Source organism: Prionailurus viverrinus, chromosome B2 (genome assembly GCF_022837055.1).
Source record: "Prionailurus viverrinus isolate Anna chromosome B2, UM_Priviv_1.0, whole genome shotgun sequence".
Lineage (NCBI taxonomy): Eukaryota > Metazoa > Chordata > Mammalia > Carnivora > Felidae > Prionailurus > Prionailurus viverrinus.
In genome coordinates, this window is record NC_062565.1 from 16899868 (window position 1) to 17044046 (window position 144179).

The following is a 144179-nucleotide window of genomic DNA, read 5'->3' on the forward strand; positions in this document are numbered from 1 at the left end:
TCTCTCTGCCCCTTCCCTGCTCACACTCTGGCTCTCTCTGTCTCTCAAAAATGAATAAGGGTTAAAAGAAATTTTTTTAAAGGAATATACTTTCTACATAGCTCATTCTTGAGCTAACAGGACAGTTGAGAGGAGAAGGAATTGCCCAGAAATCCTAAGGCCTCTTCCATCTCTTAACACACTAGGATTCTGAGAAAGTTCGAGAATGTTTCTCATGATAACATTTGGCCCAAGCAAACTCATCCAGTTGGCTAGCTTTCCCTTTGCGAAAAGCCTCACATTCCACTTCCTTGGGTAAAACACAAATAAACCCAGTTAGTCCCTCTGATGTTTTACAAACCAAAATTACACTTCTTAACCTACCATTCATTCCTGAGTATGAGAAAGACTAGAGGAGGGATATTTAGTGTCTTAACAAGCTCATGTGAGGATAGCTGACATAATTAACTAGCTGACTTATTACTTTAACTGGCTGACATAATTACCACAAATTATGTTTCAGAGAAATCCACCCCCTTACAAATCAACTGTGTTTACAAATCCCCACATGCTCAAGCCATGTGTAGGAGCAGCAAGGAGAAAAAAGTAATTTTCCTGGAAATGTGTGGGTTGATTAGCCGAGACAAGCCCTGTCCGCCTGGCCCTCCCGAGGCACATTCATGGTAAAGGTGTTTCTTAGTAGGCTGACCTCATTGGTGCCGAGCGTCGGAAATTTGGTCCTAAGGATCAGCCGGTACAGAAAGGCATCCGCAGACTTAGCAAAGTGGTTAGCGTTTCTCAGAGGCCCAAGAGATTAGGTGACTCTTCCGTGGGCCTTAACAGTTAGGGCAGAGCCAGAGACAAGACGCGAGGTCCCCCGATTCTCTGCCTTCTGCTTCTCCTTCGTCCTCACGCTTGCTCTAACGGATGCCTTCCTATGGCATGCAGAACACGAAGGTGACTGGAGAGGAGGAAAAACCCCCTGTGAGTGCAAATAATCTACATCGCTCAGCTGGGTGTCTTTCTCTTTAAAGAAATGAAAAAAAGCCCTTGAAATCAAACAAAGGGGGAGGGGAGAAAATGACAACTCGGCTAAGCAGAAGGCATGCAGCAAAGTGAATCCTGATGCCCGTGTTAAGTGCCTACTAGGTGACCGAGTACTTTGCACACATTATCATCAAGCCTAGTAAACACTCTTCAAGAGGGCGCGGTCATGTCCGTTTCACAGGTGAGCCGGTGGTAAGTGACCCACCGTCGCGCGGTAATGAAGGGCAGAAGCTGCCCGTGACACCAGGACTCCCGTCTCCAAACCTACGGTCTGTTCACTTGGCCAGGCCGCCTTCTCTGCGCGCCTAGAACTGTGCCCCTTCTTGCGGGCAACTTGGATGGGACAAGGGGCAGAAGCACTGAGAGCCCACCGAAGCACGTCCTCCATCACGCGCTAAGGAAGTGCCACTTCTAATAAGCCCCCTTAATGCACAGAGTGGCCCCCCGGCAGCATAACCTACGGTAGCTGTTGAACTCAGCATTTGCCTTTAAAATGAGAATTATTGACTCAGGGCGAAGACTTCAGTTTCAAGCATGAGTCATCCCGCCCAGCAGACCTGGTTTGTTTTTAGCCAAATGTGGGGTGTGTGTTCACCAACAAAGCATGTCACAGAGGATGTACACACACACACACACACACACACACACACACACACGTCCGCCTATTACAGCTCCCTCAGACATCCCTTGCCTGCCAGAATAGGGTCTGTTTGTGACCGCCCCCCAGCCCCCAAGAGCGCTAGGGAATGTGATCTTTGCAGAGGTCACAGACAGGAAATGACCTTGAGGAAAGTCACTTGATGTCATTCCTTGAATGTTCTGCTGTCAGCTCCTAAAACTGTCAGGAATGAGGTAGTGAGTGTCTCCTTCAGCTGCACAAACAGAGGCCACCAAAGGATTCCAGGAAAGAAAAAAGTGGGCGATCATAGTAATTCGCATGTGAACCAAACCCGGCAGCTGCCATTTTCTAGAGGCAGGACGTTGAACGATACGTGTGGCATCTCAGTTTTCCTATCTGGGTGGGCCTCAGAGCATGACACAGGTAGTCCCTGGTGAAAATGCTGCTTCTCGTTCTTTCTGTCTGCAGCCTCCAAACTCATGATGTGATCACTGGCGTCCATCCGAACCCAGAACTGTGGCCCCCACGAAGGGTTGACCAGCCCAGCTCCCCTGCTGTCGAGACCACACTGATGCTAAAACAGGACAAATCCACAAGCCGGACACTTAATATAAAACTGCTTGCATCGGATTCTCGAAGGGTCTGTTTCCCCCCAAACGTTGAAGAGTCACTGTTATAAAGTCTCCTCCTTCCCAGCTTCTGGAAGCTGTCCCTTCTTCTTGGTAACTGTCACCGAAAGGGTCAGGCCTCATGGCTTCTCCTCAAATACTGCAGCCCGTCCACACTGTCTCCCTGTCTTCAAGCTTCCCCTCTGTCATTCTCCGCACCACTGCTGGAGTGGGCACTCTGACCTGCCCATCAAAAGCAGTGCATATGGTTGGTTGTCTCCTGGTATCATTCCCCTGTCTCCTTTCAGACAGAGCCTGGGTTTTATTCAGGGATCCACAGCTCTCTCCTTTGCCTGTGCCTCAGGGAAAGCCGTCCAGACCCCCTTTTCCTTGGATGGGCCTCACTGGCCTAACCAGCGACTGGTTTAGTTACGATCCACATCTCAATTCTGGGCAATGACATGTGGGAGATGGTTTTGGGCTATTTCTCAGAAAGTTCTTCATCACTCTTATCTGTAGGCCACGAAACAGACATAACTCTGTCATGATGCTATCACACTGCTTTATTCCTTGACATCTTTTGGTCCCTACTGAGACCACAAGTTCACAGAATAGACCTTCCTTTATGCTACTTTTCATCTCATTCCTAATACAATACCTGGCATATGGCAGGTTCTCAAATAGCATTTGTTGAATGAATGGGTGGATGGATGAACGTACGAATAACATTATAAGCCATCCTAAGTGGTGAATTTTCCTAATGTACTTTCTAATAGACAAAAAAACAAAGACCTGGGGCACCTGCGTGGCTCAGTCAGTTAAGTGCCCTACTCTCGATTTCGGCTCAGGTCATGATCTCACTGTTGTGAATTCGAGCCCCCGCATCTCAAAGCCGACAGTGCAGAGCCTGCTTGAGATTCTCCCTCTCCCTTTCTCTCTGCCCCTCCCCTGCTCACATTCTCTCTCTTTCTCTCTCTCTCTCTCAAAATAAATAAACTTAAAAAAAAAAAAAAAAGACAAACACCTTAGTTCACAGCATCCACTTAGAGATAACATTTGGCTACAAACTGTCATCAGCCATTGCTGTCTTTTCCAGAACATGTTTCAGGGCCAGATTTGAACCTTCTTTCCCAATTAGGAAATGGCTTCTCAATGATATACACAAGGGGACTCCTGTACAGGATGTTATGATCACAACAAATTGAGGTTTTAGGACACCAAAGGCAGTGAGACTTTCAACACCCTGTCCCTCTCAGTAGAGACAATACCGTGCACTGGCCCGCACCAGCACAATCAACATGAGAGGTAAATCAGAAGGGATCCCGGCATCATTTGAACGTGGATGAAGTGGATACAAGGTATAAGGTCTACTCCCCTCATCACCAAACGCATTAAAGTAACCATCCTGCCGGTTCCTATACAGGCCAGAGGACAAATTAGCAAAGCTGTATACAGACCGCTATGGAATCGTTTGCAATTAAGAGCGGTAATTTAGCTCCTGTTCCTGTAATTACAACTTCTCCTGTGTGGACAGACAGATCCCTCATTGTGTCTGGAACAATCGCAGCATTCCAAACACAAAGCACGCCAAAGCAGCATACCCCAGGGCCGGCTCTGTCCACAATCTATCGCTCACAGCTCTGTGCTGCAGCCGGCTGGAGGACCCAGTTTCCTGCCATTGTTAGCACGCTGAGCTTAGAATTCCATCCAAATGGATTTGACCCTTTACTAAACAGCAGTGCATATTTCCCTGATTAGTATATTCCTGTGTTTAGATGGGAAGTGGCAAGGTTGGGGGAGGTAAAGGGAGAAAGACAAGGAAAATAACAAGAAGAAAAAAAACAACTTTATTCTATTCAGGCTGTAATGGTTACAACCTGGAGCCCTGGCTCCATCCACAAGTGTAATAAAACTGCTCTCCCAGACATAAATACACAGACTTCTATCAGAAATCCTGTGCTCCGTGCGTGTAGTAAAGTAACTGGACCGGGAGTGAGCACACACACCTGGCTTCATCAATAAACAGGCATTGCGGGCGCCTGGGTGGCTCAGTCGGTTACGCGTCCGACTTGATCTCACGGTTTGCGGGTTCGAGTCCCACGTCAGGCTCTGTGCTGACCGTTCAGAGCCTGGAGCCTGCTTCGGATTCTGTGTCTCCCTCTCTCTCTCTCTCTGCCCCTCCCCTGCTCATGCTCTGTTTCTCTCTGTCTCAAAAATAAGTAAAACATTAAAAAAAAATTTTAAATAAACAGGCATTGCTACGGGGGCTCTGTTTATTCACAACAGGAGGACACAAAGAATGGCAACCTCTTGTGATGGTCTTTATCTGCATAGTCTCTGTTTCTTAACATCTTCTTTCTTCTCATGGTGACATTAACTGGGCCTTTTGGTATTGGGCAACTGGGGTGATTCCTAGATATGCAAGACTACAGGGCTCCTCTCCACACAATGCCTTCTAGCATCAGACCTTACTTTTTTTGCTGTTTTCTCACCACTTCTATCCATTTGTATTGCCCTTTATATCGAGCTAAAACTACCTCTTATAGATCAATTCACCATGTGTCTTATAGCAAATATCTTATGACCACATGTATATTAAGGTCTATTTATAAATGACCCAAAGGCAGAGAAAAAATAATTCACCATCTAAAAACCTGTGAGGCTATCAACATTTAAAACTTAAGTCCTTCAAAAGGCGCCATTGAGAAAGTTAAAAGGCGACACACAGAGAGGGAAACCATAAAAAAGTTTTGCAAATCAGATATCTCATAAAGGTCTTGTATCTAGAAAACATAGGGAACTGTGACAACTCAAGGTAAATAGCCCAAATGAAAGTGGACAAGAATCTGAACAGACATCTCTCTGGAGAAGACGTACAAATGACCACAAGCACATAAAAAGATGCTCAACATCGCTAGCCATCGGATGAATGCAAATCAAAACCACAAGGAAATTGCACCGCTCACCTACTCGAATGGCTCTTTAAGAAAAAGAAAGACCAATAATAACAAGTGCTAGGGAGAATGTGAAGAACCTGGACCACTCAGATGCTGCTAATGGGAATTCAAAATGGTGCAGATGCTTTGGGAAACAGTGTAGCACCTCCTTAAGTAGTTAAACATAGAGTTATCATGTCACTTGGCAATTCTACTCTGAGGTACGTACCCAAGAGACATGAAAACATTTGTCCACACAAATACTTGTACATGAATGGGTCTAGCAGCATCATTCCCAAGAGCTAAAAAAGTAGAAACAAGCCAACGTCCAACAACTAATGAAACCACAAATGAAATGCTATATAACCATTGCAATGGAATAGTACTCAGCGACAAAAAGACATGAAACACGAACACATGCCACAATGTGGGGGAACCCGGAGAACATACTGAATGAAAGAAGCCAGTCGCAAAAGACTACACGTTTTAGGATTGCATCGTATGTGATATCCACAGTTGGCAAGTGATAGAGGCAGAAAAAAGATCGGCGGTTGCCAAAGCTGAGGGGACAAAGTAACTGAATAGAAATGTCTCCAAAGACAATGCAGAGATGGCCAAGGGGAGTATTTGGGGCTGGCAATTAAGAGATGTAGGGTTTCTCTTTAGGGTAATGGAAATGTTCTAAAACTGATGGTGGTGACAGATACACAGCTCTGTGAATACAGTAAATGTCATCGATCTGTATACTTTAAATGAGCCAATTGGATGTGATGTGAATTGGATCTCAACAAAACTTTAAACAGAACCGTGAGGTTAGTTAAATACTCATAATGTGTTACCAAATTTCATTGAAAGAGCATGGGGCTTAAGCCTGGAACCCTTGAAGTCTTGTCCTAACGTTGACCCCACTCTAAACTAAGTAAACCGGGGCGATTCTCTTCAGTCTCGACTTCCGTGCCCTCACCTGTAAATGAGGAGGGCGGACAGATGTTCTCTGAAGACCTTCCTGCCCCCCTTTTTTAAAAAACACTGACCTCCCACACAATTGTGCTGATAAAGTGCCCTGACTGTTCTTTGAACTCTCTAAAGTTATCATATTCTTTTCTTTGGTTTTTAAAATTCCACCGCCGACTCCACTGGGTAGTTAAAATAATAAGTTAATTGTGTTTGATTTCAATGAGAGCAGTGTTTTAAATTAGTGTGATGTGTTTACATGCTGATAACAGCCGTTTTCTGCGAGCTCGGGGGGGGGGGGGGTACCCCTGAGCTGATACCAGAGGAACCTGCTGACCTAGAACTAGGCCTGGACAGGGGGAGACGGGCAGGTGAGGACCTGGGAAGCCCCTTCCTACCCGTTCTAAGTGAGACCCACAGTCCTTCCTGCACTAATCCTCATTTCCCAGTGTCCTTCTGGGTGATTCTGAGCATGTCAGGTCACTAGCCCAGCACCACACAGACCTGCAGATTAGTCCTGGCCTGTGGATTCATCACCTCATGGCCTAACATTTTTAGGACACGAGTTTTGTTGTTATAGTTTTCACTTTTTTGACCTAATGGTGATGGGCACAGGGTCTCTCTCTGCCAAACTGCCGCATAAATCACCGGCCAGATAAATCGCTTGCCTGACCCAATGTAATTCACCCAAGCCTGGCCACAGAGGGTCCAGAACAGGGTCCCTTGTCTCCCAACCCCTCACGTTTGCAGGTGACCTGACTGCACTGAGGCAGGGACTGTCTGTTCTCCCTCTTCCCCAGGCCTCTAAATTCCATTATGATAATGGCCTTGAGCATAAAACACATGGAAAGGGGTCGTAGTCATTTCTAGTTTTTTTAATGTTTTATTTGTTTATTTTTTTGAGAGAGAGAGAGAGAGCACAAGCGGATATGAGGTGGGCTCTGTACTGACAGGCTGACAGCAGTGAGCCTGATGCGGGGCTCGAACTCATGAACCCTGAGATCATGACGTGAGCCCAAGTCGGATGCTCAACCGACAGAACTAACCAGGCATCCCACAGTTGCTAGCTATTTAATGCCTGCGACAGTCGGCATCCTCAGCCAGTCGTTGAGATCAGAACCGAGGCTGTTTCTCCACTACCCCCCTCAGTACCTACGATAGTCACAATAGGCATTAAATGAGCATTTGTTAACTGTCTCCCTTAAAGTTGGTCCTCAGGGAACACTTACAAAGATGTGGTCCGCGGCAGATGTAGTAAGCAAGCCAAACGTGGAAAATGGCAGTAGAAAATTTTGTGAAGTGTTACGGTCACACCCTACTTTAGAATCCAGTTCGAACTTTTCTCAGGATACATTTAAGCAGTTCTGGAATTTTTATGATCTGTATTCTGAAGACCGCCCTGAAGCTTCCTCCTTATACTTGCCTTTTTACGCCTTCTTTCTCATCTCACTAAATGATCACCAACGGTAGCCTTTTGTCCTCACACTATTTTTGGAATAATAGAAACGTTTGCAATCCGTGTAGATAAAGTCTATATGCATACCCAATTAGCAACCTTGTGAAAAACAGGTTTATTGCAAATTACTTCAATCAATTTGATCTTGGGCAATTTTGGGAGTTGGGTTTGGTAGGTTGCAGTCGTTTTCAAGAACATTTGAGTGGGCAATAATTAGCTTTCCTCTGCAACCTTGCCAACAAGTCATAATGGAAGCCAGTCTCACGCTAAACTCTCATACACACACGTCCATTTAATAAACATTTGTTAACAAAGCGGGCTCAGTACAGTTCATCAACTGGTTGTCTAAACTTAATCAAGTCTCAGCAATCTGTTCCTTTAGCGGTTCCAAATACACCCTGTAAAATGTTTGCTCACAACAGGCACAGCAATATTCCTGAGCAAGACTCAAAACATTATAATCAACATGATCACATCTGTTAAGCAACGACTGGACATAGGACCAAGTGGGGCTCGAGCTAAGCAAATATCCCCAAGGAGAATGGGTCCATGGTTGAGTGAATTCTTAGGTCCTGTTTAGTTAGAGAGACGGAACGCCTCCAAGCTCTAATCTACACATCTTGAATCTTTTTAACTGTGCCAATGAGAACTAATTAACACGAATTAATAGAAACCCATCGCTGATACATGATGTAAGATTAAACGAAGCAATGGTAGTTGAACAAGGAGGCTTTGTAAAAGATGTGTCTGGCCTTTCTGATATAACCTTGGCTGGCCCCATCCCAAATCGCCATTCTTCATTAGCACCTGGCATTGACCTAAGCTAGGATAACTCACGTGGAGTACCACACGACTTATACCCCAGTATTTGTAAGTAACTTACAGGCATCACAACAAGCCTGGAAATGAACATTTTATAAGTTGAACCTCTTTGAAAAAAATACTTTGCATCGTTTTGTAAAGAATTTCTCCTATCCCCATAGTTATCTTCTAAATGATGTTTTAAAATCTGGTTTTCTTAAAAGCAGGCTTACATGGGGCAGAATGTTGTTAATGTGAGCATTTAGAGGGTCTTATGAATAAGCAATGAAATGGAAAGGTGGATGTCCACCTAGTGACACTGCCTGCTCCCTGAGGAAGGTTCTGGAGGGAAGAAAACATTCTTTCTCTAATCTCTGAAGTCTTCCAGATGACTAAGAATCACATTGACAAGAGACAGACTAACCGGGAGTTAAAAAAAAAAAAAAATCTATAATGTGCACACTGAGGCTCAATCATGAAATTGACACCTAAAGAAATGACCAAGGCAGCCATTTTTTATACATTTTAGACAAAGAGACAGGGAATTTGTGAGGAATTGACAGGATAAAGAAAACAGGTGTTTCAGAGCTTTAATCAGTAGGGAATTCTAGCAGAATTCAGGCTGAGGTAGTAGATTAGAAAAAAAAATAACAAGGTTTGTTTCTACAGCTTTCTTGGTGATAAGGATGTCTTCTTAGTGCAGGGAGGGTATTTTCCATATGGGAGATTTGTTTCCTGCTTTCCAGGGGACAAAAGAGGGTTGGAGTGTTCTTGCAGGGGCTGTTTCTTAAGTGATTTTTATTTAAAATAATCAGTATGCCAAAGGGACACACTTGGGGGAGGCCGGACCGTGACCTCTTGTAGGTCCTTTAAGCAAGGTTGGGAGCAGAGGGGCTCGGACGCACCCTGACTGCCAGCCTAGACTCCTCTCTTCACTTGGGGGCCCCGATCTCTCCCCAGAAGGGTTGTGGGGGCCCCGATCTCTCCCCAGAAGGGTTGTGGGGGCCCCGATCTCTCCCCAGAAGGGTTGTGGATTTTTTTTTTCTGTACCACTCCAGCAACACACTGAATAAATAAATACCCTGAAGGTCAAGGAGCACCGGGAGAACAAAAATCCATATCCGCACATGCGAAACGTTGACTGTGAACACCACGTCAGGGAGTTTATGGACCTCCCCACCGCCACCAGCACCAGTTTCATCCTTAATCCCCTGGGAATCCACCGAGGTGGTCAAGACATCAGCTCTGACCTTAGTGACGTCAGGAAACCCAGCGATCTTCCCTGAGCTACAGGGGAATCGGCTCTCACGGCTCATCCGACTGTATCCCCGGACTGCGAGGAGGAAGCGGATGCGGAAGCACATGGGAAAGGCCGGATCACTGCGTGAATGCGTGGGGATTCTATTAATGAGATGACAACGTGCAGCGAACACAAGCCTCTGTCGTCCCTGCCTCTGCCAGGACGCACTGAGTCAGCTCATACTCTCCCTGGTTTTCATCACAACCAGACAAGCAGGACTGCCCTCTGCAGGTGGGAACCTTAACTTGGGTGTCTTCTCCCCTCTTGAAATGCTGTCCCTTGCTTTAAAAAAAAAAAAAAAAAGTTTATTTATTTTTGAGAGAGTGTGTGTGAGGGGGGTGCCGGCAGAGAGAGAATCCTAAGCAGGTTCTGCCCTGTGTGCACAGAGCCAGATGTGGGGCTCGAACTCACAAACCTCCAAGCTCTTGACCTGACCTGAAATCAAGAGTCTGAGGCTCAACCGACTGAGCCACCCAGGCGCCCCGCTGGCCCTTGCTTTTAACTTGTTTTCCTTCCCCACCCATCCTCACTCAGAGCGGCCCGGGGCCCTGAGTCCCTGCACGGCTCAGTTAAATCACACTGAAGGCCCAGTGACTTAACGCAGTGTTTCTCTCTATCAGTATTTCACATTTTGTAAACAAGCTGTACCATTAGCGCTGATGCTTAAGAATGCATCTCTAATAATGGAATTCCAATAATTATTACAACGGCCTGGAAAAGTTATGTTTTAAGGAAGGTCCTCAGGTCAGTCATGTAGTTTCTCACATATTCCTCATCAGCTGGAAGACAGTTTGCTAATGGCTTGACCTTTTTACAGAGATGAGAGGATCCTTGGCCCATATCTAGGCAGGAGGATCTGAAAATGGCAGTTAAGGGGTGCCTGGGTGGCTCGGTCGGTTAAGCGTCTGACTTCAGCTCAGGTCTGATCTCGCAGGTCTTGGGTTGGAGCCCGGCGTCGGGCTCTGTGCTGACAGCCCCGAGCCTGGCCTGCTTTGGATTCTGTGTCTCCTTCTCTCTCTGCCCCTTCCCCAGCTCGCACTCTGTCTCTCTCTCTCAGAAATAAACATTAAAAAAAAAACAAAAAAAAAACCTTTGAAAGTGGAAGTTCAGAATTCAGGCCCCCCACCTCCCTGAGCTCATGGTTACGCACTCTGTCAAGGTGTAGAGATCCTCAAGGGATCACTGTGGGGTTGGAAGACCCTCCTATTACCCCATCTGTCACCTGAAAAGCGTTTGCAAGCTCGAAGCCTAGAGCCCGATTTATCTCCCCCCATCTGGCCTGCTCCCGCTCACCCCCCAAAAACCCACACCAGGAGCAGATCTAGGGCCAGAGTCCTCTGTTACGGTTCTTACTTCAGACGGACAGCCTGGTCCTGGGTGTTCTTGCTCCCTTGCTGCATTTTCCCAATACGTGACCCCTCCCTACCCAGGATCCCACTCGCCTAATCAAGTCCTGGCTTGATCTATATGAGCGCCTCCGGGCCCAGCTCACGCCCCCTGATAATGCTGAGCCCACCCCAGTCCTGCAGCGGAGGAGTGGGGCTCTCCGTGTCCTAGCCTTGCACAATCTTCTCCGCCTACGGCCGTCTCTGCCAATTCATCACCACAGACCTAGATTCCAAAGGAGAAACTTAGAAGTGTATATGCTTTCCTAGAAGCCAACAGTGATGGTGCAAAGACTTCTAGTGCCATCGGGGCTTACAAAACAAAAACGAGTCTAGGGGCGCCTGGGTGGCGCAGTCGGTTAAGCGTCCGACTTCAGCCAGGTCACGATCTCGCGGTCCGTGGGTTCGAGCCCCGCGTCGGGCTCTGGGCTGATGGCTCAGAGCCTGGAGCCTGTTTCCGATTCTGTGTCTCCCTCTCTCTCTCTGCCCCTCCCCCGTTCATGCTCTGTCTCTCTCTGTCCCAAAAATAAATAAACGTTGAAAAAAAAATTTTTTTTAAAAAAACAAAAAAACAAAAAAAAAAAAAACGAGTCTACGTTAAGTTTATCTTCTGTGTAATCCATTCAAGAGTCCCGGAACCCCGTATTTTCTATCCACCTTCGATTTCCATTTTCTGTTTCTTCTCTGTCCAAATTCGAATGGCTCAGCTGAAGTTGAGACCATATTTGCTACTCATGTTTGTTTGAACACTTAGGCTCTGTGAAAATATTTGCCTCCCAAATTCCCAATGATAGACAGATGTCCTAGCTCATTGCTGTTGTTTTTAAAGTATCTTGGCAGGGAGAGAACTGGTTTCGTATTTCAAAGAATCCTTTTTTTACTAAAACGTCCTGGTATTACCACAAAAAGCACTTAGAGCATGAACTCACCAAGTGGAGCGACCAGGAAGCCCCTTAAAAAGAAAAGGCAACTCTTCATTTTTCTCTCCAGGCCTGCTCATTAGCTCAGTGACCTTGGGTCTCATCTCTCCGGGTCTTGGTTTCCTTTGTAACTGAGGGATTTGTTTGATTTCTAAGGTTTCTTCCAGCCATGACCTTGCACGGTTCTATCAAAACGGGTCACAGTGAAAGAAAGCATAATTTTGCTCTGAGCACGGGGATTTTCAGGAGAATATTATGAATCTGCAAATAGAGTTGAAGATGTCATCAATCTCCCTCTGCTAACAAAATGCATTTCCATTTGCCCCTGCTCTCGTCTTTCATGGAGTAATTGGAAATAGCCTTGAGCGGTAAAGATTTGATGGGCCTCGGGGACAGCCCGGTTCATTCTCCCGCCCGCGGATTCCAAAGTTGAAAAATGTCAGAGACAGCTCCTCTCGCCAAACCAGATCCCCAGTAGCCATGTCAGCTGGGTCCATCTCCGCACCCAGCGCGATAAATATGAACACGTGTTTTCATAGATGGAAAAAAAAAATGCAGGAAGGACCCCTGGCTCAGCGTTTTCGTTCCTTGTCTGTTTCACAGGCAAAGTAAGGTTCTTCTGGAATTGAAAGAAGTAGAGAAAATCCTGGATCTGTTGCAGCTGCCTTTGATATGGATCCACTCAATCATTTGGTCACTGAGTCAGGACTCCACTGGCCCCTTAAGTTCTGGAATTGAGGGCATAGGGGAATTGGGAGTAAGGGAGACAGAGTTGCCATCACCTGATGATTTCTCCTGAACCGGGCTCGTAGTGGGTTAATCAAGCTACAGCCATCACTTTGCTCCTATAGCCCCTGATTTCCCAACACAGCTCTAAAATGTCTCTGCATAAAATAGGACAACTCACTGACAACGTCCCGGATCATTTTGCCTGGATCATGGGTCAAATAAAGGCCAAAGGGTGAGCGATAAAATAGTGAGCTGCAGAAACTTGGCCTGCTGTCTGGAGGTTATTTGGCCTTTTCTCCCCTTATCTCCTGGATGCTGTGTCTCTATCACTTTACTGTTCCTTTGGGTTCTTATCCAAACCCACAGGCTGTGCTTCTATGAACACATACAACATGGAGATCTAAGATGTCGGTTTCATGCACCACTCGAAAGAAATGGCTGACCCTAGCCCCGTCCTCAGAGTTACAGGCATGTAGGAACATTTTTGGCTCAAAATTCAGTCCTCCACCTCCATTCTTCCACATGTCGCTTTTCTAATGAAAAGCAATCTGGAAAACACACACACACACACACACACACACACACACACACTCAACTAGCTCCATTTTTTTTTTTTGCTTTTTTTTTTTTTTTTACTGTTTTCTGTGAACCAAAGTATAGCTTTTTATTTATTCCCATTAAGCTCATGTAGAAGGAAAGTGTCGGAAGAGCCTCTATCACAGTCAAGGTTTCATAGTTTCACTAAAAAAAAAAAATGCGCCATTAGAATTTAGAATTCTTTCCCAACTATGAGTTTTAAAGGGTTAGGAAAAGTTCCCTGCCCATGATTCAGTGTATAAAGGTCTAGAGAAATATTTCATATGGGAAAAATGAGGCCAAGCAAAGAGGAAAATGAAAACAGGGATCTGGAAGCAGCCAATTGACAAGAGCATCTCAAAAAAATAGCATTCCCAGGCAGCAAAAGGCACACACACACACACACACACCCCTATGTTCCATCCATACACACATGTACACATGGGCACACAGATACACACACGGCTTTGAACCCAGTGTGTGGTGCAACCATGTTCATGTTTCAGGGGCTCCTTCTGTGCTTTGTTCGTAATCTCTAAATTCTACTGCAGGAGCCAAGTTCTGGAAAGGTCAAACATGATTCTCTAGTTGATTGTTTGTTTTTAATGCAGGAATTCCTGACTGTATCTCTTTTGGCTTCCATACCACGGTGACCATTTATCTATTCGACAGATATACTCCTTGGTGAATATCTACCATGTTCTAGGCTCTGTGTATGCAGCTTTATGGAACACTGTCTTTGACCTATGGCACTCCTGCTCTTGGATGAGATGGGCGTAGAAATAGGTAATTAGAACAAAAACGTGCGGTATGAAGGAGTACATGCACCATACGTGGAAACACAGAGAAAGGAATGGCTAACCCTGCTTGGAGAAAGATTTATGCTGAGTCTAGAGGGATAAGGAGGGGTTCACTGAGGAAGCAGGAAGGGCATAATGAGCCACGGGTAGATCATGGACAACAATAGAGGAGAGAAAGAGACTGGGGTGTTCAGGAGTCAGCAGATATCACGTGGTTGGCATTTAGGAAGGGAGTCAGATTCTGAAAGACACTGACCACCATGCTGAGAAATTTTAGCTTTATTGCATAGGGAGTGTTGCAGCACAAAGGTGTTCTCTTTCCCCCTCTCCTTATCTTTCTCCATCTCTCTCTCTCTCCCCCCTCCCCCGTCTCTCCCCCACAAGCATCGCTAGTAACTTATGGATTTGTGGAGATTTTTGTTGCTGCAGGATAAGTTTTGTCAACAGCAGAATGAAGGAAAAGTAGGTAGAAGAGACAGAGAAGTGGGTTAGGAGGTTTGGCTATACTCCTCATAAAAGCTGATGAAGGAAGAGGGCAGTGGGGAGGGAGCACAGAAAGGATCTCAGAGGCAGCCCAGCAATGACTCAGACCATCCCTGTGTCCCTGGTCTCCTAGATTATCCCTCTTGGGGGTCATCTGTCTCCTTCGAGGCCCTGTAACCCCAGAGCCCTCCCTCACTTGTCTGGGAACAGATGCCAGGCCCCATTTCAGGGCGCTCTTCACGTTCACTCACGTACCTGTGTGGGGGCTCAGCGTCATAGCCTCATAGGACCAGAAGCCATGCCGGACTTAGAGTGTCCTCAGAAACAACCTTCCATCTGATTTATTAGTCGGATAAAGCTGGCAGTTTGCTTCGTCTTTGCAATCAGTTTTAAAAGTAAAGAATCTGGGGGCGCCTGGGTGGCTCAGTCGGTTAAGCGTCCGACTTCGGCTCAGTTAATGATCTCACGGTTTGTGGGTTCGAGTCCCACATCAAGCTCTGCGCTGATGGTGTGCAGCCTGCTTGGGATTCTCTTTCTCTCTCTCTCTCTCTCTCCCTCTCTCTCTCTCTGTGCCTGTCCCCCACTCACACTTTCTCTCTCTCTCTCTCTCTCTCAAAAATAAGTAAATAAGCTCGGAAAAAAACAAAAATAAAACTAAGAAACTCCATTTCCCGGGTTATCAACAGCGGCTTAGTTCGGGGGGCAAAAGGCGCCTACTATTTTTTCGCAGCTTGGTGGTCACACATCAGGATCTCCCTCACCTTGAATAGGAATTGTCAGTTCACAGCTTCCAACACGGCGACCCGGTCGCGAGCAGATGAGAAAATACCCAGACAGACCGTCCCCCCGTTAGATATGGGATGGCAGTGGATGTGAAGAAGCCCTCTGTGAGGATGGGCACGAGGGAGCGTTGAGGTTCGTTATACCTCTGAAAGCAGCAGCCAAGAAGCTCACCCAGATTCACAAAGGAGGGGGGATGGTGCAAAACACCCGCTCTCGCCTTCATCCGTGGAGGGGCCACCACCTTCCGAAGCAACCTGCAAACGGGAGCACCGTCAAAGAAGACAGCAATTGGGGCGCCTGGGTGGCGCAGTCAGTTGAGCGTCCGACTTCAGCCAGGTCACGATCTCGCCGTCCGGAAGTTCGAGCCCCGCGTCGGGCTCTGGGCTGATGGCTCGGAGCCTGGAGCCTGTTTCCGATGCTGTGTCTCCCTCTCTCTCTGCCCCTCCCCCGTTCATGCTCTGTCTCTCTCTGTCCCAAAAATAATAAATGAACGTTGGAAAAAAAAAAAGACAGCAATTGGAATGGCTGACTTTCCGTATGTGCTTTTTCTTTCAAGCCCCCAGATGTGGCACACTGCTGATGGTCCATAAATGCTTTCTGAATGGATAAGAGGTTTGGACTACGCAAGTGATTTTCAAAATGGACTTGACAGAGGCCTACAGGGGCTTCCCGGAGATGTCCAGGATGGGCAGTAGAGGAATTATGTGCCGTAGCAGATCCGGTCTGCTGTATCTGTGTTCCTATTCATCTCTACAGCTCTTTTTATTTCAGGAGAAGGTTCTACAAGTACGTCTAGGGAGATGGGGCTGCATTTACCAGAAAGCTCTGGCTAGCTGAATGCCTTCAATGTTAAGACATGAACCAGCGTTTCCAGAAAATTCTGGGTGCTCTCCCGTTCCTAAGGTATCATTTGGATGCTCTGCAACAGTAAGACCTCAGTGAACTGATTGCCCGCGCTCAAAGTGCTCTAACAAGTCACGGTTAATGTGTTTTTAATTCATTGATGACCAATAAAGACCAGCTCTCTTCCCTGACATTTGGGGAAAAGGGAATTCTAGAAGCGACCCGGTTTAGGAGGAATGAGGCTGCCATCGTGGGGTTCGCCCAGCTTGCTTTATAAATATTATTCTACCCAGACCTTTAGTTCTTCAGACGGTCGGCGATACCGTTGTGGCTTATAATGACAAACTCTTGGCCGCCCTCTGACCCTCATCTTCCCTCCTCCCCCACCAAACCTCTCCAGGGAAGCTGGGCTTCAAAACCAGAATGACTTTCTCAGCCACAAGGCAATGAGGCCTGGAGTTTTCTCCTCTTAGGGTATCTTTCTAACTTGCTATTTCCATCATTAGCTTTAATGACTCTCCTCCTCCTCTCTTTCTTTCCAAACAACAAGCTATTTTCATTCTCTGTGGGGGTGGCAGGCCTCCCAGCTTTTGGCAACTCTCCCTTTGCCCCAGGACCCAGGGAAGAATTTTAGATGGTGGGCTGAGAGCGTCTAGGACAGTTACATGCAGAACGATACTTAGATGAGGAGGAGGTGTTGGAGGGGCACTCAAAACACATTGATTTCAAGACCCGTTTCGCAGATGACAAAGCTGCGACCTAACAGCTGAAGCAACTTGCCCAAGATTGCCATTGTGGGGACTAGGGGGACATCAAACTGTAAAAGCTGGGAGGGCAGAGTTGAAACTGAGGCTGTCCGTGGTTGGCTTAGGTGGTGACCTGAACTTCTTATACTTTCCCAAGTGAAACGTAGCAGCAACAGCACCCAGAACTTTCTGGAAACGCTGGTTCATGTCTTAACATTGAAGGCATTTAGCTAGCCAGACCTTTCTGATAAATGCAGCTCATCTCCCTACTGGGCTGCTCCTCAGCTCTCTCTGCTGGGCCTGCTCAGAGCTCTCCGGGGCCCCCAGTCCAGTGCAAAAGGAGACAGCGAAACTTCATGGATAGAAAAAGTGTTCACCGGCATAGCAGAGAGACCCATACTCTTTTCCTAGGGTCTCCTCTCTCCCACAACTACCAATCCTGTCGTGAGTAAAACACACATCTGTGCCCATCCTTCGAATCGGTCCTGAGCCCACTTCTATTTTGTCCCCTGTGCAAACCGGCATCCAACAAACCTCCCTCAACTAGCTGGGTCAATCCCTCTCTAACTCAGGCTGAGACCCAAGAAAAATATGCACATAGACACGCAGGGACAAATACACACACACACACATACACACACACACACATCACAGAGAAACCTAGAAGACAGCGGAAGGGATTGCTTTACAAAGAGTGTTTATTTGCTTCTTTCTCTTTCTCTCTCCCAACTTTTTCTCAAGTTCATTTGAATTACTAATTCAATTTGAATATATAAAACCAAAACTAAATACATTATTTTTAAAACGTCTCTGAAAATACGCATAGTCTCTCCTTCATGTATGCTTCATTCACTCAATGAACAAACGTTGGTTTTCATCTTGCTACTGGACACTGAACTTAATGCTAAGGACAAGAAGAAGTTTGAAAGGGGTGCCTGGGTGGCTCAGTCAGATAAGCGCCCGATTCTTGATTTCAGCTCAGGTCGTGATCTCACGGTTCATGGGATCGAAACCCGCTTTGGTCTCTGCGTTGTTGAGATTCTCTCTCTCCCTCTATCGGCCCCTCCCCTGCTCTTTCTCTCTCTCTCTCAAAAATAAATAAATAAATAAATAAATAAATAAATAAGAGGGCTGATAGACTGTTTCTGTTCTTAGCCTATCACTTGTCACGGAAAGAATACACTGAAGACATCGGTTAAATACATTAAGTGTAAACGAATCCCGATATTACAATACGATTACAAACGATTTCTTAGCCCTGGTTAATGATCAGTCTGTTATTGATGGAAACATTGTCCCATGGCATAAGTTTCTAGTTCAACCGAAGAGAACCTCAGGGAACACAGGCAATGAGGTTCCACCTGTACAAGGTGTGACTAATAAGAGGCTTTCATTTAGTTGAGTCACAAACACACCACAATTCCTGTTTCCAAATAAATGGTGTCCTTCAATGGAATCATATGGAAGGCAATCATTCCAGCCATAGTGTCTCTGTTCAGGTTATTTTTGGAACTGTTCTGTTCAAACCTTTCATGATAATCAGTTTACTGCCACATGGGGAAATCAGTCATTTTTTTTTCAATAGTCCACCTTACAATTATATTAAAAAGAAAGGGGGGAAATGAGGCATTGGGAGTGTCACTGGAAGAATCGGGACACACAAGATGCCAAGAATAATGGAAACAACAAGCCCAGACTGCCAGTTCTCTGAGCGCAGTGATGGTGCCCAGCATCCCCTAGTGCCTCCCACAGTGCCTGGCATAGAGTCGGCAATTAATAGACACAGGTTGAAAGGAAAAACGATTGAGGGAAGAAAGAAATGAGGCAGCGTGGTGGTCAGCTCAGTAACCCAGCACACCGTGCTCGCAAGTTGTCCGGACCGGCCAGCACTTCTCCCCCACGGAGGGGAGCTGTGGTCACCAAGAGTCCAGGGAAAAAGGGGGTTTCCATACCCTTTTCTTCTCTTCTCATCTTCATTTTTAATAAAAGCACAGGGCTAGGGTTTTTTTTTAATGTTTTTTTCTTCATTTATTTTTGAGAGCGAGAACACGGGTTGGGTGGGGCAGAGAGAGAGAGGGACAGAGGATCCAAAGTGGGTTCTGCACTGATAGCAGAGAACCTGGTGTGGGGCTTGAACCCACAGACTGTGAGATCATGACCTGAGCTGAAGTCGGACACTGAACCAACTGAGCCACCCGGGCGCCCCACAGGGTTAGGTTTTAACTAAAAATATTCTTGGGGTGCCCGGGTTGGTTGAGTGTCTGACTCTTGACTTTGGCTCAGGTCATGATCTTTCGGTTCACGGGATCAAGCCCCCTGCCAGGCTCGGCACTGACAGTGTGGAGCCTGCTTGGGATTCTCTCTCTCTCCCTCCCTGCCCCTCCCCTGCTTGTGCTTTCTCTGTCACTCTCAAGATAAGTAAAGAAACATAAATAAAATAAAAAAAATAATAATAAATAAAAATATTCTCACCCTCAGTGTTTACGATCACGTATTTGACACAACAGCAAAGGGATGCCAGAATCATCATAACAGCCAAAGGCAGACAAGGTTCAAAGCCACAACCCTCATTGTCACACACTCAGGCCAAAGCCCTCGAGTCCGGACAGGCTCTCGTGGTGGCCGGATGCCTTGCTGGCCCTGCCTTTCATGCCCCCTTGCTCAGGGTCAGGGCTCCGAGGGGGTGAAAACCAGTGACAGGCGGGTCACCATGTGGCTGCCCTGCCTGCCGGGCAGACAGTCACCTGTCTGTGGAGGGGCTCAGTTTGGCCCCTGCCTGAACCTCAAGAGCCTGACGTTTCTTGAATTTAGCCAAGGCCTGCAGAAGCCCCTCTGGGCCCTGTGTCTGCCAGGGGTCTCTGGAGTTTGCTGCTCTCCAGACCGGGGCTGCCGGCCAGGGTGGGCAGGGAATGAAGGTTCTATCCAGCTTCTTCTCTACAACAAAAGCAATTTCAGAAGATGATCCTCCCTGGGGTGGGGTCAGGAGTGTTGAGAATGGATAAGAGGGCGAGATTTGTCCAGACAATCAGGATCTGCTTCTATATTTCAGTTTTCCTGGAACATGAAAAAGAATGCTTTCTTCCATTCAAACTGCACACACCTTAAAACAATGGCCTGTAACTGTGTCATTTGTTAGCCAGCTGACGTTTTGTGCCCCTGGAAATCCCTGAAACGGCCCCATCAAAACCTTCTTCCCCCAATTCAGAAATTCCCGGCGGCTCCTTCCCTATGCCCTCCCCTGGGCATATTGCAATTTGTATTAGTAGTTAAAGCAAATAAAATTATTAATTATATTATCGGTTTTGTTCTATCAGAGCTTACAATAGGCCAAGGGCTTCGATTCAATGATCTCCCTGAATCCTCCTAAAAATGGGATTTATCCCAGTTTTACAGAAATGAAGAGAGGGTATATATGCAGCACCCAAAATAGAGCAATAAGCCCACGTTATTGATTTTACAAGCCGCTTTTCAGAGTTTCCTGGGACTCCTTTTCCATCCCAGTCAGGCTGTGTGGGCAGAGGATAAGACCTACCGGCACAGGCGTGGAGAATACGGCCATGATCCAAGAAACTCGAAGACCCCAAGTTAACCAGACACTTCCCCAGCTTTTCCAGAGCTTGGCTGCAAGGTCACTAAGCGTGGACTGTAAGGGAGGTGAGCGGCCACACACAAACCTCCTCTGCTTACACCCTAGTCCCTTCTGACCTCCAGCTTGTCAGCAGTTTCCCGGCGCTGGCTGATCCGAGCTGATTCCAAGGTATCCTGTGAACTAAGACCCAGAGAAAGCGATTTACAGAGTGATTCACTAGCACCTAGCACAACATGCCTCGTGCACAATAGATGCTCAACAAATACTTGCTGAATGGCCCATCTTTGCCAGAGGCTCTCACTGGGCAGGTGAGAGCAGCCCCCACCGCCCCTCCGTGTTCCTGAGTGTTTCTCAAAGAGACCCACGGTGTTGTGCGTGTTAAATGGGGACTAAGCTGTCAGCTCCAGCTGGGTCCACGGGAAAAGCCGAACCTTCGCCCGGCTTTTTTCCGGCCCCAACCCCAATCTCAGGCAGGTAGGACTGAAGGCCGCTCTACCAGAATTGGGTGTTTTGGGGTGTGAGCCGGGGTCCCCCAAAGCTTAGAAGACCTTGACCCTGGGCATTCACGGAATAGGCATTTATCTTTGCTGCTGCCTTCCCTCCCCTGAGTCCTTAATCTTCCTGGTGTCCTTTAAATGTCTCATGAAGGCATTGACTGATAAGTAAGTTAGAATATTTACATTTTAAAAGCAGGACCCAAATCTGGAAAAGTCTCCTACCCAGAGGAAGACAGATCTGATGGGGAGATAACAGCTGAGGGCAGGAACCCTTGTCGTCAGGGCAGGAAAAAACCCTGATTTTCCTTAAAATCATGAGTAATTCCTCAGAGCAGCTGTCCAAAAGGCTGGTGACTCCCCACAGTCTAGGAAGGACTGTGTACAGGAGGTGCCTTTTATAACAGCCTCACCAGAAAGGCAATAGACGTACCTCCATCCTTGGTTATAAACCACCTGTTTGAGACGCAGGGGAGAGAGAGAGCGAAAGACAGCGAGCGTGCTTAGCAAATATTTTCCCGGCCTGCTGTTTCCCAGTTGTTTTGTCGAACGCCAGTCCGGGGCACAGAGAAGATACGAGATACATGCTCTCGCAGAGCTCCTGGCCTCGCACGGGACACGAAACTTAGAAGCAGATATTGTCAACGTAACGTGCCAGGTCTTCTGATACCCGTAGCATCAAGGGACACACGCACAGGATAAGCCACCCCCAGCCTGGGGTTTCAAAGAAGTGTCTCCAGAGAGACTTCATTCACATTAAAAGATACGCATTTGGCCCGGTTTCCGATAATTCGGTGGTGCCGACCTCCTCCACCTGGCTTCCCTCCGTCGACACTCTTCCCAAAGCCCCTGTCGAGGTGCATCCCTCCGGCCAGAAAGCACCCCAGTTTGGCCGCAGAGGACTCACTGCCAATGCAGCTTGGCCCAGCCAGCTTCAGGCCTACGAAGGAGAGAAACGCCACGTGTCAGGGACCAAAGGCGTAAGGAGGAGAAAAGACAAATGTGTGCTGCCTCCCCAGAAACGTTTGCCAACGACGTTATCCAGAGGCAAGGGCAGATCCACGTTTTGTGGGCCCTGGAGAGTAGACAATCTGATGAACATTCTTTAAAAAAGAAGAATTTGGAGAGATTCCTTCTACGAATTGTCAAAGGCGTGAGACTTAAAATGAATATCTTGCTAGGGTCCTCTGCAGAAAGGGAGCCCGTGTCAGGGAGGGGGGTCCTAAAGCCTGAGTTTCACCGACTTCCTGGCAAATCCACCTTTGTTCACAGGCAAAGAAAGGGTCTCTCTCGGAAGGAAAGAATCAGGATCCACAACCGCCTCCCAGAACTTTTCATCCTGAACCGCAAAGGCAGAGTGGCAGCTTATGACTGAGAGAGACAGAAACCTGCGCCCAAACAGGGCTTCCTCCACCTGTTCCTGTGGGGCTCCAGAAAGATCTGATGTTATTTTTAGAGCACAGGCTTTTCTTTGGCATTTCAGTTGGGCCTCTGACCTTTGCATGGCAAAGGAAATTGCCATACTGGGTGGAAACAAAATAGTATCCTTATTGCCTTTTGTCATTGTTATTCTAATGAGCCAAGGGCGGAAGATACGAATTTCTAAACAGCATGGCAAAAATATTTGCCATCCTTGCTTTTCTGTTTTGTGTATTTAATTTCGTTTGGCGACTACAAAGGTCCAAAGTGCAAACCTTTCACAGGAACGGCAGCGACACATTTATCGCCTTTGTTTCGCTCCAACACACCGTGTTGCTGAAGATTAGGAAGAAGGGTCCAATGACCAGATGGATATTGACGACTCTAGCGCTGTCGCCATTACTGATTCTGTGACTATGACTAATTAACACTCAAGTAGTAACCAGCCCTCCCCAAGACTTCACTGGTGAAATGAGAAAGGAGCGAATTCAGCAAGTACTAACCCAAGCAGGGTTCAGAGAACAAAGACATCTGGAAAGGCTCGCCATGTTGAGTTTTTCTCTCCTAATCCCAACCCGTGTGGCCTCCGCTGATACTCTAGGCCAGGAAGCATGTCTTTCGATATTCAGCCCAAAGCTTTGACTAGGGCTAAGGCAGGTGGCTGACTATTCAGCAAAACCCATCCCTCCCTCCCCCACCTTGCCTCCTTAGGGAAACAATCTGCCCTGTGACACAGTTCTGGCTGGTGATACCACTGGGCAGGAGGCCTCTTCTAAACCCAAAGGGCAGACCCTTTCTAACACGGGGGGGGGGGCTCTTTATTTTATGGTCCCCCTTTACCTTCTTTTCTTCTCCCTTCCCATTCTCCCCACGGGTCAGCTTGAGGATCAGATGCTACCCTGGAAAACAAGGGAGGGCAAGTTTGAGGAAGGACCTTATGTGCTAAGCATGCCACAGAATGTCCCAGACTCGGGGGCACGTGGCATGGGTAGGTGACCCATCAACGCTGGACTCGTCTCTTTGGACTATTATTTGATGAGACGAACAAATCCTTATTTCCTGAAGCCACCACTGGCAGATATTTTTGGTACTTTTTACCAAATACATTCCTACCTGATGCAAGAGGAACAAATAACCCACTCCCCTCTGATGCCATCATAAATGTGTTAGCAAATAACGGAACAAAATATAATAGTCCTGTGTTCTCTGAGCTCCTATTTTCTCCTGGATGAAACGGGTAACTCTCCTTGAATCCCCTCGTCTTTAAGTTGCTCTGAGGATAAAATAATACACGTGAGAACACTTTGAAAACTGTGATTTGTATCTTTATTCACTGTGGCAGGTGTGCTGGGAGAGGCATGCCCTCCGAGAGCTTACCCATTGTGGGGCATTAGGGTCAGCCAACAGGATACTTATTTTTGTGAGTCTTCCTAGAGCTGTGCCAGAGAGAGTCACGGTCAGCTAAGAAGACCTGTAGAAACTAGGAATAAACGTTAAAGTTGGGGTCAAACTCCCCCCTCCCCTCCCTTAACCATGCCGGAAGGAGCACAGAGCGATGGATAACCAGGAGTTCTCAGATCCAACCCTGCATTAAGTTTCCAGGGATTTCTGCCACAAATTACCACAAACTGGGTAGCTTAAACAGCGGTTTATTTCTCTCACAGTTCTGGAGGCCAGATGTTCAAAATCAGAATGTCGGACAGGCTTGGTTGCTTTTGGAGACTCCAAGGGAGAATTTGTTCCATGCCTCTCTCCCCGCTTCTGGTGACTTCCAGTAATCCTTGGTGTTCCTTGTTTGTAAATGCATTGTTCCAATCTCTGCCTCTATCACCACATGCTGTTCCCTGTCTGTGACTCTTCGTCTTCTCCTTTTCTGTCTCTTATAATGACTCTCCTCACTGGATTTAGGGACCTCCCTAAATGAGCATGATCTCAATATGGGTTCCTTACCTCGACTGCATTACCTTACATGAAGACTCTTATTCCCAATAAGGTTGCAGCGGGCATATCTTCGAGGGGCCACAATAGAAAACCCAATAGGGTCACTGAAATGCCGTTAGGCCCTGGCCCTGGGTGACTGGTCCATATTCCTGCAGAACGGGGAGTTTTAGATGCGCCCTTGGGGCCCAGGGGTCTGTGGTTACGGAGGGGTCCTCAGTCCTTCTCCAAAGGCTGAACTGCAGGAGGAAACTTCGGCTCCCACAGCAGCAGATGGGGCAGTGAAAGAAGCAGAAGCAGCAGCATCCGTTGCAGGAAAGGAAGCCAGCACTTCCCCTGCGATGCCCCTTCATCTCCCTACTGGCCACCTGTCTGACTTGCCCCAAGTTCCCGAATGATCCTAACAGGATGTTTCAAGCACGCTCAGTCCTCCTCTTCACATCCTTCCCCTCTTCCCCCCTATCTGCCCACCCACTCTCCACCTGGCAGGGCTGAGAATCAAAGCCCCCCCTATTTTGGTCTAACCTGGAATCCCCTGAGCCTCTGAGATCACCTTAGTCAGTACACCCCCCCAACGAATGTCCCCCCAGCTCCATACAACTTCCTCATCTGGAGCCCACCACAGACCTCAAGTCACTGAGCTCTCTTTACCTCTGTGTCTGTCTCCCATCCTGTCATCTGACAGAGCTCTCCAAAATCTTCTGTTGGGGCCCCATCTTGCTCTTGCCAGGCCCCACTAATTCCATGTTTTCCCACCATCTTCTCTTGCTGAGCGGCAATGGACACACCTTGGAGAAAGCTGAGGAAACTGAGGTACGAGAGAGGAAGAAGGTTACGGGAGCATCAACGTTGGCCCACCAAGCATCAGGACTCATACAACCACAGAGCTCACCTGCCTTGAGGAGAAAAGAAATCCATAATAGAAGTAGGGCGTCCATGGCAAGGGTCAAATCAGGGGACAGGAATGAAAGCCCTGGAGGAAGTGATGGGAAGGGGGAGACCACCTCAGGCACGGGGGAGGTCAAGTTGGATTCAATGAGGAAAATGTTCTTTGAGTATTCTTGACCGTCCTTTCTTCTCACGCTTCTACAGTGTCTTACCCAATCATATGGCTGATGACTCCCCAGTCTGTATCTCTAGCCCAGAACTTCTCAGTTGTTCACCTGCAATCCATCTCTACCCGGATATCCCACAGGCCCTCAATGTCAACATGGCCAGGTTTGAGTCCCTTGTCTTCCTCCTTGGCACATGCTCACCTTCCCAAAGAAAAAAAATCTAGGAATCCCCTTTAACAACTCCCTCTCTTTAATCCTCTTATTCAATGAAAAAAAAAAAAAAAAAATGAGCCCAGAATAAATAGGTTGGAAGGAAGGAAGGAAGGGATGAAGGAAGGAAGGAAGGAAGGAAGGGAGAAAGAGTTAGGTGTTGAGCCCAAACACTCAGTTCTGAATAGGTACTGACCTCATCCAATTGATAGCCATTGCAGGGTGGAAATGCCTGGTCCATCTCCTGAACTCAGGACATCTCTGAAGGGCCATTCCTGCTTTACAGCCCCTCCCACCCTCGGGATCAGCTGAGACTCTGTGGTGACTTCTCCCATTGATCCTGAGAATGCTCCCCAGTCAAACCCCTGCAGCCAAATCCCCATCCCAGAGTCTGCTTCCAGGGAAGCCAACGTGCCAAGAGTTTTCCTAATTACAAAATGTACGCAAAGGAAATGGACTTAAGTTAGTCTAAAGTGCTCACATTAAGGTACTCTCAACTGTACAAGGAAATAACTTTTTTCCCTCCTTTTAAATAATCAAGTTATAAAGTAGTTTCATAAAAAGAGCATTAACACCAAGCCAGTCTTCTGCAGCATCCCATACTGGCTTTGCAACAAGGGCTTGAAATGACTTCTTAGCCTAACCCTGGACTCTGTCAACTTTTTACCACTTGGCTTCAATGTTAACAACCTATTGTCTGATTTTTATGGGCTTTAAACACTGTTGCCAGCCCTCCTGGAAAAGATCTGTTTTTGTCAGCAATTCAGGCATGGGTATTGGAACTTGAAAACAAATAAAAAGATCTAGTAAGCTCATGGGACGCATCTTTCTAGAGGAAAATGATTCCCATGTATACGCATTCTCCCACAAGCATGTGTGAGCCCATGCTTCCCCAATCATAGATGTATTCACAACCAGATGTATTCTGTTTAGGGCTAGAGTAATCTTGTCTAATTTCGATCAAATGATCTTGTGCTGCTATTTGTTGAGTCATGGAGCCATGAATTTGAATTCCATGCTGCCCAGATGGGCTGGGAACTCCCAGTAGTTGTAGGAAAGAATTGCAAAGATATTTAGAAATTTTACAAAGACCTGTGAGCTTAAAGAAAAGTCAGAAAGCTTTATAGGGAGTTTGGTAAAAAGGACGTGAGCACAGGAAATATGATCAGAGGAGAGCTGAGTTGTGTTTGGGGAAATTCCATGAGCCCTAAGGAGTCACCGAGTTTCAGTTTGGGTAGCTGCAACACAGGGAAGACAGTTGACAAGAAGACTCTCTGAACAAAGTCTGGAAGAATCCTTAGAGCAGAATTTTGCCGTCATGCTAAATAGAACTGGAAATAGCCTATACAAGTTGGGTCTTTGAGTTAAACTTGAGATTTTTTTTCTCATGTTATATTGAATAGCAGGGAATCATGGATGCAGAGGACAAAATGGGCAAGTGGTTTGTCAATGATGGATGGGGGAAGGGGAACGCTTCAGGGACCTGGAAGCAGGTAAAAAAAAAAACAAACAAAAAACACAAAACAAAAACCTGAAGACCCTTCAAGGAAGTGGGAAGAATTCCTCCACCTGTTTCCTGAGCTGGAGACAGGTCCAGAAGTTTAGGTGTCCTGGCCTACTTGAGGTCAGTCACATGACCACCTCTCACCAATCGCTCCTTCTGTGTGAACAAAAGCCCCATGGCAACCAGAAATTTCAAGAGACAAGAGGCAGAGATACCTATGCAGAGCGATAGGCCTGTCCACACTGCAGATAGGTTTTCTTTTTGGTCAGAAGATCTTTATAGCTAGCTCAGACATGTCAGTGTCCCCATGCTCATGAGTTGGCCTTCCCTGGGATTGGGGGTGGTCTAGTGCTGTTCTTACACAGAATTTCACAGAATAGTCCTTGGCAAGGCAGGCAGATAGGGAACAGATCATATATTGAAGTCCCAGCCCCCAGAATGTGACTATATTTGGAGATGGGGGCTTTAAAGGAGTATTTCAGGTGAAATGAGGTCATATGGGTGGGCCTTACTCCAATAGGATCGGTGGCCTTATAAGAGGAGGAGATTAGGACACAGACACACACAGAGGGAAGATCATGTGAGGACATAGGGAGAAGACGGCCTTTGCAAGCCAAGGAGAGAAGTCTCAGGAGAAACTAACCCTGCTGGCACTTTGACCTTGGACTTCCAGCCTTCACCACTGTGAAGAAATAAATTTCCGTTTGTAAGCCACCCAGTCTGTGGTACTTTGTTATGGCTATTCGAGAAGACCAATACACAATCTATCGTGAGCATAGTCTTAAAGGACCCCTGAGTGTGGTCACAGTGGAGGGACTGGGCCTCTCCCATTTACTCTGTCCCTGGAGGGCTAAACCTGGTGTCTGGCCTACAAGATGCTCAATTGGCTTAATTCCCAAGTGAATGACTTGGGAAAATCCTTTTTGGGATTGAAACTTTCCAGGTGGTCTCACTCAGCTACTAGAGAGTCTTACTTGGGTGGCTGCCAAGAATCTTGCTCCGTCCCAATAGGCCATTAATGTACAACAATAGTAACCTGTCATGGACAATAAGACTCTGGGCTGGGGTCAGGGTGGGGGCGTCACAAACACTTTTTATTTTGTTCCCTTCAGCCCTCGGCACAATTGCATTGGGTGGGGCCATGCTTCGTTAGTATTTATTTTCATGGAGGTAACTGTGACATTGATCCATGGGCTGGTACCACAAAACCCATGTTTAGCAATACTGGTGCCATCCAAATGTTTCCCTTATGTATTCATTGCTCCAGGACTGATCCCATTTTATTCCTCCTCACTTCCGTCAATGGGATCCCCATTCTCCCATGTCTCAGACTCAAGCCCCTGGACTCACAGTTGATTCTTTCTCATACTTGAATCCCTAAGTCCAGTCAATAACGACCATCCCTTCCATTCTGCCTTTCATTCTCTCTCTCTCTCTAGGCCCAGTGTTATCGCAATCTAGCCCATGCCTCACGACACGGGGAATCCTCAGTGGTCTTTCTGCCCCCGACCTTGACTCTACTGCATGATATATTCTGCTGCCAGACTCACCCTTGTCAAGCCTCAACAACTCTTTCTAGGGGCCTGGGAGAGATAGTAAAGAAGGTTACTCTCAGCCACTTTATGCCTCGGAGCAATGACGAAGAAGTTTATAGGAGAAAGAGTGGGAGGCCAGTAAAATGGCTGGAAATATGTGCTACCCTAATCTACAGCCATTGCCGTGAGGCCCTCTGGGATCTGAAACCGCATTTCCAGCTGCTACTACATCAAATACACACAACCAGATTCACCTTAGGTTGTTGGACACAAGAACTCGGCTTTTGCAACATACCAGAGTTCATATGTAAACTATTAATTACACCATCTTTCCCGTTTGTTTATTTTTGCAAAAATTGTTATAAGATGGGGCAGGGTCGGGGTGGGGGGGGTGACATGTGGAGGCCAGGGGGACATGGGGAGAGAAGACTGCTCCCGGGAACACAGAGTAATCGCCAAGAACTATAATTCTAACCTTCGCCCTACATGGTTCAGTGGCTTGTGGGCTGGAAGAAGGAAAGTGACATCTGTGATTTAGTCCATATGAAATGCTTGACCTCCCCAGCTTCATGCTTCAACAGGCTCAGTGTGGGGCTGAGGCCAGCAAGCAGAGCAGGAAGTGCAGAGCAGGGGAATGTTGACAGAAGAAACATTCGTATGTTCTCTGGATGCTAATTACAAAAAGCCTACCCTCCTACAGACTGTTTTGTGATAGATTTTCTGCTTATGTAAATTTTTAAAACAAATTAATCCATTTGGTATGGTTAGCCATGGAAGGATGATTTCCTGAACCACCCTGGCAGAATGCAAACACTTCCTCTCTCTTGGATTTTTCCTGAGACCATGTCCACCCATGCATCATAGGAGTTTCCGTAACTGAGAGCCCCATAAGGGCCGGTGGTGGACCCTAGCCCTGTGCCTAGGACCTCCATGCCTAACACACGAAGTTTACTTGGATCTCATAAAGGTCTTGTGAAAAATAGAAATTGATATTCTTGTTTGTTGTTACAAGTCTAGTCAGAGGCTGTCTCAACGTGTCCGCCAAAACCCACGCACCCTGGGTTTATTCCCTCTCTTTGCCTCCCCTGGTCCTACCACAGTGGAGCCTTAAAGACCCCATCCCTGCAGATACCCACTGCCTTTGAATCCCAAGGGTTGAAACTCTGAGGAAGAAAACAGAAAGATAACCTCCAAGAGGAACCAGCGTGGCTCATGCTTCAAGAAGGATACAGAGCTCCTCTTGCTCAGGATTAATTCCATTTTCTCGTCTGGCAAATGGAAACGTATTCTGGCTGATGGCTAGCATCAGGTCTATGAATTTAATACACTGCTCTCTTAAGCACTATTAACCTATCAGTGCTAACAAACATGAATATTTCTTTATCCAATTAATTGATTACTTACCCTAATTGACTGTGATCGACACACACCATGTGTATGTTGGTGACAGTGTTATGCTGACAAACTGTCTCTTCCGAAAAAAAAGAAGAAGAGAAAGTCCTGATCTGTAGTGTTTGCAGATTTTCACCATGTACACAGCACCACCAAGGCCAGTTTCAAGGAATGATCCTGATACTACTAAAGCCTGGGACAGGGACCTGAAAAGACATACATACGCTTGACTCTCCAGAGCCAGATAACACTGGCTCCACTTCACCCACCACCAGTTGGGTCTAAGCTAACAAATGTCAAGATTGGCCGAAGTAAAAGTTTAAATTTCTTTATGACACTTTTGTGTTGTATTCTTTCCTCGGGACACACAAAAGTCTGCGACAGGTGGGTATAGGCTGACAATAAAGTCACACATATTTTGAAACCGAACTTCCATATGCTGGAGAATAAGAGGTGAACATACTAAAACCAGGTTGGGGGCCAGTCATTTGGCTCTTCACTTGCAGGTCAGAGAAAAATGGAAGGAGCCAGACCATGAAGTTGTCTTATCACTTGAAGTGCGTTGCCCTCTACGCTGAGGTAGGAGGTGTATTTCCAACTCTTACTGAGCTATGTTCCAGGAACCCAGCTGAACCCACTGGCCATGATAGGCATTCAAGAAATGTTCATCAAATATGAATGTATTCTAAAACAGGCTCTTGAATTCTAACCAGTGGGACACTCTATGGTTTCTGTTCTGATTAAAGTCAAGCAGATCCAGTAGGCTGTTGGCCAACTGAGTCGGGAAAGCAAAGTAATGAGTAATACATCAACGGGCAAAATAAGCCCTGTTCTCTCTCAGGATGGCTGGACTCATTCTGCTGATGCTCTAGGGTTAGGCCGAGTTTACCAACAGCAGGGTTTCTTGGAAGTCTATAAATACACTTTCGTTAGGGAAGGTAACTCCAGTCATTAAAAACCGCATTCAGAAAAACATCGTCTCTCCTGACAAGTAGTGGTCGCTGGGCACCTGCCTAGGATGAAAACTGTACAAATAGCCCATAACACTGGTACAACTCAGTTCTCTCACCTTTAAAACACAAACACCAAGGCCTGCTTTCCTAGCCATTTGTGCAGAGTAAATGAAATAATGTTTGCCCAGCACCTAGCTAGCACTGTGCCTGGATCATAGTAAACGTTCAGTAAATAGTAGATGGGATCATGAGAATCAAATTCTCTTAAGCCTCCACATTCTTTTTTGTTTCATATATATACCTTCTCATTTTCCCGAATTGACTCCATTCCAGTAAAAACACATCTCTAAAGTCTATCAAAAGTGTGGTTCTACCTCCCCGTCCGAGGTGTCTGGGAATCGTCATATAGTGTGATTCCCAGCAGCTCAAGCCATGGGTGATAAGTAAGTATCCACCTTCGCTGGTCGAAGATGTTGAAGGGTCATAATTGCAGTCATTCTGCTTTTCAGGCTGTAGTAGATGGAATAATGAATGACCCCTTAAAGACGACCCATCCTAATCCCCAGAACCGAAGCCTAGGTTGTCTTATATGGCTAAAGGGACTTTGCAGATATGATTCAGTTAAGGATCTTTAGTTTGGTAGATTATCTTCAATTATCTGGTGAGGCCCAATGTAATCACCACGGTCTTCCTGAGAGGGAGACCGGACGGTCTGTATCTTGAGAGACGTGATGATGAAGCAGAGGTCAGAGGGTGCAGCTGTGAGCCCAGGAATGCTGGAAGCCTCTAGAAGTGGAAAGAGGCCGGGAGTGGTTCTCCTCTAGCACCTCCAGGAGGAGCCATCCCTGTGATACTTTGACTTCAGCCTGGTGAGACAGATTTTAGGCTTTGGACTTTGAGAATCAGGAGATAACACATTGTTGTAAGCCACTAAATCAGTGGCAATTCATGACAGCAGCATCAGAATTCTGTACACAGACAAACAATGAAGCGTGGGTCCCACAAAGCGGGGGAGGGGAGGCAATTCTCACTCTCCAAACCCCATAGGCAAGAGGAAAGGGTACAGTCTCCTTGGCTTACGACTATGTCACTTCATCAGACGAGATCTCTTCAATGCAGGCAAGTACAGGTCACCGAGGGGACCCCAGACCTTGCAAGACCACAATTTAAATCAGGGAATATCAAAAGAAGAGGGCAAGCAGGTAGGTGTTTAGTGTGTAAAAAAAGTTGTGAGCCATCGGCATTGTTGAACTCAGGTGTTGTGTGTATATATAGGTGTGTGTGTGTGTGTGTGTGTGTGTGTGTGTGTATTTTACTTTTAGAAAGTTTCAGAGTGATGACATTTAAATTTTTTTTTAATGCGTATTTATTTCTGAGACAGAGAGAGACAGAGCATGAGTGGGGGAGGGGCCGAGAGAGGGAGACACAGAATCCGAAGCGGGCTCCAGACTCCGAGCTGTCAGCACAGAGCCTGACGCGTGGCTTGAACCTACGAACCATGAGATCGTGACCTGAGCCGAGGGTGGACGCTCCACCGACTGAGCCACCCAGGCGCCCCAGGGTGATGACATTTAAGGGCATCAAGGAAGCCAAGTAAAGGAGTTTTCACATAAATATTAGAGAGGAACTGGAAAATGATGACTGCAACTGAATTATGACCTCATCTTCCAAGAAGGAATGAAACGTCCAGCTTCGAGCATGCTGAGGCTGCTGCACAGCAACCTCAGAAACAACCCCGTCCCCTCAGCACCTCCTCCTGCAGCATTTCCCGTGGCCTCTGGGTCTCAGCCGGCCCCGCCCACTGTGTGCGAGCCACATTTGGGAACTCCAGAAGGACCTGGGTCATTTGAACGTGCCCCTACGTGTGCCCTCGAGTTGGCAGAGAAACCTGAAGAAAGCAGAGAGGAAAGCAGAGGTTGCTGGCCATCTGGACTCCCATTTGGTTTATGGCGTCTGATTGTGCAGAAGTTTCCTTGCTGTCCTGCCCTCGGCAAAATACTTTTCAGAGCTGCTACCAGAAAGACTTTTAGCACACTCTGGTATTAATTGTGCTATTTCAGAAAGCATATGGAAAAATGATCGTGGATGACTTTTTTATGTATGTGTGTGCATATACATAGGAGATCTCTATCCCTACCTCTCTATCTCTATCTCCATCATCGCTCTCTCTCTCTCTAGCTCTCTCTCTCTCTATCTAGGCGAAGTTCTGATTGTACCCATCAAGCTTCCTGAATTAAGTCTTCTTACAACCAAACTAAGCAGATGGTTCATCTGTCTCATGGGTGTACAGGATGGTACGCCTCTATTGAAGGTGTTCCAGCACGGGGCTTGGAAAACTGAAACGTGCAAATGAATTACCCCGGGGTTCCTGTTAAGATGGGATGGATTAAGGGTCGGATTCGCTACGTCCAGGGTGGGGCTGAATGCTGAACTTTTAGCCAGTGCCCCGTGGATGCCGATGCATGATGTCTGTGGCCCCAAGTGGGGGTTGCCGGGGACCAGACCATTGTCAGGCAAGGTACCAAGTCATAGGCTCTAACTTAGGAAGCAGAACCTAGAGGCCCCCCAAGTTGGTGCACCTCAAACCAGCAAGTCAGAAGCTTCCCAAAGCTAGGCCCAAGGTCTGCCCAAGAGCAGACATTGGACTTCAAAACTAGATGGGATAACTGGTGGGCAAGGACCCATGGCCCCTGAGGCTGAAGGCAGTTCCTTGGGGCTCGCTGATCTCAACCCCGGGACACCTCGGAGGTGCTACCCCAGGCACAAGCTGTCCACGTTCACACATCAGCTCTCCACGTCTTCACCATAAATGGAGAGGCTTCCCCCCCGGGAGTCCCTAGGGACCTACCCCGCCGTGTGGTCACTGCTCTTATCGCTGACATTACAGTAAGTGCTGTGATGCCAACGAACTGGAATGTTTTTTCCAAACACCAGGATGTCCCATTCTTTGTGAATACCCTTCAGCAAGAACTTCTGGTATTTTGAAACTGACACACTTATTTTAAAAATTAAATACTGGGTGATCAGCCAGAATCGGAGGGAATTTCCCACCCTGAGCTGTGCATGCCAAAACTAACCAAACCACTTGGTTGTGTTTTCCTTTTTTACTGAGGGCATGCAACCAATACAAGCAGCGTAGTTTATGCTGGAGATACGGTCTCACCCCGCGCCAAGACAAAAGATCAAAACAGGCTTTGTTCTAGGACTCTCTGTTCTGTGGCCAGAGAGTGCATGAAGGATTTCTACTTGCAAGTACTTGGAGGGCAAATCGGGGGTGCCTTCAGGCCCCCAGCAGACTTGTCACTGTAATCATGACATTAATGAGGACTTGGCTGCCTCATCATGTCTGCGCCATGCAATTGGAGCCGTAAGAGGCATTGCCCATGGTGGGGGATTCCCTTCTTGCTGAGATGACAGGGGACAAATCTCCGCCTCCATATGCCTCTGGGCTTCTTACCAGTCCCTCGGGGCCATTCAGCGATTCTGATGCACAGCATCAGATTTTTTAACAAATCTCAGAAATCATGAAGCTCAGTGTCTTCTATTTGTGGAGGAGAAACATAGGACCAGGAAGAATCAAGTCCCCAAGGTCATCCAGCCAGTCTGTGGCAGAGCCAGGGCCAGGATTCTATCTTCTGACCCCCAAACCCATGCTGGGTCCACTACTGTCAGACGATGGCTGACACCATTGTGGCCAAATGGCCCCCATCTCACACACGAAACGTAGCATTCCAAAACCCCGCTTCAAAGTCAAAGCCACCCGCAGTGCAGGGACACCATCCTGAGAGTCACTTCCTGAGAATATGAATATCTAAACGGCATCTGAATGTCTGATTATCAGATCAACAGCCAAAACACCTCATTGGGTTTAAGAACTGACTTACTGTCTGACATCGAGTGTGTACGTGAATGATCCAGTATTTCCTGGGTCGTATTTTCCTAATACATAAAACAGTGTTAACGGTAGGTCCGCCCTTGCTTCCCAAGGTTATCAGGAAGGTCACAAGGTGGGGTGGGGGGGGTGGCAGGGTTATTCTAACAGTCACCGCCTATGTGGGTTTGATGCCCATGCACTTGGGTTGATTCCTGCTAATCAATATTCACATCTTTACCAAAAAGAGGCAAAGACTTCCCGCTTGTAACTCTGTGGAGGATTAAAATGAGACAGACGTAACATGAAATGCAGGACATAGTGCCTGGTGTACAGCAAGCATTCAGGGTCCAGACCCGCCTTCCTCCCTCATCATTTCCCTTGTGTGTCTGGTTTCCCCCTACCTGGACTTCAACATCCCACGGTTCGGTTCCGTAAAGTGAAAGGTTGACGTACCAGGGCCACGGGATAAATACTTCTGGTTCATTTCCAAAGCAGAAGAGATGGTGATGTTGGTCCTCAAGGAACTTTTCTTGCCTGCGGGAAAACAAGAGAAGAGTTCACCTGTGGAGCACTTGCCATGCGCCGAGCGCTGTGCACGTGTAGTCACAGGTAACCCTGGTGGCATCTCGCTAACGCACACACTATCGTGAGGCTCACTGTGCCCTTTCCAAAACCCTAGCAAGGGGCTAGGTGTGTGTCGTAGTTGTGTCACGAAATTTTTTTCCGACTGTGTGTCTTCGTTTGCTAGGGCTGCCGGCACAAAGTACCACAGACCAGGGAGGCGTGAACAACGGAAATTTCTTCCCTCACAGTTCAGGGGGTGCGGGGTCCACCATCAAGGTGGCAGGCAGTAAGCTTGAGACCCCTCTCCTCGGCTTGCAGAGGGGGCCGCCTTGCTGTGTTGTCACATTCACTGTGTCCAGTCTGAGTTGTCTGTGTCCTAATCTCTTCTTCTTTAAGGGCACCATTCCTATTGGATGGGGACCCATCCTAATGGCCTCGTTTTAACTTAATTCCCTCTTTAAAGTCTGTAACTCCAAATAATCACATTCTGAGGTATGTATCAATTTTGGGTGGGCACAGTGCAGCCCATAACAGCATGATTGGCATCACACATGGGTGTCTCCTCCTAAACAATTCTGAAATCCGCGGGCGTACAAATGACCGACAAAGGTCGGGGGGCAGGGGAAGGGCAGGAGACATAGTTTTGTGCCTAGATAGATGCACAGATTTCTTTTCCAACCCTTTTCTGGGCCCTTTTCTGCCCCTTGAATGATTTTACTATTTCGCCATTCCCTGTACCATCCGCCGCCTTCAATGAGCACTTGGTGCTGTGTGTCCCTACACAGAATCACCACGTACTCAGTCCATAGGTTACCCTCTGCTCAGGGACACTTGGGTCAGAGATGAACGATGGCTGAATCCAGTCCTGAATCCATTTGCCAAGGCAAGGGGCACGGGACTGCATCTTCCAGAGAATGGGATGTCTTTTTCTTGATGCAAAAAAAAAGCACATTTTTCTACTTGGTCTTCCCAGGCGAGTACTTTCTTGAATTTGGCCCAAGTCTCCATCTGGGCCCACGTGGCCCGGCCCCTGCCCCTGCCTCGCCCACCTCCTCCCCAGCCCTCCGAGATCCGGCTTTTTTTCTGGAGGTGCCCGCTCTCAGTCCCCCTTTCAGCCACCCAGTCTGGTGGCTTGCCCTCAGGCTCTGTTCCAGATCATGGGATATGGCACACACCATCCAGGCTTCGACACACTTGACCTTCTGATTCCACAGCATCTCCCTCCTGGCTCCTCTCTTACCTCTGAGATGTGTGCACTGACCTCTCCGCCCTTCTCTCCTGACTTCTTCTTGGAGATCCCAGGCACACTCCCTTCTGAGACACCTCAATGCCATAAGAAACTTACAGACAGATGTGTATCTATGGCCTTTCTTCCCTTCTGAATCAGACCTATTTGGGGAATAAACAGCCTACTTAAAGTAAGTAGCCATCCACTCTTCAAACCCCACAGATCTACCATTCAACACCTTATCTTCCCAGACAGAAAGGCACCTATGCTCTGGCTCCATTCATCACATTCCCGTTTCTTTCCAGCGTAAAACCTCTCTCATCCATAAAATGTTCCCTGAACCGTCCCCCCACCCCTGCTTCTGAAACAATGGCCTGCATCACTTCTTTAACATCCATCATTTGTGGCTCCAGACTGGAATTTATTCCGTCTGTGGGTATGGAGTGAGACAGATAAAAACAGAAAGGAAATAAGTGGGATGCAAGGGACAGAGATGGGAGGAGAATGTTCCATCTCTGTAAATACATCCTTGAGGGCAGAATCCTCTGCCTTGCATCTTTGGGTGTTCAATAGCACCTAAAGCAGTTACTCACAGAGAGAAATTTGCATACGTTTAAACTCTCAGGAAGGTAAAGCTGGGTTGAGAAAGGCAGTGGGGGTAAAGTCTATGCAAATTTTGTCTACAGGGGCTGGAGTTTAATTTCCTGTCTCTATTTCCCAATACCTCCAAAGTCCAACTACTTCTCCTGCTACTCCCAAATATACCAATGCAAAATTTTAAGTCGACTCTAAACTGTATATTGCTAAATTCTTCTGATTCACCACCACCTCCTTCTATTATTTATAATCTCCATAAGGGAAAAGATTACCAGCATCTCCCAGAAGCAAACACACAGGAACTTTAATCCTCTGTCCCTGGCTACAAAGAAGGGCTATTCTCCTTTGGGGTCTCTCTTCCTCAGCCGCGCTCCCCTCCAAGTTCCACGACCTTCTCTCCTATCTTTCTTCTTTCAGACCTGTAGCACAGATAAACCATGTTTCTTGTTCACATCACAGTGCTGAGAACTAAGGGCTTTCCAAGGCATTTCTGTTCCGCATGGAGACTGAAAACTGGAGGGGAGCTATTGGAAGGAGCTGATGTCATGGGTGAAGTGAACAGACATCGGTCCTGACGTCCTTCGTTCCCTTGCATAGACCCAGCTTTTTATCTGGTGTTTTTTGCCTTCTGCCTGCAGGAGTTCCTTGACCATGTCTTATGGCATGGGTCTACCAGTGATGAACTCTTTCAACTTTATATGTCCGACACAGTGTCTATATTACCTTTGTTTTTGAAGGTTATTTTTGCGGGTAGAGAATTCCAGGTCAACAGTCACTTGTTTCTTTGCTAGTTTGTTCCTTCAGTACTTTAACGTGAGGCTCCATTGTCTTCTAACTTGCACTGTTTCCAAAGGGAAGTCTTCTAAGATTCTTACCTTTGTTCTTCTGTATATAATGTGTAGGTTTTTCCTTTGGTTAATCCTAAGCTTTTTCCCTTTACCAAGATTTTTTTAATCTAATCTAAATTTTCAAAATTTTCATGGACTGTGCTCGCTTCAGCAGCACGTATACTAAAATTTTTCATGGACTTCATCCCTACCGCGAGTAGAATTTGATTATGATGTGCCTTAGAGTCTTTTTTTTTTCCATTTTTTTCTGCTTGATTTCTGTTGAGTTTCTTGGCCCTGTGAGTTGACAGTTTTCTACAATTTGTGTGAAATTTTCAGTCACTTTTTATCCCCTCTTTCAACTTCAATTCCACATGCACGAAGCCACTAGTGGTTATCCCAGGGCCCACTGATTTTCCGTTGATGTTTGTTCATCTTTTTTTTTTCCTCTGTGTGTTCCATATGTTTCCTTTTTTTAAAGTTTACTTATTTATTTGTAGAGAGAGAGTGAGTATGTGAGCTGGGAGAGGCAAAGAGAGAGAGAGAAGGAGAGACAGAATCTCCAGCATGCTTTATTCTCTCAGCACAGAGCCTGATGCGGGGGTTTGATCTCACGAACCGTGAGGTCATAACCTGAGCGGAAATCAACAGTCAGATGCTTAACTAACTGAGCCACCCAGGTGCCCCTCCTCTCGTGTGTTCCATTTTGAAGTTATCTACTGCTGAGTCCCTAGGTTCACTAATATTTTCCTTCACTGTGTCTACTCTGCTATTAAAGCCATCCAGTGTAATCGTATCTCAGACATGGAATGTTCATACCTAACTAGGTGACTCACATTTTTAAAAATATTTTGTAATGTTTATTTATTCTTGAGGGAGAGAGAGACAGAGTGCGAGTCGGGGAGGAACAGAGAGAGAGGGAGACACAGACTCCGAAGCAGGCTCCAGGCTCTGAGCTGTCAGCACAGAACCTGACGCGGGGCTCAAACTCACGAACCGCGAGATCATGACCTGAGCCGAAGTCAGGTGCTTAACCGATTGAGCCGCCCAAGGGCCCCTCGTCTTTTTTATTTTAAACTAAATGTTGCATTTTTCCTTCCATACGTTCATAACTTCTTCTATCTTCTTAAATTTAAGGAATGCATTTCGAATGGGAGTTTTTTTATTTATTTATTTTTTTTCAACGTTTATTTATTTTTGGGACAGAGAGAGACAGAGCATGAACGGGGGAGGGGCAGAGAGAGAGGGAGACACAGAATCGGAAACAGGCTCCAGGCTCTGAACCATCAGCCCAGAGCCCGACGCGGGGCTCGAACTCACGGACCGCGAGATCGTGACCTGGCTGAAGTCGGACGCTTAACCGACTGCGCCACCCAGGCGCCCCTCGAATGGGAGTTTTAATATCTCCTCCACCTCTTACTTGGTGTGCCACCCTTGCAAGGCCTGCCACTCTTTACCCAGGCAATTTTTCAGGACTGTTTTTGAAGCTGGTCACTTGAGAAATGAGGCAACACCTCTTCCTGACCAAGGGACGAGGTATCTTACTGTTTGTAGTGGATCCCCTACGTTCTGTGTCGCTTAACATACAAACCCCCTGAGTGGCATCCATCTGGGCCACGTTGCGTTTCCTTGGCGAGAGGTGGCCTATGTTGTTTGTGACACCATGGATGATAGGGTCCTTTTTCTCTGAGCCAAGAGTCTCGTAGCTTCTGCCGGCATCCAGGAGACACTAACAAACTAATTTGTCAGCTTGTATATATGGTAAAAATCAAACCCCAGGCCCAGCAGAATGCAACGGTGAAAAGTGAATAAAGAAGTAAGACGTGGGGGCACCTGGGTGACTCAGTTGGTCAAGTGTCCGACTTCAGCTCAGGTCATGATCTTGTTATTCATGAGTTTGAGTCCTACCTCGGGCGCCGTGCTGACAGCTCACAGCCTGGAGCCTGCTTCGGATTCTGGGTCTCCCTCTTTCTCTGCTCCTCCCCACTCACCCTTTGTCTCTCTCTCTCTCTCTCTCCATGTCTCAAAATAAATAAATATTTTTAAAAAAGTAAAAAGTGGCTGGTCTTTTAAAAATGTCAAATGAAGCACAGGCAAGTGAATGCACATGTACTCTCACACTTTGTTCACTTAATATGAACTTTTAAAACCAAATTGATTCAGAAAAAATGGACTCCTCCTCTCAACGGCATTGGCTCAACCGTTATCTTTTTACCAACATTACATTTCACAAGCGCTCATGTGCATTCACCAAAAGCAAAGCATGAGGATTTGCTGTGTACCTGGCCATCCACGGTATTTCCTGTTGACTCTCTGTATAAGCGATTTCCTGCCCCCAGCTAAGTTCCTCAATTGCCACTGCATTCCACAAATCCCCCCATTAGTGCCCCAGGCCAGGAAGGCAGCTGTATGGTTGACGTGGGACACACTGAGCCAGAGAAGCTGGAGAGGGAAAAAACAACAACAACAAAAATGGAAACAGACACTGATGCCTGAAAAGGCAGAAAACAAAGACAGAAAATGAAGCAGATGAAGATGAGAAGACACAAGATGGAGAAAATGGAAAAAAAAAAAATCAGTGGGACAGAGCAAGAAAGTGAAGTCAGGGAGGATACTGAATCAGAAGAAAGGCGAGCAAAGAGCACCAGGAACTCACTAGAATGCGATCTCAGGAAGAAGACCGCAGAACGCGGCGTTTCTGAGCCACAACCACACAGCTGCTCCTGCCTCTGCTGCAACCAAACCAAACACCTGGCTGCCGTGGAGCAGAGGAAGGTCAAGTCCCCGGTCGCTCTCCTGCTTGAGACACAAATGAAGAAAGTGGGGGTCCAGCTTCGACATTTTGAGGAGCAGGAAACGCATGGACAGAGAAAGAGGCTTTGGAAGGACAGAGGAGCAGGTGTTTACTGCGTGCCACAACTTGCACGTGGCATGGCAGGCACACCCCGAGTCGTGAGCTCGGCAGCCAAGGGACAGAACCCTCAGCAGGGGCACCGGCGCTCAGCAGGACCTGGCCCGGCACCACTTGGAAGAGCAGGGCACCCTGGCATGATGTCCCATCAGCAGCCCCCTCCCTACCCTCTGATTCATCACCAGATGCCACCACTCATCCTCCCCGGCCAGGTCAGGTACCAGGTCCCGTGATGCCTGGACAGCCCACGCCAAGCCCCTCAACTCCCATCACTGCAGGCATCTCGGCCCCTCGTGGGAGCGGCCCTACGCCTCCCGCATTCCCCCAGCTCCAGGATACATCTCAGAAGCCCAGGTACCCCACATAGCATCAGATAGTGTGTGTCCTGACCTAGTTTGGGCCTGTAGTTCAGAAGCTTGTGGGGGACCCACCAGGACCATCTCCCCCCTGTCAGCAGCTGCCTCCAGTGATGCTCTGTGGCCCCGGGAGAGTTGGTTAATCAGCAAGAAATCATTGCTCCCCTATTCCGTGTCCAGCGAGGCTGAGCACCGTGAGAGTAAGAAAAGAGGACACAGAACTTGCCCAGGAATGAGCTTCTCATGTAAGTGAAGAAATAAAATTAAGATAAATCCATTAAAATACAATGAAGGTTTCAAAACACCGCGAAATCAAACATAATTAAGTTCTGGGAGCGGGGTGGGTGGGGGGAAAGGTCAAAAGTAAATCAGCTTGGAGCTGGGCGTACGTTGGGCCGGTATCAGTCATTTATGCCCCAGTGGGATTTTTTGGGGGGCTGGGCAGTATATCTCAGACCCCTGGGTAACTGGGGCATTGGGAAACCACAAGCCAGGCCAAAGTCATCAAAGACTAAATTCCTCATAAGGTCTGACGCTGGCCTTTGGTGAGTGGCACAAAGGTAAGAGTCTCTTTCCAGACCTCCTGATGGACTGCGGGCTCCCCTTAGCAAATCTGTGCTAGCTACACATGAACTCGCAACCTCCATTAGGATCCACTGTATTTCTCTACTGTCCTGAAAGTTTCATCTCATTCTTCACAGAAACACATATGATGATGCCATCATCTAGGACCCCTCTCTATAAGGACTCTTATGATTGTGTTTTTCTGAAGCCTCATCCAGGCAGAGCAAAGATTCATCATTGTTTTATTTTTGTCTTTTTTCCTCCACCGGTCTCACTAGTCATTTTAACAGGTATCTCTGATCTGTATAGGATCTTTTATTGCTTGACGAATGGCGTAGATGCTGTTGGTATCCTTCCCATACCTGCAATACTCTGCGATGGTAGCCATGAGCAGAACAAGCCAGAAATTATATATAATTAATGGTCCCAAGAATAGCCTTCCTCTAAGGACAGGTGGAAAGTTGAAAGACAAATACCCCAGCTCCCTTGGTCTTCATCGGGGGTTACTGTGGGATACCACTGTCTCCAAGGGTTCCCAGCAGGATCGAGTTCCAGTTCCCCACAATGGTAACTAGTTTGATAGCATACTGTTAATTGCGTCCATTCTCTCTCTCTCTCTCTCTCTCTCTCTCTCTCTTTCCCCCTCTTTCCACCCTCCTACACTTCCCTATTGGTGTTTTCAGGGATCGTCTTCCAAATACATCACTTCCACTCAAATCTTTATCTCAGGGTGTCCTTCTGGGGGAATCTAAACAAAGACAATCCCTAAAATGAAATCCTAACTAAACGTGCTGTGAACACTATGATCAGGGTTGAATCTAACAACCACGTTAGGTGTTTCTACAAACTTTTATATTTATCATCAGCTACCTACTTGGTGGGGCCCAGAGCAAAATGAAAAAAAAAATTAATGTTTATTTATTTATTTTAAGAGAGAGAGAGAGAGCATGCACATTGGGGGAGGGGGAGAAAAAGAAATAGAGAGAGAGAGAGAGAGAGAGAGAGAGAATCCCAAGCAGGCTCCAAGCTGTCAGTGCAGAGCCCAACATGGGGCTTGATCTCATGAACCATGGCTTCACAGACTGAGTGACTCAGATGCCCCAAAATGAAAACTGTTTAAAAGCAAGGGGGGAAATGTTGTTTAAGGTACTATAATATAGAGCTTTTTCTTTTCTTCTGCAATCTCTCAACTTGCCATGGTGTTTTTATTACTTGTTTATGTCACCGTAATAAAGAAAAATGAAAACTTTTCATTTTTAGCCTGAATTTCACCATTCTTCTTTATGTGTGCGATGGCAGTTTTAAATGCCAATGTAAGAGTGTGTAACTCATATGCAGGATCACCAGAACTACATAATTCATAATTTGTAGTTCATTTTGTTCTTCCCCAAACAGTGGAAATGCTACAAAAAACTAACTCAACTGTCTCTATTTCTTTTCATGACATACACACATTTTCCCAACAGTCCAGACCTCTGGCTTACTGGTGAGTAAGAAAGAACTGAAAAGAAAAACAAGTATCATTTGCTCTGTCTTTCCAATTCCTTCTCAGCCCAAGTGTTGGATAATACGGGGAAGAAACAACAGTAAGAAAGGACATGACATGGTTCTGTGCTCATTTGTGTTTCTTAGAAAACCACTGCCTTCTTCCCGCATTGAATAAGTTCTGTGCCCACTTGGAACAGTCGGTGCCCCTCCTCCTTTCCTGCTCCCAACTTAGTCATAGGCATGCTTACCTCCTATTTGTTTCAAGTCTTCCTTGGGCTCTGGCACATCATGAATCCTGTGAAATTCCATGATCATGGGGGAATCTCTAATGGCACAAATAAATAGGCAGTAAGAACAAGGACCAATGGGCATCCATATTGCATGTAACTACTCAGCCCACATGAATCCTCTGCCATCCGATTGGACTTCATTTATAAAACGCAAGTTCAAAGACAACATTATTAAGAATTTCAAGATGGTGGGGCATCTGGGTGGCCCAGTTGGTTGGACGTCCAACTCTTGACTTCAGCTCAGGTCATGATCCCAGGGTCCTGGGATTGAGCCTTATGTTAGAGTCTGTGCTGAGCGTAGAGCCTGCTTATGATTCTCTCTCTCTCTCTCTCTCTCTCCCTTCCCTTCTCTCTCCTTGTGCCCCTTGCCCCAACTTGCATGCTATCTCTCTTTCTCTCTCAAATAAAAAAGAAATGACAAAATTAAAGAATGAAAAAAAAAAAAAGAATTTCAAGACGGTGACAGCAGAGTGTAAAAACAGAAGGTGTGGGTCCCGTCTGAGAGCAGAACCTGGACCCCGGCACCTGTCACCTGCCCATGACACCAGCACTCATCACCAGCCCGGAGAGTGGATGAGGCACACTGAACACCTGAAGTGGGCATCATAGTTCTACATCACAACCAACGGATGACCCAACAGTTGACCAAGGGCAAGGCACAACGTTTTGGTCATCAGAGTCCTAATAGTTTTTGTCGTGTTCTAGCAGGTCTCATTTAAGACCTAGGATGAATTTAAAGAACCCGTCTTTCTCTTTGGGGCTCCCCTCACCCTCACTGGTCCCACTTGGAAAAGTGAAAAAAGCCCAGCAGCTTTAGAACATATTGGACAACAGCAAAATGCTACCTAGATGCTAAGATAAGTTCCGTGGTTATCTTTCTCTGAAATGCTTACACTTTGCCGGCTTTCCACTGAGTAGTTTTCAAGCCTGAGCATACCCAGGAGACACATTCGTATGCCCTTGGCTTTGTTTAAGCACCCACATCCGCATGGCGGGGTCACTAAGGCAGCTGTGCCTGTGGACACGAAGCTTGTTGTGTTCTCTGACTTCCGGCTGTGTTCCCTGCACCTGTCTTTACCTTCTGTTCTGGACGTTGCTGGAATGTCTGCTAGTTTTCCGTATCAACCCTGTGGAGGAACAGAAACATTTTGCCTTTTCTGAACGAGACTTTGCGGGTGTGTGTGTGTGTGTGTGTGTGTGTGTAACTTCCTAGAAACCAGAACTGTTTTCTCCTGCCAGGCGCCACAGTGGGCCTTCCTGCGCGGGAGGTCATTTCAATAAGGACTCAGAGCTTAGTAAGTGGAGAAAAGAAGGTCGTTCTCAGACAGGATGTTGGGAAGACGCCCCGAGTGAGCCTTGCTGGGCAAGAGACGCCAACAGGACCAAGAATGTGGGCCAGTCCCCCAGGAAGTTATTCATGAGCCTGCGCTGGATGATAAACAGGCAACCAAAGACTTTCTAAACAACAAAAGTCACAATGCTTCAAATTCCAGAAAATCCTTGAACAATGACTGGACATTCCTTATCTCCGATCTGCTTATTTGTGCACTAAATACTTTCAAAGAAACCAGAAAGTGGGGTTCTGACTTGGGGTGCAGAGCTGAATGAAGTGTACAAGGAGATGTGTGGCCAATCGCCCTGCTCCCCTGTTCCATCCTCCTTTACCGGGAGCACGAGTCTCCTGTTGCTGGGCCAGCCTCTCCCCTTCCTCCCCTCCCCCCCACCCACTCCCTGTTGCCTGGAGTTACCTTTGCTCCCAAAAGCCACCTTGGGCTGAAGGCCAGCATGAAGTTGCTTCAAGCTTGATCAGCAGAACAGGGTCAAAGGCAGCAAGTTGCCTCTGCTGTTCATGTTACCAAGAGATGTGAGCTGATCGTGTTGGCAAGTTCTTCCAGAAGAAACAAAAAGACAATTTGGGCAACTAGAAATTTCATATATATGGGAATATATATCTACGTGATTTGAAAGAGGTATCAAAGCGCCTTGATGGTACATTTAAAAAAATTTTTTTTTAATTAAGTTTATTTATTTTTGAGAGACAGAGAGAGACAGAGAACGAGCAGGGGAGGAACAGAGAGAGAGGGAGACACAGAATCCGAAGCAGGCTCCAGGCTCTGAGCCAGCAGCACAGAGCCCGACACGGGGCTCTAACTCACGAACTATGAGATCATGACGGGGGCCGAAGTCAGACGCTTAGCCGACAGAGCCACCCAGGAGCCCCGATGGTACATTTTTAAATTAAATTACAGCACATGTTATTATGTATATGTATATGCATATACATATATGTGTGTATATAATCATAAAATGATATTCTGAATATTGTTTTCTAAATAAATATAAATAGGGGCGCCTGGGTGGCGCAGTCGGTTAAGCGTCCGACTTCAGCCAGGTCACGATCTCACGGCCCGTGAGTTCGAGCCCCGCATCGGGCTCTGGGCTGATGGCTCAGAGCCTGGAGCCTGTTTCCCATTCTGTGTCTCCCTCTCTCTCTGCCCCTCCCCCGTTCATGCTCTGTCTCTCTCTGTCCCAAAAATAAATAAATGTTGAAAAAAAAAAAATTTAAATAAATATAAATATCTGCAGAATATAAAATTTGATTCTGCAGACAGTGATATGTGTACCACTGCCCGATACTTGTTTATTGGCCAGACCCCAATTCTTCATGACAGGGAACATCAATGCTCATTTGTCATTTGTTTTACAAGTTGAGTTCAAGTTGCACTTGAAAATGTTACTACATTTTTCTTTTCCTGAGCCCAAATGTCCATCAACAGGTGAATAGATAAAGGAGATATAGTATATATATATATATATATATATATATACAATGGACTATTATTCGGCTTTCAAACAGAATGAAATCTTGCCATTTCCAACAACAGGGATGGAACTAGAGTGTATTAGGCTAAGTGAAATCAAGCAGCCAGAGAGAGACAAATATCATACCATTTCACTCATATGTGGAATTTAAGATACAAAACAGATGACCATAAGGGAAGGGAAGCAAAAATAAGGTAAAAACAGAGAGGGAGACAAACCATAAGAGACTCTTAAATACAGAGAACAAACTGAGGGTCGCTGGAGGAGTGTTGGGTGGGGAGATGGGCTAAATGGGTGGGTGATGGGCGTTAAGGAGGACGCTTCTTGGGATGAGCACTGGGGTGTTCCATGTACGTGATGAATCACTAAATTCTACCCCTGAAATCATTATCACACTATATATTAACTACCTCGGATTTATATTTTAAAAATAATAAAATGATAAAAATTTAAAAAATTTTTCCTTTCCCCACTCCCTCTGCCCACTAGATTCCCCTTTACCTACTCTAGTTTTGCTTCTGTTGTCTTTCTGTAACTTCTAATGTACCACCCAATGTCTTTATGGTTTATTGTTAGCCATCTGTCTCCCACACTCCCCTCCCTCCCTTATAACGTGAGCTTTCGCGGCAACAAGTTTTGTTGTTTTTCCACGCGTTTTAAGTGCACAGGCCAGTGACCGGCACATACTAGACATTCAAAATTAATTTATGAGTGAAGGAATACATGAATGAATGAACTGAATGAATGACTGAATGAGTGAGTGAATGAATGAATGAGTGAATGAATGAACTGAATGAGTAAGTGAGTGAATGAATGAATGAGTGAGTGAATGAACTGGATGAATGAATGAATGAATGAGTGAGTGAATGAATGAGTGAACGAGTGAATGAATGAATGAACTGAATGAATGAATGAGTGAATGAATGAATGAATGAATGAGAGTGAATGACGGCATCTGTCTCACTTTCAAAATCCAACAGCTTCAGATACTTACCCGGCACCGGTGAAGACGACTGGTCAGTGTGGAAATACATGGAAGGTGGGGTTGGTACCAGATGGGGTGGGGGGGTTACTTTCTGGAGGATGGACGGCTCAGCCACCCAGGCACTAATTAAGATTTGACAAAAGAGGTGTCTGTAGAGCAAACGGGCAGATTTTACGAGGGCAGGGGGAAGAGCTTAGATGACAGGTGTTTAAAACTGAAGCCATTTTCCCTGGGATGGGCACCCATCCTGGCATTCAGCCCTGGCACACTGATGAGGAGGTACAGGGCTTGAATCTCTAGCTGCGGGCTTCTGTTCGGAAACCCTAGGGCAAGCCCAGAGACCCCCTAGGAGGCATAATGGCCTCATTATTATGTTAACCAGAAGGCTGAGGTTTCTTAAAAGGGCACCTCCCTTTCCTGGGTTTGTTTCACCCAATTCCCTGCACTCAGCTGAGCGCCCTCGGGCACTGTCTCTGGAGGGCAGGCGACCCACTGGATCTTAAACCAGCCTGTGGCCTCTGGACAAAATGTCCTCGAATTAAAGGAAGGTAAAGGGAAGGGGGAGGGGAGGACGCTGAACGTCGGTGCAGAGTTGGTTGACTCAAAGGTTAACCACCCACTGACACAGAGGAGAAATAACCTTTCTAGAGCCCAGTTTTCACTAGCTGCTTGAGCTGCAAAGGAATAGAGAGATTGCACGGAGTCAGAGCTGAAGACAGCCTTGATTTGGTTCACTGGATTCTAGCTTGCCAAAACAAGCTCGCCAAAAACAAACAAACAAACAAACAAACAAACAAACAAACTGAAGGGGCTGGGGGAGAGCAGCAGCTTTTATAGAGTCTTAAATGTAAAACCAACCTGCCACGTATTGTGTTAGAAACATGCACGCCTTGGCGGTTCTGTTGCCATCTCTGTTTCAATGGTCAGCATGGCCCATTTCGAAGACCTGCCCCAGTCCTCACTTGTCCCAGCCCCACTGCATTTTTCTGAATAAACCCTGTGCCCCGGGTCCAGCGCGCCCTGCTCAGAGCGAAACTTGAAGAACTCGAAGGCAATGACCTCTCTTCTCCCTCTTCTGGCTATCTAGCTGGCCATGGATTCTCAAGTTTGGCTTTCACTTGAGCTGACCCGGGGCTTGTTTTCCTGGGACTTTCAGATTTTTTTTTTTTTTGCAGGTGGTTCCCCAGGAAGGCCTCCAGTGTTTCCCCAGTCGTGATAGCTTTCTATTCTATTTTCAGCCTCTGCACCGATAACCCTTTTGTTCTCTCTGGAGCCCCCATGCTGACAGGGCGTCCTTCCTCCTTTATAATCTGTCTGTCTTTCTGTATATTTATCTCTGCAGGAATGTAACTCCAAAGAAAGAAAAGTCAGCTCCAGGTTTATTCCCTGCAGCTCAGCTGGCTGTTTATGTCTCTACAAAGCATTCACCCCAGAAAGGAATGTGTACAGCTGGAGGCATCGCAGAAAACAACACACCCCAATGTCAGGTAACTGAGTCAGGTACACCGGGAACTCAAAACAGATCTATTTTTCCCTTTGTATGAGGACAAATGGAACCCTGAGTGCCCAAACTCCAGTGGGAGAACGTGGCTGCGGGGGGAGAGGGGGTGTTGGGAGAAACAAAACAGGTGGTGTTAGGATCTGTTTTTTTTTCTTTTTTTTCCTTTCCCAGGGTTCCTGCACCCCGCCCTCAGGGCAGCCAGGCCAAGAACAGGAGTTGATTCTTGACGGGAAAGCTCCAAATGAGACCCGACCTTGAAGGTTCTGCCCTGGAGCACTGGAGGCTGCGGCGAGGGGGGGGGGGGGGGGGGGGAGGGGGAAGGAGGGAGGGGGTTGTGTGTGTCCGAGTCCTATCTGTGGCTTTGGATGAGTCCTTTGTAGTTATGTTACCTATTCCCAATTCCTAAAATAAAGGTGATTAAGAGATTATTCAAAAAGGAAGCTTCTGGAAGCTGATAAAAATTGACTGCTGTAAGCTTAGAGGCAGAGTAGATCTTTATGCTACTTTATTCTTCCACAGAACCTTTTAAATAGGCATGGTAAGATTTTAAAAGGCAAGGTCTAGGGAGTGTGATAGGCGAAAACGCTCAGACACCCTCTTGCTCTGAGCCATTTTCTAACCCTGACACCTATCAAATGAAGCAACGTAACTCAGATTCTGAGCCACCCGTTTTCTCCCTTCCCATTTCCCCTTTCCTGCTCTTTCTCGCTGTCCTGGCTGGCCTAAGTCGTCCTGGTCACCTTGCTTTTCTCAGGGCTTACATTCCTCGCTGCAGACGGAAGCTCTCTGGAGGCTACTGTCGAGGGTCAGCCTCAGCCTCTCCGTGGCGACACTGTCCGCTAGGTGTGCCCGCAGCCCTCACCTGGACCCACGCTGCTGGGGCAGCCCCCACGGACACGGCCCTGACCTGAGCCAGTGTTGTGGCCGGACTGGCTCTCGTGGTCCCTGTTACGATTACAAGACGCACCTCAGCAACGGCCGTCGAGGAACTTTGAAAAGAAAAAAGTTTAGGACACACACATCCTAGAGGGTACAGAGCATGCCCAAGACCACAGAGTGAGATCATGGGGGAGGTGGTGAAGGAGGGAGGGAGGGAGAGAGAGAGAGAGCAAGCCCAGAACTGGGGTTTTGCTTTATTGGGGTCAAAAGTGGGGTGCCTAGGGTTTCTCGGGTTCACCCTTTATTGGCGAGTTTAAAATAAGAGCAGAAATCAAAGCACGGGAAGGGAAAAGCAGGGTCACTCAGTCCATTATCTTTGGCACTCGGGGCTTTCTAAATGGGGAATTCATGGGCCGGGTGGCCTGGTTCTTTATCTCGTTGTGTGGTGGGCAGTGTGTTTATCCGAGTTGACCGTCTTTGAAATGGAGGCCTCAGCAACCAAAAGTTTAGTGTCAGGGACTCAGACTAGAGCTACCCTGTGAGAAAGTGCTGAGCTCACCTCAACCCCAGTCCCCCATGACTGGCTGACCGTCCCGATGTGCCATCAACTATCTAGCACAGACAGCTTCCGCATACTTATGTGGACAGTCTGCCCAACCTCAGGCGGTGTCCTACACGTTCCATGGCACTGTCCCACCACGATACAGTACAAGTCATTTGGCCACTGCCTCCGTTCATGAGGACAAATTCCTGATTATTCTGTTCCTTTTCTTTGTCACTTCATGCTCTGCACTCCTGATTAGTTGGTATGAGCTCTGACCCAGCCCTCCAGGGTAAGCCCTGGAGTGTCCCTTACCTTTACGTCTCTTAGACAACTCCCTGCCTGGATTGGGTAGCCAGAGTTTAAGACCTCAAGGTCCAGCCATGAACAAGCCACATGGCACTGTGTGTGAGCCATCACGCATGGCAACCTCCAGCCTTTGGATTCCAGCCAGATGCCTGTGCATCAACCTAAGTGAAGGCTTGAGAATGGGTCTTGATGAGAATGATCTCAGAAGAGAAACCAGATTCCCCATCGCCATTTTCTGTCTTGACATAACAGCTTCTTGCCTCCCCCCACCCCTGGGGGTGCAGAAAGTCTGTCCCGGGAAGTGACTTCGGTGGCAGAGAGACCCCAAGAAGCAACCCTTGGTGTCATTTCTAAGCCACAGTCCAGATCCAGGGTTCCAGTCAGCACTGGAAACACACATCCCTAGCGGTCTGGCTATTGCCACAGGAACTCACACAGGCAAACCTGGAGAAGTTCAATACTGCACGCATGTTCAAACAAGTGCAGTGATGACATCACCAGTGCCTTCCACAGCCATAGCCCCGAAGCAGGTGAATTGGGTAACGTTTACATTATGTCCATTACATGCACAGTTTGGCCCTCGCTAAAGGCAGCAAAAAACCCAACAGTTCCAGTGATGAGGATAGATATATACAAATAACTGTAATAAAGAACAGCATGTTTATGAATAATCATACGTTATTACAGACCCAAATAAAGTGTTGTGGGAGCACAAAGAAGAAGAAGACAGGACTTCCATTGGCAGCAGGAAGTAGGAAGAGATGGGGGAGAAGGACTTCATTTCACCTGGGACCCACAGGGCAGGGTCTTAAAGGGATTCCTACTGAGTGAGCCAAATGAGAAGTCCTTCAGGGTAGCTGCTTCCCCTGGCTCATGGCTGCTGCCCCAGAGCCTGTTCTCTCTGAATGTATCCTGAGCTTGAGATATCCAGGAGAAAGGACTCCCAGGCAAAGACTGATATTCTAAATATCAAGTAACCAGTAAGGCACAGGCAATAACCAGTGGGAATGGACATACTGAGCAGGTGCGTGCCTGCCAACATCATTCCCACATGCAGGGGTGCAGCTGGTGGGGAAGACAGAAGCAAGATGTCAAAGAAGTTTGGGACCAGAGAAAGGTTTGGAGAAGAGCAGCCAAAGGAATATTATAGCAACTCCAATGCCTGGCAGGGTTTTTGTTTTGTTTTGTTTTGTTTTTCTGGTGTGTGTGTGTGTGTGTGTGTGTTGATTTTGGTTTTTGTTTTTGTTTTTTTATTTTTATTTTATTTTTTTTTTATTTTTCAACATTTATTTATTTTTGGGACAGAGAGAGACAGAGCACGAACGGGGGAGGGGCAGAGAGAGAGGGAGACACAGAATCGGAAACAGGCTCCAGGCTCTGAGCCATCAGCCCAGAGCCTGACGCGGGGCTCGAACTCACGGACCGCGAGATCGTGACCTGGCTGAAGTCGGACGCTTAACCGACTGCGCCACCCAGGCGCCCCTGTTTTTTTTTTTTTAAGGGAATCTTTGAATATGTTTTTTTTAAAGTTTATTTATTTTGGGAGAGAGAGACCATACAAGTAAGAGAGGGCCAGAGAGAGAAAGAGAGAGAGAGAGAGAGAGAGAGAGAGAGAGAGAGAATCCCAAGCAGGCTCCACATTGACAGCACAGAGCCTGATCCAGGGCTGGAACCCACGAACCGTGAGATCATGACCTGAGCCGAAACCAAAAGTCAGATGCTTAACCGACTGAGCCACCCAGATGCCCCTCTTTGAATTTGTTCTAATGGGTATGTCTTGTTTTTAACATTAAGTAATAAAGATATGAAAATAATCTACTAATATTAAGAGAATATTTCAAAATATCCAAAAGGGTTTCAAAAGGAGACTGTGGAACTACTTCATACCCATTAGGATGGCTACTATTCAAAAAAAGAGAAAGAGGGGTGCCTGGGTGGCTCAGTCTGTTAAGCGTCCAACTTCGGCTCAGGTCACGTTCTTACAATTCGTGAGTTCAAGCTACGCGTCGGGCTCTGTGTTGACAGCTCGGAGCCTGGAGCCTGCTTTGGATTGTGTCCCTGCCCCTCCCCTGCTCATGCTCAATCTCTCTCTCTCTCTCTCTTAAAAATAAACATTAAGAATTTTTTTATAAAAAGAAAGAAAATAACAAATGTTGACCAGGATGTGGAGACATTGGAATCCCAGTGCACCTTTGTTAGGAATGTAAAATGATACAGTTACTTGAAGAGCAATATGGCAGCTCCTCAAAAAAATTCAAAATAGAATTACCCTATGAGTCAGCAGCTCCACTTCCGGGTATATACCAAAAAGAATTGAGAGCAGAGACGAGAACAGATGTTTGCACACCTGTGTTCATGGCGGCACTATTCACAATAGCCAAAAGGTGGAAACAACCCAAGGGTCTATCAGTGAATGCATGGGTAAACGAAACGCGGTCTATACAAACGATGCAATATCATTCGGTTTTATACAGGAGGGAAATTCTGACACCTGCCACAACATAGATGAACTCTGTCAACATTCATATTTGTAATATACGTATTCTTAAAAAGTTCATTGAAAAGGAGGGTATTGCAGACAGGGGGACTGTTTGTGCAAATCCTGGAGGGGAAAAGCAGAGTGCACGCCGAGTCCTGTCGCGACACCCACGCGGCCTTGCCCGGGCCCCACACTGGACATGAACGGTGAGAAAGCTGAAATATTCCATTGAGTCAGATGGCGAAAGCGCATGAGGTCAGAGTCAGGTAAGTTATTTTATGGTGATCTGACAGTTTCTGAGGAAGCGGGTGAAATGACTAACAACGAATTTCGGGGAAGTATCTGTCAACAGAAGTGTGTGGGGTCATTGAGTGAGGAAGAGACTGGAGGCCTCGGCGCAGAAGAAAGGGCTAGAAGAACAGGGGACTCTTTCAGGGGGACGGCAGTTGGGGAAGGACAGGACAGATTTTGCAGAGGGGGAGCCCACGTGAAGGGTGGGCCAACGAGAGCAGTCAGCTATGACATTATGGAAGCTTGGGAGAAAGTGACTGATGGGACTTTTCCTGAGATCAGCACGGAAGGGGCGGGAACCCCTGCTGCCTGAAGTGTCTGTCACAAGGGGACATCTCATCAGGCGGAGATGTGAGCAGACAAGAACGGAGCAGAGGTGAAGAGCCAGGCAGAAATGCGTGAGGCTCCATCACATGGGTCCTGCAGACTCTGCCCCGAACACTGTCCCCACCCTTCCGTTCTCCAGCTTGTCCAGAGCTTCCCCTCGAGGCTGCTTCCTTAGGGAAGGCCTTACCTCATCTTCCCCAGCCCCGTGGTGATTTAGATGGCCCTCCCAGGAGCTCTGTACCGAGATGCCCTGTACCTCTCACTGCCCTTGCCACGTGTCACCGTAATTGCTCCTTCGATGTCCCGGTGCGGTGACTGGCCCACAGAAGATGCTTAATAAACACCTGTTGACCAGACGAGAAGAAGGGAAGAAGTAAGGCTTTAACGTGACCATCTAGATGTCATGGACAGATGGCGGGGAGGGGACAAAAGAGTATACAGAAAGAAAACAGAATGTATGCCAGGACAGATACTGTACATTGAGAAGGAGGAAGAGAGAAGAGAACACAGCAGAGAAAACAGAATGATCTCGAGAGTTAGAGAAAAAAATCACAGTGGAGAAGCACCACTGTAATGGGGAAAGAGAAAGTTTCAGGAAGGGGATATGACAGCATAGCAGGGATGAGATGAGGATAAGGACAGTGACCCAGAGCGTTTTGGGCTCGGCATCCTGGAGGCCTGTGGAGGCGGGAGTCAGGGAGAGGATGTGAGCTCAGCAAGAGCGGGCTGTGGTGCAAATGCCACCTCTAAGCCCTTTGTCGTCGGCAGGGAGAGGGAGGCTTGTAGCCTCTCAAAGGAGGAAGGGGCATAGGTTTTTCCCCTTCGAGAAGACTGCACACACGTGAGACTATTCGTAGTCATGTGTAGGGAGAGCATCACAAGACAAAACAGGAAAAGGCACAGATAATAGAATCAAGTCAGTGGGGTTTGCAGGAGGACTCAACGTCAAGGTCAGAGACTAGGGCTTTGGCCTTCAAAAGGCAGAGGAAAAGGTCGTTCCTTAAAAGAGGGGAGAGGAAGGAGGAAAGGACAAGCAAAGAAAGCAGGCAGGTGAGGGGGGCTGAGGGGGCCCCCTTGGATGGGCCAAGGTCAAGGCTGAGTGAGAGGGTCAGATAGGAGGGCCATTAGAGGTGAGGCTGGGTCTTGGCAGGTTTGGGGAAAAAAAGGGCTTGGAAATCCCTACCCACTTCAAGAGGAAAGAATGTTAATATACACGGAATATCTAGACCCCTCAGAGCCCTTGAAATCCCAGCACGCAAACCCTGGAGGGTCACTCCTTTCCAGCCGCCCTGGTGAGTTCAACGAGACTTTCCGAGAAGAGGAAAAGACTTTGTATCCATTCCAAGAATTGTTCCAAGCAGCAAAGTTGGACTCAGAAAAGCCCCGGTACAACCAGATCACTGTCTCAGGATGGCCTGTCCACACTCCCACCTCTGCTTTGTGACCTGTCTGGCTTTCGGCCCTGCGGCCCTCTATGCGGCTGCGGGTCTCTTGAGAGTCCCGACCCCGGTGTGGCTGGAGCCAACCTAACTGCAAGGGAGAAAGGAATTCCTACGTGATGGGTATAACTGGGTGGGGGGGGGGGGTGCCGGAAATGTGCGCCTACCATTTCCCTGGAAGAGGTGTGCCTTCCACATCAAAATGAGATGACAGGCCCCAGGAAAAGAAGGATGCCGTTCATGCGGTCACCTTCGTGGATTGGTCACCTGTGGATCTCCTGTCCCAAAAAATGACAGCAGGGGCAGGCTGCCTGGAAAAGCCATTCTGGAAAACGAGGAAGAAGACGGAACTGGACAGGGTGCTTCAGTAAAGGCGTCTAGACAGCAAGACCCCTGGGTACTGGGGACAGGGAAGACCTTTAGAGAAACCTTTAGAAAGAGGAGGTAGAGAGGAGCAGAAACAAAACAAGAGCAGAGCCAAGGCCCATATGCGTCATAATTTCACTCGGCGTTGGCTTTGTTCCAGGGCCAGTGGCGGATTTTGAGCAAGAACCTGTTAGCAGAGGATGTGGCCGAACCCAGAGTGGGATTAGCTCAGAGTTTATTCTGTCAGAGCAATCCACCCAGGTACAAGAGAGTAAAGCCAGGGCGTGCTGGCATGAACCCAGAAAGCACGAAAGGCAAATGAGAGCCGGATGGGGCGTCCCCAGCAGCTGGCTTATCTCCTACTCCTCTCCCCTCGAGCGGCCGGTCAGTCTGGTTTCTACCGAGCTCCCCTCTCTGTCCTGAGAATTCCCTCGTACTGTTCTCTCCTTTAACCATCCCCAGCCACCCTGTGAGGTGGGTAGTACCATCCTTCCCAGCCTGCAGATGAGGAAACGGAAGCCCGGAGAAGTTAAGTAACTTACCCAAGGCCACTCATGGAGTAGGCAGAGCCTGGACTCAAGTTCAGGCCATTGTGACTCTCACGACTGTGTTCTCAAGACCACCTCCCAGGTGCTGCCCTTTCCTGAACACAGTAAAGAAAAATGAGTAGAGGAAGGGAGGGAGGGAGGGAGGGAGCTGGAAGGGAACATTTGAGAACGGAGCCGTGCTTCTGAGACACGTCCCAGCAGGGCCAGGGAGGCAGTAACACCAGATGCAAGAACAGAGCCCCAGTATCACCCAGTTCAGAAAGATGGGGTGCTGCTCCCCCAGGCCCCACAAACGTGTACCATGAACTTGGTTATTTTTACCTCTGGCTTATTCCCGCTCTGGCCTCCCTTCCAACTATTAGTACCAGAACATTCTTCGGGTAATTTTTCCTTATAAAGGAGATACTACCCTTACAAAAAAGGTCAACTAGCTAAAAATATTTTGCTTGATTTTCCATGTGCTTTTCTGCATGATTTCTTTGCTTCAAGTCCTGCCTCGGAGAAACTACTAAAACATTTTCCACACGCAGGGAGTCATTTTCCAGTCATTTTCCAGTGCCAAATGTCTCTTGTCCTTCTTCCTTCCCTGCTTCACCCCCTTCGGTCTTCTCCGTAACTTCCAGAAGAACCAAAAGAAAGATTTTATTTTTAAAGGAAGAGAGAAACATTCCTTTGACCTTTAAAACCACAGGGCCAAAGTTCCTTTTTAGTAAATCCCTTTATAGCAGCAAGGGCAGGGCGCTGTTGCATGTGGGCCGTGGAAATGAGCATTTCCCTTGGGGCAGGGTCTCCAGATGCCCGTGCACCTGACCCCGCAAGGGTAGACATAGCAGCTGAGCGCCCCATTCAGTGATTTGAGGGGGACCCCCAAATAGTACCTGGAGTCCCTACCAGCGGAATTACTTGCTTGAGCCAAGACATGGAAGAACCCCATTCAAAGTTCTCCTCCTCGAATATTCTTGCCTCTGTGCCTCTACTTGGCAAAATTCTGCCTCTTCTTTAGTACACAGCTCAGTTTACCTGCTCAGGGTAAATGCTCCTGTCTTCTGGATTCCCACAGCAGCTGATTCCAACCACCGTTACAGCTCTTAACTTGCCATTTACTTGTTTGCACGCCTGTCTTCCCATGGAACACTCCCTCTCTCTGTTAGATCCATAAGCACTTCCATCCAAGCTGGGAGCTGTCTCAGCATTTCCATAAAAAATAAGACCTGGGACCCAAGATGTGCTGTTAAGGAGAACATTATTCGGATGCTTGTTAAAATGGTATGAAAGCTTTTCTTTTTCCCCAAGACTATTGCAGAAGGGAGAGCGAGACTGGGCTCCACTCTGAATAAGGTAAGGACACATGAGGATTTATACCCAAGGAGCGAGGGCGGAGGGGAGGGGTGGGTCGATATTACTCAGAGGACATGTCAAGATGAGGGCACTCTTGCCAGATGACCTCGCAGGATTCTTTGCGAAGTCTGGGCTGGGAGGGCCAAATCCAGGAAGGGGGCCAATTTGGAGGCCTAGTCGAAAAGAGGGCTCAGAGGAGCCTAACTGAAGTTTGGTCAAGGTCAGCCTTGGCAGTAAAGGGTGTACAGAGTAAAAGAAGCTAATTGCAGAGAGTAACTCATTCTTGTCATTCAACTCAATTCACGTTGTTCTTTCTGTAAACCACTGCTGGCCATTTGACAGAAGTTCTCTTGGACCAAACTCAAGTCCAGGTTCTCCTGAACTCTCTTCTCAACTAGGCTTTGACGTTTGGGCTTCTGTGTTTGTCTCTGCACCGTCCAAGGTCAGCAAGAATCCTGTGAAATCCGTGAAGCCAGACACCCCCCATCCTCATATATTTTCTCCTAAACTACTTGAGGGCAGATTGTACGCATTACGTCCCTTTACCTCTGAGGACACCAGTGTTTGCCCGAGAACAAAGCTACCCTCTCAGGTAACCACAGTGGTTGTCAAATTCAAGAAACTTCCATTGATAGGATACTGTTATCTAAATCTACGGCTCGTAACATATGTCTCTAATGGATCCCCAAGGTCTTAGTGCAGCTTTAAGCTGTTTAATGTTTGTAATAAAACAGAGAAAAATGTTCTGTGCACCTACTGCGGAGACCATTCCTGAGGAACTTTCTACCAGTTTACACTGTAAACAAATGATTTGCTCCGTAAACTATTTATTGATCCAGCTCTGTGTAGTTTGCTTCTTGCCTAGCGTTTGAAGGCCCCTAAATACCTATTTATAAATCCACAAAGATATTCTAACAATCCCGCTGGTATCGAGCTCATTTGAAAGATCTGATATTTCATTATAAATGCAATTAATCAGTAGGGACGTTGATGAGACAAAACACAGCCTGTAAAATTTTAGCGGGATTTGGGCTTCTGGGGGCACACAAGAATGAAAATGTCGACTTGAAATGTTCTTTATGAAAGTTACCCCGGGCCCCACAAGACCAGAAAATGCGCAGTCAACAGGCATATCCGGGGCCCGAGTGAGATCACTGAACTAAGCAAGACCCAACCCAAGCTCCAAGGGTCTTCCTTCTTAAAGGCAAAGAGATTGCCATTCTCCACTGGGAGGGTGTGTCTGGTGATTTCCTAATAAGGTGATACAGATATTGTATCAACAGTACCTACTTTCCTGAAGACACACACAGTCTTCTATCCCTTTCTTCCATATCATTGCAAGAGACACCTTATAAGGCCAATGTTTTCTCCCTCTCCCACCATGTGCGACCTAATAAAGGCTATCTCCTCTCTTTCCTGCTTTCCTCTGAGACTTTGCCCCAACAATCTCTCTCCCTCCCTCCTTTTGTCTCTCTCTCCCTCCCTTCTCTCTCTCTCTCTCCTTCTCACTCCTCCTCTCCTCTCCCTCCCGCTCTCTCTTTCCTTCTCTCTCTCTCCCTCCTTCCCTCCCCCTCTCCTTCTCTTTCCCTCCTTCTCTGCCTCTCCTTTCTCTCAATCTCTCTCCCTCTCTCCTCTCTCTCTCCTTCTCTCTCCCTCTCTCTCCTCCATTTCTCTCTCTGCCTCCCTTCCTCTCTTTCTCCCTTTCTTTCTTTCTCTCTCCCTCCCTCCCTCCCTCACTCTCCCTCCCTCCATCCCCATCTCTGTCTCTCTTATCTTTCCCTCCTTCTCCGTTGGCTTTTCCCCTATAACTCAGAGCCTACTGAAGTTCCTCAAGACCAAGTCCGGGCACAGCTCCCCTCACCCCATAGGCTACAGTGTTGGGTGCCATGCTGGGAGGGTGTCAGACACACAGGAGCGGGAACAAGGGACCAAAGAACTCGATAAAGGGACCAAAGGGACTTGATAAAGAAGCTACACATGAGGAGAGAGTAAGAGGAGGCCTTCAGTTCCAGAAAGTGAGAGTCTGGGGTGAGGGGTTAAAACCAATTTTAGAAAAATCCCGATGGGGGGAGAGACAGGGTAAGGACAGAAGGAACGTAAAATGTTGGCTGCTAATAACTACTTACGAAGTGTCTTTTGTTTAAAATAAACCCTCACCGACTAGAGCCTACTTTCGCTTATTCGCAACACCTTGGGCCCCAAGTCGTGGCCGGGTGAGAGCTATTACAGACAATTCCCATCCGGCAGTCCCTCCCCCGGCTAACGAACTTCAGAAAAAAAAGGAAGGGAAAAGCCACGAGGGAATTTCAGTGTTCCAGTTCTCGGCAAAAACTGCCAGGTCGGGGTCAATTGGTTTCACCTCCCTCTGACTGTCTCCTTTGCATGGGAGGTAACTGGGCAGATCGGGTTTTAAGAAGTCATCCCCCAGAGCCAGCCCAGGTGGCCGCTTTTCTCTTAAGGACAGCTCAGGCTGCCTCTCCTGCTAATGTAGAAAGCAGAGAGTGGAGGGGCTCCTGGGCAACCGCACTAACACAGCAACTCATGAGGAAAAAATACCGCAGCAGCAGGATTGTCTCTGCCGTGGGCCCTTAGGGCTGTGCGGGCTCAGGGGGTCCCGCGGGCCAGCACGCCCATCGACGTCTCTGGAAAACGGGGCTGTGCAAGCTGCAGACGCTGGCCAGGTGCACGGCTTCCCCAGCTACATCTGGAGCCGTGGTTTATTCCCAGAGCCCAGTCCCTTTTCGAGGCCTGAACTCGTCCCCCCGACAAGAACTAGTCCCCGACGAGGTAGCTTGAAATCGTTTCACACGTGCGGAAACTGAGGTTCTGAGATAGGAAGTCATTTTCCCAAGACCATACGTTAAGTGGCAAAACTAGCAGGGACGCGGTGGAGGGTTCGGACCCAAAGCCCTCGCTCTTGCCGTCCAGGAGCTAGAAGCAGACACAGGAAGGATGGGAAGGCGCCAGGACCCCACCCCTCTCCTCCCCTCTCATTGCAGATGGGCTTTTATAGCCGTTCTCGGAAAGCTTCCGTGGCTCCCTCTGCCTAGAGGATACAATTCAAGTTCATGGCCCCAGTTCAGGGCTCTTCCGTGTGGTGTCCATTAGCCTCCCAGCCCTACCTTCTGCTGCCTCCTGCTTCCCCCACACCTGTCTGCAACTCTCTTGCACATCCCGATCGCCACCTGGGTTTCCACTCTTCTTCCCCCTGCACTATCCCTGTGCATCCTTTTCCTCCTCACGAAGCCGCCCCTGACCTTCCCAGCCCCTGGCAACGCTGTGACATTTAGCCTGCCCCCCTCGCTTGACATTTGCCAGATGCAACCTTGAATTTTACATGAAGGCCCCATTGAATATGAGTAGGTCACGGAGAGTAAATGCCAGCCAGGGGACTGGGGACAGGGAAGCCCCAGAAGGACATACAGGTTAGGAAGTGCCTGACATACATCTGGCAAACGTGACATCGTAAGGCCCAGAAGGTACCCACGGCCAGAGACGGGGAGGAGGACCAGGAATCGGAAGGTCGGCATATACCGGAAGCCAGCAAGGAGCGGCACTGGGTGGTGGGGATCAAAAACTTAGGTTAAAACTCAGATATTAAAACTCTACTTCATATTTAGTGTGATGGAGGCAGACATCTTTGGGATGAGCACAGCAGGTAGAAAAAAATTTCTTTATTTAAGTTCTATTTTTATTTTTGAGAGCGGATGCGTGAGTGAGCGAGGGGCAGAGACAGAGGGAGAATCCCCCGAAGGGCAGAGAATCCCATGCAGGCTCCACACTGTCAGCATGGAGCCCCGACCCGGGGCTGGAACCCACACCCCTCGAGATCATGACCTGAGCCCAAGTCGGATGCTTAACCTACAGAGCCACCCAGGCGCCCCCCACCAGGTAGAAATTTAAAAATGGTTGGAAGTGCCTTCCAGAAGACCACAGAATCAGCCAGTGAGATTTCTTCTTATTGCCTTAGACACTTTTCAGAACATTCACGGCAACGAGGCAAAGCCAAATAGGGTTCTTAAAGCTTTGCAAAGTCCTTACTTAATATGCTTGTGTGAGTTGTGACTCTCCAAGTCAGGAATACAGAGGCAAGTTTTATCACTTACTTGTCCAGGGAATTCTTTTTCTCAAGAGCCTCTCCCAATTAGCGATGTTTGGAACACACGTAATAAATGCTATTTATATTTACGCGAAACCCATGTTTCCTTGTGGCTCAAAAAACTGCAAGACTGGGAAATTTTAGAGAGATTGGGCCTTATTTCACCAAAGTTTTACTGTATGAAAAGCCCAAGTTATAACAGAAGACCAGAAGGGGGGAGGGGAAGGGGGGGGGAAGTTACAGAGAGGGAGGGGGGCCAACCACAAGAGACTCTTAAATATACTGAGGACAAACTGAGGGTTGATGGAGGGGGGGTGGGGGAGAGAGGAAAATGGGTGACGGGTATTGAGGAGGGCACCTGTTGAGATGAGCACTGGGTGTTGTATGGAAACCAATTTGACAATAAATTACATATTAAATAAATAAATAAATAAATAAATAAATATTTTTTAAAAGCCCAAGTTATTGGTAGCTTTGGACAAAAGAAGTCCAGGCTGAATTATCCACAGCCAAGATAACCGCAGAACTCTTTTTGAGGTGCACATCCAAAAACTGGAACCTTCCCAAACGATTTGATGTATTTCTGAAGTGGACATCGGATATGTTCTAACAATAAAGACACTAAATGGATAGTTAAAAAAAAAATTCTTAGTTATTTCTAGCTTGATTGTTCTCATTTCAGCATACGGAAAAAGCCCTGATCCTATGACAGAACCTGTTTCTTTCTCTTTTTTCTAAGTTTATTTTATTTATTTTGAGGGGGGGGGGGGAGAGGATGCGTGCCCATGAGAGCAGGGGAGTGGGCAGAGAGAGAAGGAGAGAGAGAATCCCAAGCAGGCTCCGCACTCAGTGCAGAGCCTGACACGGGGCTCCTCGAACTCATGAACCGTGAGATCGTGACCTGAGCTGAAATCAAGAGTTAGACGCTTAACCAACTGAGCCATCCAGGCGCCCCCATGACAAAACCTATTTCAAGGGCTTATTTTGTAAACTTTCGGGGACTATTCTTTTGCCAAAAAAATCTTATCTTCTTGATCCATCTCAATTCTGTATTCTGCACGTAAAGAAATCCTTTGACACTGGACCACTTCTGCCCCCCTTCCAGAGACGGCGGCGAGTGAAGACAGTTGATGTGCATTTGAGAAAGAAACGCTTTAAGAGATAAAATATTTGTAAAGTGGTGCAAATTTCAATGTCAGGCAAAAATTCCTTGGGACTTATTCACTGATTTATGATCTCTGCCTCTTGTTTCCTCCCATGTGAAGGAGCTGACAGAATGTTGAGCCTATCTTTATTTATGGGCACTGTTGTAATCTAAATTTTGGTTCAAGCTTTTCATAATTTTCCCAACGCTGTTTCAAATGCCACAAACGGATTCCTGATGTCACGGGTGGATATGTGTTCACTTAATTCTGATTCGTGCTGTCAACTCTTCCTATCAGAGCCAATGAGCCCACTGCTGACATCCTGCAGGCCCTGATCTACGGATGTCCCTGGAGCACGGATGTCCCTACTTCCCATCCCTATGATACCCAAACTACACCTTTGTCTTTGTGTCTCTTTTGAAAGCAAAATGTCTAGGAAGACTCAATGTTTTGCTTTGACGTGGCAACTTTTCCAGTCCAGGTAATTTGTGGTGTGCGTTGAACCCGTTAAGGTGAATCAAGAATCTTTGACAATCACGCCACTTTATTTATGAAAGTCATGGCCTGCTTGGTTGAGCTAACTCTTGGGAAAACCTTAGTTAAAGATGACGGCACTTCTACTGACATGAGCATTCTATCAACACTGGTGCGTGAGTCTTAGGACTAAACACATTCATCACAAGGGAGATATTTCTGATGGAAGAGAACAGGTTAACTCCCCAATAAGGTCTCGAGTGAATACATATGGGCCTTCTGCATCCTTTCTTAAAATGTCTTAAGCCAAAGCATTGTGGAAGAAGAATGAGCTAGTCGTGGGTTATCCAAGAAGTAATCAGTTTTCAAGGGGATCTCTTTGGGTCTCTGAGGATTACCTAACTCCAGGCAATGAGGATGCTGTGGCCATTCCCAGTCTGCTCTTATCAGCATTCGTCCAAAGAGCTGCCCATAAAATACCTGTGTTTATTCAGGCAAATGGCTTTGACTTAAAAAAAAAAAAAAAAAAGAAGAAGAAGAAGACATTTAAAAAAATTAAAGCATTTTATCTTTTCCTCAAATAAGAGCAAATTATGAGGATAAAGTGAGATCATAGGTGTGAAAAATGGTTTCAGAGTAAAAGTTGAATATCAACATTATTATAAAGCTTACCCTAGGGGCACCTGGGTGGCTCAATCGGTTGAGCGTCTGACTTCAGCTCAGGTCATGATCTTGAGGTTCATGAGTTCGGGTCCCACGCTGGGCTCTGTGCTGACAGCTCAGAGTCTGGAGCCTGCTTCGGATTCTGTGTCTCCCTCTCCCTGACCCTCCCCCACTTATGCTCTCTCTCTCTCTCAAAAGTTAGTAAATAAACATCAAAAAAAAATTTTTTTTAAAGATTATCTTATTAATAATAAGGGTTTACGTATTTCCTCCAAATACTTGTAAAAAAATGTTATACTTCAGGTTTGAAAATTTCTTTTTTACAAATGTTTTTTATTTTTATTTATTTATTTTTTATTTTTTAATTAATTAATTAATTTTTTTTAATGTTTATTTATTTTTGAGACAGAGAAAGACAGAGCATGAACTGGGGAGGGTCAGAGAGAGAGGGAGACGCAGAATCTGAAGCAGGCTCCAGACTCTGAGCTGTGAGCACAGAGCCCGACGCAGGGCTCGAACCCACGGACCGTGAGATCATGACCTGAGCCGAAGTCGGACGCTCAACCGACTGAGCCACCCAAGGCGCCCCGACAAATGTTTTTTATTTTGAGAGAGCATGCACATGGGCGGGCAGAGGAGGGACAGAGAGAGAAGATCCCAAGCAGGCTCCCCACTGTCAGCATGAAGAGCCCGATGCAGGGCTTAATTCCATGAACTGCGAGATCATGAGCTGAGCCAAAATCAAGAGCCGGGCGCCTAACTGCCTGAACCACCCAGGCACCTCTAGATTTGAAAATTTCATCCCTTCTCATTCATCTTGCAAAAAGCCTCCCAAGTTAAACAAGCTCCAAATAAGAAATCTAAAGATGAACTAAAGCTTGGAACTACAACAGATATGATATGGCAAATGTCAAATTCGTGATTCCAAAGTCATCTGGGTCTGTGAAAGTCTGTGAATGATGGATCTATACTGATGCTGCCCCCTTGAAAGTTTCAACCTGCATTTAAGAGAAGACAACAGAAGCTGATCTGTTTCCAGAAGAAACTGGCATAGAGAGATGGGGCCTCATGTGCCCGAGGGGTCAGAACCGGGGAGAAGTCCCAGATCTGATCCCTTCCCAGTCAGTCAATCTGCACAGAGCTTTCCAAAGTCCCCAGTCTCTCAAAAATGTCCCTCCCTCAGCCCTACATCTCCCACCATCTCTGTCCCTCCTCCTGTTGGCGGCATCAAAGATAACACAAGTGTCTTGTATCCCAAGTTGGGCTCACCCACCAACGCCAATTCCCGCGGAAAAAAAAATAAGCAAAGGGAAGGGGAGACGTGTCTTTTTATGAAAATCTGGTTGGTACCTTCTCTGGTCGCTGAAGTTCGGTCTCGATTTCTCAAGGACTCTGAGCGCAGGGGCATGTTTCTCTGCATGGCTTCTGCAGACCACCCTGTGTAAGGAGGCTTTTTTTTTTTGTTAATGTAATTTATTGTCAAATGGGCTAACATAACAGCGTGTAAAGCGTGCTCTTGGTTTGAGGGGTAGATTCCCGTGGTTCACCGCTTCCCTACAACGCCCAGTGCTCATCCCGACAAGGGCCCATCTCAGGGCCCATCGCCCATGTTCCCCTCTCCCCTACCTCCCCTCCATCAACCCTCAGTTCCTTTTCTGTATTTAAGAGTCTCTTATGGTTTGCCTCCCTCCCTCTGCGCTCTTAAGGTCCGAAACTCTAGAGCTGAAAAGACCGACACTTCCCTGAGTTTGAACTACAGGCTGTCTTTGCAGAACAATAAACAAAGCCACGAACCCCCGCTCACAACAGGATCTGAGGGCTCTGGGCACAGCTGACAGGAGAGTCACAGCCATCGTCGGTGGGGTGGGGGAGGGATTTAATTTATGTTGGCTGCTTTGGCTTCCTCATCTTGTACGTATTTGGTTTGTGGAATGCAAGGAATTTGCTTGCTGGGCAAGTTTAGCCATTCTTTCTTTCTTTCTTTCTTTTTTTTTTTTTTTTCTTCCTAACCAGGCTCTTTGCTACTGAGGTATGTTTCTGAAAAATTCCCTCAGCAGATTGCTGCCAAAGCAGCACACGGTTCCGTGGGACAGTTTCAACGTGAAGGAAGCCCTCTCTGGAAATGCACTGTGTTGTACGCAAACAGAATCCGGCTCCGACTTTGAAATACATAGCTAGCCGGGCTTACTACCAAAACTCAGCACAAAGTCTAGAAGGACATCCCCTTCCTGGTGCACTCAGTACACAAGAGGGAGAAGCCAATGGGACAGAGTGCTGAGCACCCATCATGTGCAACATGAGAGAACTAAAGGTCACAGAAGTGAAAACCCTTGGCCAAGTTCAAATACTCAATGGCAGAGCAGGAATTTTAAACCGAGTCTCATGATACAAGGCCCATAGCGTTACGCTGGTGTATTTGCTTTTTTTTTTTCCAACAAGTTGACCAACCCTGTAACTCTTACTACAATATTGGCTATTAGATTAAAAAAAAAAAAAAATGTTTGTGTTAAGAGTCAGAATAACAAATTTGAGAAAAATACATAAATCAAGGTCCAGACTGATGACTTACCAAAATCGTACAATTAATGTGCTTTTCTGATTTGCAAATAACCCCTGAACGCGATCTTAACGTTCTCTGGCAAGTTAAATTGGTTGGCGATAACCTGTAGCTCTTTATTGTTCTCATATTTAATTTCCTCACGCGTATTTTTTTCAGAAACAATGAACATCAGATGTATCCTACGGAAAGGAATCCAAAAGCGCCGGTGGAGTTTGCAGGTAATGGCGAAGACAAAAGCAAGGGAAAATAAGATAGAACCACTGCGCCACCTAGTGATGAAACTCTCGCTGCGCAAGAAAACCAACTGATGGGATTCCATCTTGCCAATCCGTCCCCAGGATTCTCTGAGCCTGAAGGCTCTTCACAAAACTGGCCGAAAGAAAGATGTCTGATAACAACGAATAATGGAGAAATTAATGGCAGATCAACAAGCACAGTGGAATGGGGAAGATTCTTCTGTTAAGATTCCCTTAGAAACTGGAGGTGAACCCAAATTCTACTCCTCAAAGATCTGTCAACAGGTCCCGCTAACCTTTCTCCCTGTACCTTAAAACGAATTAACAAGGGTTCAACTTTAAAATATGGGTGGCATTAAGTACCTATTCAGTAAGTCTGGGCTAGTCTTCCTCCACAAGTGCGACCCCGACCCATTCTCTGTCATGGAGCTCAGTGTCATAACTGAGCATCCTTCCCCCAGGTTAGCTTTCCTTCTGCTCTTGTTCTGCACCCATGGCAATAAATCTGAAACTGACATTTTCTCTTCCATGCTTGGTAAATAGCGAAATTCCCAAAGGTAGTTTACCCATTTATAAAAATGCTTCAAGAGCCAAAGATAATAGAATCAAAATGAAAATGTCTTGTATTTTTAGAGACAGAGAGAGAGCGAGAGCACGAGTGGGGGAGAGGGAAGGGGGAGGAGAGAGAGAAAGAGAGACAGAGAGAGAGAGAGAGAGAGAGAGAGAATCCCAAGCAGGCTCCATGCTCCACGCAGAGCCCAACACGGGGCTCGATCCCAGGAACCCTGAGCCGAAATCAAGAGTTGGCTGCTCAACGCACTGAGTCACCCAAGCGCCCTGAAAATGTCTTTTTAATCTCAAGATTTATACTTTGCTCAAGAACTTTTTTAAGATGGAAGGGAATAATAATATTACAATTCTTATGGTTGAATGAAAAAGTTATCTAGAAAAAATAAAGTACATTTCAATTCAGTAATTACATGAATATGTCAGTGTACGTGAAAAAGAAAGTTCACCTCCACTTTGCTTGCACAGTTTTTAAATTTTTTTTCAACGCTTATTTATTTTTGAGAGAGAGAGAGCGACAGAGCACGAGCGGGGAAGGGGCAGAGAGAGAGGGAGACACAGAATCCGAAGCAGGCTCCAGGCTCTGTCAGCACAGAGCCGGACTCGAACCCATGAACCATGAGCTCATGACCTGAGCCAAAGTCGGATGCTTAACCGACTGAGCCACCCAGGCGCCCCTGCTGGCACAGTTTTTCACGTTAGCTAGCTGTTACTCCCGCGGGGCTTGTAACAATTACAGTGACTGGCTCTGTTGGTCCCAATCTTTTCTCAGGCAGGAGAACAGATGAGCCTAATTGGGTACCTAGCCCTCGCCCCTAGAAATCCCTAACAAAAATTCAAAATATTCATTAAATTTGATGATACAAATCCTGAGTCGATAATTTTTCAAATCCCCAGAATGCCATCTGGTCTTGGTCAAGAATGAGATTTTTATCTTACTACAGGTAGGAGCTCCCAGAATGCTCTGTAGAAACCAATATAGCACAGTGCAGAAACAATAGGTAATAGAGTAAGAAAACCCCGGCATAGCATTTTTAGCTGTGCGACCTTGAGAAGTTTCTCAAATGCTTTGTCTGTGAAGGACTGCCATAGCAAACCTTAGTAATCCACTTAAAGAATCCCCGGAAAGTGTTAAAGAATGAACGTGAAGTATCTGAACCGATAATAAGCACTCAGTAAGTGGTAGCCATTTATTAACAAAAGCAATAGTGTGCCTTTCAAGACAATCGTTCTTAGAAGAAGATGTTTACGTGGCCTCCAGCTGGTCCTAGGCAAAACTATAAAGTCAGCCGAGTTTGTCTTTAGGACCTCTCGCTTACTTTTCGGTGCCCCTCCAAAACCCACACGCAGAACCGGCCCAGAAGAACTGACAGGAGGGTACGAGAAAACATTCGTGACTACAGGGAGTGAGTTGAAAAGCTCTGTCATCAACAGTCAAACACCCCATAAAGCTTTTAAAGACAGGTTTATTTATATATAAGTGCATGAAATTGAATACAGAAATTTTATTAAAATACTGTATATTACAAATTTTTAATCCAGTAAATTTCATGTAATGACAACACTGAAGTTCTGGAGTTGCTTTTAACAGCTGTTTCATGTGTGTGTCGGGAAAGGGTTCGCCCTGTCTATTACAAAGAGGAGAGACACATGGGCCTCGGAAACGGTCCTGTGATTAGACAGTGGATGATACTAATTGTGCATCTTTTCTTGAAAGCAATGGGCTGGAACCTCGGTCTTGTCTTTGCAGACCAACTTTCTATAGTCACAAATAACTCACATGTTAAGTTTATTGCTGCCCTTTGAAGAAAATGAGTGGTGAAAAAGAATTTAAAACCAAGACCGACATCTCTAAGGCTAACCTGATGCTTACCACAATTGAGATAATTCAAGTTCGCTGCAAAATGTGTGTTGTCCAGGAAATTACGCTATGTACACAATGAGATTTATACATGAATTGGGAAATAAAAAAATTGCTTATATAAAATTAAAAATCAATAGTATACAATATTTACAGCTTGTTAGGTATTATACATAAACATAGTCTTGAAAATAATCCTTCAAAATTAAACGTATTATGTAAACATGCACAATACAAACACATACTCATACAGTGTAGTTTACAGTCTTAACAGAAGGGGGAGACCGTGTTCACATAATGTAGGGTACTTCATCACGTATGCCTTTGTTTTTGTGCGTTACCCCGTTCAACATGTATCCTTCCCGTCTTTGAACTTCACAGTACATTAAGTATTTCTATAGTAAAAATAAATCCCTGATGGTAAACGTATGCCTAAAGGTTACATAAAGTGTCTGCCCTTGAACTACAGTATAAAACTGACACGGCTCACACCAGAATTTCGAGTTTCCAACAAAACTAAATTTTAAAATCCCACGTTAACTTGTCTGGACTACATTTTTCTCCAGCTCAAGCTTTCTTGTAGAAAAGAAAAAGATACAGACCAATAGCACATCACGAAAGCGTAATGAGAAGAACTGTCATCTGTCAGAGTCAACGGCAAAATGGCTGATCTTTACAAACCACGAGGAGTAATTTCGATTACGCCGTCCCTAACCGCTAAGCCTCCAGTGACAATGTGCCAATCCTGAATCCTGCCACATTCACTTTGCAAACGTGTCTTAACTGCAAGGCACTAACGCATCATTTAGCTTTTAAAAACTGGACTGTTTTGCTAAACGATTCATCGGTGGTCTGAGACTTAACACAATTTGAAAGTGAGTTTTTAATACCTCTCGGGTAAACTATATTTTTGTTATTTAAATCAAGACAGTTTTGTTGGTGAACGTGAAGTTGATCCCCTTGTCCTAGAATGAGTAGAGTCAGGGGTTAATACTTCATGGTAGAATCCTACAAATTTTACCAAGTTATAGGACTAAAATGAAAAATACTGTGCACTTTTGTTTGTTCATCTAAATATACAGAGCTCGCACACGTGTGTGTGTATGTGTGTGTGTGTGTGTGTGTGTGTGTGTGTGTTGAGAGCCAAAACTGTAAAAAAAAATCTCTCCATCGTAGATGCATCTGATATCACAAATACCAAGAAAGTGTAGACCATCAACTCATCCAGTATTGAAAGTAAATCACTTTTAATTACTTTTCCAACAAGTGCCTCTATTTTGCTCTCCGTGGAGAAAACTTTTAAATGTTCCTTCCCCCAAGATACTTAGTGATGATGTGCAAATATTTTCATTTAAAAACAAGAGTAACTTAGCAGCAGCAATACTACCAAGTTCATATTCATTCGTACAGGGCTCTAAAACAAGAGATGATCTTTAGCAATTATCAGTATGTGTTTAGGAGAAAACGTGTTACCGTTATGGTAAGTGTGAATTATAGTTCCTCTTTCTATATGTATGTGTGACACAGCTTTCTAGTTTCAGTTGCACACCTAAAGACGTTCCCCAAGAGGAGACAGTTATGTTACCACTGAAGGAACATCTACATAGGTGCAGAGTGTAATCTAAGACAACATGTAAGAGGTTCATGCTCTCTTGGCTTGCCTGTAGCATTTATTTTTCGGTAAGGTTACAGCTGCATACCTACCCATAAGGTGTTAAGAACATTTTCTTCTAAACCAGCTCTTTTGAGTCTATGAACGCACCGTACGTATGTTTAAACTATAACATATGACATCTGTATGGAATGGAGAGGGAGGTTTTTAAGAAACTCAAAATTAGTTCTCAAAATCCAGAAAGCGTTATTATGTAAGTTCAACATACGTGCAATGGCCGCAAAGAATGTAAAAGTGAGGCCTCTAAACGCGGGAGAGGAGACAGTTACAGCTCAGAGCTCAGTTCACTCAAAGAATGTGGGCGTTCCTGTCCATTAATAAAATATTAACTGGTACATCCCCACATTTACTGAAAATCCTTTGTATGTTAATCACTACTTCCCCAAACAAATACACAGATAGGTTTTTAGATAACTATTTCAGCAGCCTCCTCAAAAACACTGTATTGCCTACACCGAACAGAGACCCTTTCATGAGAAAGGAAAACCTACCACACACGCGCGCACACACACACACACACACACACACACACAAATGTACTAGATTTCAAATGCTCTGTGGCCAGTTAAGCCTCACAAATAAAGAAACAGCATGTTTCAACGTGCAGGAGACTGACTCACACAGTGTAGTTTACGACCCTAACACAAGGGGGAGCTGTGTTCACATCACGTAGGGGCGTTCATCGCGTGCACCCAGGCTTTCCTGCGTTACCTCCCAGCTTTTCTTCCCATCTTTAAACACCCCGCTGCTACAAAATGCTGCCACGTGCTTGAAAAACTTTCTCATCTGTAATCAAATAATGTCCTTTTGCACCTGAAGAGTCTCCCTGCAAGACGTTATAAGAAGGACTGGGAGTTCGGGGACATTATGAGCCACCTGGTCTGACGGATGACCAGCCAACTGTCAGCACCGAGAGTCTCACCTCTGGTTCTTAAAAGGAACAACTGATGCAGCTGCCCAGCAAGTTTATTGCCAACTTCCCCGTAATTTGGGCCTACCAGAATTTCTTCCTAACTTTCCGTGTTCTTCACATCTTACAAGCAGGTAAGGACTCTCGGAAGAGACTCTGATTAAGACTTTTCTGAGAGGGAAGCATTTTAGTAGCAAGAGTGAAGTCGTTAGAGAATATTTCAGACAATATTCTTAGCATCTTGTGACTTCCTGAATTATAAAGTGGACATAAATGAAAAGCAATAGTATTCCCTTGAAGTTGGAAACAAACAGGCTGGGCGTGAGCACCTTTGGTCCGTGGGAGGAAGGACTTGGCAGGCACTGAAGCCCAGTTCTCCTTCCGACACAGGAAGCCCAAAGGCCAGGGCGGCAGCTTGGAAAGATGGGACTCCTAAAGGACACCCTTTCCCATCCCTACCAGGATAGTAAGCTGCAGGTGGGAGAGATTCAGTGAATGTTGCCTGAATGATCCAAGGGAAGTGAGTAGGATAAGGCAAAGGAGTCAACGCCGGTTACCCTCACCCTTTTCCTCTTTTAACTAGTGGTGAACACGACTGGCAATTTAGCCCTGCTGGTCCTGGCCATTTCCACCACCACCACCTCCCAGAAGTGGTCTTAGAGGAGTATCTGCTGATTTTCAAAATCAAGACGGGGAGAGGGAGGCGCCCGGGGGACTCAGTTAAGCATCCAACTCTTGGTTTCAGCTCAGGTCATGAACTCGCGGTTTGTGAGTTCGGGCCCCGCATTGGGCCCTGTGCTGACAGTGTGGAGCCTGCTTGGAATTCTCTCTCTCTGTCTGCCCCTCCCCTGTTCACTCTCTCTGTCTCTCTCTCTCTCTCTCTCAAAATAAATAAACTTTAAAAACTTTTAAAGAGAGAGAGATGGAGAGGAGGTAAAGGAAGCAAGATTATTAAGAGACATTTTTTAGTTTCCTTCTTAAAATATATGCACGGAAAAGGTGGAAATTGAAGAAAACAGATGAATTTTATAAAACAACGTATTCAGTTGGTATTAAAAAATGTAATTAAACAATTCTAACGACCATCTATTGGTCATTTGCTACCAGACATGTACTGCTTTGCGTTCACGAACAAAACATCAACGAATGCTGTGCCCTGGATGGAAATCGATGTTGCTGGCTTAGAGGCTAGTATTCTCTCCACTCTGCCCCAGTAATGAGATCTCGGTTGCAGATATTTCCTTTGGTGGATAAGCTAGGAAAAACAGAATTTGAGGGGAGGGAACAGGACTTAAGCTCTCAAACCGAAACTCGGGAAGCCAAGTGTCCCAACCTTTTTAGGATTTGTAATCATCTTGCTGGCTCCTGGAGGACTCAAGGGCAGGATCCATCTCGGTCATCCCTGTACTTACTACAGGAAACACTCAGCACAGCGCTTTGAAGACAGCAGATCCACCAAAAACATTCACAAAATTGAGTCAGTTGGTGAGTGTCGGCTTCACATGGCGGCCCCGCTCATGTCTTCGTTAGATGTTCTCTAACAAAGACCTTTTCGACAACACTGATTTTAACTTACCCCTCTTCCTTATATCACAAATGCATGCTATACAGGGCAGCTCATCTCCTTAGCTCTCACTTCAAGTACAGACAAAACCCTTACTTTGGGCCGTGGAAACCTACGTTGCAAATACTAAGAAAGTATACTGGGTAATAAACCATAACACTGGCCAGTATCCACTGAGATCCAGAGTAAGAGAGACTAAGCCGCAAACACCGAACAGGGCCGCCTCCTGTTCCTCCTCCTAGCAACCAGTAGGAGTCACCCCTCAGTGCAGAAATCTCCTCCTCCTAGCAACCAGTAGAGTCACCCCTCAGGTGCAGATTCATTGCACCTCTTGCATTGAAAAGGGTGACTTATTACTTGTAGCTTAGATGGCTCCGCCCCCCTGATTAATTCTGCTCTATGGACAGTTCTCATCAGTCTGTTAAATAAGAATTTGTTTGGGCACTGGGCCAGAGGTCTCTTCTTTGGGGAACTGATTTCACTGTCAGTGGTATTTTAATAAACACTTTTTTTTAAATAAGGAGTGTAAACGCTGAAGGATTTCCCCCTTCCTTCCCGCATATGTCACATAGAAAGTTTACTGCTAGATCCCATATAAATTTTAAGAAGGTGTCACCCAAATACATCAATAAGGGCTTCTGTCATATCATTAAAAAGGGTCTCCAGCATGACTAAACCAAGAAAAATTTCCCCAAATTCAAAAATCTCACACATCCTTACCTATTTAAAAGATCACTCAACTGAACAAACACACAAAATTCTCCACTAGAACATGAAAAGCGTTCACTGAACAAAAGCTTCCCAATTAGACTATATTCATATATAGCAGCTTTAGATATATGTATGTAATGATATATACGTGTGTGTAGATACATATCATCAAGCGTCTATTGTCTCTGTAGGAAAACCGATTAAAAAAAAATCTCGCCATAGAAATAGCTATTAAGACAATTTCATCAATTCACTCTATTCAGCTGCATTTCAAAACATCAAGAGAGGGACAGTTGCACAAAATCCCAACGAAAAGAACTAAAAACAGCAAAGAAACCAAAAACTCTCCTAATGTTTCAAAGTACACACACACACACACACACACACACATACACACACACACTTCATCACGTAAAGCAACCTGATGGGGCAGCTGCAGACTAATTATTCTCCATCCAATTATACTTCCATTCCAGAGTAAAAACAGGAGTTAAAATCTCTTTGGTCCACACCTTGATGGATTTAATGTGGCTAATTTTGGATTCCAAACCATGAGTTCCCTATTCCCTTACCATGATAACTTTCCTAAATCATGAAATAACCATATGTTGAAATAAATACCCATTTTGTAGATAGATCTGAAACAATGTAAACACATTATCAGTAATTCCTCTCAAAGAATATGAACACTTGAAATTATTGACAGAATAGGCAAAGTAAAGAACACAATTCAAGTCTGAAAGAAACGGAGAAATCAAACCGACTTGGGAAATGTATGCCTACATTTAATTTAGGAAAACATCAGGAATAGAAAGAACACATGAACATGATTCTAGGCTTGTACATAATAAAAAGAATCAATTTTAAGATTTACTCCAAAGATCTCTAGGGATGCATAGTTGCTTATTCGTTTTTTTAAAAACAGATTTCCAAGCCACAGCATTAGTAAACCCCCCAAATTGGCCTCCATACTGGTAAAAGTATCCCCTACCCCAACTCCTTATTGGTAAATCATGCATACATATTCTGCTTTTTGGTGGACAGAAGTAGTGTGGGCAATGAATTTCTTACATTTGAACAGGACCTAATAGAAAACCACTTTTTACCAAATCATTTATAAAACAGTGAGGCTAGAGTATGCAGATTATTTTCTGGATTGCCCTTAAGATATTTTCTGCAGTGGCTTTTTGAGTTAGTACATTTGTAAGAATACCTGGTATTTTTAAAAATCTCAGTAGGAGACAAATTCAACCAGGCTCTGTGTTTTCCCTTATTCCTGTACTCTTAAAAACGATTACATCTTGCCAGAATCTCTTAAAGTGTTGTATGCTCAGGGCTTTTTCATTCTAGTAAATTTAAATAATAGCATAAAACAAGAACTGAACAACAGAATCACTCTACTACATGCTCAGGACTGTACTGATATGCTGAGATTAACTGCCAAATTTTAAAATTATGTACTATATACCCCAATTTTTACTTAGCGAAATCATGTTACCACATGCCCAAAGTAAGATAGTTTGTTACTCTTCGTATATAACTTACTTGTTACTTATCTACAAATGAGGCTTTTTGTTTTCACAGCCTAATTTAGGCCACTCTTTAAATACAGTTAATACTCCAGAATGAAAGATTAAAGATTGTGTATGTTTTGTCAAAAATCAAGATATGTGCAACAAGTAATATAATCCCACCAAGATACTAGTTATAAAGATGTTTTCTCCATGACTCACATGGCAAAAACTTTCTTTAGAAGGGTCAAAGAATGCAACATGCATTTCAGACTTCTTTTCTTACAAAGGTTATAAGAAAAATTTCAAATTATATTTTCATGACACACAAACTACAATCAACGTGTGTGACCCATAAAGTTTCTGAATTCATATCAACAGAATAGTTTCGTAGGAGGGAAACTATTAAAAGAGTGTTATTTAAGTGACTGGAAAGGATGCACCCTACAGGTCTACTTTGAGTCCTTAAGAGAGTTTAGCTAGTTTTCCATTAAGTATTATTTTCCACATAAATTAAAGTAAATAACAATAATGCCTAAACATATTAAAGCCCTAAATCCCAGAAACGCTCAACGTGAAAAATCAAGTAATTTCCCTATCATATTAAATGATCCGGTATTCAGCACTCATACGGGATTTAGCGTTACACGACAAAAATCTCACTAGTTACCTGAATTCATGTCGGATGTGGTTCACAGCACTCGTCTACATCTACACTTGCAAATTGTCACATGATCAATGTTAAAAAACAAAAAAAGAAGAAGAAGAGGAGTTTGGCACATGTATCAATTCCTCCAAACGTCCCTGTAACTTAACACAACACTGTTAACAACGGTGATTCAACACCGGTGTTAACCTGATTGGCAGCTAAACAAGGTGCTTCCTCTCGTAGCTTCCGGTAGTGTAATGCGCCTGGCCCGGGACGGAGGCACGTAAGGTGCAGTGCGGTAGTGCAATCACTTGAACACCAGAGGGCGATCTTTGCACACAGCTCAAGGCCTTCCCTCGCTTGTGACCCGGCTCCTTCCACGTTCGGGTACCATTTCACTCCCGCCCGTTAACAACGCCATTTTCTGAGAAGCTGTACATCTGTTTCCTTCGGTGACGTGAGACATTCCCACCGAAACCTCAGAGTGTGGCGAGGATCCTTGAAAAGGAGATGATTAATGTCAATACAGTCTGTCCCACGCCCCACACCAGCGCTTCCAGGGGGGCCATGTTCTTCCCTGCTACTCTGTAGATGCCGGCGACGGCTGCACCTGGACGAGAGAGGGGCAGAGAAACAAGATCACACACGCATTCCCTCCGTGACCCCCTGCTCCGCGGCGACGTCGGTGTTTGCATTTCAGCAATCGATCATTTTCATTTTGTGAACCGTCCGCGGAAGTTTCCCTGGGACTGGCAAAAGTCACACTTTACCACGTCACGTAACTGGAAGACAGGCCTCTTATTTTCCTATTCAACTGTAAAATACGTATTTATAGTACACGCTGTCACTAGGCACCGAACAGGTTCATAGAAAAGGAATAATTTGCTATTGGAATCTCTCACCTGGGCGTTGAACTGGCCAGACATCACCACTACTTGTATCAACATACAATGCAATGTATTAATAATTATTAGTGAAAAGAGAAAATTACAGAAGTTAATCAAAATTCTAAATTAACTAAGAAATTTTTTAAAAAATTAACTCTTAGGTGTCATATAAGATAATCAGAATAGCAGACTGCTACATTTCAGAATCTACCATATAGTTTATTGTAGTTCTTAATAAAGCATACACCTGTAAAGTTATTTAGAGACTAGTATCTTGACATCTAATAAAAATGGAAGATGAACTCAACACCTGTTCTGGGAGAAATGTTCAGATGATGCACACTTCTGAGAATGAGAGAATCCCAGAGATTCTCCAGGAGAATTCCTGAGAGAACTCCCAGGAGTCACAGGGCCCATATGATTGAATACTTCACCTTATTAATATAATATATATAATGCAACATTTAAGTTACAGTATGCCTTCTTACAGACTGAGATGGCCTTAAAACTTTCCTCTAGAAAAAAACTGTCTCTCTATCCTAGAATGACCAAACAAAAAGCAAGACCAGAAGTAGAGGATTCAGAGACACTGAAATGACCATTATTTGAGATAGAAATCCATTCATAAAAATTAGCTAAGAATTATCTCTGTACTTCTCTTAAAATCTCCCAAATAGGGGCGCCTGGGTGGCGCAGTCGGTTAAGCGTCCGACTTCAGCCAGGTCACGATCTCGCGGTCCGGGAGTTCGAGCCCCGCGTCAGGCCCTGGGCTGATGGCTCAGAGCCTGGAGCCTGTTTCCGATTCTGTGTCTCCCTCTCTCTGTCCCTCCCCCGTTCATGCTCTGTCTCTCTCTGTCCCCCCCCAAAAATAAATAAAAACGTTGAAAAAAAAAATTAAAAAAAAAAAAAAATCTCCCAAATAAAAGGAACCATATTTCTCTAAAGCGATACACAAGGGAAAAACAAATTATTAATCTAAGCCAAGGACTTTATATGCACATTTTTAATTTTTTTTTCAACGTTTTTAATTTTATTTTTTGGACAGAGAGAGACAGAGCATGAACGGGGGAGGGGCAGAGAGAGAGGGAGACACAGAATCGGAAACAGGCTCCAGGCTCTGAGCCATCAGCCCAGAGCCTGACGCGGGGCTCGAACTCACGGATGGCGAGATCGTGACCTGGCTGAAGTCGGACGCTTAACCGACTGCGCCTCCCAGGCGCCCCTATATGCACATTTTTAAATGTTTGTTTGCTTATTTTGAGAGGGAGAGAGAGAGAGAGACTAAGCTGGGGAGGGGCAGAGAGAGAGGGAGAGAGAGATCCCACGCAGGCTCTGCACTGTCAGCATAAAGCCCGACGCGGGGCTGGAACTCACGAACTGTGAGATCATGACCTGAGCCGAAACCAAGAGTCGGATACTTAACTGACTGAGCTACCCAGGCGCCCCTAGACACATTTTTTAAGAAGGAAATTAAAATGTGTATCATATTTCCTACATACTATGTTTCTTGATAGTACCTTTACAAATATTACCTGGTTTAAATATCCACACCACTCCAGGGTATTATTACCTAAAGATAGAAAACAGAGGTTCACAGAGGCTCAATTACTAGCCCGTGGAAATACAGTAAGTACAAGAGCTGGAATTTCAACCTAGGTAAGTCTGGCTGTAAATCCCCAAAGCATTCTATCATTTCACATTGACACTATTTGAAAGAGAGAACAAGGAATTCAGAAAATCATAAAGTGAATAATTATCATCTCAACATTAAATAAAACTTCTAATGGCACCTGCATTTGCTTAATCAAGTAATAAACTTTACTAGTGTAATTGGTGATATCCTCAAATCTTAGAATTGGATAACAGTCTTTAAAAATTGTAAAGATCTGGGGTGCCTGGGTGGCTCAGTCGGTTAAGCGTCCGACTTCGGCTCAGGTCACGATCTCACGGTTCGTGCGTTCAAGCCCGGCGTGAGGCTCTGTGCTGCCAGCTCAGAGCCTGGGGCCTGCTTCGGATTCTGTGTCTCCCTCTCTCTCGGCCCCTCCCCCGCTCATGCTCTGCATCTCAATAATAAGCAAACGTTAAAAAATTGTCAAGATCTTATGCTTTCTCTGTTATCAGAAATTATATTAAACCTGAGAAATACTCTGCTTTTATGAGGATTTACCCCAGATTTCCAAGACTATCGCCAATTTTAAAAACACCATTTGGCCTCCATCCTTCCAGCATGAAGTTTTCAAAAATGATCCAAAGGAGAGGAAACACTGAGCACTCAACTAGCTCCAGCGGCCTAGGGAATGGGAAGCAAATCTGTCAAGTCAAACTTCTTCACACGTTTACATGACGCGAAGAGCGTGGGTTCTGGAGCCAGACCTGTGGATTAAAGTCTGCGATCCACCACCTTCCAAATGGGCCACCCACGGCAATCACTTCCCCTCTTGTGTGCCCTGTTTCCTCAGCTGTAAAATGGGCGCGGGTGAAGACGAACAGGTGATGCTTGGTAAGTCTTGGCAGAGTGACTGGTCCTAGGATGCGCTCTCAACTTTGGCTGGTAGTTGCCACAGTAGTGGATGAGACAGGTGTTTCCCATGGGTCATTCGGCATTCGGCAGATGGTGCCGGAACACGTGGCTGCCACTGGACGCCATAAATCTAGGTCCCTACTTCAAACCGCTCCCCAGAATAAATTTCAGATGGGTTAAAGAACAAAATGTTAAAAACGAAACTACGAATGTAGATTTTAAAGTATAAGAGAATATGGGGCGCCTGGGTGGCTCGGTCGGTTGGGCGTCCGACTTCGGCTCAGGTCATGATCTCACAGTTGGTGGATTCGAGCCCCGTGTCGGGCTCTGTGCTGACCGTGCAGAGCAGCTGCTTTGGATTCTGTGTCTCCCTCTCTCTCCCCCTTCCCGCTCATGTTCTCCCTCTCTCTCTTTCTCTCTCTCTCTCTCTCTCTCAAAAAATAAATAAAAATGCTAAAAAAATTTAAATATAAGAGAATATATTTATGATCTTAGGAAAAGAGGACTGCTGAAAGACTACACAAAAATAAGCAGAACCCATCAAGGGACAGACTAGAACACTTGATTAATATACTTGATTAATGTCCAGAATACAGACACACATATACACACACAAACACACATAGAATAACCGAGGCAGTACTTTTTGTAAAAGCAAACAGAACAAAACAAAACAAACAAAAAAACAAACAAAAACACAAAAAAGAACCCTGAAACTCCACAAAGTCAAAAGCAAGAACCCAAGTCCATCAGCCTGGAGTGGTTAAACTATACCAAGTCCACACCATGAAACCCATACAATTTCAAAGGAAAAATATAAACTTTATGAACCAACTCAGAAAGGACCTAAGACATGTCATTTATGCAACAAAGACAATGGAACACAAGACTATATATTCTCCACTAGTACATACACCCGCATGTAAGTGCACCTATATGTAAACATGTCTATAGGAAAATACAAACAAATGTAAATAGAAATCTGGGGAGATACATACCAAACTGAAAGTAGGGATTACAACTGAGCAGAGCACTGATTTGGGGGTGTCGTCAAAAGAGTGTTATGCAGAGAATAAAACAAATGAGAATATAAATTTCATTTTCTTTCCTGTTGATAATCAGCTAGGGACCAGTTTGGAAGTTACCACCTCGCTCCAAGAGAAGCAGATGTGCAGAAGTCCTGTATGATTTCACACCCAGAAGCACTGGTCAGAAAAGACTGCGTCAGTGGAATTCTCGATCTAAAAGATCTGCAGGCAAACAATTTCGTGTGCCTCTTAAATGTACTTGGGAACACTGCTATTGAATAGTGAGCAGATAGGAAACAGTATTTATAAAACTACACGTAGGTTATAAAATAACAAATTCCCAAGTACTGTTATCCAGCTGAAGAAAAGAACGTCTCTATTTCCTTTGACGTTCCCGTGGACTCTGCTCAGTCACGTCCCATTCCCTCCCTGTATTTGTTTTGTTTTGTTTTTGTTTTTTGACCATTCCTTTGCTTTTCTTTGGCTTTACCACCTTCCTGTGTCCTAAAAAATATATACGACTTAGCTTTCTGAATAAACGAATTTTTTTGTAAACGGATACTGTGCACCTTACAGGTCTGAAAGGTATCGTGCGTGTGGCGTGGGTATAATTCATGCATTTTCGCTACTGCATAGAATTCTACCCGTGAATATACCACAATTGATCCATTCCACTGCCAACGACCTTTGTTTCCAGTACTGAGCAATGACAAACACTGCTTCTGTGAACATCCTTGCGTGCCACCCTTGGCACACAGAAGCAGTCAAAAATTTCTCTTCATCACACGGGTGAAAGTAGGACGGCTCCGTCTCATGTTACGGGCATTTTCTTTTTTTTTTTTTTTTAATTTTTTTTTTCAACGTTTATTAATTTTTGGGACAGAGAGAGACAGAGCATGAACAGGGGAGGGGCAGAGAGAGAAGGAGACACAGCATCGGAAACAGGCTCCAGGCTCCGAGCCATCAGCCCAGAGCCCGACGCGGGGCTCGAACTCACGGACCGCGAGATCGTGACCTGGCTGAAGTCGGACCCTTAACCGACTGCGCCACCCAGGCGCCCCATACGGGCATTTTCAACTTGGCTAAGGTGATGCTAAACTGTCTCCCAAAGACGTTGCCCCAGTTTATATTCTAGTTACTCCATAGCTTCAGAAGCAGTTGGTATCTTTTTTTTTTTTTTTAATCTCTGTCAGTCTGATGGGTAAAAGGTATCTCTGTGATTAATTTGCATTTCCCTGATAATAATTAATGTGACTGAGCTTTTCTTCACATATCAATGGCCAGTAGGGTTTTCTACTTTTACAAAATGTTTGTCACATCTTTTTTTTTTTTTTCTAATTTTTTAAATTACGTTTCTTTCTTTTTGAGAGGCAGAGAGAGACAGACATAGTGTGAGTGGGGGAGGGGTAAAGAGAGAGAGGGAGACACAGAACCAGAAGCAGGCTCCAGGCTCTGAGCTGTCAGCACAGAGCCTGATGGGGGGGCTCAAACTCACGAACCGTGAGATCGTGACCTGAGCCAAAGTCAGATGCTCAACTGACTGAGCCACCTAATCGCCCCATAAAACATTTGTCAAATCTTTTGTCCTTTTTTCTACCAAGTTGTCTTTTCTTATTTGATTCGTAGGGTTTCTAGAATATAGTTTGGATATTAATCTTTCTATATTTATATATGCTAACAAAGGTCCTCCCCCCAATTTGAGCTTTAGTTTTTACTCTCTTTAAGGTCTATTTGGCTGAACACTAGCCAGCTGAAAGAATACAAATATTATGGTCTTTATTTTCTTGGGGAAATACAAGGCTAAGGTCTGCAAGAATGAAGAAGACACAAGCAAAACAGGATGTTTGAAGTAAATGATACATGTTCGGAACTGCCCCTCCCAACAATGGCAGACAGAATCAGTTAGAAATAAGGAAAGACCCCATGAGGACCAAGGGACTAGCGAAGGCTGGCAGAGTGAGGATGAAGTGGGGAAAGCAATGCTGCGATGGTGTGGAGGCCAGTGAAAGATATGAACCTACAAGGACAGGAGAGACTAGACGAAGAGCCACCAGTGGACAGAAAATGTCAATATCCAACAACACAAAGGGCCCACGGCGCCACACCAGTGAAAGTGATTCGGGTCGCCCTCCATAGTTCCTGAGAGACAGAGTGGACGTGAAGGCCAAGGCAGATTTGGTTTTAACAGTGTGGGTTCCGTCAGCTTGTGCGGTCGGATGAGGGGCTGGCAAGCGGTGGTCCGTAGGTCCAGCCTGCACCCCGCATCACATGGACGCGGCATGGGAGCTAGGAATGGTTTTTACATTTTTTAATGGTTTTGAAAGAGTCAAAAGAAGAATACTGCACGATGCATGAAAATTACACAAAATTTAAATTTCAGTTTCCATAAATCGTCTTTTCCTGGCATACAGCCATAGTCATTTGTGATCCCAAATTATCTCTGTATTCCTAGGATAACACTCACGAGGTAAATGAGCCCATACCCTCCTATTCTTGTGCACTCTTTATGCTGCTTACCCATATTACTTTGGCCTCAGCAAATAAGCTGTGCACAGCTTTTTCTCTTTCCGTTTCTACAATAATTTGGATAAAACAGGAACTAAACCGTTCCTTCAAAATTTGGTAGAACTCCTCTGTGAGCCCCGTTTGAGCCTGGAGTTCCTTTGGGAGGAGAAAGTCTTCAACATGTCAATTGTTTAAATATACTGATTGTCCCATTCATATTTTCTTTCTTCTTCTGCCAATTTTGACAGTTTATATTTAGGAATATATCTCTGTTCAAAAAACTTTTATACTTCTTTATTCTACATTATTGAGTATGTAGTTATTTATTCTATTTTGTCTATATTTTACTTTTCTGCCTTCAACTTTTTAAAATTAGTTTGCCAGCAATCTATTCATCTTAGTATCTTTCCAAAGAGCCAGTTTTTTGCTTTGTTAATCTTTCAGTTAATTCAGAAAACTGAACGGTGTTGGAATGCCTGGGTGGCTCAGTCAGTTAAGCGTCTGACTTTGGCTCAGGTCATGATCTCATAGTTTGTGAGTTCGAGCCCCCCGTCAGACTCTGTGCTGATAGCTTAGAGCCTGGAGCCTGCTTCTGATTCTGTGTGTCTCTCTCTCTCTGCCTCTCCATGTTCACGCTCTGTCTCTCTCTCTCTTTCTCTCTAAAGTAAGTGAATATTTTAAAAAATTAAAAAAAAAAAAGAAAACGGAATGGTGTTTCTCTACACCAATAAAACTAAGCAATGTCCTCGAAAGATACCAAGCACAACCACCATAATATAGGAAGAGTCTGAGAATTAAGTTCACCAAAAGTATTCAACCCTCTTGTTGAGAAAAACATTTTTAAACTCTAACAAAAGACTAGAGAATGACCTAAATAAATGGAAATCTATTAAATGTTGTTGGGTGGAACAGTTTAATATGCCAGTTCTTCCCAAAGCAACCTCTCCATTCAATTAAATCCCAATAAAAACCATAATTATACTTTTTGAGCAACTGAGTAGACATATTCTAACATTTATATGAAAGAATAAAAGCCCATAAATAGCTATGCCGACTTTGAGAAGGAAAAGAAATGAGCGGAATCTAGCCTTACCAGGTACAAAATGCCACAAAACCGTAGCGATAAAGAAAATGTGACCTTGCTGTAAGAACGCATAAAAAGACTAACAAATCAGAACAGGGTTCAGAGACAGACCCTTGTACCTTGAACATAATACGCAAACAAGGTGAATCAGTGCGGAAATGATGCATTTTTTTCCAGTGGGTGGTGTGGTAGAAACTGACTTACTATGTGGGAGGAAATACCTGGAATGCTGTCTAATACCAAACCCAAAATGAGACTCACCAGGACCCAAGTCAGGAATTGATGAAATTATGTCTGAATGCTAGGCACCTGTTTTTGTAAATAAAGTTTTACTGGAAAAAGCCATGCCTATTCATTTACACACGTCTATACGTGCTCTCACACTACAATGGCAGGGCCGAAGAGCTGTCACAGAGACCACCTGGCTTGCAAAGTTTAAAATATTTCTTATCCAGGGGCGCCTGGGTGGCTCAGTCAGTTAAGCGTCTGACTGTTGATGTCCACTCAGGTCATGATCTCACAGTTCATGAGTTCAAGCCCCGCATCGGCTGACAGGTAGAGCCTTCTTGGGATTCTCTCTCTCTCTCTCTCTCTCTCTCTCTCTCTCTCTGCCGCACCCTCCCCCCCACCCCCCGCACTCGCAGGTGCTCCAAATAAATAAACAAGCAAACATTAAAAAAATATTTCCTATCTAGCCCTTTAAGAAAATGTTTACTGACTCTTGTTTTAGATGTAGTAAAGATCTTTATATCAGAGGTAAAATTATAAAATTAACGTTAGAAAATATATCAGCATATATTTTGACCTTGGTGTGGGGGAGAACTTCTTAAATTAAATCATAGACCATAAGGCAAAACGCTCTTTGAGCTGACCACATGGAAATTAAGGATTTCTAGAGGAAGGTAACTGATAAAGGACTGAGAAGTTCCTTGTGAAATCCAAAACCAACAAGGGACCCGTATCTCAAATGTGTAAGAAACCCCTGTAGTTTAATGAGAAGAAAAGAAGAACCCCCAAGAAAAGTAAACACATAACTTCAGGAAGCAATCTGCAGGAAAAGAATTCTAAATATATAAGCATGGGAAGAGAAGTTCAAACTCATTAGTGATCAGAACAAAGACACGTCACTTTATACCTTCAGATTTGCTAAAATTAGCTCTACACTGCCAGCTGATGGCATTATATGGAAACCCAGTTTCTCCCAACTCTCATTAATACCAACTAAGATGAGGGGCGCCTGGGTGGCTCAGTCGGTTGAGTGTCCGACTTCGGCTCAGGTCATAATGTCACCATTCGTGTGTTCAAGCCCCACATCAGGCTCTGTGCTGACTCAGAGCCTGGAGCCTGTTTCGGATTCTGTGTCTCCCTCTCTCTCTGCCCTTCCCCTGCTCACACTTTGTGTGTGTGTCTCTCTCTCAAAAATAAATAAACATTAAAAAAATACCAACTAAAATGAAAGATCACTGTATTCAGAATAAAATCTAAGAAGTAGCAAAATTTAATAGATGTATCTATATTCAGCCAATTTTCCCATTCAGAATAGATATTAATCAATCGTCTGCAGACCTGAATATACAGCTATGAGTGCACAGACACAAACATTGAGAACATAAATATAGTTAAAATATTCACACTTCGGCTAGTTTTCTTAATTCAAGTATCTCCAGGTCAAGAGATTAGCCAGAAGAAATTTAAATGTTTTATTGCTAACCTGGAATCTTTACTTGAAATTATGCCAGACTATTTATGTTTTTAAGGGCGTAAAATATAAGACTGCCGTCTCTAAAATCATTGGCTTATTTTATTCTTGGATGAACTGCAAGTAGGTAATACATACACAGATGCATCATTAGAGATAAATGGAAATAGAAGGACATTTCTCCTGCTCTCTAACCTTTTACAATAATTTATGCCAGTAAACTCACGTATATCCACACACTACTTACAACCTTTGAACAAGCTATCCCTTCTTCCCTCCTCTGGTGGTGGGTCCACAATTATAATAGTGGTGCACACCAAAAACCTGGCAGTCCCTTTCAAGCCTCTCTGTATGACACCACAGTGAATAAAACCAACTCGGATTTTTTCCCTTTGCCGTTGTCCATAGGTCATCTCCAACCACACCTAGTTTAGATCCCAGGCTCAAGTTCAGATCGCAGTTAATGCCTCTCAATCCCTCTTCCTTCCCCTTGTTTCTCCCTTCTTCTCTCCCCCGTTTCTTCCTCTCTTCCCTTTGCACTTCCTCCCCTACTCCATCTATCCCCCCAACCAGTATTTTCTGAGTATCTATTATGATCCGGGTATCCTTTTATTGTTGGGAATCCAGTAGGGACGAAGGCGCTTTCAGAGTGCTTTCTCGGTCCTTTACACATATAATCTATTAAAACATTTTTTTCCACTGGACTGCTTTGTTCCTTGCCAACCCCATTCAAGACTCTCGTTTTCCATGCCCTGCAGGAAAAAAGGCCCAAATTTTCTGGCTCACCTTCCAAGATCCTCTAGGATTTGGCTCTACTGGGTCTTTCCAGCTGAATCTCTACTCCTTTACTATGCATATCCTGTGCTTCAGCTATACTGGAGTACTTGTTTTAAAGCCTCTTTGCGGCAGGGGTGCCCGAGTGGCTCAGTTGGTGTGTCCAACTCTTGATTTCAGCTCAGGTCATGATCTCACAGTTTGTGGGTTCGAGCCCCACATCAGGCTCTGTGCTCACAGTGCAGAGCCTGCTTCGGATCCTCTGTCTCCTTCTTTCTGGCCCTCTCCCGCACATGCTCTCCCTCTCTCTCAAAAATAAATAAGCATTAAAAAAGGTTTTAATAGTCATAAGGCCTCTCTGTGGCAAAATGGACGACATGCCATATGATAAAGTTATAGGCTGCGGGGAGCAATGACGAAAACCTAATACAGAATAACACAGAAAAACCAGACGGTAAATGAAGGATGAAAAAACAACTATTTCGTGACTGTCATATCAGTGCCACGGGACAGAGGCAGAGACATGGAAACAGGGCTCTCCTCCCAGGGTGCAAGGTATGCCGGTCACTCTGGGAAAAGGTGACGGTGGGATACAAAAGGAGGCCTTCGAACTACAGAAGGAAAGGACTCACTCTTCTCTCGGGGCTACGAACCAACCAGAGAGTTCGACATCCTTGTTGTGGCAGCAGTGAGCCGTCCCAGAAGGACAGATGGAGGCCGGAAACTAAGGGCCACGGGAGCCCCCACTATTCACTGGTTGTGACAGAGACCAACGGCAGCAGAGCCGAGCAGCCACTGTCTGCAGGGCCCTGCCCTGGCAGCGGCTGCAGTGTCCTCCGGTCCCAACAGGATGCAGCTGGGTCCTGGCTCGACCGGTGCAGGAGCTGGAACTCGCTGAACCAAAGGCAGAGGCTGGGGCCTCCGTCCAGTGTTAAGAAACGGCCGGAGGGGAGGCACCTGAGGGCTTGTAGGAAACGCACACGGGGCGGTGCACTAGCAAAGTTGTACGCGGCCAGGGGACCTTCTCAAGGGGCCAATTTCTACTAGGTCAGGGGACATTCGTGTCATAATAACTTGTGCTTCAGAAGAAAGTGCGGTTTTATTTTGTAGGCACAGGCAGAAAACGTGAAGGACCTACGGGCTATATTTTCACTTTTTTTTTTTTATGACAATTACCAAAGTCAAATTTGTGTGCCTACCTCTCTCCCTTACTAGACGGGGAGTTCCTTTAAAGCAAAAACTACATCCACTAGACGAGAAATTTTCCCGTGAGTTTCTTCGCCCCTTGCCAACGTTTACAAGTTTTTCTATTTCCCACCAAACCTTGCGTAACGAGTCTTCACCCAGAAGCACAAAAACTATCTGGTCGACGAATAAATGAACTGATCTTTCCTTCCAAAAGTGTGATCAGGGCTGAATATATTCCACACGGAAGATTACACTACCGTCACATGCATCATAAGAACAGAGTTACTAGAACCGTTAGGTGCACATACAATTAGGTCCTTGAACAAAACAAAATCAACTTACTAGTGATCATCGCTCCAGTTACAGAAGCCAGAAATCCGATGCTGACTGCAATGACAGAGATTACTCTCCCCTGCCTATGTCTCTGCAGCATTACAAACATCAACACTCCTGCAGCACCGTGGACAAACAGAGAGGAGAAGAGAGCCCAGAGAAAGATCCAGTACCACATCTCTGAAAGGAAAAGCAGAGTGTTAATAATTCAGTTGAAAACACCCGGGAAAATTCGGTTTAACAAACGGTGAGCCCCCACGGTCTGGAGGAGGGTTAAGTGAGGTAACAGGTATAAAAGCGCCCAGTACAGTACCTCATACATAGTATGACTAAATACTAATACTAACCACTGGTTGGCAGTTATCATCGTCACTAATGCTTGCTGGGGAAACAGTTCCAGGACTTCAGAAGGTTAAGGCTACATTCTAATTTCCTCTAAATGTCTCCATCATTGAGCTATAATCCATCAATGTGTCTGACGAACCCCTGATATATTTGCAGAGCTCTTGGAACAAAGTTAACGAATTGCTGTTTGACATGTCATTTTCTATGTTCTACACTAAATAACAGTGTTAAGACATTTCTGAAATCTACTCCTTAATTCAAATCGTTCCGGAAATCAGTCAGTGATTCTCTTTTATGATTTTAAGAATTTCAGGCAATTCCCCTCTTGGCTTTCAACTTTATATACTAAAGCATCACTCGGAATTTTTTTTTTTTTTTAATTCTCTGCCTCAGATCATTTTAAACGGTCCTTACCCAGACCTTTCCAAGCACCACTGTCCTTTCTTCAATGTGGCCTCGGTTGCTGTCCATTTTAGGTTACAGTTGATAAGCACACCTTTCATTCTGTCTCTCTGCTCATTCCCTTTCTTTCTGGCTACCTACTGCCTCCCAGTCAATCCACACATCTCCTGATGGCTTTGCCAGGTCCTTGCATTGACTCCGTCTCCCTAACCAAGTCTGTCGTGAGGTACATCATGGCAGGCAACTGGTCCCAGCTAGGCCAATCATTCCCTTCCCCCAGGAATTCTGGATTGGGACCACGGGAGCATCTCAGTCATTGGGTGGCCGAAGGTTTTGTGAACAGCCATTTCATCAGCACATGAGGAAAGCCGCGATACAGGATCAAAGGAAAATGGATCCCTCAATGAGATAGCCAAGTCCCTTATTCCAGTGATTTCTAAGGCCTGCCACATCACTACCCTTAGATTCAATGTAGCACCTCCGTTTCCTTGTAATCAAATTCCCTTTTTACTTAAAATGGTTCAGGTAAGGTTTCTGTTACTCATACCGGAAAGAGCGGACATCAAAATGCTTGGATGACACCTTGAGAATCATCCTTGGTGTGCAAACATTCTATAATGCAAAATATCTGCTATTTGTGCTAGTGTTCACTAGCAAATGTGAAGGAAAAGCCAACAAAACAGTCATGAAATAAAGAGAACAGAAATGGAAGAATTAAAACTTGTTCATCCCAACATCATTCAAGTACAGGTATACAGTGCTGATGGGAAAGGAAAATGGTGCAGCTGCTATGGAAAAAGGACGGTGGTTCCTCAAAAATTTTAAAAAAGGACTACCATATGATCCAGTAATTCCACTTCTGGGTATGTATCCAAAAGAATCCAAAGCAGGATCACACCTGTGTTCATAGCAGCATTATTCACAACAGCCAGGAAGTGGAAGCAGCTCGAATGTCCACCAGTGAACGAATGAATGAACGAACAGTGGGCTGCACGTGCACACGGAATGTCATTAGCCTTAAAAAAGGAAAGTACTCCTTTCCTGGGGAGTTGCTGTTTAATGGGTACAGAGTTGCAGTTTTATGAGATGAAAAAGATATGAAGATCTGTTATACGTCGATGTGAATGTACGTAACACTACTCAGGGGTACACTTAAAATAGCTAAGATGATCGGGGTGCCTGGGTGGCTCAGTGGGTTGAGCGTCCGGATTCGGCTCAGGTCATGATCTCGAGGTGCGTGAGTTTGAGCCCCGTGTCGGGCTCTGTGCTGACAGCTCAGAGCCTGGAGTCTGCTTTGGATTCTGTGTCCCCTCCTCTCTCTCTGCTCCTCTCCTGCCCATGCTCTGTCTCTCTCCCAAGAATAAGTAAAAAAAAATGTTTTTTAAAAATAGCTAAGATGATTAAATTTTATGTGTTTTCACCACACTAAAAAGCTAAATAAATTTTTTTAAGTGTGGCTATAAATTTAAAAGATGATTCTTTTAAGTCATGCCCACAAATGACTAGAAACAAGCAAAAAGCTCGTTAAGGAAGGAAGGTGTGGATGTAAGAAACTAATACTAGGGACCTTTGTGGCAATGGAACTATTCTGAATTTTGACTGCAGTGGTGGACACGTACACAAGGGATAAAGCTGTACAAAAATATGTAATACACACACACATAAGTAAGTACACATATACACATAATCCTGGTGAAATGTGAATGAGGTTCATGGATCAATGTCAGTATCATGGTTTTGAAATTACACCGTGGTTTGCCAAGATGTTCCCATTGTGTAAACTGGATAAAAGGTACACGTGTTTTCTCCGTATTATTTTTTACAAATGCATGTGAATCTATAATTTTCTCAAAGTAAAAAGTTTAATTTTTTTAAAAAAGGATACACAAAAAAACAGATTTTAAAAACAAAATCATTTCCTGCCAAATCATACCCTGCCAAATTCTTAAGAATCAACACTCAGAATGGACTCAGATAATGTGAAATCATTTGGAGAAAAAGACAGCAGGTGTATTTTCCAGTGTGTGGTGAACTGCCGGGCCTGCTTCTCAACGGCCTAAGAGACAGATGCTGGTCATTAAGGAAAAGTGGACAAAGCCTGCCTTTTAAGGTCTTTCTCTGCCAGCTTTCAGGGAAAGCGTGCTTCTGGACTGTCACTCCCAAACAACCGGCTTCAGCTGATAATAAATGCTTTAAGGACACAAAGGCTTCACCTGCTCAGAAGGCATTTCTATTTTAAAATATATAATTTTCCGAAGCGAACCTAATAAAGCGGGAAGAGAAAGGAATAATAATATGGAGCAGGGCATTTTCATCAAGGGAGCTCAGAGATAAGGAAAGGTTCTACAGCAGCAAGCACATACTCTTAAACAGAAGTCGGGGTGCCTGGGTGGCGCGGTCGGTTAAGCGTCCGACTTCAGCCAGGTCACGATCTCGCGGTCCGGGAGTTCGAGCCCCGCGTCAGGCTCTGGGCTGATGGCTCAGAGCCTGGAGCCTGTTTCCGATTCTGTGTCTCCCTCTCTCTCTGCCCCTCCCCCGTTCATGCTCTGTCTCCCTCTGTCCCAAAAATAAATAAACGTTGAAAAAAAAAAAATTTAAAAAAAAAAAAAAACAGAAGTCAATAATCAGCCTCAGCTCCCAACCCCTGTTCAGACAGCTTACCAGATCTATGTTGTTCTTGAAATACAAACAGAATGAAAAATTTCTTGACTATATTTAACAGTATGAGTGAGGGATTATTTGACATTACAAGTAATGGTGTCTGCCTAGTGACTATACAGTTCTCGGCCTCAACCATAAATTGACCTAATCATTGGGGAATGTAAATTTAATGTTCTATAAAGCCCCAAGATATCAAAGACATTATACAGCTAAAATATAACCTCAAATGGTCCTCTCATGACCAGTCCAGGGTTATTGCTTGGGCAGACTGAGCACAAACTATATAAACTCAAACTTATTTTCCCATTTCTCACTCTTTTTTAAAAACCTTATTATTTCATCGTAGAAAACACTGAACTCCGCTGAGAATATCTACAACTAACCTAGGTTTCAGGTTACTACTATTCTTGTCAATTCTCCGCTAGATGCACACAACCCGGTCAGCGGACAGGGCCTAAGACCTTGATCTACTCTGCATAAGGCAAGTCTGTCTAAGGCCCCTGCTCACTATTGGCAAACTCAGGAAACCTACTGGGCTAGTTCAGGCAAAGAGAACTGCAGTATCCTAAGAGCAGAGCAAGAACATACATCCGCGAGGCCTAGAGGAAGGACAGGTACTAAGAGGACAGGTATGAAATATCGCCGCCTTTTCTTAAACTGCCCGGGTCGCACAGCTAACGTAGACACCCACAGGCCCACTGGTCCATCTGCCGCATCCAACCTTCTAGAAAGTGAGCAACAGTGGAAAGAGGATGCCAGAGGGAGCCTTGGCTGCTGCTAAGCAAGATGCACAACAAAATTTTAAAAATACAATGCACAAAATCGAAAACTCTGAAGCATGCCATTGTACAAATCACCTTAATTCACTGGAAGGAAATATTCCTTCTTCCTGGGCACACCTCCTGAAGTCCTCTCGTTATTTTTTCCCAGTCAAGGCTACCATAAGCTTCAGCCTAGACGAATTTTGCCTGGATTGTTGCACTGTGTTTGTTGCCGGAGAACTGTGATGTGTCCCGGCCTCCAAACGAGACTAGAAATAGCCCTGCTCCCAATCTCTGTCTCTCATCAGCCTCCGTTGCCAAGTTGCTCAAAATTATCTTCTGTGCTTTTGTTTTGAATCCTTGGACAAAATTATTTATGAGAAATGGTTTTCGCTAGATGTTTAAAATATACTAGCTGAGTAAAAACAAGTCAAAGAATGGTACCTATTGTATGATCTTATTTGCTGAAGAATGTTTGTATATGCACAGAAAAATACACAAACAGAAGACAATGGCTATCTTTTAGAGATAAGAGATGGGTTATATTATTGTATACATTATTTTTAGCACCTGCCTGAATATATATGCATATATATATATATATGTATATATATATAAATTTTGCTGCAAACATACTGTCTTTAAAAAAATAGTTTTGATTCTAAAATTCATCAACGAAGACACCCCACTAGGCCAAAGGTTCTCAACCCAGGCTGCTCGCAAAACTTAACCTATAGAAAAGGAAAGCAGCCTCTAGAGGTAGGACGTAAACAGCAACACTGCCGTCAGCTCTATCAATCACAGCACGAGACAGAGACAAATCACTACTCTAGGCTAAAGTTACTTAAGAGATATTTATTAAAACATCCAAAAGTCCTAGAAACAACAAAACCATCTCATTAGACAAATACTAAACACATTTTTTAATCCTCCAGAGGATATTTGACCATTCTAATAAAATCATTAACCAACAGATACTGAGCCCTAACTGTGTACTCAACATAGTCTATGCCCCAAGCTGAAAATACCATACCAGTAAGCCCATAGTTTGAAACTGTTTATGGTTTCTACCTTCTTTATAGAAATGGTGCACATTACGGGGCACCTGGGTGGCTTGGTCGGTTAAGCGTCCGACTTCAGCTCAGGTCATGATCTCACGGCCCGTGAGTTCGAGCCCCGCGTCGGGCTCTGTGCTGACCGCTCAGAGCCTGCAGCCTGTTTCAGATTCTGTGTCTCCCTCTCTCTCTGCCCCTCCCCTGTTCATGCTGTGTCTCTCTCTGTCTCAAAAATAAACAAACGTTGAAAAAAAAATTAAAAAAAAAAAAAAAGAAATGGTGCACATTATATGTTTAAACAGTCTGTGTTCACATTAGGTTATCTCAAGCTTTGTTCTCATTCCAGCAAACCTAAGGTGTGGAATCCACAGCCTTTAATTTCTAACATCAGTGACTTCTCAGTTTGGGGATATGTCCCATATAGGTGGCTTATTAGACTCTCTGGGGGATGATGCATTTAAAAGTTGAAAAAGTCCCCTCAATCAGACGTCAGCAAAGTATGGTCCATGAGCCATAGCTGGCCCACCACCTGTTTCTGTATAGCCTGTGCGCTAAGAATAGTTTTTACATTTCGAAGTGGTTGAAAAAAAATCAAAAGAACAGTATATCATGACACATCAAAATTAATCCGAATTTGAATTTCAGTGTCCATAAAGTTTTACCGAAACACAGTCATACTCATCCATACTGTCTATGGCTACTTTCATGCTATAAAAGCAAGCTGAGTAGCTATGACAGAGATAATATGGTCTGCAAAGCTGCAAATATTTACTGCAGTACTTTAATTTTGTACAGTACTTTCATATATTAGCAAGAGCTGACACTTTGAATCTTTAGTTAATGGTACTTCAATAGGATATATTCTAATACCTCGGGCTCTTCAGAGCACAATAGGTAGTCGATCTTACGGGAAACAGAGGCCTGAACAAGAAGAACAATGGCAAGAAAGGCCCCAGGAGAATTCACTGCCATGTCTGAATTAAAAAAAATAAATTTAATTTAACCAAATGATAAACATACTGGAGATAGAATGAGGGTAAAGAAAATAAGAAAAACAATCTACTGTCAAGAAATAAAGCAATCAACAGAACCAGACTCAGCAATGATCCAGATTTTACAACAATCAGACAGGGATGTTGAAATGACTGTAATTTACACGTTAAAGGCTCTCATGGAAAAGGTTGCAAACTCATATAAATACATGGGGAATTTTAGCAGAAAAATGGAAATTCCAATTAAAAGGCAAATGGAAATGCTGGAAATTAAAAAAAAAATCATCATCAACAACAACAACAAAAACCACGATATCTGAGATGAAAAATTCCTTCACTGGTCTCATCAACAGACTTGACACAGTTAAGCAAAGAATCGGTGAACTTAACAATGGACCAATAGGAATTATTCAAATTGTGATAAGAGAGAGAAAAGAATAGGACCAGAGGAGGAGGAGGAGGGAAAAGAGGAACCATCCATCTAAGAGCTATGGAATGATTTCAAATGGTTTAACATAATGTGTAATTGGAGTCCCAGAAGGAGAAGAAAAAGAGAATGGAGAAGAAAAATATTTGAAGGGATAGTGGCTGAAAATTTTCTAAAAATAATGAAAGATACCAAACTGCAAATCTAAGACTCTCAGAGAATCTCAAGCAAAGATAAAGACTTCCCAAAATAACCAAAACAAAATAAAATAAAAATAAGCGCCCCCCACACCTAGATACATCACAGTGAAATGAATAAAAACCAAAGATAAAGGGAAAATATTGAAAGTAGTGAGAGGGAAAAAACACATGACATACAGAGGAAAATAGATAAAAAGTACAGCAAACGTCCCGTCAGAAACTATCAAACAAAAACAATAAAGCGACATTTTTTAAAGACCGAAAGAGGAAAAAATATAAACCTGTAAAGCCAGATATCTATATTCAGGAGAAACAGCTTTCAGAAATGAAGACTTTTTTTCAGAAAGAAAAAAAGCTGGGAGAATGAACCACCTGAGTACCTCCATGACCTATTAGAGGAAGCTCTTCAGACAGAAGGAATATGATACTAGATGGAAGCTTAACTCTACACAAAGAAATGAACAAAAAAGGTTAAAATGAATATAAACATAGAATATATTTTCCTTATTTTTAATCATTCTCTTTTTTTAATTTGGCAGTGATGTTTTTACTATTTTTTTCAAATAGAATTTATTGTCAAGTTAGCTAAACATACAGTATATACAGTGTACTCTTGGCTTCAGGTGTAGATTCCCGGGATTCACTGCTGACATACAACACCCAGTACTCATCCCAGCAAGTGCCCTCCCCATCTCCCCCACCTCCCCCATCAACCCCCCCTTTGTTCTCTGTATTTAAGAGTCTCCTATGGTTTGCCTCCCTCTCTGTTTGAAACTATTTTTTCCCCTTCCCTTCCCCATGGTCTAAAGTTTCTCGAATTTCACATATGAGTGAAAACACATATCTGTTTCTCTGACTTATTTCACTTCTCATTAATACCCTCCAGTTCCATCCATGTTGTTGCAAATGGCAACTGCATTTCATTCTTTCTCATTGCCAAGTAGTATTCCATTGTGTATAAACCACATCTTCTTTATCCATTCATCAGTTGATGGTCATCTGGGCTCTTTCCGTAACTTGGCTATTATTGATAGTGCTGCTATAAACATTGGGGTACATGTGCCCCTTTGAAATAGCACACCTGTATCCTTTGGATAAATTCCTAGTAGTGCTATTGTTGGGTCTTTGGGTAATTCTATTTTTAATTTTTGAGGAACCTCCACACTGTTTTCCAGAGCGGCCACACCAGTTTGCATTCCCACCAACAGTGCAAGAGGGTTCCTGTTTCTCCACACCCTCGCCAACATCTGTTGTTTCCTGAGTTGTTGATTTTAGCCACTCTGACCTGGATGACATGGTATCTCAATGAGGTTTTGATTTGTGTTTCCCTGATGATGAGCGATGTTGAGTATCTTTTCATGGGTCTGGTTGGCCATCTATTTTTAATCACTCTTAACATATTAACCAGACTTAAAAATAAGCTGCTGCATTTGTCCACTCGAAACCTCATTTAACACAGAAGTTACATCTACTGTAAATATTTAATAGCTGTCTGCTTCTGCTTCTTAAAGAAAGCAAAAACACTAGTTTTTAAATTTAATTGTGACACCTTCAAGAGCTGCTTTAATATATCGCCCTTCTCAAAGCTTATGGCAACACTTGTGTTATTACCCACTTCTACGAAATTACCCTTTTTCCAGCTAATTATATAATTTCAAACTGTAAATTATAGTACTTACCATTGAATACTAAAAGAAATTTCTTAGAAAAGCAAGTTCTTAATTTAAAACAATCAGAGTATCATTGCTTTAAAGAAATCAGGTTAAGGCTATTTAAAATAGTTAAAAAACTGCTCTATATTCAAGTCATAGCACTGTCTTCCTAAAAGATGTCATTCAATTTGTTCTTCCTCATAATTGATTAGCTACTCAGTTACAAAAGTGTAAGAATTAAGTGTCAAAATCTGAATCTATTATGAAATTATAACACAGCATTTTACAATGGTTTTAATTGTCATCATTTGTGGGTCCTCAAGTATCTTAAATTATACATGCCACACCAAAAAAGAAAAAAAAAAGTCAGTAACAACATGTTTGTTTGAATCAGTTACTGATCTAAAACGTCTTCTCAGCAATTGTCAAAATGTTTTACAATCTCATGATACAGTATTTCCAAGGGATTTTGACACTGAACACTGAAAAATGAACTTTTTACATTGACGAGCGTATTAATGAAATTCTCAATATAAACAAATTCCTAAAGTTAAATCTAAATAAAGGACCAAATGAGTGACAGCTCAGAAATAAAAGCACAACCAGGAAAATTCAGCAAGTAAGTAATGGACGTGCATGGTCAGGACTGTCACACTGTGGCTATATCACTGACAGTGATCCTGAGGAAGCAGTCATACTGCACAAGGATAAACAAAACAAAATAAAACAAAGACATAATTTCAGAACTAGAAGGGATCTTCCGATACTGAATCCAGAGTTTCCTAAACCAAGTTTTAAGAAGGCCTAATTTGGGGTGCCTGGGTGGCTCAGTCGGTGAAGCATCCAACTTCGGCTCAGGTCATGATCTTGCAGTTTGTGGGTTTGAGCCCCGCGTCGGGCTCTGTGCTGACAGCTCAGAGCCTGGAGCCCTGCTTCGGATTCTGTGTCTCCCTCTCTCTCTGCCCCTCCCCTGTTCACACTTGGGGCCTCTCTTTCTCTCTCTCAAAAATAAACATTAAAAAAAATTTTTTTTTAAATGGCCTAATTCTATCACTTACGTAAAACACCCAGTGCTCATCCCAACAAGTGCCCTCCGTAAATTCTACTCCTGAAACCATTAGTAAATAATATGTTAACTAGTGTGAATTTCAATAAAATTTAAATTAGTTAGGTAATTAATTAAATAAAATACTCCAGACTCTCCCCTCCCCTATGAAAGAGAAAAAGTGAATCAAGATTAGCCACATTTTAATAACTTCTGAAAGGGGATGATGGGTATGTAGGTCTTAGGATTCCCATAATAAAAAATTCTTTATAAAGTAGTTGGAAAAAAAGATAAAATTATCACTAAAATGAGACAGTAAATGTCTAAGAATGAACCTAAAAACAAAAAAAAAGGCCTAATTCTAAGAGTTCTTAAATGATGTTCCAAGAACAAAGAATTTCTAGGTCCTAAACCTCACCCTATTAAAGGCCTGAAGAAGCTCTGAAGAAATTTAAAAATCTTTTAATTTTAAAGATTAAAGAAACAAGTTTATATGCAAATGGTAAGAGTTTCTCTTAACTCATAGTTACTAAACTTTTCTCTCAGAACTTTCTAATTTTTAAATCAGCCTTCCCTTAACATCAACATGAAAACTGCCAACATCAGACTGTATTACCAATGAAGAAACCAAGGCCTGGGAAATAATGTGGCTTGTCTAAAGTACAAAAACCAATCTGTAGCATTTAAGGATAAAACCAAGTTTCTTGACCCATAAATTTCGAGATTCTATTGCTTCTTTAGACTCTATTTGCATACAAAAATCTAACAGAACCCCACTTATTCTGTAGGGGAAATTCCAATAATATTATCTAAGTGTTTATATAATTATTGTTAATGTTTAATTCTCTCATGTACTTCAGATGTAACATACATAAACCACCTCGAATTTTCAAAATCCTATCATTTAATAGGAATCATTCTCTATCGCTAGTAGTACATATAAAGAAAACATCACTAAAACAGTAAAATATTAATAATATTAATAATTAATAATATTAAAAGATAGTCACTTTTTAAAAACTGGGTTTGAGCAACCTCTTGGAAATAAATGAGTCATTTATATTGAAAATTTAATAAGTCTTCAGTTATACTAAATACTCCATATTAATTTGCTTTATATATCACAACACAGCTACAAACTGATCACAACGAAACTTAATTTTTAAAAATCGGATGGGGGCGCCTGGGTGGCGCAGTCGGTTAAGCATCTGACTTCAGCCAGGTCACCATCTCGCGGTCCGTGAGTTCCAGCCCCGCGTCAGGCTCTGGGCTGATGGCTCGGAGCCTGGAGCCTGTTTCCAATTCTGTGTCTCCCTCTCTCTCTGCCCCTCCCCCGTTCATGCTCTGTCTCTCTCTGTCCCAAAAATAAATAAAAAACGTTGAAAAAAAATATTAAAAAAAAGAAAAATAAATAAATAAAATAAAAAATAAAAAAATAAAAAAAATAAAAATCGGATGTCCCCAATCCTTGAGCTCTCAATAACAAAATCACCAGAAGGGCTAGTTATAAATGTAGTTTCAGATTTAAAAATATAGGCTTGCTCCCCAAATCCCAATTCCATAAATATGGACCGGGACCCTGGATCTGTACCTTTAACCAGACCCAGGTGATTGTGATAGGCAGCAAGGTTCAGAGCTATGTTGTATCAAAGTAATCGACCGTAGGAAATGGGAGAAGGGAGGAATTTTATCATGAAAATCCAGTGTCACAACCCTGACAAAAACATCTTAGCTAGACACTTTTATGCAAGAGTAGTTAGCATACAGGTATCCCCTGCTTTTCAAAAGCTTCCATTATACCACTTCACTTTTACAAAAGACCTCCTAGATCATATCCCAAGATTTATAAGAACGCATTCAACTGGACCCACGTAAAAGTTTGGTTCTTCCTACTTGTACCAAGTTTGGTGAAAAATCTCCTTTTCTTTTCAAGTTTAATCTACTTAGCTAAGGTTACTGGAATTTGAGAGTCTAATGAGATCTTTTTCAAATGGTTCCACTGCTACTGTTTATTCTATGACCAACTTTTATTGCTGGAATACTCAGTCACTAAAAACACAACTAGCCTATGGTACCTGATCTAATCGTATACATTTAAGTTATACTTAATGCAATAAAGCAGTAAGTTACAAGGCCTCTTCAATTATAAGAAAAGAGATGCGTGCAAAATGCTTTGCACAGTATCGGGCCTGCAGTGAATATTCAATGAACACAACTATTTAAGACTTCTGGAATTTATTAGAATTTTTCATCTGATACTATGGTAAATTCAACCCGCTGTATTGGGGCGGGGGGGTTCTCTTCTTACATCTGACTTTTAACTGAAGTGTTGTTGACACACAATGTTACATTAATTTCAGGTGCACAACACAGTGACTGGACAAGTCTATACGTTATGCTGTGCTCCCCCCAACTGTAGCCACCATCTGTCCCCATTCGATCCCCTACTAGAATACCATTGGCTATACTCCCTCTTCTATACCTTTTGGCTGGTGACTTACTCATGCCACAACCCGAGGCCTGTATTTCTCGCTCCCCTTTACCCATTTGTCCATCCCTCCATCCTCCTCCCCTCTGACAACCATCAGACTGTTCTCTACATTTACGGGCCTGTTTCTTTTTGTTCATTTATTGCTTTGTTTTGGTTTTAGATTCCACATGTAAGTGAAATCATATGGCACTTGTCTTTCTCAGTCAGTCTTATTTCACTCAGCGTAATACCCTCGAGGTCCATCCATGTTACCACAAATGACAAGATCTCACCCTATTTTTATGGCTAAGGAATATTCCACTGTATACATACACACCTTCTACATCCATTCATCAGTCAGTCCATCAGTCGGCCAATGGACACATGGGTTGCTTCCACATCTTGCCTATTGTAAATAAATGTTGTAAATGATGCTACAGTAACAACAGGGGTGCGTGTATCTTTTTGAATTAGCATTTTCATTTTCTTCAGATAAATACCCAGTAGTAGAATTACTAGATCATCCAGCATTTCTATTCTTAATTTTTTTGAGGAAACTCCACAGTTTTCCGCAGTGGTTGCACTCATTTACTTCCTACCAACAATGCATGAAGGTTCCTTTTTATTCACGTCCTCACCAACACTTGTTATTTCTTGTCTTTTTGATTCTACCATTCTGACAGATGTAGGGTGATGTCATTGTAGTTCTGATTTGCATTTCCCTGATGATGAGTGATGTTGAGCATCTTTCCATGAGTCTGTTGGCCATCTGGATGTCTTCCTTGGAAAAAAATGTCTATTTAGGCCTTCTGCCCATTTTTTAATTGGATTATTCATTCTTCTTATTTATTACGTTCCTTATATATTTTGGGCATGAATCCTATAACAGGTAGATCGTATGCAAATGTCTTCTTCCATTCAATAGGTTGCTGTTTCATTTTGTCGATGGTTTCATTTGCTGTACAGATGCTTTTTATTTTGGTGTAGTCCCAACAACTTGATTTTGCTTTTGTTTCCCTTGCCCAAGGAGACATAGTTAACATGTTGCTACAGGCCATGTCAAAAAGATTACTGCCTCTGTTTTCTCCAGGAGTTTTATAGTTTACATCTAACTATTCTTAATCCCAATTTCCTTTCCTGGCTCCAGTGACTCCTCCCCATCCCCAACCCATCCTTCCTCCTCTGTTTAGGCTTCCTTTCTACAAGAAAAAATAGCTCTAGTCATTTTGACTCCTCCTCGTGAATTATCTTACTTTTCCAGTCCTTCCTTTCAATTACTAAACAAAGCACAGATAAGTTTATATTCTGGTAGTTAGCTACGAAAGAGTCACAATTACAGCTTACCCAGTCCTAAGGCTTGTCCTGAAATTGCTTTAGGTTTAAGAAATGTCACCTGGATGTCAGACTTGGTATTGCCAGAGGATACGGATGCATGAGTCAAAGATAATGAGATGGAAATTAAGAAAGAACCTGAAGAGGACAATTCCGGTTTTTGAAAAATTACAGTAGCTTCTTTCTCAATAAGATACACAGGTAAAATTTCCAAAGAGCAAAATCCTATAAAGTACGAATCATACCACCACTAATTTACTGGCTCTGTATCACAAAAGAGTAAGGAATTTTTCACCTGTATTTCAGGAAAAACCTCCTGTAGTAGAGCATTTAGGAAGAACTTAACCCAATGAGAAGCTGGGGCACAGGGCACCCCGGAAGATGCATACCTACTTGGGAACATACTGAGGGTTCTGGCTATACCTGTGAGTGTGAACCATTCCAACTACGTACAGTAGATACAAACTACCCCCCCCCCTTTATTTTTTTGCTGACAGTCAGTATTAACACTACAGTAGCTTAGCAACTATAAAATCTAAAAGGGAACTTACTGTAAGTGTATGTTTAACAGAAAAATGAGCACATATATATTTTATACACAAAGACATCTGACCTTCTTTCCAGTTTGAATCCCCAGCTTCTCAATGTTTGCACCAACAGAAAGAGAGGAGCACCCGCCCTACATCTGCAGCTGGTAGTGAGAAAGGAGATGAGCCTGAGGCCAGCCTGTGCCTTTTTTCTCAGGGACCAGTTATCCCTCTCCCAATACCAGCCTGGCTCTGTGTTTACCCACGGGCTTAGGGATCCTGCCTTGTGGTAAGCAAAAAATTCTCCTCTAAACTCTTAGCAACCAAATTTGGGTCAGAACACAAAGTTGGAAGCCAAAGTAGATGAAGAAAATAAAAGTAAAGCAAAGGAATGCATGTCATTGTAGATTATTTTTTTAAGTCAAATTACCCATAAAACGGAAAGAGTACATTCATAGACTATAATTTTAGATCGGGGGTGGGGGGGCTAGAACATATGGAGAGAATGAAAAACTATTTCATAGGGGAAGGCATTTATCTCTACTTTGGTAAGCTGAAGAAGCATCTAACCTACACACAGTTAACAATTTTGGAATCTTGTGAATTACACGGTTTGGGAAGTGGCGAATACAGAAGAGAACTTTAGCAATGGCGATTTACTGAAGGGATGGGGCCTCCAGATACGAATCTGTTCTACAAGCAATCCCTATACTAGGTCTTCAGGAAGGAGAAAAATAAATAGACCAAATTTGGTAGGATTTCTAAAACCGGATATATAATAAATATGGATCACTAACTTTTACACCAGCAATCGTTAACTTCAAGTTTGGGGAAAGCATTATTATTCAATCATATCTTCCATATTCCAGTATCTTTTATTTGCTGGCCAAAACTTAGTTGCATTCACACACTCTTGGGCTCACTGGGGCGAATACTGCCAGGCTATTCTTAAGTATATTAAGATTTATCATCAGACGCGTCAGAGTTAAGAATCTATGTGGAATCAAGTGAGAGGGACAGAACTAAAAGTCAGTGAACATCATCCCAAGGCCTGTCTCTGTCACTAACTGCCCCAGCCATGTCACTTCCATGATGATGTGTCACTATTTCTAAAATGAAGTAGTCAAACTACATAACTTCTAGCTCTAAAGTTAGTTCTAATTTCTGGTTCTTATTATCACTTTTTTTTATTATCACTTTTTAAAAATTTTATTTCTATCAAAGTAATACGTACACAAGACTATTTTCTAAAGGTCTCTAAGAAAAATAAAAGTCAATACAAAAAGGCGTCCCTGCTGGGGCGCCTGGGTGGCTCAGTCATTGGGCGTCCCACTTCAGCTCAGGTCATGATCTCACAGTTTGTGAGTTTAAGCCACACGTCGGGCTCTGTGCTGACAGCTCGGAGCCTGCAGCCTGCTTCGGATTCTGTGTCTCTCTTTCTCTGTCCCTCCCCCATTCACACTCTCTCTCTCAAAAAAGAAAAAAAAAAAAAACATAAAAAAAAAAAAAAACCATACTTCCCTGCTTCACGTCTGGGATAAAATACAAACATAAGAATAAATAACACCTGTCGGTTTGTGTAAAGAAAAACAATAGAAATGAGAATACATTCTCCTTTTGTTTTTTGTTTTTAATTAACCAGAATTCCTACTAACCAGATTTCTATAAGTCTTTCACACAGTCACTTCTTAAATCCAAATCAGTCTGGTTCTACACTACGCTTTTTTCTGTATTAGCCATCTCAGCTCCAACTTTATATGCCTTCTGAGTTAATGTGTTACCATAATCTGAAAAAAGGTAATAATTTTTCACATATTAGCTATCAGAGCTAACCAAATTATTCTTGGCTTCAATGTCTGAATCCATAAAATAAGGATAAACAATCATCTTTCTCCAGATTACTAAAAAGATTAAATAAAATATAAGAACACATGGTAACTAGCCCAAAAAAAGTGCATTTAATAGGCATATGTGTGGTTTAAAGGTATGGCCATCTATCCATAAAAGTTGCTTAAACGACTCATTTCCTGATTAACAGCACATTCACTCCAACAGATGTGTCTGGAAAATAATGCAACTAGAATGTTTAAAGCATGCAACTGTTAAGTATTATTTTGGAACTGCAATTCAAAAAACATGCATTGAGTATTTATACGTACTAGGTAGAATGCTAAAATTCCAGATTTCCATTGATTATGACAATGACCCACCCTCCAAAAGCTTACAGTCTAGTAGACACAAAAATTATAATATAACTGAACAATATAATAATAAAGGCATATACATGGAGCAGAAGTAGCAGGGGGAAGCAAGTAACTCATTCTGCCTGAAGAAAGTAAAGAGGAAGAGTAAAAGTCACGTGAAAAAGCGGAAACAGTAATTCTGTGGACAAAGCCTGGGGTTGAAATCCTAGTTCAGCCACTTATTAGCAACAGGATTTGGGGCAATTTAATTTCCCTCTCTGGGCCTCTCTGTAATTCTACTTTGGAAAGTTATTAAGATTAGAAATCATATATATGTTAAGTGACATATATATGATATATAGCAGGCACTCACTAAGTGGTGGCTGTCTTGTTCTAGGAGGTGTATTTGTTTTTAGTAGACCAAATTCTAAGTGGCACTGTAGGGAGCATCTCTTGACTAATGACCAAGCTACATAAGGGATCACTAAGGTCACGAGCATGAAAAGGCCATAAGGAACCACATCACAATATTACCACTTTTAGAATCCACTTTTTTCCATGTGAAGTGATTCCTAATATGTGGTATGCCGACCTGCTGGCAAAGAAGACTTCTAATCTATTATCTCCCTCCGTTTTTATCCTCACAAACTGAATTTTGCACATTCAGACTCATTATTAGGAAATAAAAGAGGCCCCCGTGTTCCTCAGTCCGACCTGAGGAACTAGTTTTGGATGTTCAGCATATCTTGCATGAAACGGCAAAGTCTGATGAGAAAATGATTATTGAGATTATATGAGGGGGAAATGAGAGCTAATCCTGGGTTGAAACTGCTATTATCAACCTAATGGGGGACTTGAAGAACTGGAAGCCACTATAATGACTGGAATCTTATTAAACATTTAAAAAATATTGTCAAATCTGGCCAAGTGGGAAGTTACATTTACACTACTCTGTGACCCCCCCAAACTAATTTTCTCTAAATAAATGATGAGCTAAGCCAGTCCTTAACATATACAAATACAAACTCTTAAGTTCTTTTCACTTCACTCCTACAAACACTATCAATACAATATTTGAGAAATGAATGGTGGATAAATACAAGCAGAGCCAGAAGTAAGAGAACATAAGGTATCTCTAAACTCAACTGAATCATGAAATGGTCTTCATGTTGATGTTTTGTTTTGTTTTTTTTTTTCTGGAAATAAAAACGTATTTCTGACCCTCAACCATCATGTAAGGTCAGTTTGCTCCAAAGTAAATAACCACAGATTCAAAGTGAGGACACCATGAATCAACCCAGAACCGATGTTAATTTTATAGTTGCCACATTCAAGAAAATCAGTGTCAAAAAAATCAGTGCTCAAGAAAATCTGTGGTATAAAATTCCATCAATTTTCTTTTCTACAAATATCTGAGAAATATACATATACAAGACAATATACATAATTCACACATGTGTATCTTGTCAGGACAGGTTATATTTGTAAAATACTCTCCATACTCTTAACCACTTTGACATAATGGATTTTAAAATACTAATGGTCTACCAAAATTAGCCTTATATGTTTTCAAGAATTAAATCCTGAGTATGTTTCTAAGTTTTTTCTCTGAGAAGCAGAGAACTGAGGAGTCGCCAAATTGCAACCGAATTTCCTTCTTGTAAACACTCATCTTTAAAGGGTATTTTTAAAACTCAGAATTCAGAGTGTAAGAATCTCCCCCTTAACAAACCTACAGATGCGATAAAAATATATGGGCATTACTGCTCACTTTTGCAACTACAACTTAGGTTATTATAATGTAGTGAAGTCCAGTTCCCTCCTGACAGCCTTGACGAATGAAGGGAAATACAAAAAATGATAATAAATAAGTAAATAAATAAATAATCAAATGTCACAGAAGCGGCAGCTTGAGGCCAGAAGGAAAGAGACAGACAGACAAAAGGAAATAGGAACTAGGAGGGAGGAGATAATACGGTCAAAGCTGAAATGCTTAGAATGCACTAGACCTTGGCCCAGTCTCTGGCCCACTATACCCTACTTCATTAGTCATCTACAGCAACAAAAATTTAACAGGTGAGGCAAACTGATCTGATCGTTTGAACACAGAATTTAAGCCCTGTATCCGGTCTGAGATGTGTCAGAAAGAAACAGACCTAAGCATCAAGAAGCGGAGTGTGCGTGCGTGTGTCTATGTGCGTGCGCGCGTGGATGGGGGGCTGGTAAATCCACGCGAACTGTGCCCGAGACTCGGCACTAACGCTATTCGGCGCGTACTACACTAGGCAGCGCCGTCGGGAGCCCTCCCCGAGCCGGGCAGGAGGCGGGGGTCGGGGATTCTCCGCCCGCGATCCAGACCCTCGCAGCGCCCCGGGCACCGGCGCGAAGTGCACCCAGTTAACACCTTCCTCTCTGGGACCAGGGGCCGCGAGCCGGAGAGCGGGGCGCGCACGGGGGTGGGGCGGCTGAAGCGCGGCCCCTCTTCGGGAGGGAGAAAGGAGGCAGGGGGCGGCACCGCATCCCCGTCCCCACCCCGGGCGCATCAATTACCCGTGAGGTTCCTCAGCACCGTCCCGTGGGCCCAGAGGCTCAGGACCTGCTGCACCGACAGGTTGATCATGGAGTGATCGCCCCCTTCCGCCTTCATCTTCCCCGGGGGGCGCCCGCCGCCCTCTCCTCGGGCGCCGGGTGGCGGCGGCGGCTGCGAGGCTCCGGGGGCGGCGGCGGGTGCGCGGCTCCTCCAGGCCGCCGCCGCCGCCGCCGGGGAAGGCTGCGGGGCGCCGGGCCGGGCGCTGCTGCTGCCGCCGACGGGCCTCCGGGGGGGGCAGCTCAGCGCGTCTCCCAGGCAGCCCCCTCCCCGCCGGGGAGACATTGAGGACGGCGGACGGGGGAGGGGAGGGGGCCGGGCGCTCTCCCCGCGCGGCCCCCGAGCGAAGACTCGGGGCGGAAGAGGCCGCTGTCGCTCCCTCTCAGGGGCAGCCCCGCGCCGCGGGGGCCGGGCACGCGAGGAGGCCGAGGTCACGCAGGGAGGCCCGGGGTGATGGGCAGACGGCAGGTGCAGCCCCCGACGGGGCCCAGCTCATCACCGCCGGAGGACGAAGAGACCCGAGACCCGGAGGAGTCTGCGGCGGAGGCCGCGGCGGCACCTGCCGCCAGCCTGCCCACCCTCCGGCCGCCGACACTCGAGGAACCGCCCCCTCCACCCGCGGCCGCCGGCGGGCCGCTCGTGCGCGCGCGCACGGGTCCCCACCTCCCCCGCCGTCCCCGGAGCCGCTGCGCATGCTCACTCTCCCCCTTCTCGCGACCCGCCGCCCTCCGACTGCCGGCCGGCCCCCAAAGCCCTCCTCCTCCCCCTTCCCCGCGCGCGCGCGAGCTCGCGCGGCTGACGGCGCCCGGCGTCGGCCCGCAGTGGGGCGGAGGGAAGCGCGGCCTACGTCACTAGCGCCACCGCCCGGCCCCACTGCTGATTGGGTGCTCCGAGGGAACCGCCTCCACTCCCTCCCCGCCCCCAGGCCCCGGGGGCGCGCCTGGTGAGAGCTGGAGTCGTAGCCCGGGGAAAGCGAGGCACCGAGACGCTGCGAGATGCTGGAGCCCCAGCTTGAGGGGCAGCCCGACCCACCTTGCGGTGGTGTGAGGGATGCTCAAACCCGTGTGATGGATTCGGTGGCATTTCAGATCTTCGGCCTCGAATAAAATGCTTTTGATAAAGATGTTTGCGTACAAGTTATTATTTTTTTTAAAGGGCGTAAATATCTCAACATTTTAGATTCATTTATTTGCGGGTTTTTTTTTTTTTAAGTAAGTCAGGTGGTCTGGATAGGTCACTACCTGCGGAATGCATTTTTAAGCCACTAAAACAGAAATAGACCCGTTTTATCTTCATCCAGTCCTTCCCTCGGCAAGAACTTGGGCCTCCCGTCGCTCTAGCATCTGAAATCACCTATTGATACGAGGCTTGGCAGGTGTCCTACTCCTCCACGCCATCCCCTGGTCTAGTTTTTTGTTTGTTTTTTTCCCTCCCATTGCGGTATTCTTTTTATCTAAATTGTGAAAGTCTCCCGTTATTTTTTTCCCCCTACCACTGAAACTAGACTCTCTTCCCAGGTTTTGCTGCCTTTCTCTGTATCCAATATTAGCCGGAGGAGCTAAATTATAACCACAGCGAACTAAACTCCTCCTTGATGTTTGAAACCCTTTAACTTGCAAAATAAAAGCTCGGTTTTGGCGATAGCATGAATATGCACAAGGCAGCTTTCTGCACCCCTCCTTTTTTAACCCCTCCGTTGTACACATGTATGCACTACCTGCCTGATATCACAAGAAAGGGAAATTTTTGCATCATGATTTGGAATTGAGCCAAAACTCATAATGTGGAGTTTATCTTCCTCTACAATTTAGAAGTATTAGATGTTAATCAATTTAATATCATAGAATATGACACTTAAAAGAGGCTTTAACATTTTTCTAATTCATTTCACTTTACAGGTAGAGAACTCATCCTGCAGAATTAAGTGATTTGACGTAGGTGACGCCACTTCAGAGCCTAGTTTCTGAAATTCCTAGTCTATGAATTCTTTCTTGCTATGACATTACCTTTCTCAACTCACTAATTAACTCCATAATTTAAGGTGCTGAATGGGGACGTGCAGGTTACCTGGTGGCAACATTAAAAGATTTGGCATTATTTGATTAGTGATATTAGAGAATGTGATCACGTTCCGTGAAGGGTTTATAGCAACAGCTCATTAAATTCTCACATCAGGAACTTTTAGTCAGTTAACACGGAATCAATTGGGGTTCTTATGGTTACACACTATTATATACACATAGTAGCATTCATTAAATACATATATTTAAAATATTCAGAACTTGGGGCAGTGCCTAGCACATGATGTTCAATAAATATTTGCTGAATGAATAATTGAACGAACTTCATAGAAAAGTCAGCATTTTTTTGTTCCATATATATATATTTTAAACTAAATCTTAGTGACTTCAGGAATTGAGAAAGTAAGACGCAGCAATGAAGCCTCAAGTTGTGCTTTCATAACTTGACAATTTTCCCACTGCTTTACAGCTCAATTTAATAAGCATTTATTTGGCACCTACTATCCATAATGTTCTGTGCTAAGCAGAATCTATAGGATTCTAAGGAGACTAAGGTCATTACTCTAGGCTAATGCATTGCATTTTACTTGTCTTTGCCTTGATAAAGGTAATGATACCTACGGTATTGGAAGCCTATGTTCTTGAGAGAATTGAACATTTTCCCAATAGCCAGAGTTATGAAACTCAAAACTGAGTTAATGCAAGTAGAAGTTGTATAATTTCTTTCCTTGCAGATTTTTGATATTGAATAAATATAACAATCAAGGAATGGTTGAGTCACATTCCTGCCAGAAGTCAGAGAACACACGAAACGAACCCTAGAGGTGTCTCTCAATCTTGTGCACTTGAGTGTGAAATAAACAGTTCTTGGTTTATTTTTTACGTTCAGATAAGGGAACATCCATAAGTCTTAGGCATCCTATTAATTGTCCAAAGAGGGCTCAGAAGAAAGCTCTCAAAATCAATTGGAATATAAAATGATATTGATCCTTGGAGAAAAACATTATTGAGGGCTATTTCCCTTCACTTTATTATCGTCCTTTCTTGCTATCCAGGACTATAGCACAGAGTCACATTATGTAGGCAACCTAATTTCATGTTCTTACACATTTCACTGGGTTCTAAACCCTGAGTGGTGGGGTAGGTTCAATAGATTGATTACCTGGAAAATATGGCTTGAACACTGGCTCCAAGACCTACTAGCTTTAAAATGGGAATAATCATAGTATCTCTCTCTTGAAATTTTTGGTGCCCTTTAAGTAACAATAACACAGACCTCCTTCCTTATGCTAGGCCCTGTGTCAAATTAAAACTATAGATTCAATTGTCACAAGGATGAGTTGAAATTTCTCAATACTATTAGACTATTTTATATTCACAATCCATATACAAGGCTGTGCAAATCTTTGTACACACACACACACACACACACACACAGAAATGAGAGCACTGTTGGTTATTTTTTGAAGAAAAGAAAATTCAATTGGAAGAAATGACAGAAACAAAAGGAAGAAGGAGTCATATTATTATTCTAAAATAACTACGCCACTGAAATTTACATGTTGCAATGTTTCTCAGCATACCTATTAAAGCCAAGAGACATTTTCCATCACAGTAAATCAGAGAAACAAAGTACAAGACTATTTCCTTCTCAAAAAGCTCTAATTCTAAAAACAATGCCGCAAAATGACATTGTGGAAATTCACGTTCTAAATGTAGTTAGTCTACCTACTAAAATTGTATTATTCCAATTTGCCCACCTTGGGAATTTAAAAGGCTGAAATTTCTGGGACCAGGAAATACAAAGGTGTGTCCTGTTTTATGTCCCCAGTAAGATACGACACACTTAGGATGCCAAGCTACTTTATGGGGCTGCCCAGAAAAGGAAAAGCTGATCCATATTGGCAATGGATATGACCTCCATCCACAGTCATGAAGGGTGAGGGGCATGTTTGAGATGGCAGGACAGACAGATAACTGCCCATGCCTCCAATTCTATTTTCCACCTTATTTTTGTGCCCTCCCTCTACCACCTTATTTATTATCCCAAGTCTTAGAAAAAGAATACATAATGATATTTGGACTCCGAGAATTCGTACTTTGAAGGTTAATATGAGCATAAGAAGAAAAATACTGCTAAAATCACACACACACACACACACACACACACACACACACACACTTCTGCATTTACAACATATGAGATGCAGTTTTCACCCTAAAAATCAGTGTCTACAAATTACCCTGCATATACCCTGGTCATATTATAGATGAAAGGCCAAATATTTTTTTTTAAAAAAAATAAAATAATGTGTTAACTAAACAGCATCTGTAGATGTGTGATACATAATCTACACTACATTTCAGTTCTTAAATTATTTCACTATTGAGCTAAACATCAGAAAGCATTGTATACCAAGATCAAAATGGTGAAAATGGTATTTCGCTGTATTTTAATTAACATTTTTCTGATTTTCAGTAAGGTTACACTTTTTTTTTACGTGTATAGGAACTTTTGGATTACCTTTTCTAGGGACTTTCACCCGTTTTCCTTTCACATAATTTATCTTTTGAAAACTATATGTAAGGGCTTTTATACATTTAACAAATTAATCTTTGTGATATGCATTTCATTTATTGTTTCCAAAAAGTTTGTCGATTTCTTTTAATTTTAATAATTTTTTTTGCCATACAGAAATTTCTGATATTTACATTGTCAAGCTTTCATTTTATGGTATCTTCACTCATGCTTTAAAAAGTCTTCCTCTTGGGGCGCCTGGGTGGCTTAGTCAGTTAAGTGTCCAACTTCTGCTCAGGTCATGATCTCAGGGTTCATGAGTTTGAGCCCTGCCTTGGGCTCTGTGGTGAAAGCTAGAGCCTGGTTTGGCTTCCGGATCTTCCTCCCAATTTCTCTCTTTCTCTCTCTCTCTTTCTCTCTCAAAAATAAACAAACATTAAAAGTTCTCAGATTTTATTTTTAAACCTTCTTATATGTTTTCTAAATATTTTATGGGTGTTTTTGTTTACAACTTTGGTCCACTTAGAATTTTTTTAATGTAAAGAGTTTGGTAAAAATCCAATTTTTTTTTTTCCAGATGGGTACTGTTGTCCCCAAATCCATCATTTTCCCACCTAAATACCTAAAATATGTAACTACCTAAAATTCCAGCTATATCCTGTATCAAATTCTTTATATACTTGGATTTATTTTCGGGTTTTCATTGTTTTAGCTATTCGTCTGTTCATGTGTCAGTACTACCCTGTTTTTATTTTCTTTAACAGTAGAATTTCCTTCAAAACCTGAAATAGTTCCCCCTTGTCTATTACTCATTTTCAATGTTTTTCTGATTAATCTTGAATGTGTATTATCCCAGGGAAACTTTAAAATCAGCTTCCTAAAAAGTAAAATAAAATAAAATAAAATAAAATAAAATAAAATAAGGTAAAATAAAATAAGCTTCCTAATTCTAAAAATGTTACTGGTTGTATTTTTAGTGGAATCATGTTTAATTTAATTTACAAATGAGTGTAGTGTAAGTTGAGAAATCTTGATCTCTTATTTTAAGAATTTTGATTTTGAAAAGTTGTTGAAAATGTCTGTTCAGCATCTATAGATATGACCATGTGATTCTTCCTTTGGTTGTAAGTACACGGTGAATGATATTAATGTATTTCCTAATATATTCTCTTTGTGTTCTTGGAATAAATGCCACTTGGTCATGGCCACGGTGTGGAAGTTCCTCAAAAAATTAAAAATAGGTCTACCCTATGACCCAGCAATAGCACTGCTAGGAATTTACCCAAGGGATAGAGGAGTGCTGATGCATAGGGGCACTTGTACCCCAATGTTTATAGCAGCACTTTCAACAATAGCCAAATTATGGAAAGTGCCTATTTATTTATTTTGAGAGAGACAGAGAGAGCGCAAGCTGGGGTGGGGCAGAAAGTGAGGGGGTACAGATCTGAAGCAGGCTTCGTGCAGACAGTAGAGAGCCAATGCGGGACTCGAACTCACCAACTGTGAGATCATGACCTGAGCTGAAACCAAGAGTCAGATGCTTAACTGACTGAGCCACCCAGGCACCCCTTCCCATTCCTTTAATATGCTACTCAATTCTGCATCTTAATCTTTTATTAGAATTGCACCATTGATATAAGTGAGATTGATCTGCAGTTCTGTTTAGAGACATGTTTGATTTAGGTTTTTGTTTGTTTGTTTGTTTGTTTTCTAATTAATTTTGTATTGGCTTTATACAAAATACTTAGAAACTGTCCTTATGTGGGCTTCTCTTTTTCTTAAATGTTTGGAGCAATTCAACCATAAAACTGCTATCCATGCTTTGGGGAAGCAGTTCTTTTGTCAACTGTTTACTTAATATTATTTTTCCTAGGGCAATCAATATACTTAGATATTTTTTATCTTCTTGATCCTTTTTCCTATATATTTTTTTAATTTTGGTCTATTTTTAGCTCTCTGACACCATTTTGAAAAATAATTTTCAGAGTTAACCAATGCCTCCTGTAATTCTTCTAATTTCTCTAACACATTGCTCATTTTGTGACTTTACGCTTTCCCTCTCTTTATCTCAATTATATTTACTGTTCATTTTATATTTTTTCCAGTTAACTGGGTCTTAAAGATATTTGTCAGTTCTTCACGTATCTATATATTCATTCACATTATTTGAATTTTATTATTATCAGTTTCTGCTGCTTTCCTTTGCATTGTTTTGTTGTTTTCTATAAATTTTATGTTAGCTGTTTGATTCATTTACTTTTATTCTTACTTGTTTCTTAGGAAGTACAAGTTTTTTTTTTTAATTTTTTTTTTCAACATTTATTTATTTTTGGGACAGAGAGAGACAGAGCATGAACAGGCTCCAGGCTCTGAGCCATCAGCCCAGAGCCCGACGCGGGGCTCGAACTCACGGACCGCGAGATCGTGACCTGGCTGAAGTCGGACGCTTAACCGACTGCGCCACCCAGGCGCCCCAGGAAGTACAAGTATTTTAAGTTTGTTCACTGAGTGCTACTTCAGTGCTATCCTGTAGCTTTCGAGACATAATGTTCCATTAACATTTTCTATTGTTACCTTCCAGAAATTCTGCCACTTTCGTTTTGATGTCTACTTTAAAATTACTTCAAAGAGAGACTCCCTTCTCATTTTTGACTTTTAGGGGAGGAGCTTTTATATTTATTAGCAGTTCAGAATGCTTTTACAGTGTGGTCGAAGAATGTTATCTATACTATTTTCTACTTTGGGGAATTTATTCACGTTTTCTTTATGACCCAGTGTATGGTTAACTTTGGTAAGTGAGTATGTACACAAAAAGGTGTATTCCATTTTTAGGGAATAGTGTGGTATATACATGAGTAAGATCTACCATATTTTTTGTGTTACTAACAGTCCTCGCCATCTTACTTTTATGTGCTAAATCTACGTAGGCTGTACCTTAGATTTTCACTAGCCCATGCTGCGTAACAAACAAACTCAAATTTTCATTGGCTTAACAATACATCTCGTTGCTTGTCTGTGGTGCGTGAGAACTGCAGATCAGTTGCTGTTCCCTGGTACCTGCTTGCTCTGGCTCAGTCCAGCTCCGGGCCTTTTCATTTCAGATGCAGAACTGGAGGAGAAGCCACCCTTTGGGTTCAGGCCGTGCTCATGGTCTAGGGCAGGAACTAGGGTCACAACCAGGGCTCTTGCCTTGCAGACAAATTTTAAGAGGACTCCAAAAACTCAGGGATCAAGATAAATGCCATTCTCACTCAATATTTTTAACATCGATATTAAGACAAAAATCCATGTAGAACAGCATGTCAAAATGTTTACACGGAACAGAGTCTCACCCTGAACTTTCATGATCCTACCTCACCCACCCCACCCTGATCCCAGTGCTGGAGGGAACGAGTTTGTCAGTTCCAGGCTAAGCAGGTGCACTTAAAGTTTGTGAACAGATATGGTCCATGCACATACTCCCATTCCTTCGGCCAAAGCACGTTGCATGATCAAGACCGAAGTGAATAGGAGAAAGAAATATATTCTACCTAAAAGTAAAGAGGGGAAGGATGGGTGTGTAGAAGCAACAAATAATTGAAACAGATGAGACAGTCCAATACAGGCTGAGTGAGGTCAGTCTCCTACCGATACTCTAATTCTACATATTTCTCCTATTTTTATGGTTTGACCTTTATGAATTTCGATTCTATATTTTTCAAGTCTATTAGAGTCTGATTATGATTTTTTCTTTTGTGAAAATTAATAAAGAGAAACGTCACTAAAATGGAGTCGGGAGGTTGGATCAGGGGAGCCCTGGGGCCCTACTACTTGTCATCAGACGGACCTTGCACATGGACACTGCTTTATTATCCCAGCAAGAGGAAGAAAGGTTTTCCTCCTAACCTGGCAACAGCCCAGCCAATGAGGATCCACTACACTTAAAACTCCCAGTATACTCCAATGGAATTTTTGTTTATATCAGCCTCCCCTCTACTCTATAAAGAGCATTCCTCTCCTTTATTCAGCCCACTTGCCTTTGGTTTTTGCCTAAGTTTGCTTAACAGCTAATTCCCAAACAAAGCCGTTTTTGCTGGTAAAATAACTGGAAGTTTTACTTTTAAGGTTAACACCTTGTAATTAAAAATGTCTTAATTGGTAGTATAGACGTTTTTAAATTTAATATAATCTTATCTAATATTAAGGTTCTGGCTCTAACAGAAATGTTTTCTGCTTGTATTTGCCAAGCATAATTAAAAAAATTTTTTTTAATGTTTATTTTTCAGAGAGAGAGACAGAGTGCAAGCATGGGAAGGGCAGAGACAGAGAGAGACACAGAATCTGAAGCAGGCTCCAGGCTCTGAGCTGTCAGCGCAGAGCTTGACGCAGGGTTTGAACCCACAAACCACAAGATCATGACGTGAGCCCAAGTCGCACACTTAACCGACTGAGCCATCCAGGCACCATTGCCAAGCATAATTTTGTCCTTTCTTTTTCAACTTTCTGAATAACTTTCTGAACAACTTTCAGGGATTCTGTTGTTGAGTTTGACTTTATGATTGATATGCCATGAGACTTTTTAAAAATATTTTAACAGTATTGGTAATATTTTATTTATTTTTCAAATACAATTTATTGTCAAGTTAGCTAATATACAGTATAACCAGTGTGCTCTTGTCTTTGGGAGTAGATTCTCATGATTCATCACTTACATACAACACCCAGGGCTCATCCCAACCAGTGCTCTCCTCAATACCCATCGTCCATTTTGCCCTCCCCTGCACCCACATATCAACCCTCAGTTTGTTCTCTGTGTCCAAGAGTCTTGTATGGCTTACCTCCCTCTCTGAAACTATTTTTTCCCCTTCCCTTCCCCCAAGGTCTTCTGTTAAGTTTCTCAAATTCCACACATGAGTGAAAACATATGACACTTGTCTTTCTCTGCCTGACTGATTTCACTTAGCATAATACAGTCCAGTTCCATCCATGTTGTTGCAAATGGCAAGTTTTTATTCTTTTCATTGCCAAGTAGTATTCCATTGTGTGTGTGTGTCTGTGTGTGTGTGTGTGTGTGTGTGTGTGTGTGTATACCACATCTTCTTTATCCATTCATCAGTTGATGGATATTTGGGCTCTTTCCATAGTTTGTCTATTGTCGATACCGCTGCTATAAACACTGGGGTACATGTGCCGCTATGAATCAACACTCGTGTATCTTTTGAATAAATTCCTAGTAGTGCTATTGCTGGGTTGTAGGATAATTCTATTTTTAATTTTTTGAAGAACCTCCACACTGTTTTCCAGAGTGGCTGCACCAGTTTCCCACCAGCAGGACAAGAGGGTTCCCATTTCTCCATATCCTCCCCACCATCTGTTGTTTCCTGAGTTATTAATCTTAGCCACTCTGATCAGTGTGAGGTGGTATCTCAATGTGGCTTTGATTTGTATTTCCCTGATGATGAGCAATGTCGAGCATCTTTTCACTTGTCTGTTGGCCATCTGGATGTCTTCCTTGGAAAAGTGTCTATTCATGTCTTCTGCCCATTTCTTCACTGGGTTATTTGTTTTTTGGGTGTTGAGTTTGGTAAGTTCTTTATAGATTTTGGATACTAATCCTTTATCTGATACGTCATTTGCAAATATCTTTTCCCATTCCTTCGGTTGCCTTTCAGTTTTGTTGATTGTTTCCTTTGCAGTGCAGAAGCTTTTTATCTTGATGAGGTCCCCCAAGTTCATTTTTGCTTCAATTTCCCTTGCATGAGGCTATTTTAATAGAGGAATCTAAACCATTTCTATTTGTTGTTATAAAAGGTATGTGGTATTAGTTGTATCACAGTTATGTTATGATTTCTATTTTTGTTGCTTTTTAAAACAATGTATTTAATTAGTATAGTTTGTATTTCTTTTGCTTTGTCTGTGCATTCCTTATAATTTAAAAGGGTAAATTCTGTTTTTATTTTTTATGATAATCTCTATCGCCATCACTGATATATATGCACATCGTCTTCTGTTTGGAATGTATCTATTGACCCACTCCACACAATCCTAAAACTACTTACCTCCATTTCCTTACATCTGTTTTCCCTCCTCTTCCCCATTAGATTATAGCAGATTGTATGTTTTTTCCACTGTTTACTTCTACTGCTAAACTACCCGGGTCTAATCCTACTTTGACTGTTTTTCCAGATGTGAACATTTAATGTTAGGCAAATTACTTAACCTCTCTAATCTCCGATTTCCTTATACAATGGGAAATACATGTATATTTATTTATACTCTTCATTTATATATTACATATTTCATTTTAATATTTCCTTGGGCTAATGTGAGTGTCAGATAAGTACTCAGAATGGAGTCTGAGAGCTATAAATACTCAATTAATGCTAGCTTTTTACTATTAGTGTATTTAAATATTAATAGATTTTTATAAAACCATATGGAAATGCCAACTTTTTGAACAATATTTCTTCTAAAGAATATGCAAAAAGGCCTTGTAAAGAATTCTTTTTTTAATTAATTAATTTGTTTTTGAGAAAGAGCACAAACAGGGCAGGTGTCAGAGAGAGAGAAGGAGACACAGAATCCAAAGCAGGCTCCAGGCTCCGAGCTGTCAGCACGGAGCCTGACATGGGGCTCGAACCCACAAACCATGAGACCATGACCTGAGCCGAAGTCAGACGCTTAACCGACTGAGCCACCCGGGTGCCTCAAGGATTCTCTGGATGGGCAAGCATCTACTTCTATTTCTTCTCACCCCTTTTTTTAATGTAATACATTCCCATGGCTGAAAACTCTCATCATGTGAAATGTATTCAGTGAAAAGTCTTCTTGAACCCTATTCCCAAGTACCACTTTGTACCCCTCAGGCAACCAACCACTGGTATTAGCTCTTCTGTAGATTCTTTCTAAATCTTAGCCACGTTAAATATCATTTCAACCCAGTTACGAAAGGTGAGGAAATCTGAGTACTTAAGCATTCCCTTCCCCCTCTTTCCCTCCCAACTCTATACATTTTCATAATATTCTTTCATCATTGACATTGAGAATGTTTATGGAGGTGCCCGAGTGACTCAGTCGGTTGAGTGTTTGACTCTTAATTTCAGCTCAGGTCGTGATCCCAGAGTCGTGGGATTGAGCCCCTCATGTCAGGCTCCACGCTGAGGGTGGAGACTGCTTAAAATTTTCTCTGTCTCTCCCTCTGCCACTCTTCCCAGAGCATGCACTCCATTTCTCTAAAATAAAATAAAATAAAATAAAATAAAATAAAATAAAAAGAATGTTTATGGAAGGGGTGCCTGGGTGGCCCAGTCAGTTGAGCGTCCACCTCTTGACTTTGGCTCAGGATTTGAAGTGCCATCGGACAGACCATTTGTGTCCTATATTTGGCTCCTCTCGTGTTCCCTGGCCCAGGCTTGGGACAGCACAGAACTTGGACGGGGACATAGGCATCAACGGAGAGAACATCAAGGAAAGTCCTCTGGCTGTGGTTTGAAGAGCAGGAGAAAGAGCCCCCCCAGCTTCTTCACCTGATTGGATGAGGCCCATGCACATTAGTGTAGGCAACCTGCTTTACTCAGTCTACCTTAATCTCATCTGGAAACACCCTCGCAGAAACGCCCAGAATAACATTTGACCAAATATCTGGGCACCTCATGACCCAGTCAAGTTGACACATGAAATGAACCCTCACAAAGGTAACCCAAGAAATTCAGGAGATCTGAAGACACCTGGGTTATACAACATATTCAGCAGAAGGGACATCCCTCATATTACTGAAAGCAGCTCTGAAATGAAAAGAGGAAGCGTTACAAACAGCTTAAAAGCTACTATTTAACACTCTCTGTCTCCCATGGGCTGGACTATGACCCTCACAACACTCTTTGAAGGTTCTGCTGTTATTCTACTTTTCGAATGAGTGAAGTGTAGCTCTGAGCAGCCAGTAACCTTTCAAGGTCACCTAGCCTAATGCCATTCGACTTCAGCTCCCCGAAACTTAACTGCTACTCCCCAAAACGACTTATTTTAGTAAGATTTCCGAGACTTGAAATTTACAGAAACCATAGAAGCAGACCTGTTTGTTGTATGACCTTTGTGGCGTAGACATCGGCTATTCATCGAATTCTCTTTTTCTCATCCTCTGAAGGCGAGATGCGTTCTTCAGACTTCCTCAGCGTTAGGGACAGCCATGAAATGTGCCCAGCTGTGATGTGTGCCCCTTCCTGGCCTGGCATATAATAACCTCCCAGAACTGTCCCTTTACACTCTTTCATTTTTCTGACCCGTTGGGCTGGTGATACCCAAGCAGCTTGGAAAGCCACAGGTTGAAGACATCAAAGCGGCCATCAGCTCGGGTTCTTGAAAGAGTGCACAGAACAGGGCACAGAGCACCCCTGTTGATCTGGAACCTACTTTGAACTTTCTCAGTGCTGAGCTATAGTGTTGTGGGAGTTTTGTTTTATCAGTTTAGCTAACCTAATTAATACTCCAATACTGTTCCTATTAGGAGTGCCTTCGTTTGTACTTGATGTTTCCAGTGACTTTATTTCCTGGCATCTACTGGTGAACTCAGTTTAATAATCAAATCTAGGTGATCCAAATTTTCTATCAGGCCACAAAACAATCTGAGTTTATCACAGAATGCTGCTAACTCATCCAGGCCAGCATCCTCTACCCATTCCAACTGCCTAATTTTTTGTATCACCTACGGAATGAAGGTTACCCTGCTACGTCATGCCCTCTTAAAGTTCCATCTGATTAAGTTACCACAGTAGATTGAATTCAACCGGAAATATCTTGCTACATTAAAGGAAAGCAAGAACTCTGAACATAAATTTTTCAGTGGCCATTTTTTTATGCCATCTTAGATAATATAACTGTTTAACTTCATATAGTAAATATCTGGGGTAATTGGGAACATAATGAGAATATCCGGCCCATTGTAAAAGCACAAGTTTGAACCCAAGTTAATAGTTTTCATAATTTTCTTTCATTATTTTAATCATAATCCTTTTTCAAAGAAGCCATTTCTCCTACCCTTGAAGACCTCAGCATAGGTTTAAGGGAGAATAATACATTAGAAACAATAAAAAACCAGTAAAAAACAACCTGTGACTGAGTATACACTAACATTATATATAAAATATACATATATAATATACGCATATTAAATACACATATAAAGGGGCGCCTGGGTGATTCAGTCAGTTAAGTATTTGAGTTCGGATCCAGTCATGATCTCACGGTTTGTGAGTTCGAGCCCCACCTTGAGCTCTGTGCTGACAGCTCAGAGCCTGGAGCCTGCTTCAGATTCTGTGTCTCCCTCTCTCTCTGCCCTTCCCCTACTCATGCTCTGTCTCTGTCTCTCAAAAATAAACAAACATCCCAAAAAATTTAGGGGCGCCTGGATGGCTGAGTCGGTTAAGTGTCTGACATCAGCTCAGGTCACAGTCTCAAGGTTCGCGAGTTTGAGCCCTGCATCGGGCTCTGTGCTGACATCTCGGAGCCTAGATCCTGCTTCAGATTCTGTGTCTCCCTCTCTCTCTCTGCCCCTCCCCTTCTCGTGCTCTGTCTCTCTCTCTCTCTCAAAAATAAATAAACATTAAAAAAATAAAAGAAATAAATAAATAAAAACAAAAATAAAATTTAAATACACATATCTAACCTGTATTATCATACATTTATATATGATATACAGTCAAATTATTATTTACGTATAAAGGTATGTATATGTAGGGGCGCCTGGGTGGCGCAGTCGGTTAAGCGTCCGACTTCAGCCAGGTCACGATCTCGCGGTCCGGGAGTTCGAGCCCCGCGTCAGGCTCTGGGCTGATGGCTCGGAGCCTGGAGCCTGTTTCCGATTCTGTGTCTCCTTCTCTCTCTGCCCCTCCCCCGTTCATGCTCTGTCTCTCTCTGTCCCAAAAATAAATAAACGTTGAAAAAAAAATTTAAAAAAAAAGGTATGTATATGTATATGATTATATATGTATTGTATATAATATGCACAGTAACATGTATAATAATATACATATATGTATTATACATAATGTGAATAATATCTATTATATATTTTATGTATTACATAATATATAAAATATAAAAATGTAAGTGTACATGTATATACACACACATATTGCATAAATGCTGAGGGAATTATAAGAGTGGAATAGGATAAATCAGTGCTCTCCTTACAGCCCAGGTCACGTGACTCAATTCCAAGTATGAGAAAAGGTTGTATCAACTAGAGCATTCAGTTCCGTCTCTTAATTTATTGTTACCAATGACCAAAGGAAAGGAAGACTGTGTCTTAAAAATCAAATGAACAGATTTTGATTGAGCAAGGCACTGTGTTTGGGCAACAGTTGAATTGGTGGCATCTCTCAGAATTAGGCCAAGGGTTGTGTGTAAGCAATAAATTGCACAATAAAATGCAACTTCCTCTGAGCAACCAGGGAGCATTTCTTGCTTCTCAAGGTCTGGCTTCCAAGGGAACCTCCTCTTTTATTTCAACCTCCTTGTATTCATCCTGGATTTCCAAGCTTAAATAAAGTGCAGTTTAGTATTTTACTGTGAAACATGATGCACAACATGCAGAAAGATGAATACGCATTTTCATTTACTCCAGAAAGAAGATCAGCAGCGAAAATTTTATGGTCCATGTGTACTAAGAGGCCTATTTAAAAAGATCTCATTTCAAACAAAGTGACGTTTTTTGTAATGATAATTTTTGTTTTTTGTTTTTGTTTTTGTTTTTTTTGGTCTGGAAACTCTGGGGAAGTTACCTAAAGTGGGGGCAAATGAAAGACCCTTTTTCCTTTTGCTTGTCCTTCATTTCTAAAAGTCTGAACACTGGCGCACCTGGGTGGCTCAGTCGGTTAAGCGTCCAACTTCGGCTCAGGTCATGATCTCACAGTCTGTGGGTTCGAGCCCCGCATCAGGCTCTGTGCTGACAGCTCAGAGCCTGGAGCCTGCTTGGGATTCTGTGTCTCCCTCTCCCTCTGCCCCTTCCCTGCTCACTCTTTGTCTCAAAAATGAATAAAACATTAAAAAAATTTTTTAATAAAAGTCTGAACATGATGTGAATAGATTATGAAGCATTTTGAAATCGTTATTTATTCCTTTCTATTTTTTCTAAGACTTTGAAAAATAGGGCCATTTCCTTCTCATACATACTGAGGGCTAACGGATGAGAAGGAAGGAATAAATGCATGTATTTAAATTGATCAGTTACTTTGAAATTGTTGAGTCGACCTCAGTTGGAAATACATCCCTGAAAATTTTGTCATTGCTTCAGTAAAAGTAGCCAGTCAGGGATAACTGCTCAAGAATCTGGGAAAAGACTGACATACATTTTTAAAAAGTTATGTGAAAAAGCTTTCTTGGTTTGAAGTCAAGCATTTATGCCCATAAGGTTGCTTTTCTATTTGAAATCAGAATGTTTTTCTTCATATTTGGGTATTTAAGGCTAACTTTAATAAACAGCACTCTTTTTAAAAATGCTGCATCAGTGGTGCTAATGTTTGCCATTTGAGGCTGGATTTGTTATTTGGAAATAATCAGAAGTTACTTAGTATAATGTCAGTTGAGTGACCAGCCTGGGAAAATCTTTCTTTTGATGTCAAAAGTGAGGTGTAACGTAAGTGGTGAAACTTTTGTCTGCATAGTTCATAACCTGGTTTGAAAGAAAATTAAAAAGTATTTTAAGTAATGACAACGTCATTAAAATAAGAATCTAACTTTCCAGAGTATCTTCTCTGAAGGGTAATATAAATGATAGTAAACCTTTGAAGTATGTGGTCTGGAAGACGTTAATGAGAGAAATTAAAAAAGACACAGATAAATGGGAAGATATGGCATGCTCATGGATTGAAGAGTATTTTCCAAATACCCATGTGACCCAAAGTCATCTACAGATTCAATGCAATCCCTATAAAAAATTCTCATGGCATTTCCCCTCAAAATAGAACACCCCCCCCCCCCAACTTGTATGAAACCACAAAAGACTCTGAAGAGCCAAAGCAATCTTGAGAAAGAACAAAGCTGGAGGCCTTGCTCTCCCTGATTTCAAACCATATGACAAAGCTATAATAATCAAGACGGTACGGCATAAAGACAAACACATAGACCGACCGGACAGGATAGAGAGCCCAGAAACAAATCCACACATATGTGGTCAATTAATATATGACAAAAGAGCCAAAAACATACTATGGGGAAAGGACAGTCTCTTTAATAAATGATGTTAGGAAAACTAGACAGCCGCACAGAAAAGAATGAAACTAAACCACTATATTTGCAGTGACACAGCCCCAGTCCATGACCTCACTGCTTCATGGAAGGATTACTACAGCAATGTCCTAGTTAGCCTGCCAGGCTCCAGTCTCCACCTTTCCCATGCATCTTTCATGACCTTTGTGCAGCTAATCTCCCCACCCCCGATTTTCATCCTGTTATTTCTCTGCTCAGCAATTCCCTATGCTCCTTATGTTTAAAATTCTCTGACTTCTCTTTAGCCAGCGTGTTCACCCACTCTTGTTTCCTATGGCTTCCAACATGCACTTATGCTCTAGTAAAATTAACTGCTTCTCTGCAAAACTGAGTGTATCCTTATCTCCATAATTGGGCGTATATTGTCCACTTGGCAATTTATCCTTTCAAATCCTGTCTCCTCCTTCAGGCCCCACCTCCAATCCCACTTTTCTAGAAAGTTCTCTCTGACCACTGAAGTTTTAGGTCATTGTAGTTAAGCCCCAAGAAAGGAATGACAGAAGAATTGTCAGAAATACAAAATGTGTACTCTCTCTCTCTCTCTGTGTCTTCTGTACTGAGCTTCTGTGTTTACTTTTTCCCATCTCTCTCCTCAGAACTTCTAAAAATCAGCATATATATCCCTCTGCACTGTTTTATTACTGTTGCTTTATATCTCTTCCCATCTACTTTACCAGACAGAGGGCAAAGTCCATATCTCACAGAGAGGGGTGGTTTCTTATAACATTTACACCACCTAGCACTATGTGGATTATTTATTGGTAAGTAATTTTTGTTTGATTACCTTCATTTAATTAAGTTTCACAATAGTTTGAGAGTGAAGAGAAACCAAGTTTCTAAAATCAAATATGCTCTGCAAACTCGCTTTCTTAGCTAAAAATGTTTCGTCCAGGGCAGACGGAGTCTGCAACACGAATTGTAAAGATAATTTTCCAAGCCCTGTGAGGAAAACCTATCAGGACACTTTAGGGTTGTGTTAATTCTCTACTGTCTTTGGTTTTCTAGACATGCCCTTAGAACTACACTAACCAATAAAAATGATGCTGGTCAGGTGAGCCCAGACTGGATGGGGATGGGTAGCTTGGAAGCCTTCTTGTGAGACACCTGGGGTGATCCTGAGTCTACTGCTATCTGGAACCAACAAAAATAAAAAACAGTTATATTGGTAACACTGGAAAAAATTTTATTTAGCAAGGTGAGTGAATGTCATCTTTGCGTTTGCCTGAGTCACTAAAAATATGTCAATTTGTGCTTCAGCCAAGGCAAAATTTCTGAAGAGAAAACTTACTGCCATTCGGAAGCCAAAAAAAGTCAGCTGCTTCGTCCCCAAAGTATTAAAATTATTAAAATTAAAATTATTGACTACCTCAGAAATACTTACTGGTAATACTTACCAGGCAAACAAAACTTGATTGCCTTTCTGGGAACAGCTCAAAGAGATTCAAATTAAAAACTAATCCGAAGGAGTCACTGAATATCAAATCCTGTGCATTTTCTGACAACGTACTCTCTCACTTCTGGAAAATACACATCGAAGTTTGACACTGAAGCTGCAAAAGAGCAGAGGTGATCTGAGCGACTCTATACTCAGCATCTTAGTGAGTGAGCAGGGAGGAGGCATACAAGTAGTGAGTAGCAAGGAGCATATTAGTAAGTCGGGGCCATATAAGTAGTGAGTAAGGAAATGTGGGGGCATATAAGTCGTGGCTAGCAGGGGGCACTATAAAGCTAACATGAACCTTTGAGGAAATAGATCAGAAAAGGGCCCTCTTCCATGGGCCAAGCCAAAGACTGTCATAATCATGAAGAGGGTTGGTGGACGAAACCTCCCATAATCCATATTTAGTTTTGTATTATTGGGGCCTCTTTAGCAGAAACTCAGTGTGACAAAAACAATTGGGGAGTCGGGTATTGCAATGATTTGGGGGTTTCAAAGAACCCCAAGTCAGGAGCGCCACTGGCATTCCGGAAGGAAGTGAAACCAGCAACTGACAGCTGACAGAATCCAGGAAATGCTCTTGGTCCATAACTGTTTCTTCTTTGTGCATTTCCTCCTGCTTCTTTCTCTCTAAAGACCGCCTCTCTCCGGTCTCCAGGCCACAAAGTGGGTTATAATTGTGAGCCACATAAAGAGGCAAACTTTACTCTGGGCTTAATTTTGAAATTCCTGGGTGAGAGTATAATTGGCCCATTTTATTCATGTTGCCAGCAATGTATAGTCAACTGTGGTCTTAGAACAGGTTAGCTACTGTAAATCCGGCTGCCTAGAGACTGCTTCTGTGTTTTTTCTTGTGACAGGATATTAAATTTAATTTTGAAATGCTCAGTTTGTGACCTTCCCTAAATTTCATCAGGGACAAGAGAAGAACTAAGCAGACAAAATCAATTTAAAGTTTAAATTTAAAACAAAATTTGTCCCATGATCACTTCTCTGAGCCATGCTTTGTTCAACAGCAAAGTTACATTGTGTGTAGGGGATTGTGAAATGGGCGGTTTCCGTAAAAGAAGAGTCATTATGGATCTAACATATACTCCAGAAATAGATGTCTATTGGAAGAGTAACTGGGGTATAGCTTGCAGTTAAAAAAAATTTTTTTTGGGGGGCGCCTGGGTGGCGCAGTCGGTTAAGCGTCCGACTTCAGCCAGGTCACGATCTCGCGGTCCGTGGGTTCAAGCCCCGCGTCAGGCTCTGGGCTGATGGCTCAGAGCCTGGAGCCTGTTTCCGATTCTGTGTCTCCCTCTCTCTCTGCCCCTCCCCCGTTCATGCTCTGTCTCTCTCTGTCCCAAAAATAAATAAACGTTGAAAAAAAAAAATTTAAAAAAAAAATTTTTTTTTTACATTTATTTATTGTTGAGAGACAGAGCATGAGCAGAGGAGGGGCAGAGAGAGAGGAAGACACAGAATCTGAAGCAGGCTCCAGGCTCTGAGCTGTCAGCACAGAGCCTGACGCGGGGCTCGGACCCATGGACCGTGAGATCATGACCTGAACCAAAGTCGGATGCTTAACTGACTGGACCACCCAGGCACCCGGAGCTTGCAGTTAAAATTTATGTCTTCAGAAAATGCAATTATAAATGTCATGAAAATATGTTGAAATGAAAGTTATTATTGTCACATTACGTGCAAACAAAAATAATACACTCTTAAGGAGTCCTGAATAAAAGAAAATCACATGCAAAACAATATTAGGTTGCAATGCATTATACAAATTTTATGACATTATATATAGAAGATTAGAAGGACGACCTCAAAATGTCTGGATTGTGTGATCATGGGTCATTTTTTTTTGTTTACTTTATACTTTAACATTGGAACTTTCGTTAATGAAAAAACTATTGCGGTTGTAACTTAAAAAGGTTATTTTTATAAAAAGATAAAGAATAGTCCTGCAGTGGGAATATTACTATGATGGTGGAAATAGTGCTTTGATTAGCTGATATCACATTACTAATGTGTAAGTAGAAAAGGATAATACATCGGATTAGTGTATTGGACAAGAGCAACACTAAAAGAAAATTCAGGTTCTCTTTGGGCAAACATTTGTCACTTGAATATCCAATTATTCCAGTACCTTTTATTGAAAAGATTTTCCTTGCCCTCTTGTACTGCTTTGGTGACTTCACTGAAAATTGATTGATTATATGAGTGTGAGTCTGTTTTTCAGTTCTGTATTCTATTCCATTGGTATTTGTTAGTCTTTATGCCAGCATCACCCTGTCTTGATTAATGTAGCTTTAGTAAATTTTAAATTCAGGGAGTATAAATCCTCCAACCCTGTTCTTATTTTTCAAATTTACCTGAGTCTTCTAGTCCTTAAACATGGTATATATCTCCACTTGTTTGGATTAGCAATGTTTTGTAATTTTTAGTGGAGAGGTCTTACATGTTTTTAATTTATTTCTAAGTATTTTATGTTTTTCTTATTGTTCTCAGAAATGGAATTTTAAATTTTTACTAGCAGCAAATCAATGTTATATTAAAAAATTACTTACAATATTGTTCACATATCCTGCAATATTTAAAAATTTCTTTATCGGTTCTATAGTTGCTTATACATTCTCTAGAATTTTCTACCCAAACACATATTTGCTCTTTATTTCATTTTCTTGCCCTAGTCCACTGGCTGAAACCTCCATTACAACATTAAGAGGGGAAATCTTTTCCCTGTGTCCAGTCTTATAGGGAATACACATAGTACCTCACCATTGAGCATTATATTAACTATATGATTTACATAAATATTTACATAAATATTCTCTATCAAGTGAGGGAGGTAGCCTGCTATTTCCACTTAGACTCTTTTTTTTATATAAGAAATGAACTTTGTAATATGTCAAGTGATTTTTATGCACCTATTGAGAAGGTTCTACGGTGTTGTTCCTTTATTTTGTCAATATGATGAATAATATTGATTGACTTTTAAATGTGGTACCAACTTTTAATTCCTGGGATAAACTACTTTGTTGGGTGTATCATTCTTTTAATATATTGCTAGATTTCACTTGCCAATATTTTGTTAAAGAGTTTGATAAAGAGTTTGTTTTTGTTAAGGTTATAAGGGATTTTTTTGTAATTTTCTTTTTTATTTGGTAATTTTCTTAAAAAACAAAATTCACATTTTATTTAGATTAAAATATATTGTTCAAAATTTGTTTTTCTCACCAAATATAACACAATAATTACTATACTATTTTTATGAAAACAACAAATTTCTATTTTCCCCAGGTAATTTTTATAAACCAAGACAAGGTAGGGGATATGGTTATGGAAAGAAAGCAAATATATGGTCAGTTATCTTAGCCTCTGACCATGATACAAAAGCGTTCAATGTACACCTGTTAGAAAAATTTTTATGACTCCTTAAGGTATAAATTGAACAAACGAATGTAAATAAGGATCAGATGTGAAACAACAGTGAATTGCTTTCTATTCAAACTTCATTTTTCTCTTTATACTCATTTAGGAGACAAAATCTACCCAGAGATTTATTTCTAAATCTCTATTTGGTGATTTGGAGCTCACAATTCTACTTGTGGGTAATGCCCTTAACTTCCCATTGGAGATTTATAACAACATACTAAAACACCTATTAGTCAACGGTCGGTCCTGAGCTTTATCGTAATATTCTATAAAATATATTCCTTCTCCCCTTACCTCGCCAATATTTACTTCTTTACAGAACTGGAAACAAATGCCTGATGATTAGTACGTGGCAAAATAATGTTATGTTCAAAATGACTTCACTAAAATATCCCCAGAGTACCACCAACTGAAATCACACAGAAATGAAACATTCTTCCAGTGTTGTCTTCTGAAAAGAAAGGTCTTCAAAGAATGAGAGTTCAGACACTGGCCACCTAACAGGAAGTTTATCGATGTTTGCTGAATTCAGGGGAAGGCCCAGGAGCAAATAGCTAGTGTCCTACGTACCCATAACAGATATTTCTTCCAAATATCAAATATAAGGATAAAACTCTTTTCAAAACCTCTCTTAGGTATTTCCGGTGATTTTTTAAGTACTTGGAAGCTCTGACTTAAATGTATAACTTGATATATGTGTCTACCATTAAGTCAAGATCATATTTCATTTCAAGATTTTTGTTTTTAAAGACTTATTTTTTAAATTTTCCCTTGAGAGAGAGAGAGAATGCAAGTGGGAGAGGGGGCAGAGAGAGACAGAAAGAGAGAGAGAGAGAGAGAGAGAGAGAGAGAGAGAGAATCTTAAGCAGGTGCCATGCTCAGTGTGTAGCCTGATGTGGGACTCGATCCCATGACCCTGGGATCATGACCTGAGCCCAAATCAAGAGTCAGATGCTCAATGGACTGAGCCACCCAGGCACCCCTATTTCAGGATTTTTGTTACGCAAAATTATTTGACCTCTGGTATGTTGAAGTATTTTTTAGATATGCTTAAGATGTTTCCATCTAAGTTCAGAGCTGTCCTTCTCAAACCTCATCGAGGAAGAATATACAGGCTCTTCTGCAATACATAGACGTTAAGAATGATCTGGAAGTGAGACAGGTAGGGACCTCGTTCCATGGGAGGTGGAAGCTCTATGCCTTCTCCTCTATGTTTTGGCTTCATCCTCTAACCAAGAAATTTGGCAGTGTATCAGGATTAGATAAGTTACTTCCATACATGTAGGCATGGTGTTGAGTGCGAGCTATTCTATGAGGCTACCAAAAGGTAAGCATTTAAGATCTGTGAGGTACTATTCGAAGAAGATATCCTTAAGGTCCTGAATAATGTCCTTCAGTGTTAGAACACCAAGTATTTCTTTACAGCAATTTGCAATGACTTCCTGAGATTCTTGAGTATCTTGCTAAGCCCCGAGGAAGGAAATGTCACTTAAATATCAAGTGGTGATGAATCTGTGGCCTTCTCAAACCAAAATTTATAATAAAGCTGACTATTTTCCATTCCGTCACAAAATGCAACTTTTGAAGTCAATCTGCTGGCTGCAAAGACTTTGGAGGTGTGGCCATGGAGATGTTTTTCTAAAGGCACTTTCCGAAAATAGGACATTTTAATGAACAACAATGATAGTAATTAAAACAAAATCTGTTAATGCGTTACAAAGAACAGAAGTTCAACCAGCTATGAAGTTATTCCATCTAACATTTACATCATTATTTATACCATCTAAACATAAAAAAAGTATTTGCAGGAGATGCACAAAAACTTCAAAAGCGTCACACCTGCCTATACACTGAGAACGGCAAATTTCCTTTAGTTCATTTGCCTTTTCTCCTTTTGTTATTCTGAAAGAGGACAGAAATTCCATCGAGTTCTAAAGCAGTTGTGATCGATAAAAAAAAAAAAAAGAATATCTTTAATCACCTGCAAAGCAACAGACACGCCTACAACAGACATTACCTTTGAAAACTGTTTAAGGTACCCTCTGTCTCTAAATAAATACATAAATAAATAAACATTTTTTAAAAACCAAAAAACACTTTTATACATGTTTAATTTCTCTATCACTTACATGTTTTCTGTCTCATTGAGCTCTTCTCTTTATTATTTCCTTCTACTTATTTTGTATGTATTTTGCCCTTCTTTCTCTAGATCTTACCATAAAACCTTAGGTCATTGATTTCTACCTTTATCCTTTCCTTACCTAGGCTTTTAAAGCTATAGATTTCCCTCTAAACACTGCTCTACCTATATCCCACAAATTTTGATATGCTATGTTTTCATTATTATTCAGCTTAAAATATTTATTTACCTATTTATTTTTAATGTTTATTTTTGAGAGAGAGAGAAAGAGCTTGAGTAGGGGAAGGGCCAAGAGCGAGGGAGACACAGAATCTGAAGCAGGCTCCAGGCTCTGAGCTGTCAGCACAGAGCCCGATGCAGGGCTCAAACTCATGAACCTTGAGATCATAACCTCAGCCAAAGTTGGACACTTAACTAACTGAGCCATCCAGGCACCCCTGAAATATTTTCTAATGTATCTTGTAATTTTTCCCCTTAATTCCATAGATTATTGACAAGTATGTTGTTTAATTTCCAAATATTTGGGTTTTATTTCTCCTACATATCTCATCGTTATTTGTTTCTAATTTAATTTCGTTGTGGTCAGAAAACATAGTCCACATTTTTTCAATCCTTTTCAATGTATTAAGACTTATTTCATGGTCCAGTATATGATTTATCTTGGTTAACATGCCATGTGCACTTGAAAATAATGTTATTCTCTCAGTTATTAGGCGTCGTGTTCTGTAAACGTCAATTAAGTAAAGGAGGCTGAGAGTGTTATTTAGACCTTTTGTCTATTTGCTTTATTGGTTACTAAGAGAAAACTCCAACTAGCAGTGTGGATTTGACTCTTTCTCCCTTTAATTATGTTATTTTTTTATCTAACGTATTTTGAACCTCTTATGTTAGGCATAAACATGTATGATTATCATGTGTTTTTGTAACTTTATGCTTTTATTGTTCTAATATTTTTCTCCTTCTCTCTGGTAACACTCTTTGCCTTGGCATCTATTATATTTCATGTTAATACAGTTGCTCCAACCTTCTTAAGTTTATTGTTTGCATGATTTATCTTTTCTATCACTTACTTTCACCCAATCTATGTGTTTATATTTAAAGCTCATCTCTTTGGGGTGCCTCGGTGGCGCAGTCGGTTAAGCGTCCGACTTCAGCTCAGGTCACGATCTCGCGGTCCGTGAGTTCGAGCCCCGCGTCAGGCTCTGGAGCCTGGAGCCTGTTTCCGATTCTGTGTCTCCCTCTCTCTCTGCCCCTCCCCTGTTCATGCTCTGTCTCTCTCTGTCCCAAAAATAAATAAACGTTGAAAAAAAAATTAAAAAAAAATAAATAAAGCTCATCTCTTAAAAAGTGAATAAAGTTCATCTCTTGCAAAGAAATTACATTGGGTCTTTCTCTTTTATTTACTCTGAGAATTTCTGACTTCTAGTTAGATCGTTTAGCCCATTTATATTGAACCCAATTATTAATACGAGTTTATGCCAACCATTTTACTATTGTTTTCTATTGGTTCTATCAGTTTTTTTTGTGTTTGTTTTTTCATTCTCCGATTCCACGTTCTTAATTTCGTTTGGTTTAGAGAATCTTTTAAAGAATTCTTTTCTAAAGGGTTTTGGCCATTACATCACTTTGCATTATTTAAAGTGGACAGTCTATGGATCACAATACATATATTTAATTTTTCACAGTTGACTAAGATTTAATATTGGACTATTTCATATAAAGTATAATAACCTTTAGGGCACTTAGGTGGTTCTGTCAGTTAGGTGTCCAACTCTTGATATCCGCTCAAGTCATGATCTCATGGTTCGTGGGATCGAGCCCTGGGCAGGACTCCATGCTGTTAGAAGAAACTGCTTGGGATTCTCTCTCTCTCCCTCTCTCTTGGCCCCTCGTCTGCTCTCACGCACACATGTGCACTCTCTCTTTCTCTCTCAAATAAATAAACTTCAAAAAGTATAATAACTTTTTTAAAATACAGATTTTTTAACTCCTTCATTTTTTAGTTACTGTATGTATTTAATCTTAAATCCTACAATAAATTGTCATAGTTTTTGCCTTAGACAATCATGCACATTTCTAAAACATTGGAAGGAAGAAAGCAATCTTTTATATTGCTACACATGTACCATTTTTGGCATTTCATTCTCTTCTAAAAAAGACTTGAGGGTCCCTTCTTCCCTGAGGAACTTCTTTTTAATTTTTTGGTACGCAAGTTGGCTGATAAAAGTTCTCTTGGTTTTCATCTATCGGAAAATGGCTTCAGTTTCATTCTTGAAGATGATTTTCACTGCCTTGGGTTGACTTATTTTTCTTCTTTCAGCACGTTAGAAATGTCATTTCACTATCTCCCTCTGTCCATTGTTCCAGATGAGAAATCACTAATCTGCATCACTCCACTGCATGTAATAAATTAATCTGTGGTTAATCTGTGATTGTTTTTAAGAATTTCTTTTAATTTGTGGTTTTCAGAAGTTTGATTTTGACCTGCCTAGACATGGTTTTCTTTGTATGTATTTTTCTGCTTGGGGTTCCCTGGACTTGTTATATGTGTACATTTATACTTTTCACCAAATTGGGGGAAATTATTACCACTACTTTTTCAAATGTTTTCTCTCTTCTCTTATTCTGTGACTGTAAGTATATCTGTGTTAAACTTTACACAGTGCCTTCATAGCTCACTGACAGTTCATTTTTTCCAATCTTTTCTTTCAGTTTTTCAGATTAGATTTTTTTTTTCTATTGATCTGTCTTCAAGTTGACCGACTCTTCTTGTTTCAGTCTGCTGTTAAAGTCATTTTGTGAATTCCTAATTTCAAATACTCTATTTTCCATTTACTGTGTTTTCTCTTTTGTGGTTTTAATTTTTCTGCCAAGTTGTTCTATTTGTTCATTCGTTATGAGCATGTTTTCCCTGAACTCCTTGAGAAGATTATAACAGCTACTAATTCTGTCTGCTAATTCTAACATCTGGGTCATCTAAAGATCTGTCTCCAATTACTTCCTTTGTCTTGAGTTTATATCACGTTTTCCTGTTTCTTCCTAAGTCCAGTAATTTTGAATGGCATGAACAGTATGAACAATACATTGGAGAGACACTGGATTCTGTTATGTCTCTCTGAAGAGTATGTTTTCATTGTTTATTTGTTTTTGTTTTTGTTTTTCTTTTGAGCAGGTGGTTAATTTGACTTTGACTCAAACTCTGTCAAAACTCTTTTCCCTGCAGTGGAGCAGCTGAAAACTCAGTTCAGTATTTTTTTTAACAATTTAATTGGCTTATTTGGAGTTTATCCTATGTGTATGCAGTTCAAGGATCAATCAAAGATTTGGGCCAAGTTTATTTACAGAACCCCCCTCTCCCCACCCTGTCTATGGCTTTCACTTTTTAGGATTTTCCTCTTCACTTTTCAGCTGTGTTGTCTCCCCAGACTCTGTCCAATGGCTCTCCTAGCCAGTAAGACTGGATTTTCATTAGAATTTTAGCCACGTGGCAAGCTGCTCCTAAGGCCTAGCTTGAAACAAAAAGCTATATAAAAACAAGAAAATTACCTTGTGCCATTTACTTTTTTCCAATGTAGATGTGCTTCCAGTTTCTTTTAGTTCCTCTGGAGTGCCGTTAGATTATTGTATTTCAGATAGAGTTTATACCTGTTATAGGAGAGTGGGTTGACTTGATAGAAACTATTTCTCCATTACTGGAAACCTATTTGCATTAACTTTTCATTCCCTGAGAAATCAAGGTTTATGAATGGGTTTCCCCAGTACTTCTGTGTAGCAACTGGTGTTTATGGTAAGTATATCTCCCCCTACTCTGCCACCATAAAATATTTTATTTATTCATTGAGTGATTTCTTACATATTTATTGAGGACCTCCTATGCTCTCGATACTGGATATATAAAAGTGAATAAAGATATAGTCTCTGCCCTCCCAGAGCTTAGAGTCTACTGTTACCTTGTCCATCATGGTAGTTTATAGAACACATGCAGAACACCTCCATCCTCTGAAAACTTTTAATGGGCTTTGCGTTGTTGGAGAAGAAGATTTGCTTATCACTAAAATATAGAATGCTAAAATATAAGAATAGCATTATGTACAGGTATGAAAGCTGAATAGAGGTGATACTATTTAATTGGTATTACAAAGATCTAAAGGGGAAATGATTCTTCAAGCTGAATTTTCAATAAGAAATATTTGCCATCAGTCATGTTAGCGAATATAAATAGCATATCTATAAGCTATGAAGACTTGAAAGAGATTAGGGGACAACAAGGAAACTCTGGACTCCCGTGTATCTTTTTAGGCTTCTGGATTAGTGGCAATGTACCCAAGCAATGCCATTCCCTGATACAGAGACCATGGATAGAACACATTTAACGTGGAAGTAATGAGTTTGGTTGAGACTATCTTGAATCTGCGATGCCTATAAGACATTGAAGCAGGTCGGATGTATAGTTATTGAGTTTACAGAAAGGAAGTTTGAGTTGGAAACACAGATTTATGGCATAATGTGTTTTAGGTGTTTGTTAAGTTCATTAGCATGATTGAGATGCCTCAGAGAGCGTAGAAGGAAAAGCAGACGGAACTAGCACAACGCGATTATTTAATACTTGGCAGAAATTCTGATATTCTCTGCGTACGTTTGGGAAGAACAATTACAGTTGTGCTTTGGCATTGGGGACGCCTGGATTGGAAATGTTGCTCTACCACTTTATCAAGTGTGTGGCCTTAAGCAAGTGGCTTAATCTCTCTAAACTCTAGTTTTTTCATCTTTCAAGAAGTATAATACTAAACTTCATGGGCGTTTGTGATGATTAAATTAAAAATAAACAGGAGTGCTAAAAATAAGCAGGAGTGGTAAGCTCCCAATAAGTGTAATATGTTATCAGCATCATCAGCATTATCATTTTCCTTAGCCTTCATAATAACCTTGAAGTGGCTTTATTGTGATCATATATCTTTTTTTTTTTAATTAAAAAAAATTTTTTTTCAACGTTTTTTATTTTTATTTTTGGGACAGAGAGAGACAGAGCGTGAACGGGGGAGGGGCAGAGAGAGAGAGGGAGACACAGAATCGGAAACAGGCTCCAGGCTCCGAGCCATCAGCCCAGAGCCCGACGCGGGGCTCGAACTCCCGGGCCGCGAGATCGTGACCTGGCTGAAGTCGGGCGCTTAACCGACTGCGCCACCCAAGCGCCCCTATTGTGATCATATGTCTTAAAATATTATGACTTACCTAAGATTTCAAGATGACAAATGGATGATCCATAGCCAGAATCCAAGTGTTCTGATATTTTCCCAGGGCTCCAGAAACTATTCTGCCATAGCTTTTCACAAGGATTAGAAATATTTACTTAGTTACATTATATTCCAAAGAGTATATGTATTTTCTGGGTTTTTTTAAGAAAAAAAAAAAAAGAAGAACAACTCCAGACATGACTCTGAAGCAACTGCATAATCAAATTTCAACTCGTGTATCCTCTCCCTTTGCCAAGACAGTTAGTGGCATTATAGTAATACCTGTCAACAAATTTGATTACCCACTGCTTTTAGACAACTGAAAATAGTAAATCTTAGGTGTCAGAATATCAACCAGGGGCCACAAAAATGTTCTTCTCCATTAAGTTTTGGGCAGGTAACCTATATTTACTTTTAACTATCTTGCTGAAACTGATGGTCTTAATAATATAAATATAGTGGTAGTAATTCATACCACCCACCAATTTCAAAGACCAGATGAACACCTAAAAGGGTTTTAGGTCTTTGTAAGAGTTATAAGAACATAACGATTTATTAGCATTCCAAGTGTTTTTTTTTTTTTCTCTCTCATGTCTTGACAACTCTCATCATAACATCCTTAGCTGGTGATTCAATAGAAGTAGTAAGCAGATCTTAGCTTTAAAATTACACAGCTCCCTTATTGTAAGCTGCAGACTCTTTGTTGCAATAGTATTTTGTTTATTCAGCAAACATGCATTGTGCTTGTTATATGCTAGACATTGTTCGAAATGTCAGCTGTGCTGACAGCCCAGAGCCTGGAACCTGCTTCAGATCCTGTGTCTCCCCCCCCCTCTCTCTCCCTTCCCCACTCACACTCTGTCTCTCAAAAACGCATAATAAACATTAAAAAAAAGAAGGAGAAACTGAGTACTCAAAAAATGAGGAGGCATAGTCTCCTCCAAATGCCAGAGCAGAAAAACGCTGATAGCAAAGGAATGTCTAGAAAACCACACCCCACAAATCCCCTTCCTTGCCCATGATCTTGGGCTGAATATCTACGGGACCTCCATGTAGGATCATGCACTCTCTGCTTGCTCTCCTGCACGTACCCACCCTGGATCTCTCCCTATAAGACTCTAGATGTCCCATCTTGCAGGCAGAGAGGTTGGTTGTTAAGGCTCGAGCTTGCCACCTTCCCCAGCTGCTGGCACCTGAGATAAATTTCTTTTTCTCTTCCAAACCCTCATCTCTTGAGTTATTTATCGGTTTCCCTTGCAACGAGTTCATACAAGTTTGCAACCCAACCAGGAGCTACGCTTCCAATTTGCCCAGCCCCCTCGGGATTCCCAGGGGTGAAGCAGGTGGCTTCAGCGGCACCGCTGGGCTCACTGGTCCATTTCCTGAGTTAGGGGCTGTGATCGGTCCATCCACGGGCGACACTAGCGCTGTCCACTAAGAGGGCCTAGACACAATATGCTAGTAGCAATAAGCACTTGTAGCGCCAAGGTCTTGGTTTCTAAATATCATTCTCCATTAAAAGAAGCCAGAACTTCTTGGGAAAATGACTGGTCGCAGGGTTACAGCCTGGAGCCCAAAATACACCTGGAGCATCTTCTCATTCTGGAAAGTAAGAAGTGTTTAAGCAATGGGGGGGATCTGTAAAAGGAACACGGAAGCCAACTCAAGGGGCTCCTGCTGGCCAAATATGTGATTTTAACACCAAAATAAATAATAGCCATAATGAATCATAACCCACTGAATAAAATGATATCCACGAGTCAATACTGACGTAAATAAGTAAATAAATGAATGAATAATTGAAAGAGATGAGAACTCACCTCCTTAAAGCACGATGTCAATAAAGATAGAATGGAGTTAAAAATCAACAATGGGGGCGCCTGGGGGGGCTCAGTCAGTTAGGCGTCTGACTTCATCTCAGGTCATGATCTCATGGTTTGTGGGTTCCAGCCCCACGTCAGGCTCTGTGCTGACAGCTCAGATTCTGTGTCTCCCTTTCTCTCTGCTCCTTCCCCGCTCACGCTCTGTCTCTCTCTCTCTCTTTCTCAAAAATGATAAAAGTATAAGTGAAAAAAATTATGAGGAATACTATATTTGCACACCCTCCAAATATCTTTCCATGAATAATTTATTAATTACAAAGAGGAAAAATAGTAGCTTTACAGTACAGAAACCTGGGAAACACCCCCTTAACCAAGTGATGAGGTTAATATTACCAATATTAGTGCAAACTATCATCAGGTGCCTTCTGGCATGGCACCCTGAGAATGACACGGGCCACTTCTGCGACATCCCTGCCAAAGCCTCATGAGGATCTGTAGCCAATCATGAGACAAACCTCTTTGAAAGACACTCCACACAAAAACTGGCCTTTATTCTTCAAATATGCCAAAGTTAAGAAAGGCTGAGTAACTCTTCCAGATTAAAGGAAACCGAAGTGGTCTGAGAACTAAGGGCATGATTAGACCCTGGACCAAACTATAAACCACTAAAAAGAAGATTATTAGAAGATTGGAAAAAAATTTAGATATAGATTACAGTTGACATATGTTCTTAATGCTCTTGATTGTGATAAATATGCGATCGTTTATGAGGAAAAGTGCTCACAAAAACAATCATCAAAATATTTAGGGTAAAAGATGCAATGACTCCAAATAATTCATAAGATATATAAATATGGATATAGATAGCTACAGATATTATAAACAGAGAGAGGCAGAGAGACAGAACTATAAAGCAAATGAGGCAAATATAAGCAACTTATGAATCTGAGTGAAGATTATATGGGAGTTTCTCTTGTCATTTTTCCAACTTTTATCTAAATTTTAATTTATAGCAAGATAAAAAATTATGGTAAGTTTCATTGGTCCTTAAGGTGTAAAAACTTGGAAAAACACACCACTCCCACCATAATAGCAAGAAAATGCCAGATAGTCTGTAAAATGATAACTCTTTTTGACCCCATCAGAGAAGCAAGGTTGCAGTACAGCCAAGAAGTCTGACATTTAAAGAAAGACAGGCTCTTCTAGGAAGACAGGCACTGTCCCACCTGGGGCAAAGCATGAGGGGAAGAGAACTTAGATGGCATATAAGGTGAAGAACCAAGAAGGCAGACAAAATATTTGTAGAGCTAACAAAAGGAATAAAAGACCTTAATATGCATATCCAAAATGTACGGGGAAGACCATGCAGCATATGTGAGAAAAAAGAATCCATCCACACACATAATATCCAAGCTCCTGGGAACCAAAGATAAAGAGAAAATCTTGAAGGCAGTCCACATAAAATTCCAGCAGATTTCTCATTAGAATCTATACAACCCAGAAGGCAATGAAGTGACCTCTTTAAAGCACTGGAAGAAAACTAACCTTATCAACCCAGAATTCTATACCTTTCAAAAATGAAGTCAAATATTGTTTTGACCAAACCAAAGTGTACAGACTTCATTACCAGCACACCTGTGCTAAAAGAAAGTTTTCAGAAATACTTTAGCAGAAAGACTATTATCCTGGAAACAGATTCTGACCGGAAATACACCAACAGCTTTCCTGGGCATCCAGCTCGCAGACAGCAGATTATGGGACTTCTCAGCATCCATAACCAAGTGACCCAATTCCTCATAATAAATCCTCCTTCTCTCTCTCTCTCTCTCTCCAGATCTCCCATGACTTACAAAGGGGTCATGCCCCCAATAAACCCATCACAAATTGAAAGTGTCATAAATTGAAAATGTATTTCATGCCCCCAGCCTCCCAAACATCACAGCTCAGCCTAGTCTACCTTAACCATGCTCAGAACACTTATGCTATTAGCCTACAGTTGGGCGAAATCACCTAACACAAAGCCTATTGGATAAGAAAGTGTTGATGGTCTCATGTCATTCATTGAATACTGTACTGCAAGTGAAAAATTGCGTGGCTGTATGGGTACAGAATGGCTGTCAGCGTACTGGTGGCTTACCCTCCTGATCCAGCAGCTCTCTCTGCCCAGTGTCGTGGGACAGGATCATACTGCATGCTGCTAACCCAGGAAGAGCAAAATTCAAAATTATAAGTATGGTTTCTACTGAATGCATATCACTTTCACACTACCATAAAGTTGTAAAATAATAAGTCAAACCATTGTAAGTAGGGGACTGTCTGTATGTGTGTGTGTGTGTGTGTAAATATATATATATATCTGTATATGTGTATATATGTACACATATTATATATATATACATCAGATATAGATGACATAGATATAAATATTCTAATGGTTTTGTTTCCCTGGGGCAAATATAGAAGGTAAATATAAAGAACATTTTTATTTTTTTATTTTTATTTTTTAATATGAAATTTATTGTCAAATTGGTTTCTGTACAACACCCAGTGCTCATCCCAGCAGGTGCCCTCCTCAATGCCCATCACCCACCCTCCTCTCCCTCCCACCCCCCATCAACTCTCAGTTTATTCTCAGTTTTTAAGAGTCTCTTATGGTTTGGCTCTCTCCCTCTCTAATTTTTTTTTTCCTTCCCCTCCCCCATGGTCTTCTGCTAAGTTTCTCGGGATCCACATAAGAGTGAAAACATATGGTATCTGTCTTTCTCTGTGTGACTTATTTCGCTTAGCATAACACTCTCCAGTTCCATCCACGTTGCTACAAAAGGCCAGATTTCATTCTTTCTCATTGCCAAGTAGTATTCTATTGTGTATATAAACCACAACTTCTTTATCCATTCATCTGTTGATGGACATTTAGGCTCTTTCCATAATTGGGCTATTGTTGAAAGTGCTGCTATAAACATTGGGGTACAAGTGCCCCTATGCATCAGTACTCCTGTATCCCTTGGGTAAATTCCTAGCAGTGCTATTGCTCATCATAGGGTAGATCTATTTTTAATTTTTTGAGGAACCTCCACACTGTTTTCTAGAGTGGCCTCACTGGTTTGCATTCCCACCAACAGTGCAAGAGGGTTCCTGCTTCTCCACATCCTCGCCAGCATCTATGGTCTCCTGATTTGTTAAAGAACATTTTTAAATTGATAATTGCTCTAAAAGATAATTAAATGACTAAAGCAAAAATAGTAATCATGTGTGTGTTTATAGAATGTTTAAATTAAAACTTATAAAAACAGGGGCGCCTGGGTGGCTCAGTCGGTTAGGCGTCCGACTTCGGCTCAGGTCACGATCTCGCGGTGTGTGAGTTCGAGCCCCGCGTCGGGCTCTGTGCTGACTGCTCAGAGCCTGGAGCCTGTTTCAGATTCTGTGTCTCCCTCTCTCTCTGACCCTCCCCCGTTCATGCTCTGTCTCTCTCTGTCTCAAAAATAAATAAATGTTAAAAAAAAAAATTAAAAAAAAAAAAAAAAAAACTTATAAAAACAATAGCACGAAGAATGGGAAAAGGGACTCAGGAGTATATAGCTGTAAATTGTGAGATCCTTAAGCTACTCATGAAATGCTATAGCATTTGAAGGTAGAATGTGAATATTAAAGATATATAGGAATTATCCTGGCGCCTGGCTGGCTCAGTCAGAAGAGCATATGATTCTGAATCTCGGGGTTGTGAGTTTGATCCCCATGTGGGGGTGTAGAGATTATGTTTAAAAAATATATATACATATTATCAAACCTAGGGCAATCATTAGAAAGCTATAAAGAGACAAAAACAAAAAACAAAAAACAAGCAATGGTGGAGATAAAATGGAATCATAAAGACACTATTGATGCGAAAACAGTAACTGCCTCTTCCAATGGAACACAGCCTAAATGACGCGGGATGACTTCGGAGCCAGGTCAGAGAAAGCATTGCAGCTTCCTCCTGGCTCTCTCTTTTCCACTTGGAAGCCCTGAGCCAACAGGAAAGCAGTCTGGTCATGCTGGGGAATACCAGGGAGGGGAGACAGGGAAAGGTGCTGGAAGTTGCTACCGCGACTCTCCCAGTATTACCAGCCCAGCCACCAGACATGTAATCGAAGGAGGCTTTGCGACGCCCCAGCCGCAGTCTGACTGCAACCTGGTAAGAAACCACCCAACTGAGCTGTTCCTGAATTCTGGCTCACAGGAAACTGTGGGAGCTAACAAAGGGCTAGTGTTTCAAGCCACAGCAACCGGCAACCAACGCAACAATACACAGTCCTTATCACAACGCCTGGCTCGGGGGAAGGGCATACTTGATCGCCTTTTCCCGCAGTTTTAATATTTTGTAGTTTCAGTATTTTTAATGGGTAATTAGCCACTAGCGTTTAATGCGTAGTTTTACTGTTTCTGCGCACTAGAGGGCGCTCCATCTCGATCGAGGGCCACATGCATGCAGGTGCAGTTTTCCAGCCAAGGCACCAGGCGGAGCCAGCCCCTAATTTTTCACTGTCATTGCAGAAGGTGAACTTGGCAGAAGGGGAAAAAAGGCCTCAGAACCCGTGCACTGGCATAATTAGGAAGCTGTGTGACAGAACACTCTGCAAACACATCCTAAAAAACAAGGAAGCTTATTTAGCAAATAAGATGTGCTAAATGGGTGTGCAGACAAAAGACAAGGAAATTCCACCTCCCCCCAGTCACCACCTTTGTTTCCACTTTAAATGTAACAGACCAGGTTATCGTCTCTTTAATCCCCAAAAAAGCGAAGGGATCTGCAAGTCTCCAATTTCTAAACAATGCTGTACCTAATCTCTGCCATATCTAGAAACAGAAAAGCAGGCTCTCCACTGCAGTTAATTTCCAATACTGTTTCACGGTGTCTCAAATAACATTTGTACCACCTCTGTAAGTTAGCATTTTTGAAGTTTCCCCTTTTGAGAGCTCTTTATTTTGTATACACAGGATTTGATAGTCTAGTGACTGCGAAAGTGGGCCATGATTATGATTGCAAGGAATTGGGGACTAAATCCCTTAAAACGAATTGTCTGAGCCAAATACATTTTAAGTCTCCCCCTTTTCCCACATTCAAAGCATACTTTACCCGTAATCATTCCTCGTAACCTGAGAGGGTTGGCAGCCTGCACTTTTGATGACAGTCTGCCAGTCTCTGTGTCACTCCTGAAGGCCGCCCCTACCCTGAGGTGACTCGAATACAGCAGGGCTCGAACGGAGCAGTGGTCTTGAGAATAAAGAGGGTTTTGTGATCAGCTTATCGGATTCGAGCGTTACACCGCGGGGTCAGGACTCTGCAGCCTGGTAGAGTATAAATCAGAGGGGGGCTGGGCTGGGGGACAATCGAGCTCTGAAGAGCTGATTCTTTGAGAGTCTCCTGTGACCCTGACTCCAGCTGACCCTCCATCATGCTGATCAATCACAAGGACAACTGAAGGAGAATGGGATATGTGACCAACACATACCCTATTTCGTGCTGGGGATGAAAAGAAAACCAAGCCAGACTCTACGTGCAGCAAAGTCAGGAGGATGACGTTCCTACCCTTCATATGCCTATAAATGACAAGACTGATTTTCAGGTATCACTCATGGCAATGTCGCACTATTTTGTGCTCACGGGTTGTGTACGGGACATGCTTTTCTTTAACACACTGGCAATAGCAAGCGCTGTCCTCTTTGACTTGACCACAAATTGGAGATTACAGAGCCTCAGAGCAGCTCCAATCCCTCCAGGCGAGCTCTGGAAATTCCCAGGGAGTTTCATGCACACGCTCCTCAGAAACCCTCTCGGCTCTCCAAGGCCACATTGTAGATCTGAATTGCGGCGGTGACACGCCCATGGCACTCTAGAGGCTGCTTGGCCGGGTGCCCAGGTCACTGATGCTGGCAGCAAAGATTCCGGTCGCCGCTGAAATGTCCCGTAGCACGCCCCAGCCATGAATGCCACTTCATTCCATGCCCTCTGTAGCTGCCGGCACAGTGAATGGACTAGGCTGAGTTAAGGTAAATATCCCGTGTCCCCATGGCTGTTACCCCTCCATGCCTAGGCCACTTCCTAGAGCTCATCTTCAAGGGCTATTTTTCAATTCTCTGAGGGGCTGCTCGGCCGTCCAGAGGCCTGAGCAGCCACTCATGCCCCCTCCTCCGACCCCTCCAAAAATGATGAAAGGCCCGGATCTATACGCCTCCATCTGGGTGACTTCCTTCTCATAAACCATTTGCCCCTCCAGCCCGCCCTGTTGATATGCCCCGATCCGCTGAACTCTCCGATGGAAGAGTACTTTGGCACCTCGTCTTTACATCTTTTATTTTCTTTTTGCAGTAGTTTAATCTGGAGTGGATCGTGGCAGGGTTCAGAATCTTTAAGTTTTCCTAGGAGCCTGTTTCCAAGGGATGGAGTCGCTGGATGCAGCTTTCTAGTATGATGGAGGCAGCTTCCTGAGATTTGGAAGG

General features: G+C 43.3%; 1 protein-coding gene across 4 annotated transcripts; it reads right to left on the reverse strand.

The window, feature by feature from the left end:
- Positions 1-23731: 23731 nt before the first annotated feature.
- TMEM170B (transmembrane protein 170B) lies at positions 23732-107516 on the reverse strand. Of its 4 annotated transcripts, XR_007152224.1 has the most exons (7): positions 106823-107516; positions 88230-88400; positions 76223-76811; positions 35330-35462; positions 25298-25378; positions 25057-25213; positions 23732-24557 (listed from the first exon to the last, which is right to left on the reverse strand). XR_007152224.1 is itself a non-coding variant. In XM_047859121.1 (3 exons), exons 1-3 carry the CDS (start codon positions 107142-107144, stop codon positions 76681-76683), a joined length of 624 nt encoding a protein of 207 aa, XP_047715077.1. In that variant the 5' UTR covers positions 107145-107516; the 3' UTR covers positions 68772-76680. The 4 variants fall into 4 exon arrangements, 1 of the variants encoding a protein (XP_047715077.1); XR_007152225.1 differs by lacking the exons at positions 23732-24557; positions 25057-25213; positions 25298-25378 and adding an exon at positions 32786-32942; XR_007152226.1 differs by lacking the exons at positions 23732-24557; positions 25057-25213; positions 25298-25378; positions 35330-35462 and adding an exon at positions 57358-57469.
- Positions 107517-144179: the final 36663 nt, after the last annotated feature.

Excerpts from the sequence above, each read along its gene's own strand:
- TMEM170B (XM_047859121.1), bottom strand. The coding sequence starts at position 107,144 with ATGTCTCCCCGGCGGGGAGGGGGCTGCCTGGGAGACGCGCTGAGCTGC. Across the intron at positions 88,401-106,822 it reads GGTGCTGAGGAACCTCACGG|AGATGTGGTACTGGATCTTT; the intron begins GTAATTGATGCG and ends TTTTCCTTTCAG. Across the intron at positions 76,812-88,229 it reads AACTGGAGCGATGATCACTA|GTGCAGCCGTCGCCGGCATC; the intron begins GTAAGTTGATTT and ends TCTCTCGTCCAG.